General features: G+C 43.2%; 1 protein-coding gene across 2 annotated transcripts; it reads left to right on the plus strand.

Moving 5' to 3' along the window:
* Window positions 1-23,318: 23,318 nt before the first annotated feature.
* On the plus strand, window positions 23,319-103,483 carry LOC134357056 (protein SSUH2 homolog). 2 transcript variants are annotated; one of them, XM_063068373.1, is made up of 12 exons: window positions 23,319-23,548; window positions 45,069-45,167; window positions 46,644-46,716; window positions 48,584-48,713; window positions 62,830-62,890; window positions 74,144-74,268; window positions 75,438-75,500; window positions 80,361-80,443; window positions 81,657-81,749; window positions 83,079-83,184; window positions 97,629-97,736; window positions 101,237-103,483. In XM_063068373.1, exons 1-12 carry the CDS (start codon window positions 23,524-23,526, stop codon window positions 101,375-101,377), a joined length of 1,107 nt encoding a protein of 368 aa, XP_062924443.1. In that variant the 5' UTR covers window positions 23,319-23,523; the 3' UTR covers window positions 101,378-103,483. The 2 variants fall into 2 exon arrangements, with proteins under 2 accessions (XP_062924443.1, XP_062924444.1); XM_063068374.1 differs by lacking the exon at window positions 23,319-23,548 and adding an exon at window positions 31,160-31,301.
* The last annotated feature ends 37,735 nt before the right edge of the window (window positions 103,484-141,218 follow it).

Genomic DNA, 141,218 nt, shown 5'->3' on the forward strand with positions numbered 1-141,218 from the left:
AAACCTGTGGATTGGGGTGTAATGATGCCACGTGAGTGGAAAATGGAGAATGATATCTCACTGCATGTTTACATTATTCTCCATTGTCTGATTGCTGTGTGTTTTTGACAGTTTGGGATCAGATGATATTCAAATATTTGACATGAGGTTGGATTTGAAAACAGTTTGGAGTGTGATGAGCCATATAACAATTTGGACGTCCGTCAAGAACCAACAAGATGCCAAAGGAAAGGGCAGATCCCATTGGGTGGAGGAAATGGCACATCCAAGCGCGGGCACTCTTGAGAGAGACGGTGGAAGGCTTCCAAAGCCCCAATGTCAACGATAATTCATGCCAGAATGCAAGTACCCATCACACGATCAGTGCCTGAGACGCCAATGAATTTCTATTCCCTGTTATTGGAAATGTTGTAGAAGTATCTATTGAATTCAATTGACGGCTGCCCACTGACTGCCATGAAAGAACATCTCACGTGGTTCTGGGATTTATGTGAAGATCACGGCACAAACCACAGCAGGGTAGAGAAATCCAACAATTACCTCAGCACAGGTAGCAAGGAGGGAAGGCTCCACCTTTGGTATTAAACTACTTCCTCCACAGATGCTGCCTGATCTGCTGAGTTCCTCCAGCCCCTTCTTCCTTGCTCCAGATTCCAACCTCTGCAGTCCCAAGTGTCTGTGTTCCTCAAGGTTCCAGATTTAAGCTTTTTTGCCACGTGTACATCGGAGCATGCAGTGAAATGAATGAACAGCCAGCACACCTGAGGGCAGCCCGCAAGTGTTGCCACACATTCTAGAGCTGATACAGCACGCCCATGATGCTCAGCAGAGCAACACAGAACACAACATGCAATAAGCCAACAGCAACATAGGCCTCCCTTCCTCACACCCACGTACAGTTGTCAGAGCTAGTCACTCACTCTTACCAAATCCGCAGCTTTGGTTCTTACGAAGAGTGTTTGATGGTTCGGGCCTGTACGCACTGGGGTTTAGTAGAATGAGGGGGGAAATCTCATTGAAATCGATTGAATATTGAAAGACCTAGATAGAGTGACTGTGGAGAGGATGTTTGCTATAGTGGGGGAGCCTAAGACCAGAGGGCACAGCCTCAGAATAGGAGGATGTCCCATTAGAACAGGGATGAGGAGGAATTTCTTCAGCCAGAGGGTGGTGAATCTGTGGAATTCATTGCCACAGATGACTGTGGAGGCCAAGTCATTACTCATACTTAAGGTGGAGGTTGATAGGTTCTTAATCAGTAAGGGTGTCAAAGGTTACGGGGAGAAGGCAGGAGAATGTGGTTGCAAAGGATAATAAATCAGCCGTGATGGAATAGTAGAACAGATTTGATGGGCCAAATGGGCTAATAATTCTGCTTCTATGTGGTCTTATAATTTCATTTGAGTTTTAAGGTACTTGGCTCACTAGTTGTTCCCCATCCGGATCAGTTGCCCGGGGGAAATCATCTTCATCACAGTTTCCGTTTTCAGAGATTGCTCCGAATCCCCGCAGACTCATCCATGTGGAGTTTTGTTGGGAGGTTCAGAAGTCCAGGTTCCAGGCCCACACCTACCCTGTTTAATCACTGCCTCAAGGAAATCAGAGGCTTCAAATTACTCACATCATCTCCACATTATATTCCTTTAGTTTTATGTTAGCTGCCATTAAAAACAAAATTAAGCATGTCTATTATTCTGTAGTCTAATTTTAATCATTCCTTTCCTGTGCTCTTGGGATTCTGTTGGACACATTCAGCATCAAGCAAGACCAGCTGTTCAACATATCTGCTAATCTCTTCTCTGCAAGCCAAAGATAGATTTAGCATTTTTTGAAAAAACAATGACTAAATTTAGGCTTCATTGAATTATAGTTCCTGTCCTTTTTTATAAAACGATTCAAACATTTTCACTTTTTTGTTTCCTGGCCTTCTGGGTAGCACTGAATTTCGGTTTCAGTACGTAATACGTCCTCTAATCAGGTGTGCCTACCAGCCTGAAAGAGATGGCACATCATGCACCATGACACCGAGATCAGGGGCATAACCGGACAGCGAGGAAGGCTATCAAAGCTTGCAGCAGGGTCTGGACCTGCTGGAAAAATGGGCTGAAAAATGTCAGCTGGAATTTAATGCAGACAAGTGTGAGGTGTTGCACTTTGGGAGGACCAACCGGGGTAGGCCTCACATAGTGAGCGGAAGGGTACTGAGGAGTGCGGTAGAACAGAGGGTTCTGAGAATAACAGAACCATAATTCATAGCAACGTAGAAACATAGAAACCCTACAGCACAATACAGGCCCTTTGGTCCACAAAGCTGTGCCAAACATGTCCTTACCTTAGAAATTACCTAGGTTTACCCATAGCCCTCTATTTTTCTGAGCTCCATTACCTATCCAGGAGTCTCTTAAAAGACCCTATCGTTTCCACCTCTACCACCGTTGCCGGCAGCCCATTCCACACATTCACCACTCTCTGCGTAAAAAATTTACCCCTGATATCTCCTCTGTACCTACTTTTAAGCACCTTAAAACTGTGCCGTCTCGTGCCAGCCATTTCAGCCCTGGGGAAAAGCCTCTGACTATCCACATGATCAATGCCTCTCATCATTTTACACACCTCTATCAGGTCACCTCTCATCCTCCGTCGCCCCAAGGAGAAAAGACTGAGTTCACTCAACCTATTCTCATAAGGCATGGTCCCCAAACCAGGAAACATCCTTGTAAATCTCCTCTGCACCTTTTCTATGGTTTCCACGTCCTTCCTGTAGTGAGGCTACCAGAACTGAGCACAGTACTCCAAGTGGGGTCTGACCAGGGTCATATATAGCTGCAACATTACCTCTCGACTCCTAAATTCAATTCCACGATTGATGAAGGCCAATGTCTTCTTAACTACAGAGTCAACCTGCGCAGCAGCCTTGAGTGTCCTATGGACTCGGACTCCAAGATCCCTCTGATCCTCCACACTGCCAAGAGTCTGACCATTAATACTATATTCTGCCATCATATTTGACCTACCAAAATGAACCACCTCACACTTACCTGGGTTGATCTCCATAAGCCACTTCTCAGCCCAGTTTTACATCCTATCAACGTCCCGCTGTAACCTCTAACAGCCCCCCACACTATTCACAACACCCCCAATCTTTGTGTCATCAGCAAATTTACTAACGCATCCCTCCACTTCCTCATTCAGGTCATTTATAGAAATCACAAAGAGTAGGAGTCCCAGAACAGATCCCTGAGGCACACCACTGGTCACCGAACTCCGTACAGAATATGACCCATCTACAACCACTCTTTGCCTTCTGTGGGCAAGCCAGTTCTGGATCCACAAAGCAATGTTCCCTTGGATCCCATGTCTCCTTACTTTCTCAATAAGTCTTGCATGGGGTACCTTATCAAGTGCTTTGCTGAAATCTATATACACTACATCTACTGCTCTTCCTTCATTAATGTGGTTAGTCACATCCTCAAAAAATTCAATCAGGATTGTAAGGCACGACCTGCCTTTGACAAATCATATTATGCCTCTCCAATTGTTTATAAATCCTGCCTCTCAGGATTTTCTCCATCAATTTACCAACCACTGAAGTATAACTCATTGGTCTATAATTTCCTGGGCTCTCTCTACTCCCTTTCTTGATAAAAAAGGAACAACATCTGCAACCCTCCAATCCTCCGGAACCTCTCCTGTCCCCATCAACGATGCAAAGATCATCACCAGATGCTCAGCAATCTCCTCTCTCACCTCCCATAGTAGCTTTGGGTACATCCCGGTGACCTACCCAATTTGATGCTTTCCAAAAGCTCCAGCACATCCTCTTCCTTAATATCTACATGCTCAAGCTTTTCAGCCCACTGTAAGTCATCCCTACAATTGCCAAGATGCTTTTCCATAGTGAATACCGAAGCAAAGTACTCATTAAGTACCTCTGCCATCTCCTTCATACATTCTTTTCCACTTGTCACACTTGATTGGTCCTATTCTCTCACGTCTTATCCTCTTGCTCTTCGCATATTTGTGGAAGGCCTTGGGTTTTTCCTTAATCCTGACCATCAAGGCCTTCTCATGGCCCCATCTGGCTCTCCTAATTTCATTATCAAGCTCCTTCCTTCTAACCTTATAATCTTCTAGATCTCGATCATTACCTAGTTTTTTAAACCTATTGTAAGCTCTTCTTTTCTTCTTGACTAGATTTACAACAGCCTTTGTACACCACTGTTCCTCTACCCTACCATCCTTTCCCTGTCTCATTGGAACGTACCTATGCAGAACTCCACGTAAATATCCCCTGAACATTTGCCACATTTTTTCCGTATGTTTCCCTGAGAACATCTGTTTCCAATTTATGCTTCCAAGTTTCTGCCTAATTGCCTCATATTTCCCCTTACTCCAATTAAACACTTTCCTAACTTGTCCGTTCCTATCCCTCTCCAATGCTATGGTAAAGGAGATAGAGTTGTGATCACTATCTCCAAATTGCTCTCCCACTGAGAGATCTGACACCTGACCAGGTTCATTTCCCAATACCAGATCAAGCACAGCCTCTTCTCTTGTAGGCTTATCTACATCCTGTGTCAAGAAACCTTCTTGACCACACCTAGCAAACTCCACCCCATCTAAACCCCTCGCTCTAGGAACATGCCAATCGATATTTGGGAAATTAAAATCTCCCACAACAACCCTGTGATTATTATTCCTTTCCAGAATCAGTCTCCCTATCTGCTCCTCAATGTCCCTGTTACTATTGGGTGGTCTATAAAAAACACCCAGTAGAGTTATGGACCCCCTTCCTGTTCCTAACTTCCACCCACAGAGACTCAGTAGACAATCCCTTCATGATGTCCTCCTTTTCTGCAGTCATGACACTATCTCTGATCAACAGTGCCACGCCCCCACCTCTTTTGCCTCCCTCCCTGTCCTTTCTGAAACATCTAAAGCCTGGCACTCCTTGAAAGTGGGGTCACAGTTAGAAAGGGTTGTAACAAAAACTTTTGGCATGTTGGTCCTCATGTTGAAGTTGTATAAGATGTTGGTCATTTGGAGTATTGTGTGCACTTCTGGCCACTTACTTACAGGAAATATATCAATAAGATTGAAGCAGTGCAGAGAAGGCTATCAAGGATGTTGCTGGCACTTGAGGACCTGAGTTACAGGGAAAGGTTGAACAGCTTAGGACTTTATTTTCTAGTGTGTAGGAGAATGAGAGGAGATTTGATAGAGGTAAACAAAATTATGACGTGCATAGATAGGGTAAATGCAAGCAAGCATTTTCCACTGAGGTTTGGTGAGACTAGAACTAGAGGTCATAGATTAAGGCTCAAAGGTGAAATATTTAAAGAGGACATGAGGGGGATCTTCTTCACTCAGAGTGTGGAACAAGTGTGGATGTGGATTCAATTTCAACATTTAAGAGAAGTTTGAATAATTACATAGTTGGGAGGGGTAAAGAGGGCTATGATCCGGTGCAGATTGATGGGACTGGGTGGAATGATAGTTCAGCATGGACTAGATGGGCCGAAGGGTCTGTTTCTGTGCTGTAGTGCCCCAAGTGGAAGAAAATTAAACCTGAGAATTAAGGGTTAACAGAATCATGAGAGTAGCAGGGTGAGAAGCAGACGGGGTCTGTCTGTCTACACATACTCATTAGCAATAAGTCCTGATAGAAATGAAGAAATTGTATCACACAAATGTAGTAAGTCCTGCTGGTAATGAAGAACTGATAACAGACGCATGTCATGTGTAGGGAGGAAACAATAGCCCTCAAGGCTGCATGACTAATGACTTGGTTTCTTATAATCAATGGGGAGGAACTATTGGCCTACAAGTCTACACGACTAACGACCTGGTTTCTTATAATTATTGGGGAGGTTCCTTCAGCCTTCAGGTCTACAAGACTAATGGCTCAGTTTCTTCTAATTAACGGGGAACTGATTGTGTACGTGGGGACACTATGTTTAATTTTGTGTAAGGTATGGAAGCAGCCTGAACCTTGTCGATAAGGTCTAAGCAGGAATTCTAGACCCCTGAAAACTGCTGAACTGCATGTATTTTAAGCTATAAAAGGCCATGTTTGTGCTTGCTTTAGCAGAGTCTCTTAGTGGGCTCTCCCCGATCATGTAATAAAGTAATTAAACAGAATGCCGGGGGCTGTGTCTTATTGGCAATAGTAAATTCCTCTGACACTCTGTGACAATGATTCTAGCGTTCACACCTTGCTGCCAATTTACTGCCTTTCACGCCAGGCTTTGCTTCACATTTGCTACTGAGACTTTCAGATGTAGTGATTATCAAGGTGTTTCCTGCCCTTCCACATGGGAGTTTTTCACCTGGTATTTAACCCCACGGCACTCCCACTGAGTAACAATTACAACAGGAACCGAACGTGCGAGAAGCGCATCAGAGGGATTGAAAAATTGACCACCCACCTGTGAGGAAGGGGATTAATATAATTCAGTGCAGGTGCAGGAAGATCGGGTGTAAGATGAACAGATCATCATTGTTAGTGTCATAGAGTCATACACCACAGACACTCTGTGGGAAAGTACCAAGGTCCAGGTTCCTTCCGCTATCGCAGACAGATGGGCCAAGTCAGGTCAGGAAGCTCCTCAAACATTGGAATGAACATAGAACATAGAATAGTACAGCACAGTACAGGCCCTTCGGCCCACAATGTTGTGCTGACCCTCAAACCCTGCCTCCCATATAACCCCCCACCTTAAATCCCTCCATATACCTGTCTAGTAGTCTCTTAAACCCTTCACTAGTGTATCTGCCTCCACCACTGACTCAGGCAGTGCATTCCACACACCAACCACTCTCTGAGTAAAAAACCTTCCTCTAATATCCCCCTTGAACTTCCCACCCCTTACCTTAAAGCCATGTCCTCTTGTATTGAGCAGTGGTGCCCTGGGGAAGAGGCGCTAGCTATCCACTCTATCTATTCCTCTTATTATCTTGTACACCTCTATCATGTCTCCCCTCATCTTCCTTCTCTCCAAAGAGTAAAGCCCTAGCTCCCTTAACCTCTGATCATAATGCATACTCTCTAAACCAGGCAGCGTCCTGGTAAATCTCCTCTGTACCCTTTCCAATGCTTCCACATCCTTCCTATAGTGAGGTGACCAGAACTGGACACAATACTCCAAGTGTGGCCTAACCAGAGTTTTATAGAGCTGCATCATTACATCGTGACTCTTAAATTCTATCCCTCGACTTATGAAAGCTAACACCTCATAAGCTTTCTTAACTACCCTATCCACCTGTGAGGCAACTTTCAGGGATCTGTGGACATGTACCCCGAGATCCCTCTGCTCCTCCACACTACCAAGTATCCTGCCATTTATTTTGTACTCTGCCTTGGAGTTTGTCCTTCCAAAGTGTACCACCTCACACTTCTCCGGGTTGAACTCCATCTGCCACTTCTCAGCCCACTTCTGCATCCTATCAATGTCTCTCTGCAATCTTTGACAATCCTCTACACTATCTACAACACCATCAACCTTTGTGTCGTCTGCAAACTTGCCAACCCACCTTTCTACCCCCACATCCAGGTCGTTAATAAAAATCACGAAAAGTAGAGGTCCCAGAACAGATCCTTGTGCGACACCATTAGTCACAATCCTCCAATCTGAATGTACTCCCTCCACCACCACCCTCTGCCTTCTGCAGGCAAGCCAATTCTGAATCCACCTGGCCAAACTTCCCTGGATCCCATGCCTTCTGACTTTCTGAATAAGCCTACCGTGTGGAACCTTGTCAAATGCCTTACTAAAATCCATATAGGTCACATCCTCTGCACTACCCTCATCTATATGCCTGGTCACCTCCTCAAAGAACTCTATCAGGCTTGTTAGACACGATCTGCCCTTCACAAAGCCATGCTGACTGTCCCTGATCAGACCATGATTCTCTAAATGCCTATAGATCCTATCTCTAAGAATCTTTTCTAACAGCTTTCCCACCACAGACGTAAGGCTCACTGGTCTATAATTACCCGGACTATCCCTACTACCTTTTTTGAACAAGGGAACAACATTCACCTCCCTCCAGTCCTCCGGTACCATTTCTGTGGACAACGAGGACATAAAGATCCTAGCCAGAGGCTCAGTAATCTTTTCTCTCGCCTCGTGGAGCAGCCTGGGGAATATTCCGTCAGACCCCGGGGACTTATCTGTCTTAATGTATTTTAACAACTCCAACACATCCTCTCCCTTAATATCAACATGCTCCGAACATCAACCATGGATTACCATCTGAGGGGCCACCTGAGTGGAAATGGTGCCTTGCATTTAAAAATACGTCAACACTACTGAATGTATTGACCATGTTCTGTACAGTTTCTTCTTTGCTATATATTTTTAAAATTACAAATATGTATAGAACTTATTCTTGAAATGTAAAATAAATACAACAGAGAAACAAACCCTTCGATGCACCATCTTAATACTGACCATCAAATACCCACCAAAAGTTAACTGGCGTGGATAACTTCACTCATCTCAACTCCAAAAAGTTTCCACAACTACAGACTCCCTTTCAACTCATGTTCTCAGTATGATTTATTTTTTACTTGCAGAGTTTATCTTATTTTGCTCATTGGTGTCAGTTGATGTGTTTTCTGCCCAATGGAAAGAGATGTCTGGGGTGGAGGGGTCTTCGATTATGTTGGCTACTTTCTCGAGGAAACGAGCATGTAGATATTAAGGAAGAGGACGTACTGGAGTGTTTGGAAAGCATCAAGTTGGATAAGTCACTGGAACCAGATGAGATGTACCCCAGACAACTATGGGAGGTGAGGGAGGAGATTGCTTTCCCTCTGGCAATGATCTTTGCAACATCAATGGGGGCGGGAGAGGTTCTGGAGAATTGGAGGGTTGCGGATATTGTTCCTTTATTCAAGAAAGGGAGTAGGGATAGTCCAGGAAATTATAGACCAGTGAGTCTCACTTCAGTGGTTGGTAAGTTGATGGAGAAGATCCTGAGAGGCAAGATTTACGAGAGGCATAATATGAATAGGAATAGTCAGCATGGCTTTATCAAAGGCAGGTTGTGCCTTATAAGACTGATTGAATTTTTTGAGGATGTGACCAAACACATTGATGAAGGTAGAGCAGTAGCTGTAGTGTACATGGATTTCAGCAAGGCATTTGATAAGGTGCCTTACCTTATTGAGAAAGTAGGGAGGCATGGGATCCAAGGGGAAATTGCTTTGTGGATCCAGAACTGGCTTGCCCACAGAAGACAAAGAGTGGTTGTAGACAGGTCATATTCTGCATGGAGGTCGATGACCAGTGGTGTGCCTCAGGGATCTGTTCTGGGATCCCTATCCTTTGTGATTTTTATAAATAACCTGGATGAAGAAGTGGAGGGATGGGTTAGTAAATTTGCTGATGACACAAAGGTTGGGGGTGTTATGTATAGTGTGGAGGGCTATCAGAGGTTACAGTGGGACAAAACTGGGCAGAGAAGTGGCAGATGGAGTTCAACCCAGATAAGTGTGAGGTGGTTCATTTTGGTAGGTCAAATATGATGGCAGAATATAGTATTAATGGTGAGACTCTTGGCAGTGTGGAGGATCAGAGGAATCTTGGAGTCGGAGTCTGAGTCCATAGGACACTCAAAGCAGCTGTGCAGGTTGACTCTGTGGTTAAGAAGGCATACGGTGCATTGGCCTTCATCAATTGTGGGATTGAGTTTAAGAGCCAAGAGGTAATGTTACAGCTATATAGGACCCTGGTCAGACCCCACTTGGAATACTGTGCTCAGTTCTGGTCACCTCACTACAGAAAAGATGTGGAAACCATAAAACGGGTGCGGAGGAGATTTACAAGGATGTTGCCTGGATTAGGGAGCATGCCTTATGAGAATAGGTTGAGTGAACTCGGCCTTTTCTCCTTGGAGCGACGGAGGATGAGAGGTGACCTGATAGAGGTGTACAAGATAATGAGAGGCATTGATTGTGTGGATAGTCAGAGGCTTTTTCCCAGGGCTGAAATGGCTAGCATGAGAGGGCACAGTTTTAAGGTGCTTGGAAGTGGGTACAGAGGAGATGTCAGGGGTAAGTTTTTTACACAGAGAGTGGTGAGTGCGTGGAATGGGCTGCCAGCGATGGTGGTGGAGGCGGAAACGATAGGGCCTTTTAAGAGACTCCTGGATAGGTACATGGAGCTTAGAAAAATAGAGGGCTATGGGTAACCCTAGGTAATTTCTAAGGTAAGGAAACGTTCAGCACAGCTTTGTGGGCTGAAGGGCCTGTATTGTGCTGTAGGGTTTCTATGTTTCTATAAACAGAGTCTATAGAGGGTCATTGGTTTTCATCATGGACTGGACTGTCTAAAATTTCTCGCGGTTTTGGGCAGAGCAGACTATAATGTCTCCATGTAGGAAGCCTTCTGTGATGCATCTGTGTAAAATCAGTGAGGGTGAACAGAAACAGTTATTAAATTACAACTATCAATCCTCTGAACCAGCATGGATAACTTCACTCACCACTACTCTGAACTGATTCTGAAACCAACAGACTCCCTATCAAGGTTCTACAACTCATGTGTACAATATTATTTATTTATAATGGATTCCAGTTAATTGGGCATCGGTTAATTGGGACAGCCATTTGTCTGGGTCAACTCTGAAAGAACAAAAGCTAATTGAGAAAATTCCCGGGATTTCCTTCAATTATTTGGGATACTATGTCGCCTAACTGGTACAGGAGAGTGTTGCCAAAACGTTTCTAACTAGCATCAGTGGTGTGCATTTGAGTGGCCGTAACGCTGAATTGTGTTTGGGGCGATTAGTTTATAAATTGCGTCGGTCGCGTGTTCAAAAGCCAGTGTTTTTTTTGGTTGCAAATAGTTGGCGAGAAATAAGCAGTAAGGTAACTCAGAACTTTTGTTCACCATGGTTTCAAGCAGTCTGGAAATGACAGAAACAGCCGGGAGTGAAAATGAAACAATTTCACTACTTCAGCAAGTTACCAATTACAAAGTTATTGACTATCATTTTGAATGTTACTATAAAAATGAAGATTTGGAGCAATTGTCTAAAGCATTCTTTGAAGGCAGTCCATTATCTGCACAATGTGTCTGCACTGATTTTGTTCATTTACAGTCAATCAAAAGAACATGGCAGATGAATTCCTCCATCAATAACTATGAGGAACAAGTACACAGTTTTATAGTACGGTGGAGGTATTGGTATCATTCTAATTTGTTCTGTATTTCATTTAAATTCATAAATTATTACTCATTTTAATGGTAGTTTGTCTTTTTTATGCCTTTTAACTATTTCCATGAAACTTAAGCTAATCGAGGCAGCTGTTTGGGCCAAAATGTACTGGTCCCGATGTGTCCCAATTAACCAGAATGACCAAGTTTATGACCAAGTCACTGATGCCAAGGTAACCTTTGTAAATTAATGGAGAGGCTAGGCAAGTGTGGTGGTTTTCCGTGTGACAGTGACAATTGCCCAAGATCAAAACCAGAACATAGAACATAGAATAGTACAGCACAGTACGAGCCCTTTGGCCCTCAATGTTGTGCCAACCCTCAAACCCTGCCTCCCATATAAGCCCCCACCTTAAATTCCTCCATATACCTGTCTAGTAGTCTCTTAAACTTCACTAGTGTATCTGCCTCCACCACTGACTCAGGCAGTGCATTCCACGCACCAACCACTCTCTGAGTAAAGAACCTTCCTCTTAATATCCTCCTTGAACTTCCCACCCCTTACCTTAAAGCCATGTCCTCATGTATTGAGCAGTCCCTGGGGAAGAGGCGCTGGCTATCCACACTATCTATTCATCTTAATATCTTGTACACCTCTATCATGTCTCCTCTCATCCTCCTTCTCTCCAAAGAGTAAAGCCCTAGCCCCCTTAATCTCTGATCATAATCCATACTTTCTAAACCAGGCAGCATCCTGGTAAATCTCCTCTGTACCCTTTACAATGTTTCCACATCCTTCCTATAGTGAGGCAACCAGAACTGGACACAGTACTCCAAGTGTGGCCTAACCAGAGTTTTATAGAGCTGCATCATTACATCGCGACTCTTCAACTCTATCCCTTGACTTATGAAAGCTAACACCCCATAAGCTTTCTTAACTACCCTATCCACCTGTGAGGCAACTTTCAGGGATCTGTGGACATGTACCAGAGATCCCTCTGCTCCTCCACACTACCAAGTATCCTGCCATTTACTTTGTACTCTGCCTTGGAGTTTGTCCTTCCAAAGTGTACCACCTCACACTTCTCCAGGTTGAACTCCATCTGCCACTTCTCAGCTCACTTCTGCATCCTATCAATGTCTCTCTGCAATCTTTGACAATCCTCTACACTATCTACAACACCATCGACCTTTGTGTCATCTGCAAACTTGCCAACCCACCTTTCTACCCCCACATCCAGGTCGTTAATAAAAATCACGAAAAGTAGAGGTCCCAGAACAGATCCTTGTGCGACACCACTAGTCACAATCCTCCAATCTGAATGTACTCCCTCCACCACCACCCTCTGCCTTCTGCAGGCAAGCCAATTCTGAATTCACCTGGCCAAACTTCCCTGGATCCCATGCCTTCTGACTTTCTGAATAAGCCTACCATGTGGAACCTTGTCAAATGCCTTACTAAAATCCATATAGGTCACATCCTCTGCACTACCCTCATCTATATGCCTGGTCACCTCCTCAAAGAACTCTATCAGGCTTGTTAGACACGACCTGCCCTTCACAAAGCCATGCTGACTGTCCCTAATCAGACCATGATTCTCTAAATGCCTATAGATCCTATCTCTAAGAATCTTTTCCAACAGCTTTCCCACCACAGACATAAGGCTCACTGGTCTACAATTACCCGGACTATCCCTACTACCTTTTTTGAACAAGGGGACAACATTCACCTCCCTCCAGTCCTCCGGTACCATTCCCGTGGACAACAAGGACATAAAGATCCTAGCCAGAAGCTCAGCAATCTCTTCTCTCGCCTCGTGGAGCAGCCTGGGGAATATTCCGTCAGGCCCTGGGGACTTATCTGTCCTAATGTATTTTAACAACTCCAACACCTCCTCTCCCTTAATATTAACATGCTCCAGAACATTAACCTCACTCATATTGTCCTCACCATCATCAAGTTCCCTCTCATTGGTGAATACCGAAGAGAAGTATTCATTGAGGACCTCGCTCACTTCCACAGCCTCCAGGCACATCTTCCCACCTTTATCTCTAATCAGTCCTACCTTCACTCCTGTCATCCTTTTTTTCTTCACATAATTGAAGAATGCCTTGGGGTTTTCCTTTACCCTACTCGCCAAGGCCTTCTCATGCCCCTTTCTTGCTCTTCTCAGCCCCTTCTTAAGCTCCTTTCTTGCTTCCCTATATTCCTCAATAGACCCATCTGATCCTTGCTTCCTAAACCTCATGTATGCTGCCTTCTTCCACCTGACTAGATTTTCCACCTCACTTGTCACCCATGGTTCCTTCATCCTACCATTCTTTATCTTCCTCACTGGGACAAATTTATCCCTAACATCCTGCAAGAGATCTCTAAACATCAACCACATGTCCAGAGTACATTTCCCTGCAAAAACATCATCCCAATTCACACCCGCAAGTTCTAGCCTTATAGCCTCATAATTTGCCTTTCCCCAATTAAAAATTTTCCTGTCCTCTCTGATTCTACCCTTTTCCATGATAATTATAAAGGCCAGGGAGCGGTGGTCACTGTCCCCCAGATGCTCACCCACTGAGAGATCTGTGACCTGACCCCGTTCATTACCTAGTACTAGATCTAGTATGGCATTCCCCCTAATCAGTCTGTCTACATACTGTGACAGGAATCCATCCTGGACACACTTAACAAACTCTGCCCCATCTGAACCATTGGAATTAATCAGATGCCAATCAATATTAGGGAAGTTAAAGTCACCCATGATAGCAACCCTGTTATTTTTGCACTTTTCCAAAATCTGCATCCCAATCTGCTCCTCTGTATCTCTGCTGCTACCAGGGGTCCTATAGAATACCCCCGATAGAGTAACTGCTCCTGACTTCCACCCATACTGACTCAAAAGAGGATCCTGCTACATTACCCACCCTTTCTGTAGCTGTAATAGTATCCCCGACCAGTAATGCCACCCCTCCTCCCCTTTTTCTGCCCCTCTATCTCTTTTAAAGCACTGAAATCCAGGAATATTGAGAATCCATTCCTGCCCTGGTGCCAGCCAAGTCTCTGTAATGGCCATCATAATTCCATGTATGTATCCAAGCTCTCAGTTCATCACCTTTGTTCCTGATGCTTCTTGCATTGAGGTACACACATTTCAGCCCTTCTACCTTACTGTCTTTATACCGTTTATTCTGCTTCTCTTTCCTTAAAGACTCTCTGTATGTTACATCTGGCTTTACTCCATGCACTTCTTTCACTGCTCTATCACTCTGGGTCCCATCCCCCTTGCAAATTAGTTTAAACCCTCCCGAACCATGCCAGCAAACCTACCTGCAAGGATATTGCTCCCCCTCGAGTTCAGGTGCAACCCATCCAATCCGTACAGGTCCCACCTTCCCCAGAAGAGATCCCAATGATCTAAAAATCTAAAACCCTGCCCCCTGCACCAACTCCTCAGCCACGCATTCAACTGCCATCTCCTCCAATTCCTACCATCACTGTCACATAGCACTGGCAGCAATCCTGAGAACGCCACCCTTGAGGTCCTGTTCTTCAGCCTTCTGTCTGGTTCCCGAAACTCACACTTCAGGACCTCATCCCTCTTCCTGCCTATGTCGTTGGTCCCAACAAGTATCACGACTTCTGGTTGCTTTCCCTCTTGTACCAGGATGTCGTGCACCCGGTCAGAGACATCCCGGACCCTGGCACCCGGGAGGCAACAAACCATGCAGGTGTCCTTCTCACGTCCACAAAATCTCCCGTCTGCTCCCCTGACTATAGAGTCTCCAATGACAACGGCTCTCCTCTTCTCCGTCCCACCCTTCTGCACCACAGGGTCAGACTAAGTGCCGGAGGCCCTGCCACCGAGGCTCACACCTGGTCGGTCGTCCCCACCAACAGTATCCAGGACGGTGAACTTATTATTCACGGGAATGGCTACAGGGGTGCTCTGCACTACCTGTCTGCTCACCTTCGCTTTCCCCCCTCTGACTGTCACCAAACGACCTGCTTCCGACAGAGCTAGATGTGACTACCTCCCTGTAGCTCTCATCTGTGACTGCCTCATTCTCCCTTATGAGTCGAAGGTCATCCAGCTGCTGCTCCAGATTCCTTACAGTTCTGAGATCTCAGAATATCACAGGGAGAGAATTATCAAAGAATTTGAGAAGAAGCTATGAATTTTTGACTAAAGAATTAGAGCTCCTTTGCCAAGGTAGGACAAACCCAAAAGGATCAGCATCGAATCACAATACATGATATAATCACACAGTCATATTGGACTACAACACAGAAAAGGGCCTATTTAGTCCATGTGGAACTATTATTCTGTATAGTTCCATCGACCTGCACCTGGACCATAGACGTACGTATCCCTCCCATCCATGTACATATCCAAATTTATTTTAAATGTTGAAATCAATGCGATCCACCAATTCCACTGGCAGCTCATTCCACCTTCTCACATCCCCTGAGTTAAGAAGCTCCCCCTCATGTTCCCCTTAAACATTTCACCTTTTACCCTCAACCCATGAACTCTAATTCTAGTCTCATCCAACCTTAGTGGAAAATGCTTGCTTGCCTGTCTATACCCCACATAATTTTGATACCTGTTTATCAAATCTCCCCTCATTCTCCTACGCTCCAGGGAATAAAGTCCGGAGCTATTCAATTTTTCCGTATAACTCAGGTCCTCAAGTGCCATCAAGTTCCTTACGAATTTTCTCTGTACTCTTTCAATCTTAATCATATCTTTCCTGTACATAGGTGACCAGAACTGTCTACAGTACAACGTGATGAGGTGAGAGACTCGGGATAGAATAAGCTCTTTACTGGCAGGGCGCTGTCCATGTGGCTGGCCATCTGTGCGTCAAGCTGCGTGGGAAATTGGGTCGGTCATAGCCATGTCACTGTCCCATGGGAGTCCCTGCCAATTGTTCTTTCTGGCGGGGCAGAGTCTGTCCCCACTGCTACCTCCCACCAGCCACTAGCCCTGCGACCTCTGACACCTGCTGTGTGCTGGGCACAATTTCTAAGAGACCACAGCCTCCCCACCCACCCCCCGCCCCCCGGTGTCCTGTGTACCATGACCTCAATGGGTCAGGCAGCCAGAGGGAAAACTCCCACCACCAACCCAGCACCACCTCCCCACTCCTCCATTGTAAATCTTGTGTAGCAACGTCTGTAAGATTCCATATTCTGGGATATGTCATGCACCACACACACCACCAACATCACTGCCATACAATCACCAATCTACATCCTCACTGTAAGATTAAATGGGAGCTGGGCTGGGGTGGGGGGGGGGGAATAGACGACATTGAATAATAACAAAACATTTTACTGTTTGTAGGCTTATCAATCCTGTAGGAGTTTCTGGAACTTTCCATCTAATCTCTCAGGGAAACGTATACATCCCGTGACACCATTGAGGAAGAAGACGAGGGTTAATCCCAGGTTATCCCTTAACAAACCTCACTAAATAGATATAGGAAGGAGGCAACTGGGGTTAGACCTGGGTCATTGTGATGTGGGGTGCAAGTGTCCACAGAAGATTCAATTAACTTAACTGTACTTCTCTCTCCACAGATGCTGCCTGACCTGTTGAGTATCTCCAACACTTTCTGTTTTATTTCATGAAAAGAGATTTACCTGATCGAAAACATAATGTGGACTGCAGGAGTTCACTGTTTAGCCATACTACAAAATGCATCATTAGCTGTAAAATATTTTTCAGTGCCATGTGGTTGTGAAAGGTGCTATATAAATGCAGCTATAGAAACAGGACTTGAAGGAAAACCTCAGCAGGTCAGGCAACATCTGTGGAATTCTTTTCTTTGATGTGACAAAAGGTCTCAGATTTGAGATGTTAACAGCTTCTCGTTCCATAGATGCTGCCTGACCAGCTGTTTTTATGCAACGTTTCCTGTTTTTATTTCAGATTTCTAGCATTTGGAGTATTTTAAAAAAATTTTCATTTGAATGCAGCTGTTCATTTTCCTATTACTCCTATTCTCCCTGTTACTGTGTAAGGCTGGAAGTCCCCATCTCTCCTCTTGTTCAGTGCTGGTTTGTAGCTGTAAGATGCAGCTCAGACTGGTCCTGGGAATGGGTGTAGGACCAGAGGGAGAGGATGTTGAGGGTCAGAGGATCTCTCTACAATGAGCAATATTAGGCAGGGAATGGCAGATAGGGGATAACCTGGACACACTGTTTATACGAAGAGAGCCTAAGATTTACATTGACTATGTGACATGTAAGAGCTATTGATCTGGCTTACTGGGTTCTTCTATCTATGTTTTATCATCCATAAGCTCTTCATAGTACAGGGAGAGCGTGAACAGACGTAATTTAAGAGAAGCACAAAAGAATCTGCAGATGCTGGAAATCCAAAGCAACACGCACTAAATGCTGGAGGAACTCAGCATCCCAGGCAGCATCTATGGAAAAGAGTACGTTCAACATTTTGGGCCGAAACCCTTCAGCAGGACTGGAGAAGAGAAACAAAGTTGAAGAGTAGATTTAAAAGGTGGGGTGAGGAGAGAGAAACACAAGGTGATGGATGAAACATGAAGTGGGGGGATGAAGTACAGAGCTGTAGTCGCCGGTCTGGGTAAGCGTGTGATCGAAGAGTTGGAGAGCAGCAGGGAACAGAGGGGGGGTTTCACTGAACTCCTGTTGAAGCGAAGATTTAAACAACTTCAGGGTAGGCATCCCTGACAGAGACTTCGCAGAGTAGTAATCCAATCTCAAACAAGAGAACATCGACTGTACTCTTTTCCATAGATGCTGCCAGGCCTGCTGAGTTCCTGCAGCATTTTGTGCACATTGCTTGGATTTCCAACATCTGCAGATTTTCTCTTGTTGGCTAGCATCTGCTTTAATGTTTACAATAGCCACTTGGCAAAGGCTGAACTGTTTAAAAATTTGTGTTTACTTGATAGTGTTTCCTATCCCCCAATTTCTACATTCCCAGCTCCCATTTTCCCCACTCCCCTTCCTATCCACACAAACCCCGATTCTGAAAACCCTGGTTCTGTTTTTCTACATTTATTCAGTGAGTTACAGTGGTTAGTGGAAGTATTAGTGAATTACAGTAGCCAGTGGAAATATTAGTAAATTACAGTGGTCAATGGAAGTATTAGTAAGTTACAGTGGTCAGTGGAATTATTAGTGAGTTACAGTGGCCAGTGGAATTATTAGTGAGTTACAGTGGTCAGTGGAATTATTAGTGAGTTACAGTGGCCAATGGAATTATTAGTGAGTTACAGTGGTCAGTGGAATTATTAGTGAGTTACAGTGGCCAATGGAATTATTAGTGAGTTACAGTGGCCAGTGGAAGTATTAGTGAGTTACAGTGGTCAGTGGAATTATTAGTGAGTTACAGTGGCCAGTGGAAGTATTAGTGAGTTACAGTGGTCAGTGGGAGTATTAGTGAGTTACAGTGGTCAGTGGAAGTATTAGTGAGTTACAGTGGTCAGTGGAATTATTAGTGAGTTACAGTGGTCAGTGGAAGTATTAGTGAGTTACAGTGGTCAGTGGAATTATTAGTGAGTTACAGTGGCCAGTGGAATTATTAGTGAGTTACAGTGGTCAGTGGAATTATTAGTGAGTTACAGTGGCCAATGGAATTATTAGTGAGTTACAGTGGTCAGTGGAATTATTAGTGAGTTACAGTGGTCAGTGGAATTATTAGTGAGTTACAGTGGCCAATGGAATTATTAGTGAGTTACAGTGGCCAGTGGAAGTATTAGTGAGTTACAGTGGCCAGTGGAAGTATTAGTGAGTTACAGTGGCCAATGGAATTATTAGTGAGTTACAGTGGTCAGTGGAATTATTAGTGAGTTACAGTGGCCAATGGAATTATTAGTGAGTTACAGTGGTCAGTGGGAGTATTAGTGAGTTACAGTGGTCAGTGGAAGTATTAGTGAGTTACAGTGGTCAGTGGAATTATTAGTGAGTTACAGTGGTCAGTGGAAGTATTAGTGAGTTACAGTGGTCAGTGGAATTATTAGTGAGTTACAGTGGTCAGTGGAATTATTAGTGAGTTACAGTGGCCAATGGAATTATTAGTGAGTTACAGTGGCCAATGGAATTATTAGTTAATTACAGTGGCCAGTGAAAGTATTAGTGAGTTACAGTGGTCAGTGGAAGTATTAGTGAGTTACAGTGGTCAGTGGGAGTATTAGGGAACACCGAACACAAGGAGAGATACTACTGGACTTAAGGAGAATCAATAAAGGGGACACTCAGTCCATTGTATCTGTACAGTCCTATCAGTCCCATTTGTCCACTCTTTCTCCAGAATCTTTTGTGAACATCCAATTCCCTTTCAGTTGTTCTGATCTGCTTTCCGGCCTCCCTTTGCCAGTGAGTTCTGGACCATAACCAGCTGGTGCATTTTCATCCTGTACTTTTGGCTCCCAAACCTGCCCCTCTTCAACACTGGAGCAGCTGATGGGAGGTCTCTCTCACTGTAATCCTGCTCCCTTCCCTACAGAAATTCCAGCACAACACAAGGAGCCTCTCAAGCTCACCGGTGTAATTGCTGGGAATACAGGAGACCAGGATTGTTAATTGTAATTTATCTTTAATTATTCTCCATACTTGTAATTTTCAACATCTGTCTCACTCCAGAAGCTCCAAACAAGCATTTGACATCACAGTGTGAAGGATAATGTTGATCGGTAAAGTGAAGGAGCTGCTTATTAAGTTCAGGAAGCAGGGTGGATTACACACGTGCTGAGGGAGATGGTCGAGAATGTTGGATTGGGGTTTAGATTGTTAATTTTTCTTGTAGTTTAACTTGATTGTATTTTTATATAATCAGGCTCCTGAACCAGCGTAGATAACTTCACTCATCTAAACTTGGAAATCCAAAGCAACGCACACAAAATACTGGAGGAACTCAGCAGGCCAGGCAGCCTCGATGGAAAAGAGTAAACTGTCGACTTTTCAGTCTGAGACTTTTCATCAACTGTTTACTCTTTTCCAGAGATGCTGCCTGGGCTGCTGATTTCCTCCAACATTTTGTGTAATTTAAAAGAAGAACTGATCCAAGAGCAATGCAGGAACAATGAGCTATCATCACATGTAGTGGTTATGATCCGTTGAACATTTGAGGAAATGGAATATTAGTAAGAGAAAACAATTTGCTATGAATTTAAAGTTCAAAATAAATTCATTATTGAAGTATGTACATGTCACCATATACTATTTTGAGAATACTTTTCTTGCAAGCATTTACAGAAAAATAAAGAAATACAATGGAATTTATGAAAAAACTCTACATAAAGGCTAACAAACAACCATTGTGCAAAAGAAGACAAACTGTTTAAATTTTTAAAAATAAGTAATACTGAGAACGTGGGCTGTAGAGTCCTTGAAAGTGAATCTGTGGGTTGGAGTTGATGTTTGCCATGAGTGTACTCTAATCTTAAATCCTGTCCCACTTTATCCCGTCTTAATTTCCTGGCTTCAGGTTCCTCCCTCTCCTGACTATCCTGCCTTGCGTTTGCTCCCTTTTTCAGTAAGCACAGTGAGCACTGAGAGCAGGACACTGGGCTGGAAGAAGTACAAGTGGATTGCTGTTTCATGGAGACCAGTCCGAGTCTCTGGACAGTGAAAAAAAGGTCAGGACTTGCACATCCTGCACTTGTGTGGGAAAGCGTGGTAAGAATGCTGGTGGTTGGTGGAAGAACAGATCAGACAGTCACTAAAGGAAGTCTTATTGGAATGCTGGAAAGGGACAGTAGGATCTGTATTAGTTAATCTAAATGAATGTGATGCAGCTTTACAAAGGCTGATCTCTGGAATATGAGAACTTTTAGGGTGGAAATCGAGTGTACAGGTATAGTGAGGTACACAAGACAACAGAGCAGAATTAGGTCATGCATTCCATTGAGTCTGCTACGCCATTTGATCAAGGCAGATCTATTAACCCTCTCAACCCCATTCCCCTTCTTTCTTCCGTAACCTTTGACACCCTTCACTTTAAGTATACCCAATAACTTGGCCTCCACAGTCATCTGTGGAAATGCATTCCACAGATTCACCACCCTCTGGCTAAAGAAACTACTCCTCATCTCTGTCTAAAGGAACATCCTTGTATTCTGAGGCTGTCTTCTCTGGTCCTAGGCTCTTCCCCACCCCCAAAGGAAACTTCCCCCCAACATCCACTCTATCTAGGCCTTTCAATATTTGATAGGTTTCAATGAAAAATCTGCTTGCCACAGCATCACACAATGGGGGGGGGGGGGGTGCTATGGTAGCGTAACAGTTAGTGTGACTCCAATACAGCTTGGGGCATTTCCGAGTTCAGTTCTGGCACCATCAGTAAGGACCATGTGAGTTTCCTCCGGGTGCTCCAATTTCCCCTCATGGTCCAAAGACATACCAGTTGGTAGATTAATTGGTCATTGTAAGTTGTCCTGTGATTAGATTAGCAGGTTGCTGGGTGGTTGGCTCGTTGGGCTAAAAGGGCTTGTTCCGCACCGTATCTCTAAAAATAAGCAAAACCGACACATAAATAAATAAATATTACAAGATAATGGAGAAAAAGGCTGTAAAATCAAACACTGTTGAAAAAAAAACACGCTCAGTCCCTGGCACTGTGAGGGGTCAGCAGTGTTCTACTGCTGAGGGAGGGTCAAGGTTGTGCCGGAAGGTTCAAAAGCCTGATGGTTGTAGGAAGGTTGCTGCTCTTGAACCTGGTGGTGTGGGACCTCAGAATTTTCTACCTCTTGCCATGACTGTAGCAGCAAGAAGAGGGCACGGCTAGGATGGTCCAGATCCTTAATAACAGATGCTACCTGCCCGAGGCAGCACCTCCTTTGGGTGCTGTCAGTGCTGGGCTCGTGATGGATTGAGCTGTGCCCATTATTCTCTGTGGCCTTTTGCACTCTTTGCATTGGAGTCCACGTACCTGGCTGTGATGCAACTAGTCAGGATAATTTCAACTTGTAGAAGTTTGTTAGAGCACTCAAGGATTAGTTTTTAAAGATTAAATAATACCTTTTATTTGTCACATGTACATCAAAACATTGAAACATACAGTGAAATGTGTTGTGTCAAATCAAATCAGCGAGGATCGTGCTGGGCAGCCCACAAGTGTCACCGTGCTTCCAGTGCCAACATAGCGTGCCCACAACTCACTGACCCTAACCTGAGGGTCTCTGGAATGTGGGAGGAAACCAGACCACCTGAGAAAACCAACAAGGTCACAGGGCCAACTTCATACGGGCAGTGATGGGAATTGAACCCTGATCGGTAATCGCAGGCAACCTGCCAAATATCCTTAGAAAGTAACGATGCTGGCGCCTTCTTTGTTGTCTTTGCTCAGGCTGGGTGGAGAGAAGAAACAGGTGAAATGCAGGAAAATGTTGGTGTGGCCAAGAGCCCTGTTGACTGTGGCAGGGTTGAGGAGAAAAGGCACTCATGTAGAAAGTCTGTTGTCAGACACAGAAGTGTGGAATGAAGTCGGTACAGAAAGTTGGGTGGGAGATGATATGGTCTCCACCACCTATCACCTCCCAGACTTAGTGGCTAATACCACCTCTTTCCCACTGGTCACTATCTCCATTGTGCCTTCTGGGAGACACAAGAGTCTGCCCATGCTGGAATCTGTCACACCAAACATGGAAAATGGATAGTGCATACTTGGGCTCCAGACCTTTCATCTGGACTGAAAGATGGCGGGGATGTACTCCCTCCACAGACGCTGTCTGGCCCGCTGAATCCCTCCAATCACCCTTCCTCACCTGGATCCACCCAATTCTTGCTCCACCCCATCCCTACACCTCTTTATACGGGCTGTCTTGCCTCTCTGTTTCAGTCTCCACCCTAGAAGTTGACTGACTATTTTTCTCTCCGTACACGCTGCCTGACTTCAGCGTCTTGTTTGTTGTTCCCGATTCCAGCATCTTGTCTCTCCAGTAAACCTGCGCCAGATGCGCGCAGCCCACCGCCCGCCCTCCCTCCCTCCCTCCCACTTTCAGCGCGTTCTCCGGAGACTAATCCCCACATTTCCCCTCCCCCCCCCAGCGCCTCCTGGGTCGGGCCTGCCCACCCTCTCTCTGGGCAGAGGGATCCAGTAACCCACCCCACCCCACCCAGCCAGCCTGCTGAAGGGGAATTTCCATTTCCCAAAAGAGCCCCCCAGTCCGGAGACTGCCCCGCGACGGTTCGGGGGATGTGGGCATGCCGTGTGTGACTGGGATCGGCTCGGGGAGTCATGTGCTTGCATATCTTGGAAGTAAGTGGTGCAACCGGTGAAGATTTGACAGGAATCAACAGAACGAGTTCTCAGTCCAGTTTCCTGTGTGGGAGATTAGCGCTGTTTTCGGTACACGCTGCCGCATTTTCCCGATGGATTCCATTCACTCCCAAACTGGTAAGTCGGGAAAAAAGTTCCCTTGCCTTACAGAGTGGCGTGTAAATCGGATTAGATCCTCGGTACAAACAAAAAACGGTAGTAAAATAAGTTATTGTTCAGTTTTTGATGATAGACCCAGCTGTGAGGACAGAAAGAATGTGAAAGAGAGAGAGAGAGAGGGAGGGAGAGGGAGGGGCAGGGCTTGTGAGACCGGGAGAGGGAGAGGGAGAGGGAAAGGGAGACGAAAATAAACAAGAGGCTGAAGGGACGAGAGAGGCAGACGGAATTAGAAGCAAGTTGTGTTTTAGATGAGTTTTGATTCATTGACAAGCCGCCTTTCTTCAGCTGCTGTGGGTGTGCGCTCTCTCAGGGTCAGGATCTCATTTCACTGCTGTTCCAACTGCAGACCGATTGGGATTTTAAAAACACTAGATCATGTTTTATTAAAATCTAACAATATATTTACTAATTTAAAAACATAAAACTACTGTTAAACGTACGATGACATAAAGATAAATAAATAAGCAACTTTTAATGAAGTTCGCTGTACCAGATGTTATCAGCCTAGATACGAGCGAGGGTAGCTACCAAGTTGATCTACCCCTCCATCTTCACACAGTGGACTTCAACTTGGAAGCAGTTAGTAACGTGGATAATGCGGTTTTGCTGTCGGTAATGTTATTTTTTTATTGGCTTATTGTCACGTGCATGGAAAAACTGAAAAACTTTTGTTGCATGCCGCGCAATAGGTCATGGCATTCAGAAGTACGCGGAGCTAGTGAAAACAAGAGTGCAGAATGTGTCATAGAGTTATAGAGTACTACAGCCCAGAAACAGGCCCTTGGAACCATCGGGATAATGCCAAACAGTTACTCTGCCCATTCCCATCGCACCATATCCCTCCCATCCATGTACTCGTCCAAATTTCTCTTCAATGTTGAAATTGAATCTCCACCACTCCCGCCGGCAACGCATTCCCCACTCACACCATGTTCTAAGTTCCCCCTCAGGTTCTCTTAAATACTTAATCCTTCACCCTTAACCTATGACCTCTAGTACTAGCCGCACCCAACCTCAGTGGGGGAAAAAAACTTGCCTGTATTCACCCAATCTATACCCCCATAATTTTGTATACCTGTATCAAATGTCCTCTCATTTCCCTACGTTCCAGGGAATGAAGTCTGAAACTCTTCAACCTTTCCCTATAACTCAGGTCTTCACGTCCTGGCAGCATCCTTGGAAATTTTCTCCGTACTTTTTCTGCCAAATTGATATCTTTCCTGTTGGTAGGTGACCAGAACTGCACACAGTACCAAACTTACTCTCACCAAGGTCTTATACAACTTAAACATAATATCCCAACTCTTGCCAAAAGCTCTCGTTATGACCCTATCTACCTGTGATGCCACTTTGAAGGAATTATGGATATGTATTCCCCAGATCCCTCTGTTCTATCACACTCCTCAGTGCCCTATCATTTGCACCCTGATTTGTCCTCCCAAAGTGCAACACTTCACACTTGTCTGCATTAAATTCCATCTGCCTTTTTTCAGCCCATTTTTCCAGCTGGCCCAGATCCCTTGCAAGTTTTCATAACCTTCCTCGCTATCTGCTGTGGCCCTAGTCTTGATGCCATCTTCAAATTTGCTGATCTAGTTTATCTCACTACCATCATCAACTTTCCTGATAACCTCTGTGAAAACCTCTATAGGATTGGTGAGGCATGACCTACCATACACAAAGCCATATTGACTATCTCTAATCAGGCTCTGTCTATCCAAATGTTTATGTATCTGGCCCCTTATTTGCAATAATTTACCTACCCCAGATGTCAAACTCACGGCCTATAATTTCCCATCTTATTCTTAGAGCCTTTTTTTGATCAATGGAAAACCATTAGTGCTCCCCCAGTCTTCTGGCACCTCACCTGAGGCTAAGAACATTTTAAATATCTCTCACAGGGCACCTGCACTTCCTGCTCTGGCCTCCTAAAGGTGTGAGGGGAAGTGGTGTTGCAGTTACAGAGAATGTGTGGTGCTGGTAACCAAAGTACAAGGGGCATGGCAAGTAGATTGGAAGATCTTTAGCGTATGAGAGATCCACTGAATAACAGTGCCCCCGAGTCTGGTGAGACATGCTTTCAGGCTGCCTGATGGGATGGCAGACATCCCACCTCTCCTGGAAGTTCCGGGAGTCGCCCGCAAACTGATGGTTCTACCTCCCTGAAATGAGTTTTTGCAGGGTGAGATGTCTGGGATGGTGGAAAAGAGATCATGGTGGAGTAGGTCTTTGATTATGTTGGCTGCTTCCCCAAGGCAACAGGAAGTGTAGACAGAGTCATTGGAGGGGAGGCTGGTTTTCATAATGGACTGAGCTGTGCTCACAACTCTCTGCGGTTTCTTCCTTCTAGGGCCGAGCAGTTGCCATACCAAGCTATGATGCATCTGAATAGGGTGCATCGTTAAAAATTGGTGAGGGTCATCATGACATGCTGAATTTTCTTAGCCTTCTGAGGAAGCAGAGACATTGGTGTGCTTTCCTGCAGTTGGACCAGGATAACCTTTTTGTTAATATTTAGACCAAGGAACTTGTTGGATCCTGATGCTTTTGCGATCCAAAATCTGTTTGGAATTCGAGCATGAGGCATGAAAGGTGTTGCTTACGATTGTTTTATTAGGTGTTACAAGACCAGAAAACAAACAAGAAAGAGGAGAATGAAGAAAAGAACAAAGGAAAAAGCAGTGTGGTCATTTCATATTCAAACTAGCGATAACAAAATTCCAGTGATAACAATAAACATATGAAATAGCCAGGTTCATGACACCTGAAAGTTTCCAGAAAAGTACAGACCCAATTGTAAGGTAATTACTGGAAATTCACTGAACAATTACCTGTGTATTGGTGTTTATAGTTCAAAGTTCAAAGTAAGTTTATTATCAAAGTCACCATATACTACCCTGAGTTTCATTTTCTTGTGGACAATCACAGTAGAACAGAGAAATACAATGGAATCAGTGAAAAACTACACACAAAGACTGACAAACAGCCAACGTGTAAAAGACACACCGCAAATTTCAAAATAAATAAGTAAGTAACACTGAGAGCATGAGTTGTGGCAGCCTTGAAAGTGAAGCTGTAAGATGAGTGAAGTTATCTACGCTGGTTCAGGAATCTCATTATATAAAAGTACAAACAAATTAAACTACAAGAAAAATTAACAATCTACACCCCAATCCAACATTCTCGACCATCTCCCTCAGCACGTGTGTAATCCACCCTGCTTCCTGAACTTAATAAGCAGCTCCTTCACTTTACCGATCAACATTATCCTTCACACTGTGATGTCAAATGCTTGTTTGGAGCTTCTGGAGTGAGACAGAAGTTGAAAATTACAAGTGTGGAGAATAATTAAAGATAAATTACAATTAACAATCCTGGTCTTCTGTATTCCCAGCATTTACAACGGTGAGCTTGAGAGGCTCCTTGTGTTGTGCTGGAATTTCTGTAGGGAAGGGAGCAGGATTACAGTGAGAGAGACCTCCCATCAGCTGCTGCAGTGTCAAAGAGGGGCAGGTTTGGGGGCCAAAAGTACAGGATGAAAATGCACCAGCTGGTTATGATCCAGAACTCACTGGCAAAGGGAGGCCGGAAAGCAGATCAGAACAACTGAAAGGGAATTGGATGTTCACAAAAGATTCTGGAGAAAGAGTGGACAAATGGGACTGATAGGACTGTACAGATACAATGGGCTGAGTGTCCCCTTTATTGATTCTCCTTAAGTCCAGTAGTATCTCTCCTTGTGTTCGGTGTTCCCTAATACTCCCACTGACCACTGTAACTCACGAATACTCCCACTGACCACTGTAACTCACTAATATTTCCACTGACCACTGTAATTAACTAATACTTTCACTGGCCACTGTAACTCACTAATACTTCCACTGGCCACTGTAACTCACTAATACTCCCACTGACCACTGTAACTCACTAATACTTCCACTGACCACTGTAACTCACTAATAATTCCATTGGCCACTGTAACTCACTAATAATTCCACTGACCACATAACTCACTAATAATTCCACTGGCCACTGTAACTCACTAATACTTTCACTGACCACGTAACTCACTAATAATTCCACTGACCACTGTAATTAACTAATACTTCCACTGGCCACATAACTCACTAATAATTCCACTGGCCACTGTAGCCACTAATACTTCCATTGGCCACTGTAACTCACTAATAATTCCACTGACCACTGTAACTCACTAATAATTCCACTGGCCACTGTAATTAACTAATACTTTCACTGACCACGTAACTCACTAATAATTCCACTGACCACTGTAACTCACTAATACTTCCACTGACCACGTAACTCACTAATAATTCCACTGACCACTGTAACTCACTAATACTTCCACTGACCACGTAACTCACTAATAATTCCACTGGCCACTGTAATTAACTAATACTTCCACTGGCCACATAACTCACTAATAATTCCACTGGCCACTGTAGCCACTAATACTTCCATTGGCCACTGTAACTCACTAATAATTCCACTGACCACTGTAACTCACTAATACTTCCACTGGCCACTGTAACTCACTAATAATTCCACTGGCCACTGTAATTAACTAATACTTTCACTGGCCACTGTAATTCACTAATAATTCCATTGGCCACTGTAACTCACTAATACTCCCACTGACCACTGTAACTCACTAATACTTCCACTGACCACTGTAACTCACTAATAATTCCATTGGCCACTGTAACTCACTAATAATTCCACTGACCACATAACTCACTAATAATTCCACTGGCCACTGTAACTCACTAATACTTTCACTGACCACGTAACTCACTAATAATTCCACTGACCACTGTAACTCACTAATACTTCCACTGACCACGTAACTCACTAATAATTCCACTGGCCACTGTAATTAACTAATACTTCCACTGGCCACATAACTCACTAATAATTCCACTGGCCACTGTAGCCACTAATACTTCCATTGGCCACTGTAACTCACTAATAATTCCACTGACCACTGTAACTCACTAATAATTCCACTGGCCATTGTAATTAACTAATACTTCCACTGGCCACATAACTCACTAATAATTCCACTGACCACTGTAACTCACTAATAATTCCATAGACCTCTGTAACTCAATAATACTTCTACTAACCACTGTAATTCACTGAATAAATGTAGAAAAACAGAACCAGGGCTTTCAGAATCGGGGTTTGTGTGGATAGGAAGGGGAGTGGGGAAAATGGGAGCCGGGAATGTAGAAATTGGGGGAAGGGAAACACTATCAAGTAAACACAAGTTTTTAAACAGTTCACTCTTTGGCCATTGTAAACATTAAAGCAGATGCTGGCAAACAAGAGAAAATCTGCAGATGTTGGAAATCCGAGCAACACACAGAAATCGCTGAAGACCTGGCGGCCTCTATTGAAAAGAGTACAGTCGGCGTGCTCGGATTTCCAACATCTGCAGATTTTCTCTTGTTTGTGATTTGATTACTACACTGTGAAGTCTCTTCCAGGGATGCCTACCCTGAAGGAGTTTAAATTTTCTCTTCGATGGGAGTTAGGGAAACCCTCTCTCATTGCTCCCACTCTGTGATGCCTGCTGCTCTCCAACTCTTCGATCATGTGCTTACCCAGACCCCTACTATTACAGCTCTTTACTTTATCCCTTCCCCTTCAGGTTTCACCTTGTGTTTCTTCCCCCCCCACCCCCACCACCTTTTAAATCTGCCCCTCAGCTTTGTTTTTTCTCCAGTCCTGCCGAAGGGTTTCGGCCCGAAACATTGACTGTTCTCTTTTTCATAGATGCTACCTAGCCTGCTGAGTTCCTCCAGCTTTTTGTGTGTGTTGAAAGCAGGTGCTGGGTTAGTTGTGGTCTGTGGGCTGGCAGGACAACTGCAGCTGGGGAACTGAGACCAGGAATGGATCAAAATGATTTCAAACATCATGAGGTTAATTATATAGATCCACAAGAAACACCATCTTGCATTTTCAACAGGGAAGATTATTGGCTGCTTATTTGGTAGCAGTCTGAACAAAGACTAGGTTATAAATAAATCTTGAAAAGCAAATATTGCAGATGTTCAAAATACTCAGCAGGTCAGACAGCATCTGTGGAGATAGGAACACATTTAATGTTTCAGGTCAGCAGTTTCATCAGAGCTTAGAAATATTAGAAATCAAATTCTACCATTCTAATAAACTCCACCATTTGTATGTTCATCCATAGGTCCAAGAATATCAGTACCTGGTCACTAAGTTTCTCTTGCATGAAAGAAATCTCCCAATGAAAAGTTTGTCCATTGCTCTTGTAGAGTTAAAGAGAGAGAACCAAACCAGAGTGTTTGGTTTAGTCGCTTCCTTCTAACTCTATGCCAGTCTGGTAACAATTAGGAGAGTTAGACAGAAGTAGTTACAGGGATCTTAACATATCTATGCTTCAGTAAGCAGAGAATACTGAGTAAGCAAAGGAGATTTGCAAGAATGTTTCCAGGACTCAAGGGCCTGAGTTAAAGGGAGAGGTTGGACAGGCTAGGATTTTATTCATAGGAGTGTCGGAACCTGAGCGGTGACCTTATAAAGGTGTTTTAAATCATGAGGGTCATAGATAAAGTGAATGCAGACACGTTTTTTCTCCCTCCCTGGGAAAGGGAATCAAAAACTAGCACATTTCAGGTTTAAAATGAGAAGGGCAGCCTGTGGTGGGTATGTGGAACAAGCTGCCACTGGAGGTGGTAAAGGTAAATATAATTAACATGTTTAAAAAACACTTGGGCAGGTACATGGATAGTAAAGGTTTCGAGGAATATGGGCCACAACACGGCGGCTGAGACTAACTTGGTTGGCATGGACCATTTGGGCCAATCAACCTGTCTCCATGTTGTATAAACTATGACTCTATCTGGTATTTAGGAAGGCCAGCAAAATGAAAAAGGAACTATATGGGTGTTACAGGAGGGGTGGGGAGGGGGGAGTAAGGTGGGGCACAGATGTGGTTTGTATCACCCTGATAATACAAGGCAGCAGGAAGAGAGCAGAGGAGAATGATCTTGGCTCAGGGAATTGGAAGAAGTTCCTCAGTCCCTGCTGGAGGCAGAATCAATCATGAAATAAGGAAAAAAAACTTCTCAAAGTGTTAATTAATTGACCACGGGAGACTTTAAAAGAATGATTTTCAAGGGCTGTACATCATGGAGACAACTACGACGGTCAGGTCTTAAGAAAGAGAAGAAGGGTGATCATCTCTGACAGGGTGAGGCTGCGGTTACTGAGGTTATTCTGCTGTGACAAGGCTGTCTGGTTACTAGGTTAATAAGAGCGGGTCAGAGCAGTTGTTGGAACCTGAAACCAAAAGTAGTATATTGGAAATGCCCATCAAACCGGGCAGCGTCTGTCGAGAGAGAAAGTTGAATTACTGGTCCAGGTGAATAACCCACTGAGGATTTTCAGCTGCCTTCTTTTTCTTTCAGGTTCGGGAACAGCTTTGGGCTGCATTTCACTGCTTCAACATGTCCCTCTGACTGATATATCTTTCTAATTGCTCCCATTTTTCTGTTAAGCAAACAGTTCTGAGGTTGGTGGAATTGCGGATAGTGCGGAGAGTTGTGATAACATTGATAGGATGCTGAACTGGGCTGAGTAATAGCAGATGGAGTTCAACCCGGAAAAGTATGAAGTAATTCACCCTGGAAGGTTGAATTTGAAGACAGAATGCAAGGTTAGTGGCAGGATTCTTGGCACGGTGGAGGAACGGAGGGACCTTGGGGTTTATGTCTATGCAAGTTGATAGGGCTTTTAAGATGTTATGGCGTATTGGCCTTCATTAGTCAGCAAATTGAACTCAGGAGCCGCAAGGCAATGCTGCAGCTCTATAAAACCCTGGTTAGACCACACTTGGAATATTGTGTTCAGTTCTGGCTGCCTCATTATAGGAAGGATGTGGAAGCTTTAGAGAATGCAGAAGAAGTATACCAGGATGCTGCCTGGGCTAGAGGGCATGTCTTATCAAGATAGGTTGAGCAAGCTAGAGCTTTCCCCTTTGGAGCAGAGGAGGATGAGAGGTGACTTGATCGACTGTACAAGATAATAAGGGTGGTTAGCCAGAGACTTTTTCCCTGGATAGAAATGTCCACTACGAAGGGGCATAACTTTAAGGTGATTAGTGCAAACTATAGGAGAGATGTCAGAGGTAACTTCTTTACACTGCACCAACAATGGTGGTAGAGGCAGATATATTAGGGGTGTTGAAGAAACTCTTAAATAGGCACATGAATGATGGAAAAATGGAGGGTAATGTAGGAGGGAAAGGTTAGATTAGGGGTTCCCAACCTTATTTATGCCATAGACCAATACCATTAACAGAGGGGTCTGTGGACACCAGGTTGGGAACTCCTGGCTTAGATTGATCTTAGAATAGGTTTAAAGGTCAGCACCACACTATAAACCCCAGCTTTGCCCCACCCGCGACATTCCCTTTGCCCTGTCCACCCTCCACCCATCTTTCCCGCAACTTAGAACTAGCTTATTTCTTCTCTTTCCCACTTCTAATGAGGGCTGTGGACCTGAGACATTAATACTGTTTCTCTCTCCACAGTTACTGCCCAACCTGCTGAGTATCCCTGGACTTTGATGCTTTCAGCTCAGTTTTGCAGTGTTTTGATTTTCAACATGGGTTCAAATTATCGTAGGTTTTGTCTTGGTTGCAAAGCAGTGGATTTTTGCAAGGATTCTCAAGTGGAAATTTGAGGGAAATAACAAGCGGGCAGAAACTAGTGCTGCAAACTTGAATAAGGATTTATTCTAAAATTTATGAAGGGCAGATTGGCTGGTAAAATGGAGGATTAGAATGAGGGGTCTCCCAGTAGAATATGGAACAGTTCAGTATAGTCACACAGCGCAGGTACGGGCCCATTGTGTGAACCAAGACAGGAGTTCCCTCCCCCCTGGGTCCTTGGAGATCTCTGTTCATGGTGGGGATCCATGGCATAAAGAAGGTTGGAAACCCCTGGACCAAGATGTTCACCTCAGCTAGTATCACTTGCCTGTGTTTTGACCCATGCCCTCTAAACCTTTCCTATCCATGTCCCTGTCCAAGTGTCTATTAAATAATGCATTTGCATTTGTCTTTTCCACAGGCAGCTTGTTCTATACATCACAACCCCTGTGTGGATTTTCCCCCCAGATCCCTTTCAAATCCCATGTCCTCTCGTTCCTGATTAAAGGAATGTCTCAAAATTTTCAACAAGCATGCATTCATTGAGAAATAAAATGTTACAGTAGTTAAAGGAAGCAAATAGTAGTGTTAGGTTTCCTTCAGATATTCTGGCTTCCTTCCACATCCCAAAGGCACAGGGTTGGTAGGTTAATTAGTCTTTGTAAATTATCCCAAGAGTGTAGGTGAGAGGTAGAATCTCAGGAATGTGGCGAAAATAAAGTGGGAAAAGATAAGAGTAGTGTGAACAGGGGTAGTTGGTGGTTGGCAAGGCCTGGTGGGCTGAAGGGCTTGTTTGAGTGCTGTGACTTAGTACCTCATAATAGAAGGCTATATGAATAATTACCTCAGACTGTACAGGAACCTCTTTTTTTGTTACAAAGTGAACAAAAAAAAACAATACAGAAGTTCCAACAGTTTTGGCATAAACAAACTCCAGATGCTTAAACACTGTGGACCCAATATTTGTTTACATGTCTCATGAACCATTCGAGGGTATTAATTCAGCTCCTCCCACTTGCCATTGCCTACCATGTAATAAAACATAGAACATTACAGCACACAGTACAGCCCTTCAGCCGACTTTTGAAACTACTCTAAGATCCCTCCTCCATAGCCCTCCATTTTTCTTTCATCCATTTGCAATAGTTTCTTAAATGTCCTTAATATTAGAGTCTTTATATAAATTGCCTTTCATAACAAAATTTCGGAAAGTCAGGTGATTTCAGGAACACATCAATTTCATAATATGAGGTCTTACTGTACCAACAAAAACAGATTTTCAAAAGGTAGAGAGCAAATTCACAAGAAACATAACATTAGGTTGTAGAAGTTCGTGTACCAGTACAACAAGGAGGGGCGTATAGTTTCAGGAATAAATATGGATTTTGTATAGACCATGACAGAATAAGAGGAACAATTAAAATGGAAATTAAAGAAACACTTGCAGCTGTAAACATTTATTGTGTGGCTGTCTTCACCGCAAAAGATACTATAAATGTGGCAAAAGTGTATTATGATTTTCTCAGAGTCTACAATCTCAATGATAAGTTCCAACATTTAACTGATAACCTGTATCAAACCAACTGGTCTTTCAATCCAGTTTTTTTTACTTGTCCTCCATTCCTACAGAACAGTGACACTTTTGCTAACTTCCTATCTTCCAGGACTGTTCCAGACATGCAACTACAACGACATTCAACAATGATAAAGAATAAAGAATTATGTAAAAATAAACTTAGAGGTTAAAGTGCATATTTAGAATAACAACATACAAGGATAAATACATAAATACCAGCATGTATTTACAATGTAAACCACATTATAATAAGTAGTTCAAAGTGTTTGCTGTACAGTGCAGGGATGGGGTAATAGTAGGTTGGTGGGGCTAACTGGAATAGTTTGTCAGATTAACTGCATCAGGGAAGAAACTTTTCAGATGGTGAGAGGTTTTTGTTTTAATAGCTCTATAGCACTTTCAAGAAGGGAGCTTTTGGAAAAGGCTGTTTGCTGGGTGGGTAGTGTCTGCAATGACTTTTCTTGCCCTGGACATGTACCACCCCCGCAGTGGTGGTAGACTGCAGCAGTGACCTTTTCTGCTGACCTGATAGTTCATTGTAGTTTTTGTACACTGTAAGAGGATGCTGTACCAAACCGGACAGTAATGGCTGATGTGAGGATGCTGCCTATGATGGCAGTCTAGAATCGCACCGGTGTGTTCTGCGGACTACGAAATTTTATACCAGCTGCTGCAAGAAGTACATCCTCTTTTTGTTAATGAAGGAGATGTGGTTCTCCCACATGAAATCCTGCAGAATATTGCTGCCTAGGAATCTGAATGTTGAAATAGTGCTAACTGTAGAGTCATGGTGATGTGTTGGAGAGGAGACACGTTTCTCCTGAAGTCAATATGCAGGCAGTATCCCTGTAAACCTCTTCTGCACCCTCTCCAAATCTTCCACATCCTTCCTACTATAAGGTGACCAGATGCAGTGGAAGCTTACATGAGAGTGGTTTTTAAAAGGCTGTTAGACACATGGCTATGTAGGGAATAGAAGGTTACAGATTATGTACAGGCATCAGAGATTAGTTTAATTTGGCATCATGTTTGGCGCAGCCATTGTGGGCTAAGGGGCCTGTGCTGTACTGTTCAGTTCAGATGCTAATTCATCAACAGCAAAGAGTAAACCATCAATTTGCGATTGGCACTGAACCATGCAGACCAGGCCAAACCTCAGGATGCAGGAGTCGTGTGAACTTTGCAGCGTTTGTGACTCTCTCCAGTAAAACCACGAGAAAGTTAGCCCTAGTCTGGGTGGGGGAACGGGAGAGTTGGGGTGAGATCAAAACTGTAGATGATACTGTAGGTATGGTCTCATCAAGACTCCGTACAGTGGTGGTGAGGGGGCATGTGAGAGGGGCTGACAGGCATTGTTGGCATTGCTTCAACAACTGGCAGACTCTGTGGGCTAAATAGCCACCCTATTGATGTCTTTCCTATAGGTAGGTGACCAGAATTGTACACAATAAATATGTAGGGGAACACTCTGCATCTAGTTATCATAATGCCATTGGTTTCAAAGTAATTATGGAAAAGGATAGGTTTGGTCCTCGGGTTGAGATTCTAAAATGAGAAAAGGATCTGGCAGGTGTGGATTGGTGCAGACTGTTCTCTGGCAAATGTGGACTAGATAAATGGGAAGCTTTCAAAAGTGAACTTTGAGAGTACAAAGCTTGTATGTGCCTGTCGGAGGAAAAGGCAACCATAAATGATTTAGGGAACCTTGGTTTTTGAGGATTGAAAAAAAGGAGATGCATAGCACAAATAGGAAGGTAGGAACAAATGAGGTACTAATGGAATACAAGAAATGCAAGAGAACACTTAAGAAAGAAATCAGAAGGGCCAAATTAAGAAGGTATGAAGTTGGTCTAGCAGACAAGGTGAAGGAGAATCCTATGAAATTCTACCAATATGTTAAGATCAAAAGGATTGCAATGGACAATATTGGTCCTCTGGAAGATCAGGATGGTAATCCGTGTGCAGAGCCAAAAGAGATGGGGCATATCATAAATGGAGTTTTTTTCCTTTTTTTTTTGCATGTATTTACTCGGGAGGGTGACGGGATGGAGGTATGTCTCTACCAATGGAAGTATGAGGCGCTCTTTCCCTCTGTGAGCCTGTAGGTCACCCTTGGGCAAGGTGTAGCACCTGCACAGCCCCCCAATCAGGGTCACGTGAAACCATGGGAGCAGGTGGTGGAAGGCCGAATAAGCAGCTGGTGCATATTATAAGTCCTGGTTATGCGATCACTGACACCAGATGGACAGTCTCTGAAGAGTATTGATAATGGCTGGGATTTGGGATGGTCTCGCTTTTCATTCTTCCTTTCAAGCCAAGGCCAGAGGTACTTCGATTTTGATTGACAATTCAGTTGCCTTTGTTCAACATGATGTAATGTCTGACCCCAATGGGCGGTTCGTTATAGTCTCAGGGAAATTAGATAACACACAGACTAGAAGGGCCGTATGGCCTGTTTTCTGTGCTGTAGTGTTCTACGGTTCTATGCTCCGAATATAGATGATCCTAGCTTTTTTGAATGTTCTTTTTCTTTTTTACCAGACTTAAATTTGTATTCTTTAATCTTGGGAGGTGATTTTAATTGTTGTCTTGAGCCTGTTTTGGACCGTTCATCTTCAAAACGATTGAATATTAGTATATATGCCTCCTATATCCAATCTTTTCGAATGAAATGTGCCATTATTGATGTTTGGCGTTTTTTATACCCAACAAGTAGAGAATATTCCTTTTTTCCTCATGTTCATCATACCCATTCCAGGATTGATTTTTTTTGTCGATAGTCATTTGATACCCTCTGTTTGATCCTGTGAATATAAAGAAATTGCTGTTTCAGATCATGCCCCCGTCTTTTTATCTTTAAATCTTCAGGATGTTTCTTGATCGAACAGATTTTGGCATTTTAATCCAATTTTACTATCAGATAACGGTTTTAAAAAATTTTTAGAGAGTCATGTTACTTTTTTCTTTGAAGAGAATACGCTAGATGGCACTTCTAGCCTTATTATTTGGGATGCTTTCAGGGCTTATATTAGAGGCCAAATTATTTCCTATACAGCGAGTATTAAGAAAAAAGCAAATGAGGAGAGAACTGATTTAGCCAATCAGCTGAAACATTTAGATCAAAAATATGCTTCTGATCGGGATCCCGTCTTACATAAAAGACGTGTTGAAGTTAAAACTAAATATGATCTGTTCTTAACTTACCCTGTTGAAACTCAACTTTTAAAAGATAAAAGTCAATTTTATGTTCATGGTGATAAAACTTTTGGCTAATCAACTTAAAACATTAATAGTTAAACGTTAAATTAAGGAAATCTCCAAAACAAATGGTGATATAACTTCTGATCAATTAGAAATAAACGATACTTTTAGAGAATTTTACTCTAAACTGCATAGCTCTGATCTCCCTAAAGCCAATTTTGCTATGAATAATTTTCTAGATCGTTTAAACATTCCCTCACTTTCTGAGGTTAATCGAAAATGGTTAGACCAACCTTTTTTCCTGAGGAAATTGCCCGGGTTATCCATTCTCTGAGTTCGGGGAAGGCTCCCGGTCATGATGGATTTTCTGGAGAGTTCTATAAGGCTTTTGCTCCTTTGCTTATTCCTCACTTACTTTCTGTCCTTTCTGACTCTTTCAAATTAGGCAGGTTGCTGCAATCTTTTTATGACGCCTCTATTTCACTTATTCTCAAAAAGAATAAAGATCCAACTGATTGCTCTTCCTACAGACCTATTTCTTTACTTAATGTTGATGCTAAAATTTTATCTAAACTTTTGGTTCATAGGATGGAAAACGTTCTGACTTCTATTATCTATGATGACCAGACCGGGTTTATTAAAAATCTTTATTCTTATTTTAACATTCATCGTTTACTGAATGTTATTTATTCTCCCTCTAAAGAAACTTTGGAATGCGTGATTTCTTTAGATGCTGAGAAAGCCTTTGACTGGGTTGAATGGAATTATTTATTTAAAATAGAAAAATTTAACTTTGGGTCCAATTTTACTCAATGGATTAAATTACTTTATTTATCTCCCACTGCACAGGTTCTTACTAACTCTCAGAGTTCTAAACCATTTAGTCTCCAATGTGGAACCAGACAAGGATGTCCTTTGAGTCCTTTGCTTTTTGGTTTGGCCTTGGAGACTTTAGCCATCACGTTTTGTGAATCCGTTGACACCTCGGGTATTTTAAGAAGGGGTATCGCTCATAAGTTGTCGCTTTATGCTGATGACCTTTTGCTCTACATCTCTAATGTGGAGCCCTCTCCACCCTCAGTACTTTCTTTACTTTTTGGATTTAGTCAGTTCTCAGGATATAAACTTAAACTTCATAAGAGTAAACTTTTTCCTTTGAATAATTTGGTATCAGTCAACTCTGACCTTCCTTATAAAATTGTAAGAAATCAATTTACTTATTTGGGTATAACTATTACTAGGAATTATAAATTTCTTTTTAAAGAAAACTTTATCACTCTTTTGGAGTATGTAAGAAGATACTATCAAATTGGTCTCCCCTTTCATTATCGCTGATTGGACGTATCAATTCTATTAAAATGAACATTTTGCCTAAATTTTTATATTTATTTCAAGCCTTACCTGTTTTTATTCCTAAATTCTTTTTTGACTCTTTAGACTCGATTATATCTTCTTACTTATGGAAGAATAAAACCCCCCGATTAAACAAAGTTCATCTTCAGAAAACTGAAAAGAATGGGGGTTTAGCCCTACCCAATTTTAGGTTTTACTACTGGGCAGTCAACATACGCTACCTTACGTTTTGGTTATATTATATTAATTGTGAAGACTGTCTAGTTTGGGTTTCTTCAGAAGTTAATCCTGTTAATAAATTTTCTATAATTTCTCTTCTTGGTTCTTCAATTCTTCTGTCCTTAAGTAATTTGACTGATTATTATGTAGTTAAACATTCTTTGAGGATTTGGTTACAATTTAGAAAATTCTTTGGGTTATTTGGTTTTTCACTCTCTTGTCCCATTTTTTCTAATAATTTTTTAAAACTTTCTTTGACTGATGTAGTTTTTAAAGAGTGGAATAGACTAGGTATTAAATGTTTTTAGGATCTGTTTGTTGGAGATAGTCTTCCCTTATTTGATCAACTATCTATTAAATGTAATCTTCGTAAAGCTCACTTTTTTAGGTATTTACAAATTAGAGACTTTTTGCGTTCTCAACTTCATACATTTCCTAAATTTCCAGATAAGAATTTAATTGATACAATTTTTACTCTGAAACCTTTTCATAATGGATTTATTTCTAATATTTATAGTATGCGGTTGGCAATGAGAAACATTCCATTAGACAAAATTAAAAACCTCTGGGAACAAGACCTACAGATTTTAATTGATGAGGATACTTGGAATGAAATTCTTAAACTTGTTCACACCTCTTCACAATGTGCGCGTCACTCTCTTGTACAATTTAAAGTGGTTCATACAGCCTACATGACTAAAGATAAGCTCTCTCATTTTTACTCAGATTTTTCTCCATACTGTATTAGGTGTAATGTCGAAGAGGCCTCTCTAATTCATATGTTTTGGTCCTGCCTGCAGCTTGATAAATTTTGGAAAGAAGTATTTCAAACTTTCTCGGAGCTTTTTAAAGTAAATTTTAAACCCAATCCTCTGACTGCCTTGTTTGGCATTGTTGGAGGAAATGATTTTACTCTTAAGCCGAAAGATTTGCAGATTTTGACTTCTATTTCTCTTTTAGCCAGAAGAGTTTTGTTGTTTAAATGGAAAGATGCCACTCCGTCTACTTACGCCCATTGGTTGATTGATGTTATGTCATGTTTAAATCTAGAGAAGGTTAGGTGTTCTATTTCTATACCTAGACAAGATCTTTTCACATTATGGGGACCTTTTTGGAACTACTTTCACAATCTTCGACTTGTTCAGCAATGATGATGCCTATTATATGTTTGAATTTACGACTATATTTCTAAGATTTTTTTTCCTTTTCTTTTGACCAAACAGCTGTTTTTTCTTTCTCTTTTTTTGTTATGGGGTTTTGATTTTGCTTTAGATTAGAATAAAATATACCTTTTCAATATTATGGTTAATTTACTATACATAGATATGGGGCATTTCAACCTTTTTTCTGTTACCATAATATCATAATGTGTTTTGTATTCATCTATGCAAGTAATTAATAAAAATATTGAAAAAGAAAGATAATGGCTGGGGTCACCCGTCTAGTAAAGACACAGCCCAGACCCAGATTGCTCATGCCATACGACACAGCACATGATGATGACGATGATTTACTCGGGAGACGGACACAGAGTCTGTAGAAGTGATGCAAAACAGCAGCGAGGTCATTACAGAGGAGGAGGTGTTTGCTGTCTGGAGGCAAATTAGGATGGATAAATCCCTTGGACCCTGCGAGAGGCTGATGCAGAAATTGCAGGAGCCCTAGCAGGGATATTTAAATCAACTATAGCGACAAGTGAGGTGCCGGAGGATTGGAGGATATCCAATATTGTTCCACTGTTATTGAAAGGCTCTGAAAATAAACCAGGGAATTATAGGCTGGTGAGCCTGATATCAGTAGTGGGAAAGTTAATGGAAGGTATTCTAAGAGACTGGATATATATGAGTATTTGGATAGACAGGGATTGATTAGGGATTGTCAACATGGCTTTGTGCGTAATAGGTCATGTCTAACGAATCTTATGGAGTTTTTCGAGGATGTTACTAAGAAAAATGATGAAGGCAAGGCAGCAGATGCTATTTACATGGACTTCAGTAAAGCATTTAACAAGCTCCCACGTGGTGGGTTGGTCAAGAAGATTCAGTTGCCTGACATTCAAGATGAGATAGTAAATTGGGTTAGAAATGGACTTTGCTGGAAAAACCAGAGAACGATAGTAGATGGCTGCCTCTCTGACTGAAGGTCTGTGACTAGTAGAGTGCGGCAGGGATCGATGCTGGGTCCACTGTTGTTTGTCATTTATATCAACGATCTGAATGATAATGTGGTTAACTGGATCAGCAAATTTGCAGATGACACCAAGATTGGGAGTGCAGTGGACAGTGAAGAAGACTATCAGAGCTTGCAGAGGGATCAGCACAGGCTGGAAAAATGGGCTAGAAAATGGAAGATGGAATTTAATGCAGACAAGTATGATGTGCAGCACTTTGGAGGAACCAACCAGAGTAGGTCTTACACAGTGAGAGGTCGGGCACACAGGAGTGCAGTAGAGCAAAAGGATCTGTGGATACAGGTCCATAATCCATTGAAAGTGGCATCATAGGTAGATAGGGTCGTAAAGAGAGCTTTTGGCACATTTGCCTTCATAGATCAAAGTATTGAGAACAGGAGTTGTGATGTTATGTTGAAGTTGTATAAGACTTTGGTGAAGCCTAATTTGGAGAACTGTGTGCAGTTTTGGCCACCTATCTACAGGAAAGATGTAAATAAGGTTGAAAGAATACAGAGAAAATTTACAAGGATGTTGCTGGGACTGGAGGAAAGGTTGAATAGGTTAGAACTTTATTTCCTAGGACATGGACATTTGAGGGGATATTTAATAGAGGTATATAAAATTATGAGGGGTATAGATAAGGTAAATAAAGTAAATAAGTTTATAAAGTAAAGTATAAATGCAAGCAGCCTTTTTCTACTGAGGTTGGGTGAGACTACAGCTAGAGGTGATGGCTTAAGGGTGAAAGGTGAAATGTTTAAGGGGAACATGAGGGGAAACTTCTTCACTCAGAGGGCCATGAGAGTGTGGAACAAGCTGCCAGCGCAAGTGGCGGATGTGATTTTGATTTCAACATTTAAGAGAAGTTTGGATGGGAGGAGTATGGAGGGATATGGTTCCTGTGCCGGTTGATGGGGCTGGGCAATTTAAATGGTTTGGCATGGACTAGATGGGCAGAAAGGCCTGTTTCTGTGCTGCATTTTTCTATGACTCTATCACTCCAAATTAGGACTCACCAATGTCTTATACAACTTTTAACATAACATCCCAACTCCTGTACTCAACTTATAAAGGCCAATATGCCAAAAGCTCCCTTTACAACCCTGTCTACCTATGATACTACTTTCCAGGAAATTATGGGTCTGTTCCCAGCTCCTTCTGTTGTACCGCACTCCTCACTGCTCTACCACGTCTTTGCCTCTTGGAAGAAAATATGAAATAGTGTTTGGGTCCTCAGGAAGTGATTGTCTCTGCTGTTGAAGATAGGAAAGCCTTAGTTCTACTGACTGCCATCTGACACTGGCTGAAGCCTCAGGGCCCCTCTGGGAAGGTAGGAGATCACCATCCAGGTGCTCCCCCTCAAGGGGAAGGAGATGTCACCTCTTCTAGTCAAGAAGAGAGCTCAGTGGCCTCACCACTGATGAGCCCCAAACTGTGAGGAGTGGAGGTACACTCCACCATCCCCACTACTGGCTCCCAGTCCAAACCTGAAGATAAAAGTTTCATGGACACTGGGGCCTTTGCTCCATGGGCCGAGAGAAGCAGGAATGGATCCTTAATGCCCTGGCCTCAGAGTGAGCAGATCACATTGACCTTTTACGATGAGTATGTTTAAATTCAAGTTCAAGTTTAATTGTCATTCAACCATACATGAATACCCATGATACAGCCAAATGAAACAGTGTTACTCCAGGATCAAGGTGTAAAATACAGTACTAACATTCACACACAGCACAAGGCACATATAGAATAGCAAGCACATATTAGATATCAGTAAAATACAGTCACACAAAAAATATATAGTTCAAGACCCTGAGTCCATGAACATTGCAGAAAACTGCAGTTGAACACAATACAGCCTGTCTTCTGCTGAGCGAACACTGGGGGGCAGCACTGACTCCAGTTTTTTTTTGCCGCACCACACTGCCTCTGGCAGAGCACACCAGCTCCGATGCTCCTCTCCTGGGCAGCTGTAAACCGGTGACACCGCGGCTTGAGGCCCGGTCCTCACTACGACTGAGGCCACACCACTCCCCTGCCATCCGCCAATAAATCAGTCAATCAGACTTGCAGCATTCCACATTAACAATGTCCGACAGGGTCTTGTGATCACGAGAAAAGCGACAAGGGCGATCACTTTCTGTTACGCCGCACACCGTCTTCACGTACCGACTCCTCCGGCGCCTCTCTGGCGTAGGCAGCAACACCATCCGCACCGAGTCCAGCTCCTGTTTCGCTGCCTACGAGCAACTCGCTGACCTGCTACACTACTTTAAGTTCTTCATGTCCAGCAGGAGCTTGCGATTGTAAAGTATACATTTAAAAAGGACAATAACACCTTCGGTTGACCCTATAGAAATCACTGCAACATGTGAACACACTGCTGGATGGGCCTGAGGGAGCTTTGTTCCCAGAAGGTCATTGAACCCTGGCCAGGTCCCTCTCCGTCTCTTTATTTTATATTTTAATTTATTTTATTTAGAGATACGCCACAGTAACAGGCCCATCCGATCCATGTGACCTGTGCGTCTTGGGAACGTGGGAGGAACTGGAGCACCCGGAGGAACCTCACGCGGTCACGGGGAGAACGTACAAACAGCGGTGGGAATTGAGCCCAGGTCGCCGGCACTATAGCGGTGTTATGCTTCCCCCTGTGTTATCATTTCACCCCTTCCTTCATCCTGCGCTGGTGAAGAGGTTGTGGCTGTGGACCCAAGTTACTTCTCGGGTTCCCCTGAAACATTTCTCCTTTCACCCTTAACCCACAACCTCTAGTTCTAGTCTCACCCAACCTCAGTGGAAAATGCCTGCTTGCATTTACCCTCATAATTCTGTACGCCACTTTCAAATCTCCCTCATTTTCTTATGCTCCGGGAGTGAAGTCCTAACCTATTCAACTTTTCCCTATAACTCAGGTCCTCAAGTCCCAGCAACATCCTTGTAAATGTTCCCTGTACTCTTTCAATCTTCATTGATATCTTCCATATAGGTAGGTGACCAAAACTGCACACAATACTCCAGATTCGGCCCCACCAATGTCTTATACTCTTTTCTATTTCCATTTGTAATTTGTAGTCCACATCCCTGCAGCTGTTTGGAGGCCTATAAATAACTGCCATCAGGGTCCTTTTCCCCCGCAGGGATCAGTGTTGGGGCCGCTTCTTTTTACGTTGTACATCAACGATTTAGATTATGGAATAGATGACTTTGTGGCTAAGTTTGCAGACGATACGAAGGTAGGTGGAGGGGCCGGTAGTGCTGAGGAAATGGAGAGTCTGCAGAGAGACTTGGATAGATTGGAAGAATGGGCAGAGAAGTGGCAAATGAAGTACAATGTTGGAAAGTGTATGGTTATGCACTTTGGCAGAAAAAAATAAACGGGCAGACTATTATTTAAATGGGGAAAGAATTCAAAGTTCTGAGATGCAACAGGACTTGGGAGTCGTCGTACAGGATACCCTTAAAGTTAACCTCCAGGTTGAGTTGGTAGTGAAGAAGGCGAATGCAATGTTGGCATTCATTTCCAGAGGAATAGAGTATAGGAGCAGGGATGTGATGTTGAGGCTCTATAAGGCGCTGGTGAGACCTCACTTGGAGTACTGTGGGCAGCTTTGGTCTCCTTATTTAAGAAAGGATGTGCTGACGTTGGAGAGGGTACAGAGAAGATTCACTAGGATGATTCCGGGAATGAGAGGGTTAACATATGAGGAACGTTTGTCCGCTCTTGGACTGTATTCCTTGGAGTTTAGAAGAATGAGGGGAGACCTCATAGAAACATTTCGAATGTTAAAAGGCATGGACAGAGTGGATGTGGCAAAGTTGTTTCCCATGATGGGGCAGTCTAGTACAAGAGGGCATGACTTAAGGATTGAAGGGCACCCATTCAGAACAGAAATGCGAAGAAATTTTTTTAGTCAGAGGGTGGTGAATCTATGGAATTTGTTCCCATGGGCAGCAGTGGAGGCCAAGTCATTGGGTGTATTTAAGGCAGAGATTGATAGGTATCTGAGTAGCCAGGGCATCAAAGGTTATGGTGAGAAGGCAGGGGAGTAGGACTAAATAGGAATAAATAGATCAGCTCATGATAAAATGGCGGAGCAGACTCGATGGGCTGAATGGCCTACTTCTGCTCCTTTGTCTTATGGTCTTGTACAACTTCAACAGAACATCCCAACTCCTGTACTCAGTACTTGGATACATGAAGTTGTTATGGCCATGACATCCTTCTAACTCTCACCGTTTTCTGCAGATGGACCAGAGGATCTGGAGGATGAGGAGGGCCCCACCGCACCCCCGATTGAAATGCTGGACCAGGTGACAGGCTATGAGGGGACAGTCGCTGGCGGTGGTAGGTATGGTGTAAAACCTCCACACGCGCACACGCACACGCGCGCACACACACACACACACACGCGCACACACGCACGCACGCGCGCACACACACACACACGCGCGCACACCACACACACACACGCACACACACATGCACACGCACACGCACACACACATGCACACATTGAGGTGTGATTACTTTTGTCCTGGGCCTGTCACTCATTCTAAGCTGGAGATCGATCCGTTACTGCTCCTGAGTAAAAGTTACTTTAGAAAGATAAAGCACTGATTTAACTGAAAGCAGATGCCAATATGAGCCGTGTGAGTAAAACCTCTGGCTGCCCTGTCTGATGTCGGCGGAGTTCCCAGTTCCAAGTCACTGTCCCATGAGTTGCACTGGAGGTTCTAGGGATGGCCAGTGATGACCCTCATAGTCTGAGCTCACTGGTGCCCTATTGACAAGCAGTGTGCAATTTTTTTAATTTATTGTGATCGTGGTGTATCTAGCAACGTCAGCACTTACTGCCAACTCCTAAGTGTCCTTGAGAAGGCGAGAGTGAACCACTCCTCGAATTGTAGCTGTTCTTCTGGCGAAGTCCCTCCCACAGCGCTGCTGGGCAGGGATGTCCAGCAGTGATGAAGTACTTGTGATTTACTCAGTGACCATTTTATTAGGTACGCCTATACACCTGCTCATTAATGCAAATATCTAATCATTTGGCAGCAACCTAACGCGTAAAAGTACGTAGACGTGGTCAAGAGGTTCATCTGCTGTGCAGATCAAATATCAGAATGGGGAAGAAATATGATTTAAGTGACTTTGACAGTGGAATGATTGTTGGTGCTAGATGGGGTGGTTTGAGTATCTCAAGAACTGCTGATCCCTTGTTCACACACAACAGTCTCTAGAACTTACAGAGAATGGTACAAAAAAAAACCTTCCACAGTGGGTGAAAACCCCTTGTTAATGAGAGAGGTCAGAGGAGAATGGACAGACGGCAACAGTAACTCAAGTGACTATGTGTTACATCAGTGGTGTGCAGAAGAGCATTTCTGAATGCACAACACACGGATCTTTGAAGTGGACATCTGCAGTAGCAGAAGATCATGAACATACACTCAATGTTCACTTTATTAGCTTTAGGAATTTCCTAATAAAGTGGCCACAGTCAGGATGGTGTGTGACACCACAGGGAATCTGCAGGTGCTGGTGTTCCCCTGCCCTTGTCCTGCTGGTGGTAGAGGTGGGGGCTTTGGGAGGCTCTCCAGAGTAGCCTAGGGTTAGTAAACAAGGCATGCTTTAGAGCTGGGACCACATGTCGTCCATAAACCAGTCTCAGTTACAGAGCTCTAGGTATGGAAACTCCCGTAGTGCCCCAGACAACTCAACACTAGTCGACTTCTGATTTGGAGTCTGTCCTATCATTTTAACTCCATCAGTTAGGATTTGTAGCTAATTGAGACTTCTGTGACTCAAATCATCTCGTTCCAGATGGAAACTACATTTGTCCACCAACTCACCCTTCGGACAAGAGGGAGCGACCACAGCCCCAGCTGGAGTGGAGGTATGGGATCTTGTTAAAGGCCACGAGCTGCCACCTCTCAGTTACTGGTGGGAGATGTAAAGATTAGTCACGTATACATTGAAACATACAGTGACATGCATCTTCTGCCTCAAATCGAATCAGCAAGGAATGTGATGGGTAGCCCACAAGTGTTGCCACACGCCCAGCACCAACGTAGCAGGCCCATAACCGACTAACCCTGACTCTACATCTTTGGAGTGTGGGAGGGAACTGGAGTGCCCGGGGAACCCCACGCAGTCATAGGGAGAGCGTGCAAATTTGATATAGACAGCAACGAGAATTGAATCCCGACCAATGATTGCTGGTGCTGTAAAGCGATTGTGTTAAAGGCTACGCTACTCTGCCACCCAGTTCCGTTCAGTTTGAAACCATCACCCATGTCCATAAGACATGGGAGCAGAATTGGGCCAATTGGCCCAATGAGTCTGCTCTGCCATTCCATCAAGGCTGATTTATTATCCCTCTCAACCCCTTTCTTCTGCCTTCTCCCCATAACCTTTTACACCTTTATTAATCAAGAGCCTGTCAACCTTTGCTTTAAATGTACATAATAAGGTCCTCCACAGCCGTCCACAGGTTCACCATCCTCTGGCTAAATAAATCCCTCCTCTTTAAGCTTGCTCTATCTCTTGTAAACTTGATCACAAATCTGTTGTAGGCTTGGTTTCCTTCACCGTGAGAGTGGTGAATGAATTCATCGAATGGTGTTAGCTTATGGTTGCATTATTCATATATGTTTCACATTAATTATTTTTTATGACATTGAGGTCTTTCAGTCACAGCTGCCTCACAGAGCAATCCCATTCCCCCGTTTCCCTGTAATCCATTCCTCCCTCACTCTCAATGTTTGTTCCCCAGATTCAATCACTCACCCGTACCCTAACAGTTACCAGTTACTGACACTGGCAATTGGATTATTGTTGTCACATGTACCGAGATACAATGGAGATCATTCTTGTTTGCATGCCATTTAGACAACCCACGTAATACACAGAGTTAGTAAAAATGAATAATTTTATTTATTTTTATTTTTAATTTAGAGAGAGTAACTTACAAGTCCTCACATCCCAATTACACCCATGTGACCAATTTTAACCTCGCAACCCATACACCTTTGGAGTATGGGAGGAAACCGGCATACCAGGAGGAAACCCACGTGGTCATGGGGAGAAAGTACAGACCGTGGTGAAATTGAACCCGGGTTGCTGGTACTGTAGTGGCTTCATGCTAACTGCTGCACTACTGTTCCATCCAATTACAATAGAATTTAAGAATATAGTGTTCGTGTCACAGTTACAGAAAAGTACAGACAGGTTAGCAATGTGTAAGACAAGGTAGAACCACAATCCAAATCTTTGGCATATGGGGGGAAACTGGGGCTACCTGGAGGAAACCCACATGGTCACAGGGAGACCTTGCGAACTCCACACGGAAAGCAGTGGAGGTCAAAATCGTACCTGGGTCACAGAGCCTTGAGGTAGAGGCTCTATTGGCTACATCAATAGTAATGAATGATAAATTATAATTAATTTGTTATGACTCCTTGGCCCAGATAAGCCAGTCTCCCGGGGAGAGAGAATTTTTTTTTAATATTCACATGCTAATTCTGAGTCAGTGTTACAGTAATAATTCCAGCAGTTACTTCCGTCTCCCCCGCCCACTGATTGTTCTACATCACCGTAGTTGTGGAAGTGGTCAGTGAAATGGAGATGATGACTGAGGCATTAGTATTGGCTGGAAAACCACCCGCGACCATGAACACGGAGTGAATGGGGGGTGTATGGCAGTCACTATAAATCTCGGGATGTCGGCTTGATATCCTAGTGACCATTTTACTTGCCTCTAGAATTCCGTCCATCACTGAAGATGCAGCGAGAGAGGCGCTGGCACAGTTTGCGACGGCTCACTGCTGCTACAGTGGCAGACCCACCCGCGAGATGGTCTTTCAGGACCTCACACCATTCAACATGTACAGGGTAAGGTGCTTGTTCTGAGGTCAATGTCCTTACACACTGTGTTGTCTGGCAGACAGTGTAAGGACATTGTCCTATTGCAACATTATAATGTCCGAAGCAACTTCCAGTAACTTAAGTACTTTTGGAAGAATTTAAGCTGCCAGTTCGCACACTGATGGGACACACCAAAACCAGAATGATTATAACCAAATAAAGATTTTAAGTTGGTTGAATGAAAAACATTGATAAAGACATCAGAATCAGACTCATGTATATTATCACTGACGTATGTCGTGAAATTTGTTGTTTTACAGCATCAGTGAGTGCAATACATAAGATATATTATAAATCACAATTGTATATATACATACACGGTGGATTCTGGTTAATTGGGACACATCGGGACCAGTCCAATTTGGCCCAATTAGACATCTGCCCCAAATAGCTGAAGTTTCATGGAAATTGTTGAAAGGGTATATAAAAAAACTATAAATGAACAAACAACAAACAACAGGAATTCTGCAGATGCTAGAAATTCAGCAACACACATCAAAGTTGCTGGTGAACGCAGCAGGCCAGGCAGCATCTCTAGGAAGAGGTACAGTCGACGTTTCAGGCCAAGACCCTTCATCAGGACTAACTGAATGTTAATAAATGAACAAAATTAGCACAGATATCTAGTGCAGATAATGGACTGCCTCCATACAAAGTTTTTGACAGTTACATCTCCAATTTTAATTTTCTTTGTAACATTCAAGACGATTGTCAATACCTTCATAGTTTCTAACTTGTTGAAGTAGTGAAATTACTTTATTTTCGCTCCCAGTGATTTCTAGCATCTCCAAGCCTGAATGCTTGAAACCGCAGAGAGCAAAACAGTTCTGAATTGTCTTACTGCTTATTTCTAACCAACTATCAGTGACAAGAACACAAACACACGCAAGTGATGCTATTTTAAAAACTGTTTGCTCCAAGTGCTGTGTAACGTCTTCACGGTCACACAAGTGAATGTGACTGACGCTAGTTAGAAACTGTTCGGCAACAATTTCCTTTCCCAATTAAGTGGCATAATGTCCCAAATAAATGACTGCCCGATTAACCAATGGCCCAATTAACCAGATTCCAATGTGTGTGTGTGTACTGTATATTTATGTGTGCATATGTATATACTATATATGTATATATATATATATATATATATATATATATATATATATATACACACACACACATATATATGTAGACATACATACAGTATATATATTTATGTATATGTATGGTGCTTAAAGAGAGCAACAATAATGAGGTGGTGTTCATGGGTTCAATACCCGTTCAGAAATATGATGGCGGAGGGGTAGAAGGTGTTCCTAAGACACTGAGTGCGTTGAACGTACACTTCAAGCTATGTAATTGAACCTATAATAGTGTCCTGAAGACAAATGGAGCCTTGGTTTAATTGGTTAAATTTCTTGTCCGAGAGGGAGTATGTTCAGTGTTTCCTGGTTGCAGAGGTATGTCACTTAGATCTGAGCTAACCCTCTGGAGCGAGACGTGAGCCACAGCTGTTAAATCAGCAACGTGCATGCAAAAGGCTTCATTGCTGTCTTGTAATGCACACAAGATTGTATTCTTTACGTGTGAACCGAGATGAACAGTGAAAGACACACAAAGTGCTGAAGGAACTCAGCCGGTCAAGTAGTATCTATGGAGGGGAAGGAACAGTTGACCTTTGGGGCTGAGACCCTTTATCAGGATTGGAAAGGAAGGGGCAAGAGGTCAGAATATAAACAATTCTGGAGAAACTCAGCATGTATAGAAGGGAATAGCAGTTGTCGTTTCAGGCGGAGACCCTTCATCGGGTCTGCAGAGGGAGGGGCAAAGGCCAGAATAAAAATGTGGGGGGAGGGGAATGAGTACAGGTTGGCAGGAGATAGGTGAGACCAGTGGAGTGGCAAGGTGGGTGGGTGGGGGAAGAAAGATGAAGAGAGAAGCAGGGAGGTGATGGGTGGAAAAGTTAAAGGACTGAAGAACAAAGGAATCTGACAGGAGAGGAGAGTAGACCATGGGAGAAAGGGAAGGAGGAGGGGTACCAGAGAGAGGTGATGGGCAAGTGAGGAGAATGGAAGGGGTAAGAAGGGGAATGGTAAAAGAGTTATTGGTCCCCTAGTTCATCTCACAGGGTCTTTATCTCTCCACCAACACCCACACTTCCCCATTTGCACCAGGATCTTATCATCTGTTGTCATGTACAGTGGTGCTAGAAAGTTTGTGAACTCCGTAGAATTTTCTCTATTTCTGCACAAATATGAGAAAAATATCATTTTTCTCAATAAATAAATGAACAACTATAATGTTTAGTGTTATTTATTTAATTGTGTTCTTTTTATCTAGTTTTAGTACTTATGTGAAGATCTGATCACATTTTAGATCATATTTAAGCAGAAGTAGAGAAAATTCTACAGGGTTCACAAACTTTCTGGCACCACTGTATGTTCCTTTGTGAAAAATTCAAAGGATCACTGATCAAAAGAAAAATCCAGTCTCGGGAACCACAGTTACTGTATCTGCAGGAGCTGAGAATGGTAGATGGGCTGTTATTAGCCCCTGATTGTGGAAGACTGGGATATGACTGGTCCCTGCTAATGGGATATTAGCTTCTCATTTGGTCGCAGATGGGACACTGATTAAATGCTAGGCTATGATTGGCTGACAATGATGGGATGCTGGATTGTGATTGGCTCCTGAATTTGGAGTTTGGGGCTATCATTGGACCTTGTACGTGCTCGGCTCAGCTTCAGCTGAACTGCTGGCTGCAGTTGGCTCGAGGTTTTGGCTCGGCCGGAGGAGTGGCTGTGAATGGTGTGGGGATGTTGGGAAATAGTGTAGGTTCAGGTGGTGGGGAGGATCTGGGAAAGGAACCGCAAATGGAGGGTTCGGGTGAGGGCGAGTCGGCGGGAGGAGGTTGGAATGACGTTGAATCCAGATCGGGAAAAAGGAAAAGAAACATAATATTGGAATGATTTCAAGTGATGGAGAGGAAGGGCTGAATATTTAGAAAAAAAGGAAGGAAGACTTTAAAGTATTGTTTAAATTTGACCTGGAACAGCCGCCCTCTAGCAATCCCATTAAATTAACTACAGAGTTAAAATCAGCCTTAGGGAATATAGATTGTGCTTCTACATTAAGAGGACGGAAGGTGTTAATCATTTGTAAGGATAAAAAGCAGAGTGAGAAGGCATTACAATTGAAGACTCTACTTTGCAAAAGACAGTATCTATTTTGTCTGTGAAAATAGAGGTGTTAGGGGTATTGGGTGTTCAGGTGGCGATTTTGATAGGAGAGGTCATTGATTGGGAGGCAAGGTTAAGGAGATAAAGAGATTGCAAATAGTCAGCGATGGGGAAAGGGTGGATAGTTTATCTGTATTGATATGTTTTGATGAGGTAAAGCTCCTTGATGAAGTTAGTTTGGGGTATGTAAGTTATAATATTCAAACTTATATTCCATCCCCACTTCGATGTTACAACTGTCAGAGGTTTGCAGCAGTATGTCGTGGGAAACTAAGACGTAGTAAGTGTGGCGGGGAACATAAATATGAAGATTGTGAAGGTGTAGAGTTTAATTGTTGTAATTGGGGAGATGAACATAGTGCAGTTTATAGAGGATGTGAAGTCCTTAAGAAGTGCAGAAGTTCAACGGGTTTAAGTACAGCTAGGTATGTCGTATGTGGAAGCTGTGCAAGAAGTTAAACTAAACATTAATAAAATATTACCACTCAGAGAACAGAATGTGAAACCAGAGGCTATATGTTGGCATCACACTTCTCTTACTGAAGATTCTTTACTAGTTGATAAAATGAAGTTTGTGATGTTCATAACAGGTGTGATGAATTGTATTGCTCAGGCATCCAGTCGTACAGAGAAAATTAAAATGATTGTGAAAGCCGCTGGAAGTATCTGAGTATAACAGGTGTTACGTGGGAAGCTGTAAATGAAGCTCTGATCGCTGGGGTATCTGTATCTCAGTCTCCTTGTGAAGGTACGTAACGGACATTAGGATATTGCAGTGGAATGCGAGAAGCCAGATTTCTAATGGTCAAGACTTCAAGGAACTTGTTTCTGATTTATCAAATCCACCTTATGTTACATGTACAGTATTCCAGTACCTTGGTTGTTACCACATTTAAGCTTTTCTTTGCAGGATTATATTGTAATTAGGCATGATAGATTACAGTTGGTCCTCTGTATCCGCGGGTTCCACATCTGTGGATTCAACCAACCAACTTGCGGATCAAAAATACTGTACAAGTATCCCCCGCTATCCGAAAGTAGAGTGTTCCTATGAAACCTTTCGTAAGCCAAACCCAAAAAATAACCTACCAAATCATACCAAATAGCACATAAAACCTAAAATAACACAATATATAGTAAAAGCAGGAATGATATGCTACCAGCAGAACCATAGTAACATCGGCAGCTTTCAGGATTCTTTCTCTCTGCGTGTAAGTAGTACGAATGGTGGACGCAGGCAAGCTGAATGCACGCACAATGTCTTTATTTCGTTCACCACGATCGAAACACTAAATTATGTCCAGTTTTACGCTATGCGTAACACTCTTACGTGCTCTCTTAGGCTTTTCTGATACCTTAGGACACATCTTGCTAACGGATACACAAAATAAATCGAGATAAAGCACTCTCGCTGCTCAGGGTGTGCGCTGCCTCTATAACGGCTCACTGCAAAACAAACGCTGAATGTTATTTTTGCTTTTCGTAACACCCTTACGAGCTGATGCACTATCAATTCCTCCAAAAGACTGGAAGTAGAGTAAATACTGAAAGTCTTTTATTAGCAGTAAAATGTGACCTCCACCATGCTGAGTATCTGCCCTGGACTGAGAGGAGGAGCAGTGACCCAATCGCCTTTATTCAGGGGTCTGTGGGAGGAGCCACAGGGGCAGTCAGCAGAGGGGCGTGTCCAGACAGGTAACCCACTTACAACATATATACATGGTTTACCACATTCACCCCTTCCTTTTTTTAAAAAGAGTCCCACGGGGTGAAGTGACAGACAGTATTTAAAGAAGTATATTTACAGGTTAAGTCTATCAGGCGGTCGAGTCCGTCGCTGTGATCTACGTAGCACCGGCGGTGATTGCACCGGCGATGGCAGTCGTGCTGGCTCCGGCCTGACTTGAGGTGCCAGCACGTTAGGCGTCGGTAATCCCTCGTCCGTGTGCGTTGCGCCTGGTATGGGAATGTCGTGTGGTGTCTGTGTAGGGCTTGGAGTGCGCAGTGTCTCATGGTTATATACATCAGTGGATACGGGGTTAATAGTCACCACGGAGTGTTCAGGGTAGGGGCCCGGAGCTCCTGCGGGCACCAGGTCACGGATGGAGACCGTGTCCTCCCGCCCATCAGGTAAAACCACGTAGGCATACTGGGGGTTTGCATGAAGTAAGTGAACCCTCTCGACCATCGGGGAGTATTTATTGCTCCTCGCATGTTTCCGGAGCAGCACTGGCCCCGGGGACGTCAGCCAAGTTGGTAGGTTGGTCCCAATGGTCGATTTTCTGGGAAAAGAAAAGAGCCACTCATGGGGGGTGGCATTGGTGGCCGTGCATAACAGGGAGCGGATGGAGTGGAGTGCCTCGGGAAGGACCTCCTGCCAGCGGGAGACCGGCAGTCCCTTTGACCTGAGGGCTTAGAGTGTGGCTTTCCACACCGTGGCATTCTCCTTCTCCACCTGTCAGTTCCCCCGGGGATTATAGCTCGTGGTCCTACTAGTTGCAATTCCCCTAGCCAGTAGATATTGGCGCAGCTCGTCACTCATAAACGAGGACCCTCTGTCACTGTGGATATAGCATGGGTATCCGAACAGAGTGAAGAGCTTGCGCAGGGCTTTTATAACTGAGGTGGTAGTGGTGTCGGGGCAGGTGATGGCGAAGGGGAACTGCGAGTACTCGTCGATAACGTTAAGAAAGTACACGCTGCGGTCGGTGGAGGGAAGGGGGCCCTTAAAGTCGACACTCAATCGCTCAAAGTGGCGGGTGGCCTTGACTAGTTGTGCCTTTTCGGGTCGGTAGAAGTGCGGTTTGCACTCTGCGCAGACTTGGCAGTCCCTGGTCATCATCCTGCTCTCCTCAAGGGAGTAAGGCAGGTTCCGGGCTTTCACGAAGTGGAAAAGCCGGGTGACCCCTGGGTGGAAAAGATCTACATGTAGGGCGTATAGCCGGTCGATCTGCGCACTGGCGCACGTTCCCCGGGATAGGGCATCGCAGGGCTCGTTGAGTTTCCCAGGCCTGTACATGATGTGTTAGTTGAAGGTGGAGAGTTCGATTCTCCACCTCAGAATTTTATCATTTTTGATTTTGTCCCGCTGTTGGTAACTAAACACGAATGTGACTGAGCGCTGGTCAGTTAGCAGGGTGAACCTTTTGCCAGCAAGATAGTGCCTCCAGTGCCTTATAGCTTCCACTATGGCCTGGGCCTCTTTCTCCGGAGTGCCGAGTTTCAGGGCCTTGAAGGGTACGGGAGAAGAACGCCACTGGTCTTCCTGCCTGGTTGAGGGTAGTAGCCAGCGCAAAGTCGGAGGTGTCACTCTCTACTTGGAAGGGAATGGCCTCGTCCACCGCATGCATTGCTGCTTTGGCAATGTCCCCTTTTATGCGGCTGAAGGCCGCGCGGGCCTCGGCTGAGAGGGGGAATGTGGTGGACTTGACCAGTGGTGGGCCTTGTCTGTATAGTTAGAGACCCATTGGGCGTAATATGATAAGAAGCCCAGGCACCTTTTGAGGGCTCTGAGGGTATTGGGAAGAAGGAGTTCCAACAGGGGGTGCATACGGTCGGTGTCAGGGCCAATGACTCCGTTCTCCACAGCACACCCAAGGATAGCAAGTCGGGTGGTTCCGAACACACACTTGTCCTTGTTATAGGTGAGGTTGAAAGCTTTGGCCACCAGAAAAATTTTGGGAGGTTGTTGTCGTAATCCTGCCGGTCGTGACCGCAGATGGTGATGTTATCCAGATATGGGAACGTGGCCTTCAGTTGGCACTGGTCCACCATCCGGTCCATTGCCCTCTGGAAGACAGATACGCCAGTCGTGACACCGAAGGGGATGCGCAGGAATTGATAAAACCTGCCATCCACCTCGAAGGCGGTGTAAGGGCGGTCCTCCCGGTGGATGGGGAGCTGATGGTAAGCGGATTTTAGGTCTATGGTCGAGTACACCTTGTACTGTGCTATCTGATTGACCATATCCGCGATGTGGGGTAGAGGGTACGCGTCGAGCTGCGTGATCCTATTGATGGTCTGGCTATAGTCCACGACCATCCTATTCTTCTCCCTGTTCCGAACAACGACCACCTGCGCCCTCCAAGGACTTGTGCTTGCCTCAATGACCCCCTCCCTGAGCAGCCGCTGCACCTCCGACTTGATGTAAGCTCTGTCCCCCGCGCTGTACCTCCTGCTTTTAGTTGTCACGGGTTTACAGTCGGGGGTCAGGTTGGCGAACGGCGGTGGGGGAGGGATCCTGAGGGTGGAGAGGCCGCAAGTGGTGTTGGTAGTGTGGCAGTTGGCATGGTGTTGGGTGGGATGCGCGGGTCGGTGTATGTGTGTGGTCAGTAGCGGGGTACGTGACATATCTCTACAAAACTGGGGATTTTTGATAGTGATTGGTGGGAGGGGCCCATCATACTTCATTGTCATGCTTTTCAGGTGGCTGTGGAAGTCGAGCCCCAACAGCACAGGGACACACAGTTGAGGCAAGACCAGTAACGTAAAGTCTCGATATTCTGTGCCCTGCACCACTAGCGTCACTACATAACCCCCCTGGATATCTGTTGTATGCGATCTGGAAGCCATGGCGACCCTCTGACTTACCAGCCGTATCACGAGTCCGCAATGCTGCGCCGTGTCCGGGTGGATAAAACTCTCCGTGCTGCCTGTGTCAAACAGGCAGCTTGTCCTGTGCCCCTCCACCAGGATATCCATCATTGACCTTGCGAGCTGGTGGGGAGCGCTTTGGTCAAGGGTCATGGAGGCCAGAGTTGAGTCACTGTCTTAGTCTGGCACGGTGGGGTGCCTGGTGAGCACCCGTGGGCGGTAGGCGGTGCGAGGTGGCGCCGACCGAGATGGCCGCCCCATGTCTCACACATGGTGGCGGCATGCAGGCAAGATGGCGACCCTCATGCCTCGCACGCGGTGCTGCTCGATCCCGCTCGCTGTTTGGACTTACAGGCCTTGGCGAAGTGGCCCTTCTTTCCACAGCTGGAGCAGGTAGCCGGGCAGCGTTTCTGGGGGTGCTTCTCGAGTCCACAGAAGTAGCACTTCGCCGACTCGCAACTGGCAGCAGCCGTGGTCGATTCGCTGGCGGGTTGCGGGGTCTGTAGCGCCCACGAGGCCGTCGGGAGATCGCGTACCTGGAGAGCATCTGAGTTGTGGAGAGCGGCCTCCAGCGTGTCGGGCAGCTCAGTCGCCGAACGTAAGGTAAGATCGGCGTGTTCCAGCAGCCGCTGGCGCACATACACTGACCTGGTCCCCATGACGAAGGTGTCTTTCACTAGAAGCTCCGCATGCTGTTCGGCCGTCAGTTCCCGGCAGTCGCAGGTCCGCATCAGTGTCTGTAGGGCCCGGACGAACTCAGCACTCGACTCTCCGGGCTGCTGCTGCCGCGTCGCTAAGTGATGTTGTGCATAGATGGCATTTACCAACCGCAGGTATTGTCTTCTGAGGGCGCTCATCGCGCCGTCGTAGCTCGGCTGGTCTCTGACCATCGAGTAGACCCATGGACTGACCCTGGAGAGGAGAACTCTGCACTTCGCGGTGGACTCGGTCACTTCAATCTCCTCCAGATATAATTCGAAGCCGGCCAGCCAGAGTTCGAAAGCATTTCCGGCTTCAGGTGTTTGCGGGTCGAGGTCTAACTTGTCGGGTCTCAGGACGTGTTCCATGCTTTAAAATTACTGCTAATAGAATTGATGCACTATCAATTGCTCCAAAAGACTGGAAGTAGAGTAAATACTGAAAGGCTTTTATTAACAGTAAAATAGGTCTCGTCCCTGCTGAGTATCTGCCCTGGACTGAGAGGAGGAGCAGTGGCACAATCGCCTTTATTCAGGGGTCTGTGGGAGGAGCCATTATTTTACCACACAAGCTCTCTTAGGCTTTTATATAAGGGACTTGAGCATCTGCGGATTTTGGTATCTGCGTGGGTTCCCGGAACCAATCCCCTGTGGATACAGAGGGCCGACTGTAGTTGGTAGAGGGAGTGGTGTTACAAGTTTTATAAGGAAAGGGATATGACATAGAGTTGTACATGTAAATTAAGTATGTGAGGCACTGGTAGAAGTATTTAATTTAACAGGTGGGGTATTAAAATGGTAAATTTTTATAACCCTTGTGGAGAGCTTTTGATTGATTTGTTGGAAATCATATGTAGCTCGAGCTCACTGAAGGACGTATGGTGCAGGGATTTTAACACACATAGTTCACTGTGGGGTTGTCCGCAGAATGATGGTAATGGTTTGATTGTAGAAGAATTTTTACATATTTCACATCTTGTGTGTCTTAATGATGGGAGGCGAATGAGATTTAATGTTCTTAATAGTTCTGAAACTGCTACAGATTTAACTTTAGTTTCAAACATTCTGGCTGGAGTGAGTGAGTGGGTGTCATGGGAGATGAAACATTGGGGAGCGATCATTTTCCTATATTTATAAGCTTGGGGGTGGATTTATATAGGGGACAGGAGGCCACTTATAGGCAGTGGAATTTTGGTAAAGCATATTGGGAGAAGATTAAGGTTTGATGTGATGAACGTCTATCAGGGCTGAATGTTGAGGATGATGTGGATTTCTGCAATGAAAGGTTATGTCACAATATTCATCAAACTGCAGTGGAAGTGATTCCTATTAAAAAGGGCATTAATAGGAAAAAGGCTGTACCATGGTGGATTGAAGCGTGTGCAGAGGCAATAAGGGAGAAAAATAAGGCATTTAGGAAAGTTAAGTATCACTCTCCGAGTGACCTTATTAAGTTTAAAAGGGCACAGAACGTGGTGAGGAAAGTAGTGAAAGTTGTGAGAAAGTTTTACTGGAGGTCCTATTGTAACAGTATTGTGTTAAACTTGGAGATATTTGGGGAATGATTAAAAATGGGGGCGGGGGAGTGGAACTCACAGGGCTAATAACATTCCAGTGTTGGTTTAAGAAGTCAATACGATTGTTAGTGAAACAGAGAAGGACGAGTTACTGACGTGGTCGTTTGCTACAATTCATAATCAAGATAATATAAGTGAAGAGGCTAAACAATGTAGGGATAAGGTTCCAAGTGAATACTCTGATGTGTTGGAAGCTAGCTGTAGCAAAGATAGTATTAGTGATGTAGAGTGTTCTTTGTGTGAATTTAAGAAAGCTATTAATAGTATGGGTTAGACAGCTCCAGGAATGGATGACATATGTTATTGTATGTTTAAACATATGGCCAACAACTCTCTTATGGTAATATTACAATTAGAAACATAGAAAACCTACAGCATAATACAGGCCCTTCGGCCCACAAATCTGTGCCGAACATGTCCTTACCTTAGAAATTACCCATAGTCCTCTATTTTTTTGAGCTCCATTTACCTGTCCAGGAGTCTCTTAAAAGACCCTATCGTAAATTATATTGATTTAATTGCTGCTGATAGAATCAGCAATATTAGAAATATTATCAGAATAATGGGAACACATGATCAGAAATATGAATATTTTCAAATGCATGTTTTAAATTTCTGTGATTGTTGAACTATGCAGAAAAATTATAACTTTGTTTGCCTTCAATATCTATCTCACAAGCTAAAACAACAAATTTGCATAGTATACCATCACTTAAGTTGTTCACTTCTTTTGATATGTCTGGAAATCTGAAGGGAAATCTATTTTTTCTGCATTTAAAAGAAAGGGAAATCTATCATCATCTCTATGAATAGACTTGGAATTGGTAGGATTGAAATTTTTGCCAGAAATAGGATAAAGTTCCAAGCAACCCTGAAGTTCAGCATGTAGAGCTACTAAAGTTCAAAGGAATGAAGAAAATATTGAGAAACTAATCAACATTCTTGAATCGTATTTGGAATTTAGGCCATCTTTCCTCCGTCACATGCCGATGATAATAGACCTGATTCTGACTCTGATTCATGGAAAATGGCAGTGGTAGTACCTATTCTAAAACCTGGAAAACTCCCATTGGATCCTTCTAGTTATAGACCAATATCTTTAACGCCCCATTTGTGTAAACTTATGGTAATAGAGCGGTTGAATTCTATTTTGGAACAAAGAGGTGATATAGCGTTTTCTCAGAGTGGATTTTGGAAGGGTAGAACGACATTGGATTCAGTTTTATGTTCGAAGATGATATTAGGAAAGCACAGGTAAATAAAGAAGTTGTAATAGTAGTATATTCTGATACAGAAAAAGCATATGATATGTTATGGAGGAAGGGTCTTTTGATTAAATTATGGAAATTAGGAGTGGGAGGAAGGCTGTATAATTTTTGCTAAGTTTTTTATTTGGATGGTCTATGCAGGTAAGGGCAGGAAAGGTATATTCCGGCTTCTATGAGATAGGAAGTGGGACTCCATAATAGACAATAGACAATAGGTGCAGGAGTAGGCCATTCAGCCCTTCAAGCCAGCACCACCATTCACTGTGATCATGGCTGATCATCCACAATCTGTAATCTTTTCCTGCCTTCTCCCCATATCCCTTCACTCCGCTATCTTTAAGAGCTCTATCTAACTCTTCTTTGAAAGAATCCATAGAATTGACCTCCACTGCCTTCTGAGGCAGAGCATTCCACAGAACCACAAGGCCGTATTTGCAGCCCTTTATTGTTTAATATTATGATTAATGATATTTTCTCTGAGGTAGGTACTGGGGGTGGGTAGATCACTTTTTGCAGATGATGGAGCTTTATGGATCAGAGGAAAAATTTCAATTTTAACTACTGTATATAGGATGCAATTACTAATTAATAAGGTCAAACAGTGGGCAAATAGATGGGGTTTTAAGCTTTCAGTAGCTAAAACACAAGTTATATGTTTTACAAAGAGGATCGATAGACCTGCACTTGAAATTATATAGTCAAACTCTTGAAGAAGTGTCAGTGGTAAGATTTCTTGGCACGTGGTTGGATAATAAGCTGATATGGAAGCACTGTATCAGTAGGATAATTAACAAGTGTAAAGGGGCATGAAATATCCTTGGGCGTCTATGTGAGTATTCTTGGGGTGCTACATGGAAATCTCTGTGACCACATATATTTGTTTAATTAGAAAGGTACTTGATTGTGGCTGTGTGGCTTGTGGATGAGCTCACCCTCAAATTTAAAATGTTTGGATGTGACACAAGCTCGGGCTCAGGTTGTGTTGTGGTGCAGAAAGGTCATCTCCTGTTTCAGCTTTACTGGTTGAAATGGGACAATTACCCTTACAGTTGTGGGGGATGAAGTTGTTGTTAACGTACTGGGTTAACTTGAGGGTGCAGAGGAAGGATCACCCTGTTAAAAGTGTGTGGGAAGACTGTTAGGAACATCACAGGAAGAGTGTTTTTAGTTTTGGGTGGCTGGGTTCTCATCGCGCTAGGAATATGGGTTTGCTGGATTATGTAATTTGTCCCACTGTAGCTTTTTCAGTAACCCCACTGTGGTTTTTTTCCAATGGCTTTAGTTGATTTTAGGTTGCATGATTTAATGAAATCCAAAGATCCTGATATGCCTGAGAGTCTGTTGGTTCATCAGTATGTTAAGGAGAATTACTGTGATGTGTTAACCATTTTTACTGATGGACCAAAAGATAATTTAACAGAGAATGTCAGTGTGGCAATTTTTGTGCCTGAATTACAGGTAACAATAAAGAACTGTCTTACTAACTATTTAACAGTGTATACTGCGGAACTGGTTGCCATCATTTTGGGCTCACAGTAGGTGGTGGAAGTCTGCCTTTGCAAAGTTATAATATGTTCAGATTCTTTTTCAGTTTTGACTAGTCTTAAAACAGGTCGTGCTAGCAGTGGTCTGATTTACTGCTGGAAGCTCTTTAAACATTATTTCATATTCAAAGTATTGGTTTACATGTCTTTTTCTTATGGGCCTCTGCACATAGACATGTTGAGGGGAACGAGCGGGTTGATTGTTTGGCCAAAAAAGCTGTTAAAAGTTCATCTGATGTTCCACTTAGTAAATCAGAAGCTAAGGGATTGGTGGGGCTAAGGAGGAAGGGATTATGGCAAGACCTGTGGGATAATGGGTATAAAGGGAGGTACCTTTACAGAATACATAAAACGGTTGGATTGATGGGAGAAGGGGATAAGACAAGAAGGGAAGCAGTTATATTTACTCGACATAGAATTGGGCATACTATGCTTAATTATTCCTTGTATCTTGTTGGAAAACCACTCTGGGGTGTGTAGGTGTTGTCATCGTTATGAAACAGTTGAACATATTTTTTTACAATGTGAAGCAGATAAGGTTGAAAGAAAGCAAATGCAGGCTGCACTACTAGCTTTGTGGGGGTTGACAGTTTTCATTTAAAGACTTTGCTAAGTTATAAAAGTGACTTTAATTCAATTCATAATACAGATTATTTAAAATCTGTAGGGCTTTTTGGGGTAATTTAGTTTTCAGTTGATAAAGAACTAGTAGGGGTTTTAATTCCCAACTCTCTACACCACACTCCAGTGCAGTTAGTGGCAGTAATGCACCTTTAAGTTGGACTGCCACTGCCATTAAAAGTCAGAAGGAGAAGAGGCTATCATTGGATGCTGGGCTATGAATGGTCCTGATACAATTCTAGACTATATTTGGCCTCTAATAATGGGGTGCTAAGCTTTGTCTGCTGATGATAGGTTATCTGGCTATGGTTGGCCCCTGTTGCAGCTACAGACCACAAACAGTTTCTAATGATGAATGCTTGCCTATGTTTTCTGATGATTGCATGCTGGACTTTGTTTGGAACTTGTCACTGGAGAGGGGCTGGTGTTGCCTCAGGGAGCTTTGACTGGCCTCTGATTAGGGCTTTTGCTGACCTGGGTTATAATGTGCAGCCTCTTTAGAGGTAATATTTTCTCCAGTTACCAGAATACTTTTGTCTCTTCTAGTACCGCCTCGAGACCTTCACTGAATCCCGGCTAACTGAATGGACTCATGTACCCTTCACTGGTGAGTGTGTGTTAGCAAAGTGCCCATTTTTACTGTTTTCACAATGACAGCAGCAGTCAGCTACTGGGACAGAGAGATCAATATCAGCCATCCACCTGAGGGTACATATCTCAACCATTGTTCAATGCTCACTTCAGCTTGAGTTGTTTAAGGTAGATTGACCCAAGTTAAGTCACAGAGCCCACTTTTGGTTGTTTGGCTCAATCAGTGGTTGAACAGGAGCTGTGGGATTGTACTATTCAGGGGCATGAAGGACATACATACAGAAAGGTGTGGGAAGAGGGCCAGTAACATCGTGAAGGATCCCACCCACCCTGCTCATGGACTATTTGTCCCACTCCCATCACAGAAGAGGCTTTGTAGCATCTGCGCCAGACCCACCAGACTCAAAAACAGTTACTTGCCCCAAGCAGTAAGGCTGATCAACTCCTTTATACCCCCGACCACCAATACTACTTTATTATTTCATGTAAGAGTCACTTTGTGTACAGACGCTCCTGTGCCTAGCCTAACTTTATGGTCATACATTCAATCTATGTATATAAGCTATCTTATGTATTTACAGCATATGTATTGTGTTTTTTATTATTATGTTCTTTATAAGGCATTAGGTAGAAAGCTGAAAAGCAGGACCTGCAGGGTAGTGATCTCTGGATTGCTGCCTGTGCTACATGCCAGAGAGGACGAGTATAGGATGATTTGGCAGGTGAATGTGTGAATGTGTGGCTGTGTGGTGCAGGGGACAGGTTTTCAGATTTATGGATCATTGCAATCTCTTCTGGGGAAGTTATGACCTGGACAAAATGGATGGGTTACACTTGAACCCAAGGGGGGACCAATATCATTATGGGCAGGTCTGCCAGAGCTGTTTGGCAGGGTTTAAACCAGTATGGCCGGGGGATGGGGACCCGAGTGATAGTGCTGAGGATGAGGTAGAGGCAGTATGTAGTGAGCCTGCTAGCAATGAGGGGCTGGTGATAGGGAAAAATTGCCATCAACAGGATGAGTTGCAGTGTAAAAAGTGAACAAAATTGAAAGGGTGAATAAGGAACTGAAATTGTTATATTTGAATGTATGCAGTATATGGAATAAGGTAGATGAACTTGCAGCACAGTTACTGAGTGGCATGTATGACGTTGTGGGCGTCACTGAATCTTGGCTGGGAGCTTAATGTCCAAGGATACACATTGATTCGAAAGGACAGGCAGGTAGGTGGGGGGTGGGGTGGAGGTGGTGGCTGTGCTGGTAAAAAAAGTAAAATCAAATCATTAAAAAGAGTGACATAGGATCAGAAGGTGTAGAATCATTGTGGATAGAGCAAAGGAATTGCAAGGGTAAAAAGACCCTAATGGTAGGTATTTACAGACCCCCAAACACTAGTAAAGATGTGGTTTGCAAATTACAATGGGAGATAGAAAATGCATGCGAAAAGGGCAGTGTTATGAAAGTCATGATGGGTTTCAGTATGCAGGTAGATTGGGAGAATCAGGTTGATGCTGGCCCTGAAGAGTGCTTACGAGTTGGCTTTTTAGAGCAGCTTATGGATGACCCCACTAAGGGATCAGCTATTCTGGCTTGGATGTTGTGCAATGAATCGGAATTGATTTGAGAACTAAAGGTAAAGGAACCCTTAGGGACCAGTGGTCATAATATGATATAATTCAGCCTGCAATTTGAGAAGAAGAAATTAAAACCAAATGTATCAGTATCACTGTGGAGTAAAAAGGAATTACATAGGCATGATAGAGGAGCTGGCCAAAATTGACTGGAAGGGAACACTAGCAGGGATGATGGCAGAGTAGCTATGGCTCAAATTTCTGGAAGCAATTCAGAAGGTACAGGTTATGTACATCCCAAAGAAGAAATATTCTAAAGGCAGAATGACCCAACTGTGGCTCGCAACATAAAATCCAAAGAGAGGACACATAATAGAGCAAAAATTAGTGGGACGTTAAAGGATTGGGAAGCTTTTAAAACCCAACAGAAGGCAACTAAAAAAAGTCATAAATAAGGAAAAATGGAATGCAAAAGTAAGTTACCAATAATATTAAAGAATGTACCAAATGTTTCTTCAGATATATGAAGTGTAAAAGGGAGGCAAAAGTAGATATCAGACCGTTGGAAAATGATGCTAGAGAGGTAGTAACTGGAGATGAGCTGAATAAGTGTTTTGCATCAGTGTTCTCTGTAGAAGACACTAGCAGGAAGCCAGGAGTTCGAGAGTGTCAGGGGGCAGAAATGTGTGACGTTGCCATTACTGGGGAGAAGGTGCTTGGGAAACTGGAAGGTCTGAAGGTAGATAAGTCACCTGGACCAGATGGTCTACACTGCAGAGTTCTGAAAGAAGTGACTTGAGAGATTGTGGAGGCATTAGTAATTTCCTTTCAAGAATCAATAGATTCTGACATGGTTCTGGAGGACTGGAAAATTGCAAATGTCACTCCACTCTTCAAGAAGAGAGAGAGAGTCAGAAGAAAAGAAATTATGGGCCAGTTAGTCTGACTTCAGCGGTTGGGAAGATGTTGGAGTCAATTGTTAAGGATGTGATTTCAGGTTACTTGGAGGCACATGATAAAATAGGCTGTAGTCAGCATGGTTTCCTTAAGGAAAAACCTTGTTCCTGACAAATCTGTTGGAATTCTTTAAAGAAATAACAAGCAGGAGAGACAAAGAATAATTGGTGAATGTTGTGGTACTTGGATTTTCAGAAGGCCTTTGACAAGGTGCCACACATAAGGCTGGATTAACAGGTTAAGAACCAATGGTATTACAGGAAATATGCTGGCATGGATAAAGCAGTGGCTGATTGGCAGGAGCCAAAGAGTGGGGACAAAGGTGCAAAGACTTGCAAGTCTTTGTGCAGGGTTCTCTAAAGGTTAATTTGCAGGTTATGTCGGTGGTCAGGAAATTAAATGTGATGTTAGCATTCATTTTGAAAAGACTAGAATATAAAGGCAAGGATGTAATGTTGAGGTTTTATAAAGCACTTTTAGCACTGTGAGCAGTTTTGGGCCCTTTATCTAAGAAAGGATATGCTGGCATTGGAGAGAGTCCGGAGGAGGTTCACGAGAATGACTCCAGAATGAAAGGGTTAAAATATGAGGAGCATTTGATGGCTCTGGGCTTGTACTCACTGGAGTTTACAGGAATGAGAGGAGTCACATTCAAACCTATTGAATATTGAAAGGTCTGGAAAGAGCAGATGCGGAGAGGATGTTTTCTATCGAGAGGCAGTCTCAAACCACAGCCTCAGAATTGAGGGCCATCCATTTAGAACAGAGGTCAGGAAAATTTCTTTAGCCAGAAGGTACTGAATCTGTGGAATTTGTTGCCACAGAGGCCATGTAAGCCCAGTCATTGGGTATATTTAAGGTGGAGGTTGATAGGGTCTTGATTAATCAGGGTGTCAGGAAGGATCAGGTTACAGGGAGATAGTAGGAGAATGGTGTTGAGAGGGATAATAAATCAACCATGATGGACCATAGGACTATAAGATATAGGAGCAGAAGTCAGCCATTCGGCCCATTGAGTCTGCTCTGCCATTCAATCATGGCTGATCCAATTCTTCCAGTTATCCCCACTCCCCTGCTTTCACCCCATAACCTCTGATGGCCTGGCTAATCAAGAACCTATCTATCTCTGTCTTAAATGCACCCAATGACTTGACCTCTACAGCCATTCGTGGCAACAAATTCCACAGATTTACCACCCTCTGACTAAAGTAATCTCTCTGCATCTCAGTTCTAAAAGGACGTCCTCCAATAATAGTCTGCCCATTTATTTCTTCCACCAAAGTGCATGACTATACACTTTCCAACATTTTATTTCATTTGCCATTTCTTTGCCCATTCCCCTAAACTATCTAAGTCTCTCTGCTTCCTCAACACTGCCTGCTCCTCCACCTACCTCTGTTCATCGGCAAATTTAGCCACAAATCCTTTAATACCATAGTCCAAATCATTGACATATATCGTAAAAAGCAGTGGCCCCAACACTGACCCCTGTGGAACTCCACTGGTAACCGGCAGCCAGCCAGAATAGGATCCCTTTATTCCCACTCTCTGTTTTCTGCCAACTAGCCAATGCTGCACCCATGTTAGTAACTTCCCTGTAATTCCATGGGCTCTTATCCTGCTAAGCAGCCTCATATGCGGCACCTTGTCAAAGGCCTTCTGAAAATCCAAGTATACCACTTCTACTACATCCCCTTTGTCTACCCTGCTTGTAATTTCCTCAAAGAATTGCAGTAGGTTAGTCAGGCAGGATTTTCCTTTCAGGAAACCATGCTGCCTTTGGCCTATCTTGTCATGTGCCTCCATGTACTCCATAATCTCATCCCTAACAATCGATTCCAATAACTTCCCAACCACTGATGTCAGGCTAACAGGTCTATAGTTTCCTTTCTGCTCTCTCCCACCCTTCTTAAATGGCAGAATAACATTTGCAATTTTCCAGTCATCCGGTACAATGCCAGAGTCTATCGATTCCTGAAAGATAATTGTTAATGCCTCCGCAATCTCTCCAGCTACTTCCTTCAGAACCCGAGGGTGCATTCCATCAGGTCCAAGAGATTTATCCATCCTCAGACCATTAAGCTTCCTGAGCACCTTCTCAGTCTTAATTTACACTGCACAAACTTCACTTCCCTGACACTCTTGAATGTTTGGTATACTGCAGACATCTTCCATCGTGAAGACTGATGCAAAATATGCATTCAGTTCCTCTGCCATCTCTCATTACAATATCTCCAGTTTCATTTTGTATTGGTTCTATGTCTACCCTTGACTTTCTTTTACCCTTATATATACTTAAAAAAGCTTTTAGTATCTTCTTTGATATTAGTCGCCTGCTTCCTCTCATAATTCATCTTTTCCTTTTGAATGACCTTCTTAGTTTCCTTCTGCAAGTTTTTTAAAGCTCCCCAATCCTCTATCTTCCCATTAGCTCTGGCATCCTTGTATGCCCTTTCTTTTGCTTTTACTTTGGCTCTGGCTTCACTTATCAGCCACAGTAGTGTCCTCCTTCTCTTTGAAAATTTCTTCTTATTTGGAATATACTTCCCTCATTTTTTGCAGAAACTCCAGTCATTGCTGACCTGCTGTCTTTCTTGCAAATGTTCCTTTCCAGTCAACTTCGGCCAGTTCCCCTCTCATACCGTTGTAATTTCCTTTATTCCACTGAAATACTGACACATTGGATTTTACTTTTTCCCTCTCAAATTTCAATGTGAACTCGATCATATTGTGGTCACTGTTCCCTCAGGGTTCCTTAACCTTAAGCTCTCTTATTACCTCCAGATCATTGCACAACACCCAATCCAGCACAGCCTATCCCCTAGTGGGCTCAACAACAAGCTGTTCTAAAAAGCCATCCCTTAGACATTCTACAAATTCTCTCTCGAGGTCCAGTACTGACCTGGTTTTCCCAATCCACTTTCATGTTAAAATCCCCAACGATTATCATGACATTACCTTTCTGATGTGTCTTTTCTATCTCCTGCTGTAATTTGTAATCCACATCCTGGCTGCTGTTTCAGAAGCCTGTATACAACTGCCATTAGGGTCCTTTTACCCTTGCCATTTCTTAACTCAACCCATAGAGACTCTACACCTTCCAATCCTATATCATCTCTTTACAGTGATTTAATATTATTTCTTATACATAGAGCGACACCACCCCTTTTGTCTACTAACCTATCTTTCTGATATACCGTATATCCTTGGACATTAAGCTCCCAATGGCAGCCAACCTTTAGCCAAGTTTCAGAGATGGCCGCAACATCATATTTGCCAATCTGTAGCTGAATTTCAAGATCGTCCATTTTATTCCTTATGCTGCGTGCATTCAAATACAACACTCTCAGTCCAGTATTTGTTGCTTTCTGTTTTAACTGCAGCACGTCTCTATTGCCCTGTAACTCATGCCACTGGCTGTGATTAAGCCTCATCTCCTGCCTGTTCTTTCTATAATCTCTGTTGCATGTTATCTTTGATTTATTTTTGTTTTCCCCTTCCTCAGCCCTATCACTCCGGTTCCCATCCCCCTGCCAAATTAGTTTAAACTCTCCCTAACAGCTCTATTAAATGCACCTGCAAGGATATTGGACCCCTTTGGGCTCAGGTGTAACCCGTCCCTTTTGTACAGGTCATGCAGAAGAGGCCCCAATAATCTAGGAATCTGAAACCCTGCCCCCTACACCAGTCTCTCAGCCACACATTAATAGTCATAGTCATACTTCGTTAATCCCGGGGGAAATTGGTTTTCGTTACAGTTGCTCCATAAATAATAACTAGTAATAGAACCATAAATAGTTAAATAGTAATATGAAAATTATGCCAGTAAATTATGAAATAAATCCAGGACCAGCCTATTGGCTCAGGGTGTCTGACCCTCCAAGGGAGGAGTTGTAAAGTTTGATGGCCACAGGCAGGAATGACTTCCTATGACACTCAGTGCTACATCTCGGTGGGATGAGTCTCTGGCTGAATGTACTCCTGTGCCTACCCAGTACATTATGTAGTGGATGGGAGACATTGACCAAGATGGTATGCAACTTAGACAGCATCCTCTTTTCAGACACCACCGTCAGAGAGTCCAGTTCCATCTCCACAACATCGCTGGCCTTACGAATGAGTTTGTTGATTCTGTTGGTGTCTGCCACCCTCAGCCTGCTGCCCCAGCACACAACAGCAAACAAGATAGCACTGGCCACCACAGACTCGTAGAACATCCTCAGCACCGTCCGGCAGATGTTAAAGGACCTCAGTCTCCTCAGGAAATAGAGACAGCTCTGCCCTTTCTTGTAGACAGCCTCAGTGTTCTTTGACCAGTCCAGTTTATTGTCAGTTCGTATCCCCAGGTATTTGTAATCCTCCACCATGTCCACACTGACCCCCCCCCCCCCCGGATGGAAACAGGGATCACTGGTACCTTAGCTCTCCTCAGGTCTACCACCAGCCCCTTAGTCTTTTTCACATTAAGCTGCAGATAATTCTGCTCACACCATGTGACAAAGTTTCCTACCGTAGCCCTGTACTCAACCTCATCTGCAGTCTAATATGCCTGATCATGCTACTCTTGCACTCGCTAGCACGTGGCACGGACAGCAATTCCATGATTACTACCCTAGTGGTCCTGCCTTTCAGCATCCTACCTAACTCTCTGAATTCTCTCTTCAGGACCTCCTCCCTTTTTCTACCTATGTCATTGGTACCTACATGTACCAAGACTTCTGGCTGATCACCCTCTCCCTTCAGAATACTCTGCACCTGATCCGAGACATCCCGTACCCTGGCACCTGGGAGGCAACACACCATGCGGGTATCTCTATCAGGCTGACAGAACCTCCTATCTGTACCCCTCACTATGGAATCCCCTATGACTACCGCATTCCTCATAATCTTCCCTCCCTTCTGCACCATGGAACCAGGCTCGGTGCCAGAGATCCGATCACTGTGGTCGTCCTCTGTCAGGTCATCTCCCTCAATCGCATCCAAACTGAGATAACGATTACTGAGGGGGATGGCCACAAGGGTGCTTGCTACAGTCTGAGCTCTTTCCCTCGCTTCCCTGACTGTCACCCACTTATTGAACTCCTGCAGCCTTGGGGATGGAATGGCAGAGCAGACTCAGGGGGCCAAAAAGGCCTAAATCTGCTCCTAGGTCTTATGGTCGTTTACAACCTGCTGACTGGATCTCCTTGCCTTCCTTTTCTACCACTAATCCTCCTGAAGATCCATGTCCCCTCTCCTTATACCCACCTCCTGATGCCACGTACTACCTTACGTTGTTTGATAACACCTTGAGGTGCTCTATGTAATTAAACAGGCCTTTATAAATGTAATGGTACTGTTGTTTGATCCTTTATCTAGTTTTCAATATAAGGATAACCTATAGTCAAATTTATATATTATTAATATTATAAAATGTTATATTATTGTATATAATAACCAAATTTTATTAGTTACTAATAATTGGTTATTAATAACAAACAGTTCATCAGCAAATTACTTACTGAGCAATTGAACTCATGGTACTGAAGACAGAGGAGATTTGAGATAGTTTAATGGGAGGGAGACCACCATTCCCAGCAGGTGAGGTGTGTGGGGAGCAGGTGCCTCAGAACGCAATGTTGGCATTTATTTCAAGAGGACTAGAATATAAACACAAGGATATAATGCTGGGGCTTTATAAGGCAGGAGAAGGATATCATAGAAAGGAGAAGCACATCATAGAAAGCATCCCATCCAGATAATCACGGCCTGCTATGACAACTGCCCTGCTAGTGAACATGAGTAACTGCAGAGAGCTGCGGACACAACTCAACAAATCACAGGAACCAGCCTCTCTTCCATGGATTTAGTCAACACTTCTCACTGCTGCAGTAAAGCAGCCAGCATTATCAAAGATTCACCCTCCCCAGACATTTTCGCTTCTCGCCTCCCACCCCCCCCCACCCCCGCCTCCATTAGGCAGGAGATAGGAAAGCCTGAAGCACTTCAGATCAAGGTTGAGGGCAGCTTCTATCCTGCTATTATAAAACTATTGAATGGTGTCCTAGTACGATTAGGTGAACTGTTGACCTCACATTCTGCCTCGTTGTGACCTTCCACCTTGCTGTGTATCTGCACTGCACTTCCTCTGTATGGTAACAAGTTATTCTGCTCTCTGTTATTTTACCTTATTCAACCTCAATGTCCTGTGTAATGATTTAATCTGTGTGAGCAGTATGCAAAACAAGGCTTTCACTGTACCTCAGTGCACATGATAACAAAAAACCAGTTTGCCCATTGACATTACCAATTTCCTTGGAAAACCATAGTATGACTGGAGTAACAAGCAAATTGCAAGTGGAATTCGTGGGTCAAGCAGCATCTGTGGAGGGAAAGGATTTGTCTATGTTTTGGTGCAGGGCATTAACCCAAATCACTGACAGTTCCTTTCAATCCACAGATGCTGGTTGACCCACCTAGTTCCTCCAGCAGTTTGTTTGTTGCTCCAGATTCCAGTATCTGCAGGCGTATGACTGTACTGTTGAACCCTGACATGTTTGTGATCCAAAGATACTTTGGAAGTCAAGAATGAGGCACAAAACTTGTTGCTTACGTCGTTTCATTAAATGTTACAAGAACAAAAAGCAAACAAGAAAGAGCTGAGAGAACTCTTGCTATGAGGCTACTTAGCAAGATATAATCCTATGGCGTTACAGGAAAGATATTGGCATGGATAGTGAAATGGCTGACAGGCAGGAGGCAGCGAGTAAGAATAAAGGGAGCCCTTTCTGGTTGGCTACCAATGACTAGTGGTGTTTCTCAGGGGTCAGTATTGGGACCGCTACTTTTCACACTGTTTGTCAATAATTTAGATAATGGAATTGATGGCTTTGTGGCAAAGTTTGCGGGTGATACGAAGATAGGTGGAGGGGTAGGTAATGCTGAGGAAGCAATGCAATTGCAGCAGGACTTAGATAAATTGGAAGAATGGGCAAAAAAGTGACAGTTGGAATACAGTCTTGGGAAATGTATGATAATGCATTTTGGTAAAAAGAACAATAGTGCAGACAATTATCTAAATGAGGAGAAGGTTCAAACATCAGAGGTGCAGAGGGACTTGGGAGTCCTCGTGCAAGCCTCCCAGAAGGTTTATTTTACAGGTTGAGTGTGTGGTAAAGAAGGCAAATGCAATGTTGACATTTATTTCAAGGGGAATAGAATATAAAAGCAAGGAGATAATGCTGAGCCTTTATAAGACGTTAGTCAGGCCACACTTGGAGAATTGTCAACCATTTTGGGCCCTATATCTCAGAAAGGATGTGTTGTCATTGGAGAGAGTCCAGAGGAGGTTCACAAGGTTGATTCCAGGAATGCAGGGATTAACATATGAGGAGCATTTGACAGCTTTGGGCCTGTACTCACTGGAATTGAGAATAATGTGGGTGGATCTCATTGAAACCTACCAAATGTCAAAAGGACTGGATAGGTTGGATGTGGAGAGGATGTATCCTATAGTGGGGGTATCCAGAACTAGAGGGTACAGCCTCAAAATTGAGGGGAAATCCCTTAGAATCAGAGGTAAGGAGGAATTTTTTTAGCCAGGGAGTAGTAAACTTGTGGAATGCTCTGCCACAGTCCGTGGTGGAGGCCAAGTTCGTGCGTATATTTAAGGTGGAAGTTGATTGTTTCCTGATCGGTCAGGGCATCAAAGGATATGGCGAGAAGGCAGGTGTATGGGGTTGAGTGGGATCCGGGATCAGACATGATGGAATGGCGGAGCAGGCTCGATGGGCTGAATGGCCTAATTCTGCTCCTATGTCTTATGGTCTTAGAACAAAGAAAGGATAAAGGAAAAAAACGCAGTTTTGGTAATCTCATACTCAGACTAGAGATAACAAAAACTCAATTGATAACAATTAACTTATAAAATAGCCAGATTCAAGAGCTGTGATACCTGATACTGAAAACTGAGAAGATTCAGGAAAAGTACAGAGGCAACTGTACCATAATTATTGGAAAATTCACTGAACCATTACATGTATAAAGGTAATTATATAAAATCAAGCAAACATGGGAAAGTTAAATGATAAGAAATAGAAGAAGTCTACACCAGAAGTACTTACCAAAGTGCCCTACTATGGGCTATGCAATGTTTTCCTTAATGGACAAGAAATATATATTCTGTGGGAATATTATAAATCCAGTACTAAAGAGGGCATCAGTCCAAGGTCCTGATTGAAAGGTGACTCCTTTTATTCCACTTTATTTATTCATTTCTTGGGATTATGGAGTTGCTGCCAGCAGTGATTGCCCAGGAGTGTAAGGAGACGAACTACCTTGAACTGCAGCAGACCTTCTGGTATAGGTGATTCCACAGTGTTGATGAGGAGGGAGTCCAGCATTTTGACCCAGTAACAAGGAAGGACCAGCAATTACACTTCCACGTCAGGATGGTGTGCAGCTTGAAGGCGAACCTGTAAGTGGAGGCCTCCCATTGCCTCTACTGTGCGTGGGATTGGGTTGTGATGTTGACGAGGCCGAGGAAAGTCACTGTAGGCTATTTTGTAGATGGTTCACACTGCAGCCATGCTGGAGGGAGTGAATATTTAGGGAGGTAGATGGAGAGACTGTATGTAGCTGTATATGGGCTGGAAACACCACTATCCACAATATCCTACTATTATCCCTTCAGCTGCATGAACAATGGTTTAGCGGGCAAACTTCCCTCTGACTAAGGTTTGTAAACTGTCTCTGTCTGTAGGCCAGTCTGTGGATAGCAGTGCATGTGGAACCCCTCCCCTTCCATGGGACATCACGGTCGAGATGCCGCCAGTGTTTCAGGACTTCACGAAGAAAGTGCCAGTTCCTCACACTGCAGCTGTCAAGGTAACTACAGATGGGGGAATCCTGTAGTGGGGCGAAGATTACTTGGTTCAATGTCAACCTTTAGTGGGATATTAAGTGAAGAATTTAATTTGTAAAAAACCTTTTCACAAGTTCAGACTGATCCTGAATCAGTTATTTTCTAATTTTACCTGATCCCAATCTACTATCAGCTTCCTGCACTGGCCGAGCCTATCTCACCCACCTGAGGATAGGTAACCTTATTCTGTGCCGGTTGAACCATGCTGATGGAGCACCCATTTGCAATGTGTACAAGTGCAATGAATCCCAATATATCCTGCAATGGAATGAATCCTATCCCTGTTATAGAGTCATAAAGCACTACAGCACCAAAACAGGCCCTTCAGCCCATCTAGTCCTCACTGAACTGTTATTCTGCCTCGTCCCATCAACCCACACCCGGTCCATAGCTATTGCCTTTCCATCCCTGAAATTTATCTTAACTGTTGGAATCGAACCCACATCCACCACTTCTGCTGGCAGCATGTACAACGCTTTCACCATCCCTGAGTGAAAAATTCCTCCCTCAGGTTCCTCAGTCACCATTCATCCTCTGACCTCTAGCTGTAGTCTCGCCTAACCTTTGTGGAAAAAGCCTACTTGTGTTTACCCTCTCTACATGTTCTAGGGAAGTCCCAGCTGGATACAACCATTCCATGCTGATTTTGTCCAAGACTAATTGCCTGTTCTGATGCACGCACTCCCATCTTGATGCACAGTTCTTTTCCAATCCAGGCTACCCTGGCTTAATGTCATCAGGCCTGGTCTCTTTCACACTGCCTTCACTGATCCAATCTGTTAAGACCCAGGCTACCCTGACTGCAACTCAAGTGTGTACAGGGGTCACAGTAGACATAGAACTGAACTGCACAACCCAACTCACCTGTGCTGATCAAGTTGTCTACCTGAGCTGGTCCCATTTACTTACATTTGGCCTGTGTGCCTCTAAGCATTTCTTATCTACGTTCCTGTTCAAAAGTGTTAACTGTGCCTGCCTCAACCACTTCCTCTAGCAGCTTGTTCACTTGTGCACCACACTCTACGTGAAGAAGTTGCCCTCCAGGGCCCCTTTAAATACTTCCCCTGCTGTGATCTCTGGTGATGGTGGTGTTCTCGGGCCTGGTGATGTGACCCACTGTCTCTTCTTTCAGCGTTGCCACAAGTGCAAGGGCAGAGGGAAGTACCGGTGTTCACAGTGCGGCGGAAAAGGAAAGGTGGGTTGTGGTCAGTCCAATCTTTACAACTCTCTTAGCCTGTTAACGTTGGTAATACTTATCCTCGAGTCCAGCTTTTCTCTTCACCCCCAGAGGCGCCTGTCTGTTGCCAGGATACAGTTCGTCGGGTACAGCATCCCACTAACATCTGGCTGTACAGACGGAAGGCTTTTCAGTTGCCTTCATAGCATTTGTTACGATGCTTTTGAGATCAAAGTCAAGAATGAGGCATAAAACTTATTGCTAGCAATTTTATCAAGTGTTACATGAACAAAGTAAGAGGAAGGAATGCGGCCATCTCACACTCTGACTAAAGATAACCAAAAATTCCAACGATAATAATTAACCTATAAAATATATAACCTATATAAAAATATAAATATATTCAAATGTATAAAACCTATAAAAGTGGCATGACGCCTGTTACTGAAAACCAAAAAGCTTCTAGAAAGATACAAAAGCAGATGTACCATAATTACTGGAAAATTCACTGAACAATTACACATATAAAGGTAATTATATAAAAACACAAGCAAGCATAAGAAATTTAAACGACAAGAAAAATAACAATTATACACCCTTTGAGTTCTGCTTCCTGTCTTTGGACAGAGAGCTGATGAAACAGAATCATTTTGTTTAATTACTGACATGCTGTATATTGTGAAATTTGTTGTTTTGTGGCAGCAGTACAATGCAATACATTAATAAAATGACAGCCGTAAAGAGAATTCCTTAGAGATTGCTGCTGCCTGAATTGTATCAGATTCACTTTGGCTTATTGTCATATACACCAGGGTGCATCGAAAATCCTTGCTTGTATGAAGCTCCCACAATGAACAGACTGCATGTTAGTAATAACTGCAACAATAAATAGTGACAAGTGCACACTGGAATGGTGCTGAGGGTTGTAGTGCGGACTGGCGTAGTGCAAAAAGAAACGCAGAAGTGACAATAGCAGAATATCTGAGAGAAGTAGAACTAAGTCGAAGAACTGGCAGTGCCATTGAGAAGAGGATGTGAAAGAGGTGATGTGTTCGGGAGTCTGATAGCGGTGGGGAGGAAGCCCCAGTCTATATCACAAAGTACCCCACTGGTGATGGAGCAAAACCAACTAACTCATTATAGAGTGTAGACCAGATCGGGTACAGTTCATGCTTCACTATGTCACGGGGGATTGGAATATTGTCTTTTATGTGGAAAGTAATTACACTTTGTGATGAGCTTATCCTAACCACTGATACTGACCTATATAGAACCCTGCAGCAGGTATCACTGGAGTTCTACTGCATTTCCATGCCAGTGACTATGTTTCGTTTTGAGATGGAGGAGATTGATATGTCACCACAGATTTCTTCATGTGTACTGTACCATGGTGAGCATTCTAATTGATTGCATCACTCTTGTATGGAGGGGTCATTGCAGAGGAAGATCAGAAAATGCTGTAGAGGGTTGTAATCTCTGCTAGCTTCTTCGCAGGCGCTAGCCTCCCCGCCATCAAGGACATGCTGAAGAGGTGATGCCTCAGAAAGGTGGTATCCGTCACTAGAACCCTCACTCTCAGGGCATGCCTTCTTCTCATTGCTACCATCGGAGAGAAGGTACAGGAGCCTGAAGAGACACACTCAACATTTTAGGAACAGCTTCTTGCCCTCTGCCATCAGATTTCTGAATAGACAATGAACCCATAAACATTACCTCACTATTTTTGTTATCTTTTTGTGTTACGACTTCATTTTTTAAATATATATTTCTTATTGTAATTTGATTTCTTAGGATTGTTATAGGCAGGGAAGGTAGCAGGGATAAGCTCCCACTACCTGTGTACAGTGCATCTCAAATAGCCTCTGACAACCAAGTCCAGCTCCTGGCCTTCACATGTAGCTTAGCTACTGAACCTGGCAGAACCATTTCTACTGACGAGAAAGGGTGAAGGTGGGTCACTGGCACCTTAAAACCAGTTGCTTTGGGCAGATGGGACTCGTCAGCCGTGGTTGGTAGCACATCTAGGGAAAGGAAATCTATAATCTCAAACCTCCGCTGCCTTGAGGCTACACCCACTCACGGAGAAGGCTTTGAGAGTAAACCCTGTGGAAAATTCTGGAGCTGGGGTCTCCAAGGCAGTCCTACGTTGAGCTCAACATTGACTGGCAACTGCTGCGACGCCTCTGGTGGCAAACTGCATCCATCTATACCATGACTGTGTGGAGAGGGGGAGCCTGCTACGTGAGCAGCAGCTTGCTCTCCATATCATACTGCCCTGGCTTGCATATTACATAAACATCCACTGTGGACCCTGACCAATGCAGGTGGTGTCGCATTGTAATTTATAGATTATTTTATGTGTAGCACTGTACTGATGCCACAAAACAACTAATTTCGCAACATCTATCAGTGATAACAAACCCGATTCTGAAACTAGTTCAGAGCAATGGACGAACAGATCAGTGAGAATGCATACTGCAACACTGTAGAATTTGAATTAAATATAACTTTTTATTATCTTTGTATCTGAGATTGGGGCATCACTGGCGAGACCAGCATTCACCACCAGCCTCTAACTGCCCGTGCAATGGTGGCGGTGAGTCAGCCGTTGCCTTCCTCCTAGTGAAGGTGCTCACTCAGCTTGGGGGTTGAAGTACGACCTGTGATGGGTTTCCAAGCTGGAAAAGCAAGTGACTGGGAGGGAGTGGTGGTGTTCTCGTGCCTCTTAAGCCTCATAGGGTCACAGATCTGGGAGGTGCTGTTGAAGTGGGCTGGGTGAGTAACTGTGGCAGGTTTTGTGGTTACTGCTTACAGCAGTTGCTGTGTGCTGGTGATGAAGGGGATGAATATTCAGAGAGGTGGATGGCTGCCAGTCGAGTGGGCTGGCTCGCTCGGGATGGTGCCAAGCCAAGGATGCTTCCAATAGTGAGGAAGTCTAGGACCAGAAGGCCCTGGCTCAGAATACAAGGACGTTTCTTTAGAACAAAGATGACGAGGAAATTTTTTAGGCAAAGGGTGGTAAATCTGTGGAATTCATTGCCACATACATCATTGGAGGCCAAGTCATTGGGTATACTTAAAGCAGAGCTTGATAGGTTCTTGATTAGTAAGAGTGTCAAAGTCTTCAGGGAGAAGGTAGGAAAATGGGGTTGAGAGGGATAATAAATCAGCCATAATTGAATGGTGTAGCAGATTCAATGGGTGAATGGTCTAATTCTGCTCCTGTGCCTTATGCTGTTTTGAAAGTTGTGGCACTTATCCTGGCAAGTGGAGAATGTTCATTCACACCCCAAGTCTGTGCCTTGTAGATGGTAACTCCGAGGTGAGTTACTTGCCAGAGCACACCTGGCCACTGGCCTGCTCAAGTAGGCATGGTGTTTGCGTGACTGGTTTCACTGAGATTCTGCTGACTTCAGGATATTGATGCAACAGTAATGCCTTGTAGATTTGGCAGATTCACAATTTGTGGGGGCCCTTTTTAATCTGACTGAGCAGACAGATTCCACTTGATGGGCTGGGTTAGTGTGGGCCAACTTATCTCTTAGCTTTCAAAAGACCAAATAGAAACTGCAGATGCTGGAAATTGAAAATAAAACCTGAAAATGGAGGGAAACCCTCATTAGTCTGGTTGTCTGGAGGAGAACGAGCTGATGTTTTAAGTTGAAGTCCCTTCTTTAGAATAGAAATTACCTGAAATGTTAGCCTTTTTTTCCCGCAGATGCTGCTTGACCTAGAATACAGAACACTGCAACACTGTACAGGCCTTTCAGCCCATGATGTTGTGCTGACCAAAAGTTTTAACCTACTCTAAGATCAGTCTAATCTATGTCACTCTCCATTTTTCTATCATCTATGTACCCAACAAAGAGTTTCTTAAATGCCTTTACCACCACCCCTGGCAGGCTGTTTCACGTACTCGTCACTCTCTGTGTAAAAAAAAATAAATAAAAATAAAAATAAAACACTACCTCTGACACCCCCTGTTTACTTTCCTCCAATCACCTTAAAATTATTCCGCCCTTGTGTTAGCCATTTCCACTGTGGAAAAAAGTCTCTAGTTATCTACTTGATCTATGCCTCTTATGATTTTGTACACCTCTTATCATCTTCTCTCATCCACCTTCGCTCCAAAGAGAAAATCCCTGGCTTGCTCAACCTATTCTCATAAGGCTAATCCAAGCAGCATCCTGGTAAATCCCTGCACCCCCTTCAAAGCTTCCACATCCTTGTGATATTGAGGTGATCAGAACTGAACATATATTCCAAGTGCAGTCTAACCGGAGTTTTATAGAGTCACAACATTGCCTTGCAGCTCTTGAACTCAATCCCCTGACCTGCTGAGTATTTCCAACATTTTCTGTTTTGTTTTAAAACTCCAGCTTTGATTCTCGGAAAGGTACGTCCCTAACTATCCCGCTGCCCTCATCCCTGATCTCTTGTGTCTGTTCCTTGATGCCTGAGTTGTTGTTTAACACAAGAAGAGCCTCCCACTGGGCCGAGTCATAGAGTCATACAGCATGAAAAGAGGCCTTTCTACTCAAATGGCCCGACTGAGCTAGGTTCCCATCTGAACTGGTCCCATTTGCCCTCATTTGGCCTGTATCCCTCTAAATCTTCCCTACCATCTACCTGTCCAAGTACCTTTTAAATGTTGTTAATATGCCTACCTCGCTTGCTTCTACTGACAGCTCATTCCATATACAGGTTCCAATTAAGTCTCTCCTCTCTACCTGTGCCCTCTGGTTCTTGATTCCCTAACCCAGGGGAAAGTCTCTAGAGCTGTGAAACCACATGTATTCTCCAGGTGATTCAGCAGCATGTCTGGCCAGTTGATCCCCAAATGGGCACTGACACCAAGTTGTTCTTGTCTGAACACAGCTGAAGTGTCTGTCATGCGGAGGACGAGGGCTGTCTCACGGAAATAAGAGGTGCATCCAGTGTGGGGGAAGTGGCTTGAAAAGGTAAGTGAAAGTGACAAGTGAAAAAACGTCTTTCTTTTAAACAGAAAGGGAGTAGGAATAGAGACAGGAGAGATCCTGCAGATGCTGGAAATCAGGATCAACATACAAAATGCTAGAGGAACTCAGCAGGTTAGACAGCATCTATGGAGGGGAATAAACAATTGATGTTTTGGACTGAGAACCCTCATCAGGACTGAAACAGATTCCAATCAACATAGGCCCTGACTTGGAAGTAGATAATTGATTCTGTAGAATAGGATGTTCCCAATGACTAATACACAGGGGCATAATCTTGGAGGGAAGTATGGGGAGGGCTTAAGTCAGGTAGTTTTTTTTGACACGAAGAGTAATAGGTGCAAGGAATGCCCTGCTACAGATTGTGGTAGTAAGGCAGATACATTAGGGACATTGAGGTAGGCACTTGGATGATAGATAAATGGAGGGGTTAGATTTATCTTTAGAGTAGGTTAAAAGGTCAGTACAAGATCTTGGGCCAAAGGGCCTGTATTTTGCTATCGTTTTCTATGTTTTATGTTCTTAACAATCTGCGTTTGACAGCAGGATGGATTTGCATTGGTGGGGCCTTGGTGTTTCTGTGTGGGGCAAGTCAGTCTGCCAGACTCAGTTTTTCAGCTGGTCCTGAAACATTTGCCATGTCTCTGCCTCCAGAGGTGCTGCTTAACTCTCCTGCAGTTTGCTTTCTCACGCCGGCTTTCCCTCTGTTGCACTCTTGTGTCTCTCTGATCTCAGATGGTTATTGGCGCTGGTTGGGTGGTTGAGAGATGAGAGAGGGATGGTTTTAGTTTCCTGTACTCTAGGAAGAAGACTGTGACCATTCACTTAATTAATTCCCCTCATGATTTTTATATATCTATATGGTCACTGCTCATCCTCCTACCCTCAGACTGCCACGCCTCTCCTTGTAACTCAAGCCCTCCAGTCCCTTGTGAATTTTTTATTAATCCTTTCTAGCTTCATGACATCCTTTCTATAGCTGCACTGCACTCAGTTCTCCAAGCGTGGTGTCACCAATAACTTGTACAGTTGTAACATAACGTTCCACCTCGTACTCAGTGCCTGACTGATAAAGGCAAGCATGCCAAAGGCTGTCTAAATGCACCATGGCTTATTGAACAGACAGTGCAGTGCTTCACACTTGGTGTGCAGAAGGAACTGAGTTTTCTCCAGGTAACACCGGTGTCCTTCTTTACAGGTGTGGACCTTGTCTAGGACGAGGCACTCGATCTTGCCATGTCTGCAAAACCAGTGGCCAGCTACTGTTCTACATTCAACTGACAATAAAATGGTAAGTGTTGTGCTTGTATCTGATTTTCCCACATTGCATTTTATGGGAGCATAATTATAGGATAATTCTAACTTTGAGAAGTCCGAGCAAAATTGCACCTTTTGACTAATATTCTTTATTAAATTTCAATAAATAAAAGAGAATATTGAGGTGATTGAGTCGACCAGTTGGGGAGGCTGATGGAATTGTGGGAGGAGCTGTGCTCTGTGCAGTCAGTGCTGCTGACTTGCACTGGGTCACCAACAGGTGGCGCTGAGAGGTGCCCGCTAGCATAACCAAGCTGAGGCTAGTGACGTGCCCCCACGTTCCCTACCTCTCCAGATACTAGATACTGCCCCAGATTGTAGCTGGTAACTACAGCAGTCTCATTTAGATCAGATCTCCAGAAATTCATTGTTTTAAATTACAGAATCCCAATGTTCTTCTCTCTCTCTCTGTCTCTCCTCTGTTTCTATTCTTCTCCCCCTGTTCACATCCCTCCAGAAAGATCAGTTGCAATGAACGTGGCTTCACCTCCCTCTCTCAGCAAGACCAGTGCTGACTTGTCTCTCGGACTGTTTCAGTCCCTTTTGTTCTTCTCACCCTTCTTACAGCTTTTTTCCTGATGGAAGGTCATCCACCTGCAGGTTTTCCTTTCTCCTCATATGGTGGCTGAGCTTCTGAGTGTTTCAGTGTTATACACACAAAACCCTGGAGGAACTCAGCAGGTTAGACAGCATCAGCATCCATGGTGAGGAATAAACGGTCGACGTTTCGGGCTGGGACCCTCCACCAGGACCGGATAGGAAGGAGGAAAAAGCCAGAATAAGAAGGTGGGGGGGGGGGAGTAAGAGCTTAGAAGGTGAGAGGTGAAGCCAGGTGAGAGGGAAGATGGGTGGGTGTGGGAGAGGACGAACCGAGAAGCTGGGAGGTGATAGGTGGACGAGCTGAGGACTGTAGAAGGAGGAATCTGATCGGAGAGGAGAGTGGACCATGGGAAGAAGGGAAGTAGGAAGGGCGCCAGTGGGAGCTGATGGACGGGGACGACAAGAGAAGAGGTGAGAGGAAAACGGGAGTGGGGAATACAAGGAGGAGGGGGAGAAATTACTGTAAGTCAGATAAATCAACGTTCATGCCATCAGATTGGAGGCTTTCCAGCATTTTCTGTTTTTTTAATTTCTGATTTCCAACATCTGTCATTGTTTAATTTAACATTGCTACTGTTGCTGCAATGTACGACGCAGCAAGTAACTGGTGTATCATGTTGATAAGCAGGCAGTCTGTTTTAGTGAGGCATACTAGCATCACACCATGTCAGCCATCAGTAATTCCCTTCTTGTTCTTGGCCAGGACCAATAACATCTTTGAACAGGTGGCTGACCAACAAATCGGACTTCCTGTGGCACTCTTCAGTAATGTGACGGGGCAGAACGTCTTTGCTGATGAAAACTACCAGGTAAGAGGGGCCATCAGCTCTCCAGTACACTGTGGTTTATGAAAGTCAAGTGTCAGAGACCAGATCCCTCCTCAGGAAACTGGCATCGTTGTGGGTATTTGTTTTCTTATAACTTGTAACAATACAGAGGGCTGCCATTTGGCCCATCAAATCTCTGCCAGCTCCCTGAGGAGCAACCTCATTCCTCTACACATTACCCAGTAACTCTGCAATGTACTGTCCTTCACACATGCCCATCAACCTCACTTTGGTTCCTTTTTGCCAGTTACCCTCAGTAGGGGTAATTTACAGGAGTCGGGTGACTTTCCAGCATATCTTTGGGATGTGGGAGGAAACCAGAATACCCAGGGGTAAACCCCTGCATTCACAAAAAGAACATGCAAACTCCTCATAGACAGCAGCAGAGATCAGGATTGAACCCCGGTCTGTGGAGCTGTAAGTGTAGTGTATTTAATATTTGAGTAATATTGTAAATATATTGTTGAGTAAGTATTCTTTATTTGTTCAAATCAGCGTTTCTCAACCTTTTTACCCTGGAGGAACCTTTTGAAGTAATTTTCAGGTCTCAGGGAATCCCTGCATAAAAATTATTTTATCTAGAGCTCATGGTACGTTAGTGTGACCAGTAATTTGCAGATATAAAGTCCAAAAATAATTGTCAATGCTCTTTTGAATAGGGAATGAATTTTTAGCCAAGTTTTCTTGGGGCGTGGGGGGGAAGCTTAGTTTACCTTTCTTGAAATTACTCTTTCTTTCTCTTTCATAAATTTTAAAAACTCATAAGGCAAACATAATAGATTTCTCAACTTGGATAGGTTAGGTCAGTGAGCAAATTCATAGCAGATGCAATTTAATGTGGATAAATGTGAGGTTATCCACTTTGGTGGCAAGAACAGGAAAACATATTATTATCTGAATGGTGGCCGATTAGGAAAAGGGGAGGTGCAATGACACCAGTCATTGAAAGTGGGCATGCAGGTACAGCAGGCAGTGAAAAAGGCGAATGGTATGCTGACATTCATAGCAAGAAGATTCAAGTACAGGAGCAGGGAGGTACTACTGCAGTTGTACAAGGCCTTGGTGAGAGCACACCTAGAGTACTTTGTGCAGTTTTGGTCCCCTAATCTGAGGAAAGACATCCTTGCCATAGATGGAGTACAAAGAAGGTTCACCAGATTGATTCCCGGGATGGCAGGACTTTCATATGAAGAAAGACTGGATGAACTGGGCTTGTACTCGCTGGAATTTAGAAGATTGAGGGGGGATCTTATTGAAACGTATAAAATCCTAAAGGGATTGGACAGGCTAGATGCAGGAAGATTGTTCCCGATGTTGGGGAAGTCCAGAATGAGGGGTCAAAGTTTGAGGATAAAGGTGAAGCCTTTTAGGACCGAGATTAGGAAAAACTTCTTCACACAGAGAGTGGTGAATCTGTGGAATTCTCTGCCACAGGAAACAGTTGAGGCCAGTTCATTGGCTATATTTAAGAGGGAGTTAGATATGGCCCTTGTGGCTAAAGGGATCGGGGGTATGGAGGGAAGGCTGGTACAGGGTTCTGAGTCGGATGATCAGCCATGATCATACTGAATGGCAGTGCAGGCTCGAAGGGCCGAATGGCCTACTCCTGCACCTATTTTCTATGTTTCTATGTTTCTATGATTCTGGGTCGAACTTGACAAAAGCACACATGGTTTTTACCTTCAACTGAAATGAGACGATTTCTGTCCTTACTCTGAATACTCGTTAAACAAGAATAAGCTTGTTCACACATGTAAGAAGTTGAAAACTGCAGCAAAATGTTCCTTAGTTTCCTATGAATAGCAAGATACTGTTCTTTCACAGAAATCCAGAACTTGTCTAGGGTCAGATCAGTAAATCTAATGTAGTCTAATGTAATCTAGTGCATGATCAGAGTGCAGCTCACAAAGTTTTTCCTCTTTTCTCAAAGTCAAGTTCTCAGGCTCATCGGAAGATTCAGAGAAAGGGTCCCTCACCCATTCTAGCTTCTGCAGCCATTTTTCATCCTCAAAGCACTTAGCAAAATCTGGCCTACTACTTTTTTAAAGTACTTTTGTAATTCACCCCTGTTAAGAACTCTTCCTCTGCTCAGCCACCAGATTTCTGTATGTAGCAGGAGATCGGTCTGCTCTCTGTCCATGTTTTCACACAGTTTTTTAAAATGTCCTCAAGTGATCTGGTCTTAAAGCTACTAAATAACTTGCTTCCTGAATCTTTTTACTGACTGTGACTTTAATCTGTTTGTTTTGAAACTCAAATAGTCATTGAAAATAATCAGCTCCTCATATATGGACACGGAGAACGGAAGGGAGTGGGTCACAAGGAGGATTTGCTGGTGGGCTTACTCCTGGGCCTGGCCAAGGTGGCCATTCACTGTCTAGGCAGTGAAAAGTTGAGGGCTCTGCCAGGGCCGACTGCCTGCCCCTCTGCTGAGAATACATTCACGCTCGGCTATCCTTGAAGAGGGAGCCTGCGGTCACAATGGGTACAGTTGGGTAGTCCCGAGAGCAGTCGGCCCCCCAGGGAATTGATTGTTTAATACACAGTAGTAATCATATTTTAATTTGAATTTATTCACTGTCCAGTAAATAATGTTGGTACTTCGTATATTTGTTGTGTGAATACACTTTTATACTTCTGTAAAATGAGACAGACTTGTTGTCCGTTGTTGCACTAATGCAGTGAAATGACTCAGAAGGTTGTAATTCTTCATCAATAACCTGATCAGAATTGTCCATAGGCCTAGGCCCAGAATCCTCCTCTTCCATTTCACGCCTCCTCTTCCGGGTCCTGACGGGATATTCCCTAGGACCTTGAGGGAAGTTAGTGTAGAAATAGCAGGGGCTCTGACAGAAATATTTCAAATGTCATTAGAAACGGGGATGGCACCAGAGGATTGGCGTATTGCTCATGTTGTTCCATTGTTTAAAAAGGGTTCTAAGAGTAAACCTAGCAATTATCGGCCTGTAAGTCTGACGTCAGTGGTGGGTAAATTAATGGATAGTATTCTTAGAGATGGTATATATAATTATCTGGATAGACAGGGCCTGATTAGGAACAGTCAACATGGATTTGTGCGTGGAAGGTCATGTTTGACAAATCTTAATTGAATTTTTTGAAGAGGTTACTAGGAAAGATGACGAGGGTAAAGCAGTGGATGTTGTCTATATGGACTTCAGTAAGGCCTTTGACAAGGTTCCACACGGAAGGTTAGTTAGGAAGGTTCAATTGTTAGGTATTAATATTGAAGTAGTAAAATGGATTCAACAGTGACTGGATGGGAGATGCCAGAGAGTAGTGGTGGATATCTGTTTGTCAGGTTGGAGGCCAGTGACTAGTGGTGTGCCTCAGGGATCTGTACTGGGTCCAATGTTGTTTGTCATATACATTAATGATCTGGATGATGGGGTGGTAAATTGGATGAGTAAGTATGCAGATGATGCTAAGATAGGTGGCGTTGTGGATAATGAAGTAGGTTTTCAAAGCTTGCAGAGAGATTTAGGCCAGTTAGAAGAGTGGGCTGAAAGATGGCAGATGGAGTTTAATGCTGATAAGTGTGAAGTGCTACACTTTGGTAGGACTAATCAAAATAGGACATACATGGTAAATGGTAGGGCATTGAAGAATGCAGTAGAACAGAGTGATCTAGGAATAATGGTGCATAGTTCCCTGAAGGTGGAATCTCATGTGGATAGGGTGGTGAAGAAAGCTTTTGGTACGCTGGCCTTTATAAATCAGAGCATTGAGTATAGGAGTTGGGATGTAATGTTAAAATTGTACAGGGCATTGGTAAGGCCAAATTTGGAGATTTGTGTACAGTTCTGGTCACCGAATTATAGGAAAGATGTCAACAAATTAGAGAGAGTACAGAGAAGATTTACTAGAATGTTACCAGGGTTTCAGCACCTGAGTTACAGAGAAAGGTTGAAGAAGTAGGGTCTTTATTCTTTGGAGCGTAGAAGGTTGAGGGGGGACATGATGGAGGTATTTAAAATTATGAGGGGGATTGATAGAGTTGACATGGATAGGCTTTTTCCATTGAGAGTTGGGGAGATTCAAACAAGAGGACATGAGTTGAGAGTTAAAGGGCAAAAGTTTAGGGGTAACATGAGGGGGAAATTCTTTACTCAGAGAGTGGTAGCTGTGTGGAACGAGCTTCCAGCAGAAGTGGTAGGGGCAGGTTCAATATTGTCATTTAAAGAAAAATTGGATAGGTATATGGACAGGAAGGGAATGGAAGGTTATGGGCTGAGTACAGGTCGGTGGGACTAGGTGAGAGTAAGCGTTCAGCACGGACTAGAAGGACCGAGATGGCCTGTTTCTGTGCTGTAATTGTTATATGGTTATATGGTTAAAAATCGCCACACTGCACTGTCGTTAGAATGAAAGTTTCCCGCCAGTTTTTTACTACACCAATCAAGTTTGTTCGCTCCTATAAGTCAGTTGACAAAGTGTAAGGGGAAGCTGGGGGAGGTAATTTGGGAGGGAGAGGCTGATGTCACAGCCCAAGTTGGGTAAGTCCATTCAATGCTCAGAAAACGCACTTAACGATTCTCATCAGCCTACCGACCTCCCCTCATTGCGATATAGCACTCACCAGTTATCAACGGCCTCCCTTAACTTGCGCCAAAAACTGAGAATGAACACAGTCCTACTGTGGACTGCCATACTGGCTGAGAGATCTCTCACAAGATTGCTTACTGGTCTGCTCGGACACTGCCCGCCACTGTGGGCACTAGCATCGCGCATTGCGCGAAGCTCAAAAAAATGTTTTTTTTTAATCACGATCTCTCGCAGAACCGCAGTTGAGGAACCCTGGTTTAAATAATTCATTATGCATTCTATGTAAAAATATGTGAATTGCATATGTCGTGACACTACCACGCGATACTTGCATGCTTCGCTTAAAGTAAAAACGAAACTAAGACATGAGGGAATCTGCAGATGCTGGAAATTCAAGCAACACACACAAAAATTGCTGGTGAACGCAGCAGGCCAGGCAGCATCTCTAGGAAGCGATACAGTTGACGTTTCAGGCCGAGACCCTTTGTCAGGACTAACTGAAAGAAGAGCTAGTAAGAGATTTGGAAGTGGGAGGGGGAGGGGGAGATCCAAAATGATAGAAGACAGGAGCGGGAGGGATGGAGCCAAGAGCTGGACAGGTGATTGGCAAAAGGGATACGAGAGGATCATGGGACAGGAGGCCTAGGGAGAAAGAAAAGGGGGAGGGGGGGAAAAAGCCCAGAGGATGGGCAAGGGGTATAGTGAGAGGGACAGAGGGAGAAAAAGGAGAGAGAGAAAACGAATGTGTGTATATAAATAAATAAATAACGGATGGGGTACGAGGGGGAGGTGGGGCATTAGCAGAAGTTTGAGAAGTCGATGTTCATGCCATCAGGTTGGAGGCTTCCCAGACGGAATATAAGGTGTTGTTCCTCCAACCTGAGTGTGGCTTCATCTTTACAGTAGGGGAGGCTGCGGATAGACATATAAGAATGAGAATGGGATGTGGAATTAAAATGTGTGGCCACTGGGAGATCCTGCTTTCTCTGGCGGACAGAGCATAGGTGTCCAGCAAAACGATCTCTCAGTCTGCGTCAGGTCTCGCCAATATATAGAAGGCCACATCGGGAGCACCGGACGCAGTATATCACCCCAGCCGACTCACAGGTGAAGTGTCGCCTCACCTGGAAGGACTGTCTGGGGCCCTGAATGGTGGTGAGGGAGGAAGTGTAAGGGCATGTGTAGCACTTGTTCCGTTTACAAGGATAAGTGCCAGGAGGGAGATCAGTGGGGAGGGATGGGGGGGACGAATGGACAGGGGAGTCGCGTAGGGAGCAATCCCTGCGAAAAGCAGAGAGAGGGGTGGAGGGAAAGATGTGCTTAGTGGTGGGATCCCGTTGGAGGTGGCGGAAGTTACGGAGAATAATATGTTGGACCCGGAGGCTGGTGGGGTGGTAGGTGAGGACAAGGGGAACCCTATTCCTAGTGGGGTGGCGGGAGGATGGAGTGAGAACAGATGTGCGTGAAATGGGGGAGATGCATTTGAGAGCAGAGTTGATGGTGGAGGAAGGGAAGCCCCTTTCTTTAAAAAATGAGGGCATCTCCCTCATCCTGGAATGAAAAGCCTCATCCTGAGAGCAGATGCGGCGGAGATGGAGGAATTGCGAGAAGGGGATGGCATTTTTGCAAGAGACAGGATGAGAAGAGGAATAGTCCAGATAGCTGGGAGAGTCAGTAGGCTTATAGTAGACATCAATAGATAAGCTGTCTCCAGAGATAGAGACAGAAAGATCTAGAAAGGGGAGGGAGGTATCGGAAATGGACCAGGTAAACTTGAGGGCAGGGTGAAAATTGGAGGCAATGTTAAGTCAACGAGCTCAGCATGCGTGCAGGAAGCAGTGCCAATGCAGTCGTCGATGTAGCGAAGGAAAAGTGGGGGACAGATACCAGAGTAGGTTTGGAACATGGATTGTTCCACAAAGCCAACAAAAAGGCGGGCATATGGGTGCCCATAGCTACACCTTTAGTTTGGAGGAAGTGGGAGGAGCCAAAGGAGAAATTATTAAGAGTAAGGACTAATTCCGCTAGACGGTGCAGAGCGGTGGTAGAGGGGAACTGGTTAGGTCTGGAATCCAAAAAGAAGCGGAAAGCTTTGAGGCCTTCCTGATGAGGGATGGAAGTATATAGGGACTGGACATCCACGGTGAAACTAAGATCCCACTCTCCAGGGCTCCCGTCTTTTTCTTCCAATTAATTTTTGTTTTGGAGTTACGAAACACAACAGTGGCGATGAGGAGGTTTTAAACGAACCCGAGACAATTATCTAGCTGTTGAAGTGCACTAAGACATTTGAGTTTTTAAAAAATGCAGCGAGAAACGGTTGAGTTAGATAAACAGCATAGCACGCGCTTCTTTTGAAGGGACAGCCACGGTGGAGTTTTTTAAAAAGACAGGAAGTAGACGAATTCAAATTGCAAAACACTTTAGGCTTCATAACGGGAATCAAAAGGATGGGGGAGTCCATTTCAGCATACGTCTAAACAGAAACCTGCCTGGCCAAACAAGTTGTGTTATGGTTGTGACAGGGGTTCACCTACCAAATGCAGGGTTAAAGGCAAGACTTGCAGAAAGTGTAACAAAGTAGGACATGTCAGGCAGACAAAAATAAATCGACAGCTCAAAGAGATAAAGTTAAAAAGTCAAGTTGCATTTTCAAAAAGAGCACTAATCTGCACACTGTTGATGCAAAATCTGATAATGCTGAGAGTGACACAGCTTTGAGGTTTAAAATGTGAAAACTAACAATAGACAAGCAATATGGCTTGCACCAGAACAGCATTTCAAAGATACTGAACTGAAGCCTGCAGATATCGAACTAGCAACTTGTACTAGAGAAAGTATAACTCCTGTTGGAATGACATTCATAACAGTGAAATACAACAACTAACAAGCCACATTAGACTGGCATATGGTTTAAGAAAAGGAGGGCCAGCATTGTTGGGCGATAAGACAACTACAACTTGATTGGAGATTCATTCACCATTTACATGCCACGTCCCCTGTAATAGAGTCAACTGAAAGGGAATTAAGAAAGGTACTGGATGATGCCACAGCAGTGTTCAAAACTCAAACATATCAAGGTTAAAATTGTGGTAAATGAAAATGCCACACCCAAGTTTTACAAAGCCCGTCTGGTTCTTTATACCATCCATGATAAAGTAGCCAGTGAGCTGGATCACATGGAGGCTGAAGGAATTCTGTCCAAGGTTGAGTGGAGCCCATGGGCAACACCAGTGGTCCCAGTAGCCCAGAAGAATGGGTCTGTCAGGATCGGTGGTAATTTTAAGGTCACCATCAACCCAGTACTGAAAGTAGATCAATACCCTCTGCCTGGGGTAGAGGATATCTCCACAAACCTTTCCGGAGGACAATACTTCAGCAAAGTGGACTTGTCTGAGGCCTACCTACAGATGGGAATGAAATAGGGTCCAAAGTGTTTCTCACCATAAACACTCAAAGGGCTTCATCGCAATAATAGGCTATTTTTTTGGAGGAGCATCAACACAATCAGAGTGACTACCACCCCAGCCCTGCCCCCAACCCTCGACCCCTGTTAGGAAAGATATTATCCCACAAAAGTAAGAAATCCTCCATAGTGACTAAATCTTTAGGCCTGAATGGGACAATTTTGTATTATATTGTGTCTACAAGTTGAGATGAGTTGGAGTTTATACCCAAGCAGGGAGGAGTGTTGTATATTTAATATTTCAGTAATATTGTAAATATATTGTCTAAGTAAGCATTCTTTATTTGTTTAAATCGTTCATTATGGGTTTTATGTAAAGATGAAACTAAGACCTGGTCTCCTGGGCTCCCATCTTTTTCTTGCCATTAGTTTTTGTGTTTTGGAGTTACAGAACATTACAGTGAGATATCATCATGATGTTCCCGCTCCTCCCTCGAGCACTAAGCTCATGGACATAAAGGCTTAATGCTTAGATAGTATAGGGACTATATTTATGTAACAATTTAACAGTAAGAAATGACTAAACACTTGGACAGCATAGGTCAACGACCCTGTCTGCCCATTGGCCAGAGCTAGAGTCTGCCAGTCTGCTGGGAAGGTCAAAGGCCCAATGCCTATGAGTCGGAGTCCACTGCAGGCTAAAGCCAGTGTGTCCTGGGGCTGGAGCTCTGTGTATGTGTGTGGATGGATAGGCGTGTGGAACAGGCAAGTTTTTCTGTTGTGGTTTTATTGCTGTTTTGTTCAGTGTTGTTCTGCAGAGCATTGTGGGTAAGCTGTGTTGGCACTGGAATGCATGGTGACACCTGCTACCCCCAGCAGTGTGTTGTTGACTCACGTGATGCATTTCACTGTATGTTAGGATGTATATAGAAACATAGAAACATAGAAAATAGGTGCAGGAGTAGGCCATTCGGCCCTTCGAGCCTGCACCGCCATTTATTATGATCATGGCTGATCATCCAACTCAGAACCCAGCCTTCCCTCCATACCCCCTGACCCCTGTAGCCACAAGGGCCATACCTAACTTCCTTTTAAACATAGCTAATGAACTGGCCTCAACAGTTTGCTGTGGCAGAGAATTCCACAGATTCACCACTCTCTGTGTGAAGAAGTTTTTCCTAACCTCGGTCCTAAAAGGCTTCCCCTCTATCCTCAAACTGTGACCCCTCGTTCTAGACCTCCCCAACATCGGGAACAATCTTCCCGCATCTAGCCTGTCCAATCCCTTTAGGATCTTATACGTTTCAATCAGATCCCCCCTCAATCTTCTAAATTCCAACGAGTACAAGCCCAGTTCATCCAGTCTTTCTTCATATGAAAGACCTGCCATCCCAGGAATCAATCTGGTGAACCTTCTTTGTACTCCCTCTATGGCAAGGATGTCTTTCCTCAGATTAGGGGACCAAAACTGCACACAATACTCCAGGTGTGGTCTCACCAAGGCCTTGTACAACTGCAGTAGTACCTCCCTGCTCCTGTACTCGAATCCTCTCGCTATAAATGCCAGCATACCGTTCGCCTTTTTCACCGCCTGCTGTACCTGCATGCCCACTTTCAATGACTGGTGTATAATGACACCCAGGTCTCGTTGCACCTCCCCTTTTCCTAATCGGCCACCATTCAGATAATAATCTGTTTTCCTATTTTTGCCACCAAAGTGGATAACTTCACATTTATCCACATTAAATTGCATCTGCCATGAGTTTGCCCACTCACCCAACCTATCCAAGTCACCCTGCATCCTCTTAGCATCCTCCTCACTGCTAACACTGCCACCCAGCTTTGTGTCATCCGCAAACTTGGAGATGCTGCATTTAATTCCCTCATCCAAGTCATTAATATATATTGTAAACAACTGGGGTCCCAGCACTGAGCCTTGCGGTACCCCACTAGTCACCGCCTGCCATTCTGAAAAGGTCCCGTTTATTCCCACTCTTTGCTTCCTGTCTGCTAACCAATTCTCCACCCACACCAATACCTTACCCCCAATACCATGTGCTTTAAGTTTGCACACTAATCTCCTGTGTGGGACCTTGTCAAAAGCCTTTTGAAAATCCAAATATACCACATCCACTGGTTCTCCCCTATCCACTCTACTAGTTACATCCTCAAAAAATTCTATGAGATTCGTCAGACATGATTTTCCTTTCACAAATCCATGCTGACTTTGTCCGATCATTTCACCGCTTTCCAAATGTGCTGTTATCACATCCTTGATAACTGACTCCAGCAGTTTCCCCACCACCGACGTTAGGCTAACCGTCCTATAATTCCCCGGTTTCTCTCTCCCTCCTTTTTTAAAAAGTGGGGTTACATTAGCCACCCTCCAATCCTCAGGAACTAGTCCAGAATCTAACGAGTTTTGAAAAATTATCACTAATGCATCCACTATTTCTTGGGCCACTTCCTTAAGCACTCTGGGATGCAGACCATCTGGCCCTGGGGATTTATCTGCCTTCAATCCCTTCAATTTACCTAACACCACTTCCCTACTAACATGTATTTCGCTCAGTTCCTCCATCTCACTGGACCCTCTGTCCCTTACTATTTCTGGAAGATTATTTATGTCCTCCTTAGTGAAGACAGAACCAAAGTAATTATTCAATTGGTCTGCCATGTCCTTGCTCCCCATAATCAATTCACCTGTTTCTGTTTGCAGGGGACCTACATTTGTCTTTATCAGTCTTTTCCTTTTTACATATCTATAAAAGCTTTTACAGTCCGTTTTTATGTTCTCTGCCAGTTTTCTCTCATAATCTTTTTTCCCCTTCCTAATTAAGCCCTTTGTCCTCCTCTGCTGAACTCTGAATTTCTCCCAGTCCTCAGGTGAGCCACTTTCTCTGGCTAATTTGTATGCTACTTCTTTGGAATTGATACTATCCCTAATTTCTCTTGTCAGCCACGGGTGCACTACCTTCCTTGATTTATTCTTTTGCCAAACTGGGATGAACAATTGTTGTAGTTCATCCATGCAACCTTTAAATGCCTGCCATTGCATATCCACCGTCAATCCTTGAAGTGTCATTTGCCAGTCTATCTTAGCTAATTCACGTCTCATACCTTCAAAGTTACCCCTCTTTAAGTTCAGAACCTTTGTTTCTGAATTAACTACGTCACTCTCCATGTTAATGAAGAATTCCACCATATTATGGTCACTCTTACCCAAGGGGCCTCTCACGACAAGATCGCTAATTAACCCTTCCTCATTGCTCAAAACCCAGTCCAGAATAGCCTGCTCTCTAGTCGGTTCCTCGACATGTTGGTTCAAAAAACCATCCCGCATACATTCCAAGAAATCCTCTTCCTCAGCACCTTTACCAATTTGGTTCACCCAGTCTACATGTAGATTGAAGTCACCCATTATAACTGCTGTTCCTTTATTGCACACATTTCTAATTTCCTGTTTAATACCATCTCCGACCTCACTACTACTGTTAGGTGGCCTGTACACAACTCCCAGCAGCGTCTTCTGCCCCTTAGTGTTATGCAGCTCTACCCATATCGATTCCACATCTTCCCGGCTTATGTCCTTCCTTTCTATTGCGTTAATCTCTTTTTTAACCAGCAACGCCACCCCACCTCCCCTTCCTTCATGTCTATCCCTCCTGAATATTGAATATCCCTGAACGTTGAGCTCCCATCCCTGGTCACCCTGGAGCCATGTCTCTGTGATCCCAACTATATCATAATCATTAATAACAATCTGCACTTTCAATTCATCCACCTTATTACGAATGCTCCTTGCATTGACACATAAAGCCTTCAGGCGCTCTTTTACAACTCTCTTAGCCCTTTTTAATGCTTGCCCTGGATTTGTCGGCCTGCCACTTTTACTTTTCCCCTTTGTACTTTTTGCTTCTACGCTCACTTTACACCCCTCTGTCTCTCTGCACTGGTTAAATAAATAAATCTGAATCGCCAATCATAGCCTTGGTATTACTAGCAGCACACCCTCATCAGCTGAGTAACCATCCATCAATATCTATTCTGTTGCCTTTCCTAATTGTCCTGAAAAGGTGACCCTGTAATTTTACGCTCCTCTGCCAGAGAAATATCCTCCCTGCTTCCATCATTATCAAACCCACTTAAAAATTTTAAATATTATGATGCAAGCATTTCCCATTCTTCTAAAGCCCAGAGAACAGAGAAGTAGTGTGCTCAGTCTCTCCTTGTATGACAGAGCCAATCTGGTGAACATTGCTGCAACCCTTTCATTGCAAGTACAACCTTTCTCAGGTAACGAGACCAAAACTATACACAATCCTGAAGACACAGACTCGTCGTGATACTGATTTATGTTCAAAGGTGTACTCCATCTCTCACTGCTCTGTCACGGTGCCAGCCTTAGTGATGTCTTGGTGAGTGTGAACCTCCGCAGTCACAGAATAATCAGAACAATTGGTTTCTCAGGAAAGAATCAGACTGTTTCAGGACATAATGTGTCACTGCAACTACAGAAACCATGCGTTCGTAAAACGAAGCTGGGTGGCTGCAGTTAAGGAAGATTATGCACTGATCATATTTATAGACCAATGGAAGGAAAGAAATTGATGCAGAGTTTTGACTGGAAATGTCAACAATTCCTTCCCCCTCCTCAGATACTGCTCGACTCACTGAGTTCTTCCAGCAGATAGTATGTTGCTCCAGATTCTGGCCTCTAGTGTCTCCAGCTACTAGAACCAGTCAGATTAATTGAAGCGCAAGGCTGCAGATCTAATAATATGATCTTGGGGTTGTATGCTGTATACATACTTTAATAATAAATGTACTTTGAATCTTTGACCAGAGCATAAACCTCCTTATCTGCAGCTACCCAGCTTTGTTTTATGAACACATGGTTTCTAGAGTTGCAATGACACGTTATGTCCTAAATAGTCTGACTCTTTCCTGATTAACCAATTGTTCTCATGAGTCTGTGACTGCTGGAGAATTACGTTCACCTGTACATCAGTAAGACCCTCAGCCAAACAGAATGCTGAGAGGCTGGGATACGTCTTTGAACATAAGTTATAAAAGCAGTTAGCACCTGTGAGTCTCTGGTCCTGATGAAGGGTCTTGGCCCAAATTGTCAGCTATTTAATCCCCTTCCTGGATGCTGCCTGCCCTGCTGAGTTCCTCTAGCATTTTGTGTGTGTTCCTCTGGATTCTTAGCATCTGCAGAATCTCTTGTATTTAACACTTGCTGCCCCTTGGGTACCTCATACAGTTTTGGTCTACCTACCCGAGAATGGATATACTTGGGATAGAGGGGTTGCAGAAAAGGTTCACCAGACTGGGTCTGTCACATGAGGAAAGATTGAGTAGATTCTATTCTCTAAGTTTTAGAAGATTGGGAAATATTTACAACATAATAATTAAAATTCTTAAGAGGGCTTGATAGGATAGAAGCAGGGAGGATATTTCCCTGGCATTATTCCTCCATTTCAGGGCAATTAGAGAAGGCAACAAAATACATTTTGCTGAATGGTTTCTCAGCTGATGAGGGTTTGAGTAGTTATTGGGTCTTGGGACTGTGGATCAGTTGGAGGTACCTTGCCCCATGGGTAGAGTCCTGATATCCTGAGGGAGGCTGCACAGTTGGAGATCCTCTCAGCAGGCTGAGCCAGGGAAAATCCATCAACACAAAAGTTCCTGGCGATGTTTAATAATTAGGGTAGTGGTACAACACTGTATTTAAATTAAACACCAACTCTTTCATCATGTGATCTGACGTGGTGATATTACCATGTGTACTTAAGCCATAGTTGCCTATGGAGCAGGACGTCCCACTGCATATTTCCATCTTGTATGTGTGCTGTTGTTGAGGTGTTCCTCAATAAACCATGTCTCTTTGGGGTAAGCCTGGTATACTCCAGGGAGGAACTCCAAGGCACATATGGCCAAATCCTGCACACTAGTTATCAAAGTGCTATTTAGAAGGGACTACTGGAATTTTATATCCCACTGTCCATTACCTTGATGTCCAACTGCTGTGCACAGCAAGCCTGCCACATTCCCTACAAGAGTGAAAACAAAAGTATTGTATTTGTGTTGCACTTCAGAACCCACCTTGCCCATGAATGGTTATGTTATGAGTGTTGATGTATAAATATATCGTTATAGTTAACTGAAAAGGTCAATGCTTGTCTAATGATGACTATCCCATTTATCTAACATATATAATTCTCTTCAACCTTAACTGGACCTTTGAAACACGGAAAAGCATCAGCTAAGAGATTTGGGCTTTTGATTCAATGCAGAAACTTTGATACACACTTTCTATAATCACTACCTATATCCTTTATCCAGCTCAGGATACTTAGTCTTAAGAGATGATTGAAAGTATAAATGGAAGAAATAGTTGCATTGGTACATATTACTAATTTATTAATTCCTTTACCACGGTTTGATTTCTTAGGTCTATCCCATAGTTGGTTTTCCAGACTCTCTAATTGATCAGATCTCCCAACATGGAGTTCAGGAACACCAGGACAAGTTTGGAAGAACCACGTGTATCCTCCAGCAGGTGGGAATGAGCAATGAAACTGCAGGCACCACAAGTCAATGTGGAATCAGTGAACTGGTACTAAGAGAGTGATTTTTTAACTCCTAAAATAGAGTGGATTGGGGTAAGTTTGGAGGTTAAAATTCAAAACATCTTAAACAGGAATTTAAATGCAGAAACCTGCCCACTTCAGGTTTTAATAGGAGTGAGACAGGTGACAGGTGATCAATGAATTGTCTAGTAAATACTTCAATATACCCCACTGCTTTTTCATTTAAACAGTGAGGAATCCAGCAGGTGAAGATGGCTGAATCCTTGAGTTAAATATCTTTCCAGGCCCAATACGTTACTCAATAACCAGCCCCCAGCATGCCCATCCCACCAGTCCCAAGCAGCATCTTTACCCAGTCTTGCTGTCCCCTGCTCCCTATCATGGAGACTGGATCCAGGTAGGTTGTACTCCAGTCCATCCTATTCATAGCTCCATGCCAATTCTCCATGCCATGACCCAACCGGCCAGCTGTGTGAAGGTGTATATGCAGATGTATTTTACCTTCTCTGCCTTCTTCGTTCCACAGATTGGCAGTTTCCAGCGTTGCCATGTGGCCAGTGTTACACAGAACATAAGATAGTACAACAGCAGGACCAGGCTCCTCTGTCTATGATGCTGTGCCAAACTCGTTAAGCTAATGTCATGGTCCTTATCCTTCCATTCCCTGTACATTCACATGCCTAAGAGCCTCTTAAACCACACCCCCTCCATCATATCTAAATCTAAGCACCCACTACTCTCTGTGTAATTAAAAACTTGCCCCGCACATCTGTTTTGAACTTAATCCTCTCTCACCTGAAATATATGCTCTCTGGTATTAGACATTTCCACCCTGGGAAAAAGATACTGTCTGTCTACTCCGTGCCTCTTGTAATTCTATCATTTTCATTCAGATCCAACACTGAAGAAGACAACCCTAGTTTGTTTAACCCCTCTTCATGGCACATGTCCTCTAATTCAGTCAGCTTCCAGGTAAACTTCTTCTGCACACTCTCCAAAGCCTTTACATTGTACCCATAATGCACCACCCAGAATTGAATGCATTACTCTGGATGTGCTGTAATGAGAGTTTTATACAGCCAACATAACTCCCTGAATGATAAGCTCAGTGCTTTGACTGATAAAGGCGGGCATGCCACCACTTTACCACTCTATCAACTTGTTTGGCCACTTTCAGACAGCAATGGGCATAAACCCCACATTAACACTATTGAGGATACTACTCTGTAACTTCCTCTTACATTTGATCTCAAAGTGCAACCACTCACACTTACCTCCTATTCCTAATAAAGTGACCTCTGAGTGTATTTCTGTATGTTCATGGTCTTCTGCTGTAGCTCATCCACTTCAAGATTCGACATGCTGTGCGTTCAGAGATGCTCTTCTGCACACAACTGCTATAACACATGGTTATTTGAGTTACTGTTGCCTTCCTGTCAGCTTGAACCAGTCTGGCCATTCTCCTCTGACCTATCTCATTAACAAGGCATTTGTGCCCACAGAACTGGCCACTCACTGTATGTTTTATTGTTTTGCACAATTCTCTGTAAACTCAAGAGACTGTTATGTGTGAAAACCCTAGATCGGTAGTGTCTGAGATACTCAAACCACAATCATCCCACAGTCGAAGTCACTTAGATCATATTTCTTCCCCATTCTGATATTTGGTCTGAACAACAACTGAACCTCTTGGCCATGTCTGCATGCTTTCACATATTGAGTTGCTGCCGCATGATTGGCTGATTAGATATTTGCTTTAACAAGCGGGTGAACATAATAAAGTGGCCACTGAGTGTAAACCCCATTGTAGGCTTTGGCAACTTTTTATACTTCCCACAATGCCACCAATCTTTGTCATCTGTAGACTTAGTAACCCACCATTCATGTTTCATCCATGTCCATATATGTCAAACTGTACAGGTCCCAGTACAGATCTGAGGATCACATTTGCAAACACTCACGAATAAAGTCATACCATTCATAAATGTGGACATTGCATTTACTGATTCTCTGATATGTGTATTTTTTTATTTTTAGAGATACAGTGTAGAACAGGCCCTTCCAGTCCACTGAGCCACACTGTCCATCAACCCTTGATTTAACCCCAGCCTAATCACAGGAAAATTTACAGTGACCAATTAACCTACTAACCAGTACGTCTTTGGACTGTGGGACGAAACCGGAACACCCGGAGCAGGCTCACATGCACATGAAAAGAACGTACAGGTGACATGAGAATTGAGCTCCGAACTCTGACGCCCTGAGATGGGATAGTGTCACACTGACCACTATGCTACTATGGCAACCAAGTGCACATCTGATGACGTTAGTTGTCCAGCAATGCACATTTCTGCCCACACCATCATAAACTGGCTCTCAATGTTCCTGACCATATCTGTTGTGGAACAGTCTCAGGAGAATAATATGTTCTTGGTTAACTTGCAAATTAAGGAGACAGTTTGCCAACATTAGATGACTTAACAAAGCGATCGCAGCATGAACAGTAGACTGCTTACACACTTCCACATGTCCACAGAATCTAGGTGTATTTTTTGCTGTATGTAGCTGCTGAACTCTGTTTTAATGGATGTCCTTGTGGTGACATCCTTGGCAGCACTCCACATCCAGAGGCATCAGGAAAAAAAGGGCGGATTAAGGGAAGGTTGAAAACCTTGGGTCAAGGGCACAGACATTTTTATTTACAAAGTCTACACTGGGAGTTGAATCATACCTCTCTGAAGAGCAATGTCTTTGTAGATTCAGTTCTGATTGAGGAAGTGAGGGTTGTGAGGACCAGGCTGCAAGTGTTGCCACACATTCTAGCACCAATGTAGCATCCCCACAATGCTCGGCAAAGCGACACAGAACACAACAAGCAACAACATCGAACAAACCCCGTTTGTCCCTCCCACTCACCAATCCATGCACGTACAGTCACCCAACCCCAAGACAGGTCATCTTCTTTGTCCTCACAGGACTCGTGCATTTGCAGCCATTGGGCTCCGACTTCCTCAGTGGAATTGCAGAGATTACAGACCCAGGCTCTAGTCATCAGGGCCACAACTGGACTTATGGTCAGGCTTCGATCCAGACCTCCGATCGACCTTCGGGCTTCGATCCGGACCTCTGATGAGCTATCTGGATTTGGTCTGGATCACCTTTCATCACGTCCTCATACTTGGTCCTTGGCCATCTCTAACTAATCCATTCAAGTGTCATTTAAACAGTCCTTAAAGGCTTTCAGTGATGTGGCTTCATCCAGTCTCTCAAGCAATGCATTCTAGGCACTGGTCACACTCTGGGTGAAGGTCACCCTGCTATCCCTTCTACCATCTTACTCTCTGGTTTTATTTATCTCCAATATAGGGAAAAGTTTCCTACCTTTCCTGCAGTGTGGACTTGGGATTGAATAGATTACACCATGCCTAATACAGTGCAATTTAATTAAACCATCTCTCCTTTATTTCAGCGGCAAACTATTGAACTGATTCCCGTGACCAAAGTGCTCTTCCAATGGAAAGGTCAGGAGCACAGTTACTTTGTGTACGGCACAGAAGACAACGTCTACGCTCCAGACTATCCCAGCAAGTGCCGCTGCAACATTCTCTGATCCCTTCCCTTCAGTGCCTTTCGACGGACAGTCACCTGTCTGACTCAGCTCACTCGCAGCATGGAGATAGGTGAGGATGTTCAATGGCGTTACTTCGAAGAATAAGAGATGAACTGCTGTGTTTCAGCACCACGTTCGTTCCCCTCCATTAACACTAGCAGAAGAATTCCTCAGACATCCCACTGACGTGTAAGGTTTGGGTAATATGACTGCATCCTTCCCCTGCAAAATAACTGCTGCCTTTCATCATCTTTTGTCACAACTGGACTATTTTGAGAGGCTTCACAAAAATGTGTATTTAGATTTTCAAAAGCTCTCCGGAACATACAGTTTCACTTTCCACATTTAAAATCTATTGGAAAAAGTTCAGTGCTGCCAAATCTGATTGCTGCAACTATACAAATTAACAAAGCCACTAGACCAGTTATTTGACTCCATCACTCGCCATTGAAGTGTTCCTATTGGCCTAGAGAGGCAAGGGATTAATCAGTGTTTCACACATTTGTTCATAAACCAGTACCTCACTGTTTCCCTGCTCCTCTACCCCACCCTTACATCTCAGTGTGTTCACACCTGAACTCAGCTCTGGCCAGCACCAGCCTCTGGCTGTGATTTTCTTTTTTGAATGTGTGTTTGATCCGAGTGTTGGTGGTAGGGCTGCTAATTATTACCCATCCCTCAGTGCACTTGTGGAGATGATGCCAAGCGTTGCCAAACAGCGAACTGACAAGGCTGGTCTTCCTTTGCTGTTAATCATGCACAGTTGGATTCTACAGTAGAAAATTGGACGGCGAGTCAATATTAGGCTACTGGTACCCTTCAGAAGCCTGAAAATCTCCGGCAAGACTCGGAGTGATGGCCCGGGACACTTATGTGAAGGAACATCACTCAATGCGTGATCTGCTGGAGCAACTCAGCAGCTCGAGCAGCATCGATGGGAGGAGAGGAATTGTCAATGTTTTGGGTCAAACCCCCGCATCAGGGTCCAAAACACTGATGATTCTTTTCCTTCCACAGATGCTGCTCGACCCACCCCGGGTTTTTCTAACAGATGACCCCACCCCATTGTAAGCAGGCTCTCTCAACCATTACCACAGGCAAACCAGCCGACACCCACCTGAAGGATAACACAAAAAAAAAGTGGTAGCAACATGTTGTTATCAAAACTGCGCCTCCATATTAAAAACCTCAGAAGGGCATCAACTGATGTATGGTAGTCAAGGCCTGACACGTGACTGACTCCATCAGCAGCCAGGTTTCCAGGGAAACCATTAACCAGGGTTCGTGAGCTGAAATGTTTTGTGATAGCAACCAGCATCCAGGTGTGGCTGTGTTGAGAAGCCCAGCGGTTTACAGGAGAATGCTGTCTGACAAGTACCAGAGGAATAATACTGTTTGCAAAATCAGGTCTCGTTCTGAACCAGCACGGTCAAATGAAAAGGGAGTGAGAAAGAAAAAAGACAATTCACATATTATTCAAACCATTTTTAACATACACAAACATATAAACAATGTATATATGTATTTGTATAGGGTAAAAATATGTAGATATTATACACACTATATGTCAGAATAAAGCTATAAATGTGTTATATCTGTAATAAAGTAAAGTATCAATCCATTTGAAAACTCAAAGCAATAATATGGAGAAATGTAAATACTTTACTATAATAAAATGTGCATTTTTTGTATAAAATGGAATCCCTGTCCACGGCTATAGTAGATGTCAGGAAGTTGTTGTCACTGTCTCCAAAATGCTCACCCACTGAGAGACCTGACACCTGAGCCCTGACCTGGTTCACTGCCTGGAATCAGCTACAGGATGGTCTCCCCTCTAATCGACCTGCCTACATACTGTGTCAGGAATCCTTCCGAGACATACCTAATAAATTCTGCTGCATCTAAATCTTTCGCACTAAGGAGGTTCCAGTCAACATCAGAGGAGTTGATGTCACCCATGGCATTTTGCAGCTTCCCAAAGTCTACCTCTTGATCCTCTGTCTCCATTGCTACTGGAAAGATGCTATTGACTTTTATGGAAAACTAAATACAGTAAGGGTAGAAAGGGTCTTGATTGTATCCCGTATGATTAACCCCCATCCTTTAAGTACTTTCACCTTAGTCTACATCCAAACTGAACTCTTCCTATTCCTTATTGTATATGATTGACTGGCAATATGTTAAAGATGGATGTCCATGCACTTCTTCATTTTGAATCTCCTCGCCTTTAAAAGGAAAAACTTTCAGTGGTGCTGGTGGTAGAGCTGCTGCCACACAGCACCAGCAGCCTGATTTAAGTCTTGACCTCCGGTGCTGTCCATGTGGAGTTTCTACACTCTCCCATTGACTGTATGGGTTTCTCCCGGGGGAGGGCTAGTATGTTAACTGACTGCTGTAAATCTCCCCTAGTGTGGGGTAAGTGGTAGAATCTGGAGAGGGACTTGATGGTAATATAGGGAGAATAAAAGATAGCATTAGTGTAAATCAGTGGTTGGCACAGATTTGGGGGGGGCAGACAAAAGGCTTATTTCTGTGCTATATGTGGAATGTTTGACATTATGCTTTCCAACCAAAGATGCTGGCAAGCCACCAACAGAATTATAGTCCATCAATTTTTATACATAAAAATTCAATTTCCAATACAATTCTATTCTATATTCCAATATGAAAACAAAAACAAAATGAGTTTCAGGATTGTACATGGTAACATATATGTACTTTAATAATAAATTTACTTTGAACTTTGAATTTTGATTCTAAGAATTTAAAATATTTCCATGTATAGGAATATAAATTAGCATAGCATTTAGTGTTAGGCTATCACAGCACCAGTGACGTGGGTTCAATTCCTGCTGGTGTCTGTAAGGAGTTTGTACGTTCTCCCCGTGACCACATGGGTTTCCTCCAGATGCTTTGATTCATCCCACACTCCAAAAAGACGTATGGTTAGAGTTAGTGGGTTGTGAGCACGCTACGTTGGCACCAACAACGTGGCGATATTTGCAGGCTGCCCCTAGCACAATCCCCAGATTGTGTTGGTCGTTATCACAGATAACACATTTCACTGTATGTTTCCATGTACATGTGACAAACATAACTAGTCTTTAATTGATGAAATATGATTTAATGGAGATTAAATGGAATTGACATGCATGACAAACTCAAACCAAAAGCCATGGATGAACCAGGAGATTCGCAGTCTGCTGAGAGCTAGATCTGTGGCATTCAAAAGGGGTGATCCAGAACTATGCAAGAAGTCCAGGTATGGCCTATGAAGGGCTATTTTAAGAGCGAGGAAACAATTCGATTGAAGTTAGAGATGGAATCAAATCTGGCAGGGTTTGCAGGTCATTACTTCCTACAAAGTGAAACCTAACATCACGAATGGCTGTGATGAGTTCAACGCTTTTTATACATGCTTTGATAGAAAGATTAAAACTACACCTGTATGAATTCCCACAGCCTCTCTATCTCAGAGGCCAATGTCAGAACATCTTTCAAAAGGGTAAACCCTCACAAGGTGTCAGGCTCTGATGGTCTGCTTGATAGCACACTGAAAACCTGTGCCAATCAACTGGCAGGAGTGTTCAAAGACATTCAATCAGTGGCTCCTACCTGCTTCAGAAGGGTGACAATCATACCAGTGCCCAAGAAGAGCAGGGTGAGCTGCCTCAATGACTTATCGTCCAGTTGCACTCACATCTGTGATGAAGTGCAGTGCTTTGGAGGTTGGTCATGGCCAGAATCAACTCCTGCCTAAGGACCTGGACCTGCTGCTATTTGCCTATTGCCACAATAGCTAGGCAATTATATTGGCTCTCCACTCAGCCTTCAATCACCTGGACAATAGCAACACCTACATCAGGCTGCTGTTTCTTGATTACAGCTCAGCATTCAACACCATCATACTAATATACTAATCAAAAAGCTCCAAAGTCTGGGCCTCGTTTCCTTCCTCCGCAAGTGGATCCTTGACTTCCTCATTGGGAGACCACAGTCAGTGCTGATTGGAAACAACGTCTCCTAAATGACAACCAACACTGGTGCACTTTAAGAATATGTACTGAGCCCACTGCTCTTCTCTCTCTCTACATCCATAACTGTGTAGCTAGGCACAGCTCAAACGGCATCTATAAACTTGCCAATGACAGTGGCGGTGGAGGTGAACAGGAGTGAGAAAGATCAGCTTTCTGCTGAACAGTTCTACCTAGCGTCAGTCATGTGCACTCACATGACCATTAGTCATTACACCATGCTAAGAGAGATCAGATCTAAAGTACCATCAGAAACGTGTGTTTCTGTTCAAAAAGCAGTGAATTTTGTCACTGATAGTTGCCAAGAAATAAACAGGAATTGTTTTGCTCACTGTGGTTTTAAGCAGTCAGGCTTGGAGATGCCAGAAACAGCCAGAAGTGAAAATGAAATGATTTCACTACTTCAACAAGTTGGGAATTACAATAATCTTGAACGTTACAATGAAAATGAAGATTTGGGGGATGAAGTCATCTAAAGCATTGGGTAAAGGCAGTCCATTATCTGCACTGGGTGTCCACACTGATTTTGTTCATTTACAGTCAATAAAATGAACACGGCAGATGAATTCCTTTGTCAACTATTAGGAACTAATACATAGTTTTAGAGTATGGTGGAGGTATTGATAATGTTCTAATTTGTTCTGTGTTTCATTTAAATTCATAAACTGTTACTCAGTTAAGTAATTAACCAATATCCTTGAATGGAAAATCCTACAAAAATGGTGGATACTACTCAGTCCATCATGGGTAAAGCCCTTCTGGAGTGTTGTCACAGGAAAGCAGCATCCAGCATCAGGGATCCACACCACCCAGATCATACTCTCTTCTTGCTGCTGCCATCAAGAAGGAGGTACACACACCACCAGGTTCAGGAACAATTATTGCCCCACAACCAAAAAGTCTTGAACCAGAGGGTCATCTTCATTTGCCCCATCACTGAACTGTTCCCACAACCTATGGACTCACTTTCAAGGACTCTTCATCTCATGTTCTTGATATTTTTTTTCTTCTGTATTTGCAGTTTGTTGTCCTTTGCTCTGTTGGGTGCAGTCTGTCAGTGATGGTTATTAGATTTACTGAGTATGCCAGCTAGAAACTGCATCTCAGGGTTCCATATGTGACATATACGTACTTTGATAATCACTTTATTTTGAACTTTTAACAATTTCCGTGAAGCTTCTGCTAATTGGGGTAGCTGTTTAATTGAGCCAACATGTACTGGCCCCGATGTGTCCCAATTAACTGGAGTCACATATTTCTTATTGTAATTTATAGCTTTTTTATGATGTATATTGCACTGTACTGCTGCCACAAAACAACAAATTTCAAAACATATACCTGGGATATTAAATATGATTCTAATGATCTCCCATTGTTTTAAGGTTATACTTTTCCTTGAATTTCCATTTGCAATCTCTGATGTTAAGAAACTCTTTCAGATGAGAGAGAATTCTGACTAGAGGAAGCAGCTTTACTCACCTGCAAATCTATTAATTATCTTCCTTCACAAGGAGGACAAAAGATTGAGATTAATTTGTGATAATGCATTGCAGCGGAAAGTTGGTGTGCTGTTTTGGTTATGTGTACACAATTGTAAACCAGTGAAATGATTGCTGAAAGATATAATTATCACTACCAGCTCCAAACTTTCTGAAGATCAGAATCAGAATCAGGTTTATCACTGACATACAGTATGCCATGAAATTTGTTGTTTTGTGGCAGCAGTACAGTGCGATACATAAAACATACTATAATTACACTAAGAATTTTTTTTTAAATATCAAAGAGAAAACCTGTAGATGCTGGAAATCCAAGCAAACCACATAAAATACTGAAGGAACTCGTCAGACCATCTATGGAAAAGAGTATAGTTGAAGTTTCGGGCTGAGACCCTTCATCAAGACCCTTGACTATACCCTCCCATAGACGCTGCCTGGCCTGATGAACTCCTCCAGCATTTTGTGTGTGTTATTTTAAAAAAATAGATCTACCATCAGTAAGTAGTAAAAGTCTCAGTTAGAGTACTTTCAGTTCAATAACTGCCCTAAAATATCATATTTAAATATTAATTTACTGCTGCCTGGTTATAAATGGGGTGACTTTACAAAATTAATACCATTTCTCTCCCACATTTTATTTCCATTAACTTCAGCACAGACGTGAAAAATGGAGCCAATTTGCTTTTATGTTTTACAATATTTTTCATTTCTGGCCAAACCAGCCTGTGCCGCCCAATTCCACCAATGTGATCAATTAACCTACAATCCGTACATCTTTGGAATGGGGGAGGAAGCCTGGAGGAAGCTCACATGGTCACAGAGAGAACATACAAACTCTTTGCAGACAGCAGTGTGAATTGAATCTGGGTTGCCTGACCTGCAATAATGCTCTGTCTGTCTAAGTAGACAATGGATGCACCCGGTTCCGGGGCGCAGGCCTGGGCGATGAATATGGAGATCCTGGGCTGCCCAGACATCAAGATCCCCCTCTCGGCCTCGCGGATGTGGTCCAAAGGAATGCAAAGCAGTACATTTGGCATCAGCTTGGCTGCAGGAGCTGCCGGGAGGTGACGTGATACGTCATCCACTCCCTTAGGGGCTCCACTCCGGATTTGTGTAGGGTTTACTCCTTAGCCTTCTCTTCTCCCGAAGATACCCACAAGGCAGTGGGATCCGTAACCCTGGATAGGGGCCCATACCGGGTACTGTCAGCCAGAGCCAGCTGAGCCCGGGACTCGTGTAAGGCAGGGTCGTCACGCCCTGTAGTAGTGACATATGGACCCACTACCCACTACCCGCCTGACATACAACAGCATTACACTAACTGTTATGCCACCATGCCACAAAGAGAAGATCTACTTGCTGTTTTCTATCTCTCTCTTTATCACCCATTTTAAAGTGAAGTTCAAGAATTTGTTTAAGCATACACCCTGTTACCAATAAGTGAGCTCTTTTTGGACACGTGCAAAACTGGGCTGACTGACCTTTCGGCTTCTGATTGCAGCTGAGACGAGGCTGGGTCGCACAGTGCTACTTATCCCATAAGATATAAGCTGTCTGAAATCTGGGTGGCTTTAAAATGGACGATGATGGCCTTAAGTTTCCAAACTCAATAAAGCAAATGGAGCTGTTTAATGCATGGTACCGTTAGAGAGGTTACAAGTGGAGGTGCAGGCTGAGGAGAGAGCAGATAGAATTATGTAGGAGTACAGGAGGTGTGGGTAGGGTAGACAGCCAGTACCTTTCCCCCAGCACTGAAATGTCCAATACTTGAGGGCATACAGTTAAGGTGAGAGTGGGAAAGTTCAATGGAGATGTGCAGAGCAAATATTTTTACACAGAAATTGCTGAATGCATGGTAGTGCAGGCAGATCAGATAGAGGCATTTAAGAGGATCTAAAATGGGCATAGGAATATGCAGAGAATGGCATGTTAATCTCATGTGGATCAAATGGGATTAAATGTCATTAATTTAATAGGTTCAACACAATATCATAGATTGAAGGACCTGTTCCTGTGCTATACTATTTTACGTTATATGTTCTAGAATAATGTAAGGAAGGGGACTAAAGTGTTAAGGCCATAACAGTCACAATATTATATGGTATCTAGGTACCAGTTGGAGTGAGGCAGTGAACAGCACATTTTGTATGGAAGCCAGTTCCAATCTTAACTGCAATATACGCAAAACAGGCGGGCCAAGTCAAGTAATTTAAAGCGAAAGTCCTCCCCATGAACTTTCTTCTCAGTAAAGTCCCATTGTTTGTCCTTTCTTTGTGTACAGCGAGTCTCAAATTGCACCGCCCAAGTCTGGAGCCTGGAGTCCTGGCGTCCTGGCATTCAGGTGCCACTTACAGACCTCAGGGTCCATGAGTGGTTTGGTGGTGCCCAGATAAATGAATGTGTGCGATGTGAGTTAATACTATTCATTTTGAAAATAAAGACCCATTTATTTATAGTTCATTAATGGTTTATTCCAGCATCGTTCAACACATTGTCACCCAACACACAATGCTGGCATCAGGCCCAGTTATGGAGTGAGTCTGGACAGCAGATGCTTCCTGCTGTTGTACCTCTACAGCTCTCTATAACGGACACTTCAGCAACCAAACCCCTTCTACTGCACCATTCTAATCGTGCTTCCATTGCAATGGCTGCCCAATGAGGCACTGAGACCTAGAAATCAGACTGTTTACCTGCATGTTTTTGTGTGTTACCAATGGACCACTACCCTGGCAGGGTGATCCATGCACTAATCACTGTCTGAGTGAAAAAAACTTTCCACTTCCCCTGTAAATAGCCATTTCCACCATGGCAAAAGGTCTCTGGCTATCCACTCGATCTCTCTCTCTCATATCATCTTGTACACCTCTATCAAGTCACCTCTCATACTCCTTTGCTCTGAAGAGAAAAGCCCTAGCTCATTCAACCTATCTTCATAAGACATGCCCTCTAGTCCAGTAAATCTCCACTGCACTCTCTCTAAAGCTTTCACATCCTTCCTATAATGAAACAACCAGAAATGAACTCAATATTCCAAGCATGGCCTAACATGGAGGAAATTTGTGTAACTACTAGTTCCCTACATTTTGTGACTTGCCTTTCAGATCCTCTGTACATCTGAAACACTAAAACACTGAGACACCCAAATACCCGCAATGTTTAATATCATGCAGCAGTCTGGACCAAATGATATAATATTTTACAGCACTAGAGCATGCTTCTTCATGGGTGAAGTGGTTCCTAGCATTGAGAATCCACCTCAGCTGCAGTCATTTAAATATTCCACTCTCAGATGGGTCCCCATACATCAATCAAGATGCAGGTCCCATTTTTAATTGCAACCCTTGCCTCCAATCTCATACCCACCTTCTCCCATTCAAACCCCCTCATCACAATGATGCAATTTTCAGAATCAGAATCAGGTTTATTATCATCTGCATGTGACGTGAAATTTGTTAACTTAACAGTAGCAGTTCAATGCAATACAGAATCTAGCAGAGAGAAAAATAATAATAATAATAAATAAATGAGTAAATCAATTATATATATTGAATAGATTTTAAAAACATGCAAAAACAGACATACTGTATATTAAAAAAAAGTGAGGTAGTGTCCAGAGCTTCAATGTCCATTTAGGAATCGGATGGCTGAGGGGAAGAAGCTGTTTCTGAATCGCTGAGTGTGCCTTCAGGCTTCTGTATCTCCTGCCTGATGGTAACAGTGAGAAAAGGGCATGCCCTGGGTGCTGGAGGTCCTTAATAATGGATGCTGCCTTTCTGAGACACCACTCCCTGAAGATACTTATACTTTATATTTCATTGTCGCCAAACAATTGATACTAGAACGTACAATCATCACAGCGATATTTGATTCTGCACTTCCCACTCCCTGGGAAAATGTCCTGGGTACTTTGTAGGCTAGTGCCCAAGATAGAGCTGACTAGGTTTACAACTTTCTGCAGCTTCTTTCGGTCCTGTGCAGTAGCCCCTCCATACCAGACAGTGATGCAGCCTGTCAGAATGCTCTCCACAGTACAACTATAGAAGTTTTTGAGTGTATTTGTTGACATGCCAAATCTCTTAAAACTCCTAATTAAGTATAGTCACTGTCTTGCCTTCTTTATAACTACATCAATATGTTGGAACCACGTTAGATCCTCAGAGATCTTGACACCCAGGAACTTGAAACTGCTCACTCTCTCCACTTCTGATCCCTCTATGAGGATTGGTATGTGTTCCTTCATCTTACCGTTCCTGAAGTCCACAATCAGCTCTTTCATCTTACTGACGTTGAGTGCCAGGTTGTTGCTGTGACACCACTCAACTAGTTGGCATATCTCACTCCTGCACGCCCTCTCGTCACCACCTGAGATTCTACCAACAATGGTTGTATCATCAGCAAATTCATAGATGGTATTTGAGCTATGCCGAGCCACACAGTCATGTGTATTTAGAGAGTAGAGCAGTGGGCTAAGCACACACCCCTGAGGTGCGCCAGTGTTGATTGTCGGCGAGGAGGATATATCATCATCAATCCACACAGACTGTGGTCTTCTGGTTAGGAAGTCGAGGATCCAATTGCAGAGGGAGGTACAGAGGCCCAGTTTCTGCAACTTCTCAATCAGGATTGTGGGAATGATGGTATTAAATGCTGAGCTATGGTCGATGAACAGCATCCTGATGTTGGTGTTTGTGTTGTCCAGGTGGTCTAAAGCCATGTGGAGAGGCATTAAGATTGTATCTGCCATTGACCTATTGTGGTAATAGGCAAATTGCAATGGGTCCAGGTCCTTGTCGAGGCAGGAGTTCGGTCTAGTCATGACCAACCTCTCAAAGCATTTCATCACTGTACATGTGAATGTTACCAGGCAATTGTCATTAAGGCAGCCCACAACATTCTTCTTGGGCACTGGTATAATTGTTGCCTTTTTGAAGCAAGTTGGTACTTCTGCCTGTGGCAGTGAGGGTTGAAAATGTCCTCGAATACTCCTGCTAGTTGGTTGGCACAGGTTTTCAGAGCCTTACCAGATACTCCATCAGGACCTTCCGCCTTATCAGGGTTCACTCTCTTTAAAGACAGCCTAACATCAGCCTCTGAGGTGGAGATCTCAGGATCATCAGGTGCAGCAGGGATCTTCACAGCTGTAGTTGTGTTCTCCCTTTCAAAGCGGCCATAGAAGGCGTTGAGTTCATCTGGTAGTGACGCATCACCGCCATACATGCTATTAGGTTTCGCTTTGTAGGAAGTCATGTCTTGCGGACCCTGCCAGAGTTGCTGTGCATCTAATGTCGCCTCCAACCTCGTTCAAAATTGTCTCTCCACCCTTGAAATAGCCCTCCACAAATCATACCTGGTTTTCTGGTACAGGCCTGGGTTGCCAGACTTGAATGCCACAGATCTAGCCTTCAGCAGATGATGTACCTCCTGGTTCCTCCACAGCTCTTGATTTGGGAATGTACAGTAAGTCTTTGTGGGCATACATTCATCACACAGGTTCTAATGAAGTCGGCAACAACTGCAGCATACTCATCCAGGTTCCCCCCATTCATGGGGAGAACGTACAAACTCCTTACAGGCAGTGGTGGGAAAGGAACCGGGGTCACATGTACTGTAAAGCATTATGCTAACCACTACACTATCATGCCACCCCAATAACCCCCTGTAATCTATGATTACCTTATTTACCATCAAGGACAGCTCCTAATTTTGTGTCATCTGCAAATTTATAATCCTTGCCATTCACATTGATATCATTTATAGAAATAATGGGTCCCAACACTAACCACTATGGCACACCACTAGTCACGGGCCTCCATTCCAAGAAACAACCTTCAACTACCACCCTCTGCTTCCTACCTTCAAGCCAATTTTGAATCCAGCTAACTAGTTTTGCCTAGATTGCATGGGACCTAATTTTTCAGAAAGGCCTACCGTGCACTTTTACTGAGGTAGTTACACCCAGAGCACAGGCTTCAGATGGGTGACCACCAGGAGAGAGAATAAGCAGCTAGTGCAGGGCTCCCCACTTGCCACTCCCCTCAGCAACAAGTATATCCCTTTGGATACTGTCAGGGGGGGTTGACCTATCAGGGCATAGTGGCAACAGCCAAGCCAGTGGCACTGTGGCCAGCTCTGAAACTCAGCAGGGAAGGGTAGAGTGACAGTGACAGGAGACTTGAATGATGGACAGGAGATCCTGTGGCCAGGAAAGAGATGCCAGGATGGTGTGTTGCCTCCCAGGTGCTGTGGTCAACGATGTCTCAGAGTGGCTGAAGAAGCTAAAGAGGGAAGGTGAGCAGCCAGAGGTCGTGGTGTACATTGGCAGCAATGACATAGGCAGAAAGGAGGAAGAGGTCCTACGCAGTGAGTATAGGGAGATAGGGAAGAGGAAGGTTGCAATCTCTGGATTACTGCCAATGACATATGTTAGATAGGGCAGGAATAGGATGATAGTACAGATGAATATATGGCTGAGGAACTGGTGCATCTGGCAGTTTCAGATTTTTGAATCATTGGGATTTCTTCTGGGGAAGGTATGACCTGTTCAAAAATGATGTGCTACACCTGAACCTGAGGGAAACCAATATCCTTGCAAGCAGGTTTGCTAGAGCTGTTGGAGAGGGTTTAAAATAATTTGGCAGGGGGGTGGGAATTGCAGTGATAGGCTGAAGATGGGGCAGTCGAAATAAAAATTGATGCAGTGTTTAGTGAGACAATGAGGAAGGACAGGCAGATGACAGGGTAAAAGTGCAGTGAATGAGATGAGTCGAAATGGAACAAGGTGGCAAAATCGAAAAAGGTGATGAATAAGGGACTGGAGGTGTTATATTTGAATGGGTTGCAGTATGTGGAATAAGGTAGATAATCTTGTTGTGCAGTTAGCGATTGGCAGGTATGACGTTGTAGACATCATTGAATTGTGGCTGAAAAAAGATCATAGTTGGAAACTTAACATCCAAGAATACACATTATATTGAAAGGACAGGCAGGTGGGCAGAGGAGGTGAGGTGGCTCTGTTGTTAAAAAATGAAATCAAATTAGAAAGAGGTGACATAGAATTGGAAGATGTAAAAACTTTCTGGGTAGAGTTAAAAACCCGCAAGGGTAAAAAGACCCTGATGGGAGCACTATGCAGGACTCCAAACAGTAGCCAATATATGAGATGTAAATTACAACAGGAGGAAGAAAAGGCATGTAAAAAATAGCAATGTTACAAAATTCATAGGGGATTTCTATATGCAAGAAGATTGGGAAAATCAGGTTGGTGCTGGATCCCAAGAGAGGGAGTTTGTAGAATGCCGACAAGATGGCTTTTTAGAGCAGCTAGTGGTTGAGCCCACTAGAGGAAAGACAATTCTGGATGGGGTGTTATGCAATGAACCAGATTTGTTTAGGGAGCTTAAGGTAAAGGAACCCTTAGGAGACAGTGATCATGACATGATAGAATTCACTCTGCAGTTTGAGAAGGAGATAAAGCCAGATGTATTATAATTACAGTGGAGTAAAGGGAATTACAGAGTCATGAGAAAGAAGCTGGCCAAAGTTGATTGGACCGGAACACTAGCAGAACAGCAGTGGCGGGTGTTTCTGGGACAATTCAGAAAGCACAGGATAGATACATCCCAAGGAAGAAGTAATATTTTAAAGCATTGATGAGGCAAGCATGGCTGATATGGGAAGTCAAAGACAGCATAAAGGGGAAAAGAGAAGGCATATAATATTGTACAAAATAGTGGGAAGTTAGAGGATTTGGAAGCTTTTAAAAACCAACAGAAGGCAACTATAAAAACATTAAAGAGAGAAAAGATGAAACATTAGATTAGATTTGATTAGATTAGACTCAACTTTATTGTCATTGTGCCGAGTACAGATACAAAGCCAATAAAATGCAGTTAGCATCTAACCAGAAATGCAAAGAATAGTGTTATTTACAAAATAACTGCGAATAAAAAGTAAGTGCTACAGCACACAAATATAAAAGTACTGAGACAGTACAATATGGGTGCAATACTGCTTAGCGCTGTGATGTGAGGTTCAGCAGGGTCACAGCCTCAGGGAAGAAGCTCTTCCTGTGCCTGCTGGTGTAGGAGCAGAGGCTCCTGTAGCGCCTACTGGATGGGAGGAGAGTAAGAAGTCCATGATTAGAGTGAGATGCATCCTTGATAATGCTTTTCGCCCTGCCCAGGCAGCGTTTATGGTAGATGTTCACAATGGTGGGCAATTGGGTGCCAATAATCTGCTGGGCAGTTTTCACCACACGCTGGAGTGCTTTGCGGTCCAATACGGGACAATTGCCATACCACACTGAGATGCAGTTGGTGAGTATGCTCTCAATGGTACAGCAGTAAAAATCCGTCAGTATCCTGGGACAGAGTTGAGCTTTCTTGATGCTCCGCAGGAAATAAAGGCGCTGTTGTGCCTTTTTGATCAGGATGGAGGAGTTCAGGGACCAGGTGAGCTCCTTGGAAATGTGGACACCAAGAAATTTGAAGCTTGGTACACGCTCCACTACAGCTCCGTTGACGTAGATGGGGATGTGAGTGTGGCTCCTAGCATGCCTGAAGTCCACAATGATCTCCTTGGTCTTCTGGGTGTTAAGGGCCAGGTTGTTGCCGGCACACCACGCGGCCAGGTGCGGGACCTCATCCCTGTAGACCGTCTCGTCATCCCCTCTGATCAGACCAACCACCGTGGTGTCGTCTGCGAACTTGATTATGGAGTTAGAACCATATACAGGGACGCAGTCATAGGTAAAAAGGGAGTAAAGAAGAGGGCTCAGCACACAGCCTTGAGGCACGCCAGTGTTCAGGGTGAGAGTGGAGGAGGAGAGGTTGTCTGACTTAACTGATTGGGGTCTGTTAGTCAGAAAGTCCAAGGTCCAATTGCAGATATGAAGGTAAGCCAACCAATAATATAAAAAAGGATATCAAAAGATTTTCTTCAGATACTTAAAGAGTAAAAGAGAGGAGAGAGTGGATATTGGACCGCTGGAAAATGATACTGGAGAAGTAGCAATAGGGGACAAAGAAATGGTGGACAAGCTTAAGTACTGTGGAAGACACCACCGGTGTATCAGAAATTTGAGTGTTAAGCTAGTGAGTGTAATTGTTCTTGCTAAGGAGAAGGTGCTTGGGAAGCTGAAAAGACTGAAGATAAATAGGTCACCTGGACCAGATGGACTACTTCCCAGGGTTCCGAAAGAGATAGCTGAAGAACTTGTGGGGGCACTGGTAATGATCTTTCAAGAATCACTAGATTCTGGAAAGGTTCTAGAGGACTGGAAAATTTAAAATGTCACTCCACTCTTTAAGAAGGGAGGGAGGCAGAAGAAAGGAAATTAAAGGTCATTTAGCCTGACTTCAGTGGTTGGGAAAATGCTAGAGTCTATTTTTAAGGATGTGATTTTGGGGTACTTGGACGCACATGATTAAGGGGAAATTTTGCCTGAAAATTCTGTTGGAATTCTTTGAAGAACTAACAGGTGGGATAGACAAAGGAAAGTCAATGGATGTTACTTACTGGAATTTTCAGAAGGCCTTTGACAAGGTGCCACGTGTGAGGCTGCTTAACAAGATATGAGCCCATGATATTACAGGAAAGATACTAGCATGGATAGAAGATTGGCTGTCTGGCAGGAGGCAAAGAGTGGGAATAAAGGGGGCAGTTTCTAGTTTGCTGGTCCCATTCTACTGTTGGGGTGTGTGTGTTGAAACCGCTTCTTTTCACAGTACATGTCAACGATTTGGATAATGGTATTGATTGCTTTGTGACCAAGTTTGCGAACAATACAAAGATAGGTGGAGGGGCAGGTAGTGTTCCAGAAACAGGGTGTCTGCAGAAGGACTCTGACAGATTGGGAGAATAGGCAAAATGGCAGACGGACTATAGTATAGGGAAATGTATGGTCATGTACATTGATAGAAGAAATAAAAGTGTAGATTATTTTCTAAACAGAAGAAAATTCAAAAATCAGAGGTGCAAAGGGTCTTGGGATTCCTTGTGCAGGATTCCTTAAATGTTAACTTGCAGATTGATTCAGTGGTAAGGAAGACAAATGCAATGTTAGCATTCATCTTAAAAGGACTGAAATATAAGAGCAAGGATGTAATGTTGAGGCTTTATAAGACATTGGTCAGAACGTAACTGGAGTATTGTGAGCAGTTTTGGGGGCCTTATCTAAGAAAAGATGTGTTAGAATTGGAGAGGTTCCAGAAGCTGGCATGTAGAAGAATTGGGGGGGGGGCGGGGGGGGGGAACCTCATTGATACTTATCGAGTATTGAAAGGCCTAGATAGAGTGGACGTGGAGAAGATGTTTCCAATAGGGGACAAGTCTAAGAGTCAGATTTTTGTTCCCTTTACCTGAGTGAAGGACTAGAGTGCACAGCCTCAGAATAAAAGGACATCCATTTAGACAGATATGAGGAGGAATTTCTTTAGCCAGAGACTGTTGAATTTGTGGAATGCATTGTCAAGGATAGCTGTGGAGGCCAAGTCATTGAGTATTTTGAACGCTGAGCTTGACAGATTCTCTGTTGGGCATGGTGTTAAAGGTTATACTTATACTTTATACTTTATTGTCGCCAAACAATTGGTACTAGAACGTATGATCTAGTTATGGGGAAAAAGCAGGAGAATGGGATTGGGAGGGATAATAAATCAGCCGTGATGGAACGGCTGAGCAGACTCGATGGGCCAAGTGGCCTAATTCTGCTCTTAGGTCTTATAGTCTTATGCAGGACCATGTCAAAAACTTACTAAAGTTGAAATAGACAACATTCACTACCCTACCCTCATCTACCTTTTTGGTTACTTCTTCAAAAATCTCCAAAGGATTTGTCAAAGCAAGACTTCTCATACACAAAGATCTCTGGATGCTCCTAATCAGACTCTGTCTTTCCAAGTGATGGTAGATCCTGTCTCTCAGAATGCCCTCCATTAACTTCCCCAATACTGACGTCAGGCTGACTGGCCTGAGGTTCCCTGGCTTGTCCTTGCTACCTTTCTTAAACAAAAGAACAACATGATCCACAGCAGTCTTCAGGAACTCAGTTAGTGACCAACAATGAAGCAAGGGCTTCTGCAATTTCCTCTCTAGCCTACTACAAAATTCGAGGATGCACTCTGTCAGGCCCTGAGTACTGACCCACCTTATCCACTAGACTATGATGCATCTGTGCTGGATGTTTTCTAATGGTAAACACAAATTGCTGCCTCGCATAAGCAGCCGACAGAATCAAAGACCTACCTCACATGGTTATGCTCTCTTCTCCCCTCTACATCAGGCAGGAGGTACAAAAGCTTGAGAACTCATGCCATCAAGTTCAAGCACAGCTTCCACTCTGCTATCAAACTCTTTAATATGTCATTTAAGGCAGAGGTAGATAGGTTCTTGATTAGCCAAGGCATCAAGGGGTATGGGGTGAAAGCAGAGGAGTGGGGATGACTGGAAGAATTGGATCAGCCCATGATTGAATGGTGGAGCAGACTCGATGGGCCGAGTGGCCTACTTCTGCTCCTATATCTTATGGTCTTATAAAAAATCAGCTCATTATCTTCCAGTCTACCTCATCATGGCCATTACATTTTATTTGTCCATCTGCACATTTCTCTTTAACTATAACACTAAATTCTGCATTCTTCTTTTCCTTGTTACTACCTCAGTGTATCTCTGTATGGAGCGATATGTCTGGGTGGCATTCACACAAAAGCTTTTCACTGCTTCTTGGCACACGTGACAATAATAAACTAATACTGATACCAATACAAAGTTGTGTCATCTCAAAGAACAATACAGGTGATTGATCAGATGATCACCTCTTGCTCTTACGTCTTATTTCCCTATATTCTTTTAACACTAATCTTAAGACATAGCAGCAGAATTAGACCATACAGCACATCAAGTCTGCTCTGCCATTCTATCATGGCTGACTATTATCCCTCTCAACCCCTTTCCCCTGCCTTCTCCCCATAACCTTTGATGCCCTTACTAATCCTGAACCTATCAACTTTCACTTTAAATATAACCAATGTGGCACAGATTCACAACCCTCTGGCTAACATCACTAGCTCCTCCAGCTTCCAAAACAAGACGTATGGTTTAAGAGCAATTCAACATAACCGGATACATTGAAGCTTCACATAGGACAAAGAACACTCCCCGTGGATTCAGCCAAGTGTCACAGTATTGAAAAATTTCCTGTAATTTCCTTCCCTGGGAAAAAGTTGCTGTTGCTGGATCAAATTGGAGCCAGATCTCACTGTCTTTGACACAGCCAAGGACAGTGAGCAGATAGTCAGCTATAGCACAGGCTCAGCTCTGCACCAGGGTACAACATGCTCAGCAGAGTGGGAAGAGAATCAAAGGGTGCAGAAAAGATTCACAAGCCTATTACCAGGACGGTAAGGGTAGAGTTATAAGGAAAGACTGGGTAGGCTGGGACTCCCCCCCCCCCCCACCCCACCGAGGGAAGAAATTGGAGGGGTGACCTTATAGAGGTTTGTAAAATCATGTGGGGCATCAGTAAGATGGACAGTCACAGTCATTTTCCCAAGGAAGGAGAGTCTAAAATTAGAGGGCAGATGTTTAAGGTGGGGGAGGGGGGGAATTTAAAGGGGACCTGAGGGGTAGCTTTCACAACAGAGGGTGGTGAAGTACTGTATATGCAATGAACCAGAAGAGGTAGAAATGGCTAAAATTACAGTATTTAAAATATTTGGACAGGTACATGGATAGGAAAAGTTTAGAGGGACAGAACATCAAACATTACAGCACAGTACAGACTCTTTGGCCCACAGTGTTGTGCTGACTTTTTATTTGCTCTAAAATCAATCTAGCCCTTTCCTCCTACATAACCCTCCATTTTTCTAACATCCATGTGCCTAAAAGGTTCCTAAATGCCCCTAATGTATCTACCTCTCCACCATTCCTGGCAGGATTTCCACACACCCACCACTATCTGTGTAAAGAATTTATTTCTGACATCCCCCCTTATACGTTCCTCCAATCACCTAATATTTTGCCCCTTGTATTAGCCATTTCCCGAGTAGCAGAATGGAGACAAGTCTTTACCAATTCCTTCCCTCCACTAGCTTGCAGGTCACCCACGAGCAAGGTGTAGCACCTTTTTAACCCCCTGATCAGGGTAACGTGAAGCCACGGGAGCAGGTGGTGGATGGTCGTATGAGCAGCTGGTGCACATTACAAGTCCTGGTCATGCGACCACTGACGCCAGGCAGACAACCTCTAAAGAGTATTGATAATGGCTGGGGTTACCCAACTTGCAAAGACACTGCCCAGAAAAAGGCAATGGCAAACCACTTCTGTGGAAAAATTTGCCAAGAACAATCATGGTCATGGAAAGACCATGATCGCCTACATCATATGACAAGCACATAATGAATGAGTGATTAGCCATTTTTACCCTGGAAAAAGTCTCTGACTATTCACTCAATCTATGGCTGTTATCATGTGCACCTCTATCATCTCTCATCTTCCTTCGCTCCGAAGAGAAAAGTCCGAGCTCGCTCAAATGAATATTAGGCAAATTCTGCAAAATTTGGAAAATGATAATAGGCCAAATGCGTAAAAATGGGATTAGGTACAGTGTTACCATCTGCAAACTTCTAGATGGAGCTGGGGCAGAACATGGCCTTGCAGACGTGTTACCGATTGCAGTCTGTTGGTCAGGAAATCAAGGATCCAGTTCCAGGTTTAGGACTTTAGACATGAGTTTGCTTGGAATTATAGTAATGAAGGTGGAGCTGTAGTCAGTTAACAATAGTCTAAGATACGTGGCTTTACTGTCCAAATGCTGCAGCGATGAGTTTAGGACAAGGGAAAAGGTGTCTGCCGACCTGCTTCAGCAGTGGACTGAGGTTGTCTTAGAGGCTAGAGTTAATGCTAGACCAGCCTCTTGAAGCACTTCATGATTGTGGATATCAGAGCCACTGGGCTGTAGTTATTCAGTCAAGTTACTTGGTTTTTCTTCAGTACCAGGTTGATAGTAACCTTCTCCAAGCAGATGGGAATCTCAGATTGAATCATGGAGAGGTTAAAAATGTTTTCAAATCCCCCTGACAGCTATGCAGGATGTAAAGAAAAGGACAGAGCCACCATCTGGGCTAATTGCTTTCTGGGTGTTCACCCTCAGGAAGACTTATGTTCACAACAGTAATTATGGGTTCAAGTGCAGGAAGGCATAGGTTTGCAGTGAGAGGAATAAGCTATTTATTTATTTACAGATATAGTATGATAACAGGCCCTTCTGGGCCAGCAAGTCTGCACCACCCTCTACAACATTGAATCAGAATGGATTTAATTTGGCTTTTTTTGATACTGATCAACAGAAAATACTTTTTCATGTCAAAGTAAAAACAAATTTCTACAAATTGGTCTAATTTTAGTACAATTATCAAACACAAAATAATTGATTGGATAATTACTCACCCACTTCAAGTCAGCATTTAGTAGATACTGCCCTGAGTCTGTGGGGATAGGTCTGTATCAGTTTTGGATGTCTAGACAATGCATTTTTCCCCCATTCTTCTTTACTAAACTGCTTAAGCTCTGTCAGATTGCATGGGGATCATGAGTGAACAGCCCTTTTCAAGTCCAACCACAAATTCTCAATTGGATTGAGGACTGGATTCTGACTTGGCCACTCCAGGACATTAACTTTATTGTTTTTAAGCAATTCCTGTGCAGCTTTGGCTTTATGCTTGGGGTCATTGTCTTGCTGGAAAACAAATCTTCTCCCACGTAGCAGCTCTCTTGCAGACTGCATCAGGTTTTCCTCCAGGATTTCCCTGTATTTTACTGCATTCATCTTTCCCTCTACCTTCACAATCCTCCCAGGGCCTGGTGCAGTGAAGCATCCCCACAGCATGAAGCAGCCACCATCATGCCTCAAGGTAGGGATGGTGTGTTTTTGATGATGTGAGGTGTTTGACTTACGCCAAACATAGTGTTTAGTCTGATGGCCAAAAAGCTCAATTTTGACTACTTCAGATCACAGAATCTTCTTCCAGCTCACTTGAGTCTCCCACATGCCTTCTGGCAAACTCTATCTGAGATTTCATGTGAGTTTTTTTCAACAGTGGTTCTCTCTTTGCCACTCTCCCATAAGGCTGCAACTGGTGAAGCATCCGGGCAACAGCTGTTGTATGTGCAGTCTCTCCCATCTCAGTCACTGAAGCTTGCGATTCCTACAGAGTTGTTATTGCTGTCTTGGTGGCCTCCCTCAGTAGTCCCCTTCTTGCACAGTCACTCAGCTTTTGAGTTTAGTCTGCTCTAGGCAGATTTACAACTGTGATATATTCTTTCCATTTCCTGATGACTGACTTCACTGTACTCCAATGGATATTCAGTGACTTGGAAAATTTCTTGTATCCATCTCCTGACATGCTCTCAATATCCTTTTCACAGAGTTGCTTGGAGTGTTCTTTTGTCTTCATGGTGTAGTTTTTGCCAGGATACTGACTCACCAGCAGTTGGACTTTCAAGATACAGGTGTATTTTTACTACAATCAGTTGAAACACCTTGACTGCACACAGGTATTTCATATGCAATCAATTATTTTGTGTTTTATATTTGAGATTAATTTAGATCACTTTGTAGAAATCTGTTTTCACTTTGACACGAAAAAGTCTTTTTCTGATGATCAGTGTCAAAAAGCCAAATTAAATTCACTGTGATTCAACGTAGTAAAACAATAAAACATGAAAACTTCCGGGGGGGGGGGAGAATACTTTTTATAGGCACTATACATAGCAAGTGGTAGATAGCTGGAATGCTCTATCACAGGAGGTAGTGGAATCACATACAATTACTACATTTTAGTGGCTTTTAGCTAGCCAGGCAAATAGGCAAGGCATAGGACACTGTCTTCATATAAACAAACTGGATTAGCTAGGTGGGTAAATCTGTTTTCATGGATATGATGGCCTGCTTTTGTAAGTTTATGACTTCAAACAATGCTGTGTTTCACAAGTTCCACTCCCAACCCTGAGTATTTGGTTTTTCAATGGACTGTATCTCCTATTCAGTATGAGCACCTAATTGACAGCTAAACTCATAATATATGAGGGGATTTTAAAATAAAAATCACTCTTGGATAAAGTGATCCCAGTCTGATTGAATACAAATAAGTATATTTAATGAGGTAGTCTCTATATCTTTCATAATTTTGTGTTTTTATTAATCCTCTCTCATTATGTTGAATTCCAGCGAGCATAGACCCAGGCAACACAATTTTTCCTCATAGACTAATCCCCTCATCTCCAAAACGAATCCAATGAACTTCCTCTGCACTGCCTCCAAAGCCAATAGAATATCTTTTCTCAAGTAAAGAGACCAGAATTGCATGCAGTCCTCCAAGTGTGGCCTCACCAGTACTCTGTATAGTTGCAGCATAACCTCCCTCCAGCAATGGAATCCTCTGTCCAAGAATGCAGTAGAGAATACCTCATTAAATCTACCTATAAAGGTAATAGACTCAGATAGATGTTAGCATTGCAGGGAAATTAAGGGTTATGTGGAAAAGGAAGGTCAAACGAGCTGACACCATGGCCAGATCAGCCATTAACTTACTGAATGGTGGAGCAGGCTCAAGGAGTCAGATGGCCTATTCCTGCTCCTATTTCTTAAGTTCTTATGATTTTGAGATATTTAGCACAACCCTGGAATTCTAACATCCCATTTCATTTGGGTGTCTTTTACCTTCTAGGTCTATTCCTGCTCCTATTTCTTACGTTGTTATAGAGTCATAGAGCAATACAGCACAGATACAGGCCTTATGACCTAATGAGTGAATGCCAGCCCCATTTTCCATCCAGCTAATCCCAAAAGGCTGTGTCCACCTCCAGGCCCCACCCCTACATGTACCCGTCCAGGTGCTTCTTAAATGATACTATTGTACTTGTCTTAAACAATGTCAAAAAATAAGCTGTAAAATAAATATCTGGTAATCCTCAGTGAGTTAGACAGCATCTGTAAAGAGAAAAGGGAAATCATTGTTTCAAGCTTGATGCCTTTTTCAATAAGCATGGACTCCTGTCTCCACAGGTCCCACATTTCCAGAAGTTTCTGTTTTTATTGCAAATTTTCAGTATCTACATACACTGATGTTGCAGCATTTATGATATTTCAACAAAGCTGATGAAAAATTACCATCACAGATTGAACCCTGTAAGAAAGGACAATACTAGGCAGAATGCCAGGAAGTTGGCTGCAGAATGTTGAGTACAAAACCAAACAGCTGGATATGCGATGTAACCAGTCAAGATAAGAATGAAGTTTATGTACAAGAGAGAACAATGCATTGAAATTGATAGTATTTTGCTAACATAATTAAGGGAAATATTACTTGATGTGATGACATGTTGTGCTAACATAAGTCATATATTAATTATAATAGACTTAGGCAGGGCGCACTGATAGACCAGCATTGTGTTAGGAAGATGTAGTTAAACACTACGGAAAGTCAAAAACAAGAGCCCCTTCGGGGAGTTTCACCCAGTCTTGCTGAGGCAGAAACACTGTAACTGAAGAGAGAGCACCTTGCATATGAGTTACCTTTAGTATCAGCTTCATGCTGAATGTATGAGATGCATCAGTGATGTGACAAATAAATTGTATTAACATAATATCATAATATTTTCCTTTCTCAAATTTGTGTAGAGATTAAGGAAAACTAGAGTAGATATTATCTTGTAGACCATGTAATGTACAACTAATAGGATTTTTGGATTAGAATTCTGCTCCGGTACACGTTGTGCCCTAAATGGGAATGATGATGGAGATTTGCAAAGGTAACTCTGTGCTGTTGGAAAAAGCTAGAGTGAAAACAGACTTAAAGAGATTGTAGAAAAATTAAAGATTCAGACTTGGGGTTAGAAATAAAAAAAAGAGTGTACAAGAGATTAATTGTATGTGCAATCCAGAAGAGGTGAGCAGAAGAGATTAGTTTAGTTAGCCATTTAATTGGTTTGACACAACATTGTGGACTGAAGGGTCTGTTTCTGTTCTGTTCGATGTTCGAACAACATCTTAGGAACAGCTTCTTCTCCTCCGTCATCAGACTTCTGAATGGACAATGAACCCAAGAATACTACCTCACTATTTTTACTCTCTTTTTACACTACTTAATTGTTTAATATTTTATATAAATTAATATTATATTTAATATTTTTACTATTGGAATTTATAATATATTTTATGCATTGCATTGTACTGCTGTCACAAAACAACAAATTTCATGACATATGTCAGTGATAATAAACTTGGTTGTGATTGTGTTTCTAACACTGATTCTGGCCATTGCAGTAGACACAACTTTGTATTTTCCAGTGAAAACAAAGTATTAATATATATTCCAGCCTATTAACCTCATCCATTTACATTACGGACTCAGCCATCACAGGTATGTTCAAACTATCCAAAGTCAAAGTTGAGTTTGTCATATGTACAAGTATATGTATGGCACATGATTAAGCAGAAACTTACTTGTAGCAGCATCAAAGGCATATGGTATACGATGTCTCTTAAAACGCTGTTTTCTTGATCCATGAACTGGCATGGGCATGCTTTTGACCTCACACCGCAATAACAATATTCAATGTCAAAACTGTTGTGGTTCACAGTTGCACTTTATCCTTTGCTGCAATGGACAACTTTTCTCCTTCCTTTTAGATGGCAAAGATCATAAAGTTCTTGCATTCAACTATCCCCCCCAGATCATTCTCCCCCTTCACTTTCATCTCTATGCCTAATCTCACCCAAGATCATATTTTCACTATCCCTCTGATCTTCCCCTCTCTGATCCTAAACAATCAGGCCTCAGTTGATATATCTGTCCCCATCTCAATGAATTCTGAGCTCTTCTTCCAGCATCTTGTATCTTCTTCCTTAGCCAGGAACCTCTCACCCGTCTTCAATACACCCAATCTACCTGCACTCCTCTTCTGGTCACTTACCCTCTATAGATCTTCTCATTGGCCATCACTGACTGTAGAATGTAGAACACTATAGCACAGTACAGGCCCTCTGCCCATGATGCTGACCTTTTAAACTACTCTAAGGTCAATCTAGCCTCCATTTTTCTTCATCCATGGGTTTATCTAAGAATTTCTTCAATACTCCTAATGTATCTGCTTCTACCACCACCCCTGCAGAGGGTTTCATGCACTCACCAGTCTCTGTGTAAATAACTTACCTCTGATATCCCCTATACTTTCCTCCAATCACCTTAAAATTTAGCCCCCTTATAAACCATTCCTACATTGGAAAATGTCACTGGCTACCCAATCATTATCTCCGAGATATTTAGCACAACCTAGCAATCTAAATTCCCATTTCATTGGGTGCTTTTTACATTGTAGATTATCAAGCCACATTATTTTTATTCACCTGAGGTGGGCTATGAAGGAGGCCACAAGCTGGTGTTGTCCTTTTTCCCTCAGTCTCTATTCTGTGACATTTTTTCACCTTGGAAGAGGCAGAGTGGTTCAGCCAGCAGAATCAATGTCTCACAGCTCCAGTGACCCAGGGTTTAATTCTAACCTCCAGTGCATTCTTCCTGTGACTACATAGGTTTCCTATAGATGCTCCAATTCTTTTCCCCATGTCCCAAAAAATATGAGGCCTGATTGGTTAATTGGCCACTTTAAATTGCCCTTAATGTGTTGAAGGGAGGCAACTGGGATTAGTTTACTATGGTCACATGTGCCAAGAAAGAGAAAAAGCTTTGTTTTATTTGCTACCTTGTCAGATCATTCCATACAAAAGTATACCAGGATAGTAGAAAAGGAAAAACAATGACAACTTTCTTGTGGTCTTGGGTAGAGCTGTTGCCATAACAATCTGTGATGTATTCAGATAGGATTCTTTCTACAGTACACCTGTAAAAATTGTTGAAGGCCATCCTGAATTTTCTTCTCATCCCATGGAAGTTGAGATGCTGGTGTGCGTTTTTGGCCATAGCATCTACGTGGTTGGACCAGGACAAATTGTTCGTGATATTTACATTTAGGAACTTGAAATACTCAACCATCTCCATGTCAGCGCCTTTGATACGACAGGGCCTGTGCTCCAACCCATTTCTTGACACCATATTACTAAGCTCTCTATCTCCTTACTGAACTCCAATTTATCATTATTTGAGATCCAGCACACTGTGGTGATACTTTCTTTCAGCTTGCAAATGGAGTTAGAGCATAATCTAGCCACACAGTTGTAAGTGGACAGGGAGTAGAGGACACAGGCTTGTGGGGCACTAGTTTTGGAGATAATTGTGGCGGAGGTGTTGCTGCCTATTCTTACCGATTGCAGTCTGTTGGTCAAGAAGTCCAAAGATCTGTCATCTGTGGAATTTGTTGCCACGAGCAGCTGTGGAGGCCAAGTCATTAGGTGTATTTAAGGCAGAGATAGATAGGTTCTTGATTAGCCAGGGCATCAAAGGGTATGGGGTGAAATCAGGGCAGTGGGGATGGCTGAATGAAGTGGATCAGCCCATGATTGAATGGCGAAGCAGACTCAATGGGCCAAATGGCCTACTTTTGCTCCTAAACCTTATGGTCTTATGATCCAGTTTTAGAGATAGGTGCTGAGATTCTGGGGGCATGGGGGTAGCTGCTGGAGATGTAAGAAAATGAAGTGTGTTGGTGTAGGATTAGTATAAAAAATGTGCTTCAAAGTTCAAGGTAAATTTATTATCAAAGTACACACAGTATATGTCACCATATACAACCCTGAGATTCATTTTCTTGAAGGCATACTCAATAAATCCTTATTAGAATAATAACCATAATAGAATCAATGAATGATCCCACCAACTGGGCGTTCAGCCAGTGTACAAAAGACAATAAACTGTGCAAATACAAAAGAAAAAAAGGAAATAATAATAGATAAATGAGCAATGAACATCGGGAACATGAGATGAACAGTCCTTGAAAGTGAGACCATAGGCTATGGGAACAGTTCAGTGATGGGCTAATGAAATTGTCCCCTTTGGTTCAAGAGCCTGATGGTTGAGGGGTCATAACCTCCGATGGTGGAGAGGGCTTTACTGGTGATGCATTGGGCCTTATCCACTCCTTTTTGTAGGATTTTCCGTTCAAGGGCATTGGTGTTTCCATACCAGGCTGTGATGCAGCCTATCAATGTACTCTCCACCAAACACCTACAGATTTAGCTATCATGCCAAATCTTCGCAAACTCCTCAAGAAGTAGAGGCGCTGCCATGCGTTCTTCGTAACTGCACTTATGTGCTGGGCCCAGGACAGATCCTCTGAAATTATAACACCAAGGAAGTTAAAGTTGCTGACCCACTTCACCTCTGATCCTCCAATAAGAACTGGCTGATGGAAGTCTGGTTTCCTCCTTCAGAAGTCAATAATCAGCTGCTTGGTCTTGCTGACATTGAGTAAGAGGTTGTTATTTTTGCAACACTCACAACACGCTGGAGGAACTCAGCAGGTCGGGCAGCATCCATGGAAAAGATCGGATGATGTTTTGGGCCAGAACTCTTCGTCAGGACTGCCCAGAACCGTCAGGAGTCCTGATGAAGGGTTCCGGCCCGAAACGTCAACCGATCTTTTCCATGGATGCTGCCCGACCTGCTGAGTTCCTCCAGCGTGTTGTGAGTGTTGCTTTGACCCCAGCATCTGCAGATTATTTTGTGTTATTTTTGCACCACTCAGCCAAATTCTCAATCTTTTCATGGCCAGTGCAGACTCTGTGAACTGAATAGCCTTCCCCTATGCTGTAACCCTCTACGATTCTATCATTGGTATGTCTCAGGTTTCGACATTCACCACTTTAAGTAGATCCTTTTAGTTTCATGACATGTGATCCCCTTTGAAAGAAATGCTCATTTACCTAGTGCCTCGGGTTATCTGTAAAATACTTACAGGCTTGGAAGTTCTTTTAAAGGGCCGCCAGTCTTGGCAATGTGTGAAGCTAATTAGTTTATAGGAGCCATTATCACAATCCCACAGGTAGGAAGAAGTACTGTAGTTAGCCTGGTAGATTGGTGTGATGCATTGTAATCATAGTAAATTGGTTCTTAATTTAAAACATGGATGGTCAAGAAATGAAAATTAAAAGCAAGATGCTGGAAATTCTAAAATTAAAACAAAAAGTGAAGGCAACACTCAAGCAGTATCTGTAGAGCAACAAAGTTAATGTTTCAGGACAATGACTGAAAGAGAGAGAAAAAAATAAGTTGGTTTTTAGTTGCAGAGAAGGTGACAGAGAGATGGGTAGAACCAAAGGAATATCATTGACAGAATGACATCAAATGAATTGATTTGGCTTGTAGAGGCAGATTATGTGTCTATATCTGTGTTACATGTCACTAATAGTAGGGTTGTAGGACAATTTCCACAGGTCAGGTTAATGGAGCCAAAATCACAGATGGCTGGAAGAAATGGCCAATTCTGAGTCCATAATACCATAAGACATAGGAGCAGAATTCAGCAATCGACTCATCGACTCTGCTCCACCATTTCATCATGGCAGATCCATTTCCCTCTCAAATCCATTCTTTTACTTTCTCCCCATAACCTTTCATGCCCAGACTAATCAAGAACCTACCAACCTCTGCCTTAAATACACCCAATGATTTGACAACAAATTCCACAGATTCACTACCCTCTGGCTAATGAAATTTCTCTTCATCACCTTTCTAAATGGCTGTCCCTCTATTCTGAGGCTTTGCCCTCTGACCCTAGACTCCCCAATGATAGGAAACTTCCTCTCCACATCCACTCTACCTAGGAATTTCAATATTCAAAAGGTTTGAATAAGATCCCCGATCATTCTTCTCTGTAAAGACCCAGTGCCCTAATACGATAAGCCTTTCAATTACAGAATCATTCTTGTGAACCTCCTCCGAACCCTTTCATTGTCAGCACATCCTTTCTTAAATAAGGGGTCAAAAACTGCTCACAATACTCCAAGTGAAACTTTACTGGGGGCTTATAAAGCTTCAGCATTACATCCTTGTTTTTATATTCTAGTCCTCTCGAAATGAATACTAACATTGAATTTGCCTTCCTTACCAACAACTCAGCCTGCACATTAATCTTTAGGGAATCATGCATGAAGATTGTGAAGTCACTTTGCACCTCGGATTTTTGAATATTCTCCCCGTTTAGAAAATAGTCTCTGCTTTTATTCCGTCTACCAAAGCGAATGACTATACACTTCCTGACGCTGTATTCCATCTGCCACTTCTTTGCCCTTTCTCCTAATCTGCCTAAGTCCTTCTGCACCCTATCTGCTTCCTCAGCACTGCCCCTCCACCTACTGTCTGCAAACTTGGCCACCAAGCCATCAATTCCATCATCCAAATCACTGACATATAATGTAAAAAGAAATGGTCCCAGTGAAGACCCCTGTGGAACACTACTAGTCACTGGCAGCCAACCAGAAAAAAGCTCCCTATATTCCCACTCTTTGCCTTCTGCTAATCAGCTAATTCTCTATCCATGCTAGTATCTTTCCTGTAATACCATGGGTTCTTAACTTGTTAAGCAGCCTCATGTGCGGCACCTTGTCAAAGGCCTTTGGAAAATCCAAGTACACAACATCCGCTGGTTCTCCTTTCTATCCTGCTTGTCACTTCATCAAACAATTCCAACAGATTTGTCAGGCAAGGTTTTCCCTTAAGGAAACCATGCTGACTTCGGCCTATTTTGTTATTTGCCTCCAATGACCCTAAACCACATCTGTAACAACCGATTCCAACACCTTCCCAACCACTGAGGTCAGGCTAACTGGTCTATAATTTCCTTTCTTCTACCTCCCTCCCTTCATGAAGAGTGGAATGACATTTGCAATTTTCCAGTCCTCCAGAACCATGCCAGAATCAAGTGATTCTTGAAAGATCCTTACTAACGCTTCCACAATCTCTTCAGTTATCCCTTTCAGAACCCTTGGGTATAGTCCATCTGGTCCAACTGACTTATTTACCTTCAGACCTCACAGTTTCCCAAGCACTTTCTCCCTAGTAATAGCAACTGCACTCACTTCCGCCCCCTGACACTCTTGAACTTCCAGCATACTGTTAGTGTCTTCCACAGTGAAGACTGATGTAAAATACTTATTCAGTTCATCTGCCATTTCCCTATCCTCCATTACTAACTTTCCAGCATCATTTTCCAGCGGTCATGTACTCTCATCTCTCTTTTATTATTTATATGTCTAAAAACAGACTTTTGTTATCCTCTTTGATAATATTGGCTAGCTTACCTTCATGTTTCGTCTTTCCTCTGTATGGTTTTTTAAATTGCCTTCTGTTGGGTTTTAAAAGCTGCTGTATTACATGCCCTCCCTTTTGCTTTTATGTTAGCTTTGACTTCCCTTGTCACCCAAAGTTGCATCATCAAGACAGGTGTATGGGGTTGAGTGGGATCTGGGATCAGCCATGATGTAATGGTGGAGCAGACTCGATGGGCTGAATGGCCTAATTCTGCTCCTATGTTTTATGATCATCCCTTTAGAATACTTCTTCTTTGGGATGTATCTATCCCGTGTCTTCTGAATTGCTCTCAGAAACTCCAGCCATTGCAGCTCTAGTGTCTCCTTCCAATCAACTTTGGCTTGTTCGTCTCTCTTGCCTCTGTAATTCCCTTTATTCCAATGTAATACTGATACCTCTGACTTTAGCTTCTCCCTCTCAAATTGCAGGATGAATTATATCATATTGTGATCACTGCCTTCAAAGAATTCCTTTACCCTTAAGTTCCCTGATCAACCCCAGATCATTACACAACACCCAATCCAGAATAGCTGATCCCCTAGTGGGCTCAATCACAACTGCTCTAAAAACCCATTTGTAGACATTCTACAAATTCTCTCTTTTGGGATCCAGCACTAACCTGATTTTTCCAATCTACTTGCATATTGAAATCCCCCATGACTATTAGAACATTGCCCTTTTGACATGCCTTTTCTATCTCCTGATGTAATCTGTAGCCCACTTCCTGACTATAGTTCAGAGGCCTGAATATAACTCCTATCAGGATTTTTGTACTCTTGCAGTTTCTTAACTCTACTCACAATGATTTTGTATCTTCCCATCCTATATCATCTTTTTCTAAGGATTTGATTTCATTTTTTACCAACAGAGCCATGCCTCCCCCTCTGGACATATTCTTCTCTGCTTTGCCTATTATAGTCCCTGTATAAATGTCTCTTAAAAAGTGATTGTATCTGGTTATATTACCTTCTCTGGCAATAGGTTCCAGATATCTACAACTCTCTGTAAAATGTACTTTCCCTTCAAAACTCCTTTTTAGATCATAAAACATAGGAGCAGAATTAGGCCATTCAGCCCATCGAGTCTGCTCCACCATTACATCATGGCTGATCCCAGATCCCACTCAACCCCATACACCTGTCTTCTCGTGCGAAGCCCTGACCGATCAGGAAATGAATAACCTTCTTCTTAAATCTGTGCTCATTGATACCCTTACCACAGCAAATAGATTGTGACTCTCTACCCTATCAATGGCCTTTATAATCTTATATACTTATATCAGGTCACCCCTAGCCTCTCATTTACTTCAGGGAAATCAAGCACGACTTATGTAATCTCTCCCCATAATTAAAATCCTCTAATCCAGGAAACATCCTGGTGAACCTCTCTGTACTCTCTCCCATGCAACCATATCCTTCCTATAACATGGTAAAGAGAACTGCATGGTTTCATTTTATTCCAAGTATAGTCTGATCAGTTGAAATAAAGATCAAAGTTCAAAGTAAGTTTATTATCAAAGTACATACATGTTACCATATACTACCTTGAGGTTCATTTTCTTGCAGGTATTTACAGGAAAAATAAAGAAATATAATATTGTAAAAATCATACGTAAACAAAGACTGACAAAAAAAACCAATGTGCAATAGAAGACAGCTGCGGAAATATGGGCAGCACAGTAGTGTAGCGGTTAGTGTAATGCTATTATTGTGCCGGCAATCCTGGTTTAATTCCTGTCACTGTCTGTAAGGAGTTTGTACGTTCTCATGTGACGCTTGGGTTTCCTCCACGTGATCCGGCTTCCTCCCACATTCCAAAGATGGCAGGTTAATTGGTCACATGGATGCAATTGGGAGGCACAGGCTCGTTGGGCTGGAAGAGCCTGTTACCATGCTGTATCTTTAAATAAAAGTAAAATAATTTAAATAAATAAATAAATAAATAAATACCGAGGATCTGAGCTGTAAAAGGTTCCTTAAGAGTGGGTTTATAGGACAAAGAACCAGTTTGGAGTTGTGGTCAGTGAAGTTCACCACATCGGTTCAAGAATCTGATGGTTGTAGGGTAATAACTGTTCCTGAACCTAGTGGTATGGGACCTAAGGCTTCTGTAGCTCCTGCCCGATGATAGTGAGATGAGAGCATGGTCTGCATGGTAGTGGCCTTTGATGATGGATGCTGCTTTCTTGTGCCAGCACTCCATTATCAATGTACTCAGTGGTGGGGAGGGCTTGGCATGTGATGAACCACCTTTCTATTCCTGGGCATTGATGTTTCCATACCAAAATGGTAATGTAATATGCTATCTTTTATATCATGCCAAACCTATAAAGGTAAGCATGGCATATACTTTCTTCATCACTCTATCAATCTGTTTGCCCCATCCAGAGAACTACAGACTTGAACACAAGATCCCAACATTCAGCAAGTAAGTGGAGTAAGCACTACAGCAATTTGTTAAACTAAGATCAGCAGTGGTCCATCTTGGGTAACTCCTGCTGAAAAGGCAAGACTAATTAACAACAAAGGAACTCCATCACCTCTTCCTGATTGCTCACAATCCTAACCAATAACATTATTCTTTCATACTCTATCGATCATTCTCCTGGGCACTCCAATCAACAGCATCAAGCATCACCATCAACAGTTTGAACTGCAGCTGCTTAACAAAAAGGTCACCTCTACCTTGATCGGCTACAAAGAGGTAATTACTTTCATGAAAGACACAAATAAAAATAAGCAGTAGGCCCAACCTCCTCCCAATTTTCCCTTGGTCCAAATTTGTCAGTGTTGAGAAAGGTCTTGCCCATGGCCTAACTTCCTCATGTAGAATTTCACAATCTCCATAATCCACTCATTCCTGATATTTCATTTCCATGAAAACATTTGATACTGTGTATTGGAATGTCTATTCCTTAAACTACAAGTGAGTTTTCATGGATCAGCACGACAGCTTCCTGAGGTGCAGTCTCCATCCTTGTCCATGGCCAAGCTGTTACACTTTGGCTGCACATGGAAATTCAGTTCATCAGAAAGTGTAGACTAGCAAGTGTAGATAAATTTGTGCGTGAATTAATCAGTGCATAAGCTAACTCAAACTTGTGAATAATACGTTATGTAGATAATTTAGTGCCAATTAATGGGTGTATGTAAGTACACAAATAATTCAGTGCTTAAACAAACTAGCTCATGTAAATAAGTGTGTAAGTACATGTATATAAATAAATCAGTATGTAATCAAGCTTCTGGGTTTAAATTCAAAGTTCAAAGTAAATTTATTGTCATTGTACCTTCAGTATATGTCTCCATATACTACCTTGAAATTCATTTTCTTGCAGTATTTAAAGGAAAATAAAGAAATACAATAGAATTTATGAAATATTATACATAACAAAGACTGACAAACATCTGAGGACAAATTTTGCAAATAATAAATAAAGAGTAAATAATTAATACTGAGACCATTTATTAGTTGTAAATATACCAGCACAAGTGAATAAAGCAAAGTATAACTGATACAGCATTTACTTGAAATAGAACCTGTCCGTAATCCCAAAGTATCAGCGCGTCCTCTAGTCATTTACCCTATTGCTGACTGCAGGAGTATCAATGGAGAGCTGCTCCTATCCTGGGAGTGGACGGCAAATTTTAGCTCTGCTGGTAGGCTCACAGACAGGGCTCATCAAATGTTCTTGCAATCTGCTGAAGGGTGGATCACGCTGCTGCTGCCACCATCTCACAGCCCACATTTATTCCAGTGGTTAGCTGCTGCTTGCCACAGAGAGCAGACCTTAGAGAGCCTTCTCCTGTGAAGCCGAACATGTCCGTCCATCAATACACCTCAGGAGTGTTAATGTTTACTGCCACAGAGATATCCACTACTTTCTGTCTGGAAAGAATGGGCCATATACTACTTTGAGATTCATTTTCTTGCAGGCATTTACAGGAAAAAGAAAAATAATTTCTAGCTTAGGAAAACGTATATGTAAGCAAAGACTGACAAACCAATTTGCAAAATAAGTCAAACTATGCAAATAAGAATAATAAAGAAAACATGAGTGGTGAAGAGTCCTTGAAAGTAAGTCTGTAGATTGGAGTCAACTGCATTCTCCTTAACATTCCTCTGACAGGTTGGACAACATTGGTTTATGTGGTGTGGTGTATGTGAAAAAGAAAACTGACATAGATAAGACTGTAAGGATGCAAATATTGTGAAGCTGATTTTAACAGGAGTATTTTGAGGGTTACGGTATCACTCTTCACCAAAAGAGTGGGGGTTGAAACATACTCAGCAAGAGCATGCTCAGTAGAGTGTTGTACTGTACGCAGTTCTACATCCTACACTACGGGAAAGATGTGACTATGCTGGCAGGTTCACTGGGACGTTTGTTAGCTGAATTGGATGACTTTAGTTATGGGGAGAGATTGGATAGGTGGATTTTTTTTTAAGTAAAGGAAGCAGTGGGGTGATTTGATAAAAATATATGAGGATAGGATAGATAGCCTAAATCTTTATTTCATAGTAGGAGTTATATAAAAAAAACAAGCGGGCATAGTGGTGAGAGGGGGGAGTTTTAAAGGGAATTTGAGCAGTATTTTCTAATACAGAGTGGTTGATAATGGAGCTTGCTGCTAGTTAAGGTGGAGGATTCAGATACAACTATTATGCCTAAAGGTATATAAACAGACACTTAAAAAGGAAGGATATGATCCTAACGTAGCAAATGGGATAATTGTTAGCATGGATGTGGTGGGCTGATAGACCTGTTTCTGTGCTGTACAACACTATAACTCTCTTAAATATACTCTTAATCACTTTTGCTACCTTCCCCACTGGAACCTCTTTTCAAAAAGGGGTGGCCTCCTGACACTCAGCATCTTTCAGCCTCAGACATCAGCATTTTGGATGGAACTTCTGCTCAGACTACTGTTATGTTTTTCTTTTTATATGTACAAATGGGTGCAATGAGCTGTCTAGACAGCATTTAAAGCATAGCTTTTAAACTGTATCTTCATAAACTGTATCCTCAATACCTCCGCCAGAGTACTGCTCAGCAACTCTGTTCAAAGTAAATTTATCATCAAAGTGCATATATGTCACCATATAATACTCTGAGATTCATTTTCTTGCAGACAATCACAGAAAAACAAAGAAATACAATATAATCAGTGAAAAAGTACATACAAAGACTGAAAATAACCAATGTACAAAAGAAGACAATCTCTCTAAATACAGATACAAATAAATAAATAATACTGAGAACATGGATTGTAGAGGCCTCGAAAGTGAGCCCATAAGTAGTGGAACCAGCTCAGAGATGAGGTGAATGAAGTTATCCAAGCTGGTCAGGAGCCTGACGGTGATCATGATTGAGCTGAATTTTGGGGTGATGCAACCATGATAGACATATCTCCCAAGATCATGATGCTCTCCCACCAGCCTCAATGCTGCTCTGCCTTACACCTAACCATTGCATTCATTTCCTTAGTTAAAGTGTATACATTTAATCAACATTAATCTGTATTTGTCCTTGTGCTGTAACATTGTTGTGATGTTTACAAAGCTCTTGGTCTCATCCTTCCCTCAGGAAAGTCCTAATGCAATAACCAAACCCACGTACGAGTCATTGCAATAATTCAGAGGTGTTCTATTCAATTAAAGCTCTCAAGCATTATTTTTTCCAGAATCAGCAGCATAAATCACTAAAGTGAATATAGGTGTAAACCAAATGTGCATTTGACTGTGTAAAATCAGTTGAGTTCTGGCTGTAAAGAGGTGCCCAAACTTTGGTAAATGAGATACTGTATGTAAAAACAGAGTTGCAGCTGTCATTGTTATACTATAGGTGTGTGCTGCCCCCTCATGGAAATGCACTGTTACCCACGTTTTAAGAAGAAAAATATCAGGCGCGCATGCGCGCGTACACACACACACACACACACAGAGCAGAGAGCTCTTACCCTGAATGGACTGTGGACTGTGCAAAATGCACCCAAAAGAAGAACAGTAGCCAAGAAGGGTGGAAGAATCTGCAGGCAGCTACATGCAAAAGATGGTGGTTAGCAGATGATAGGGGCATGATATCACACTGTAGGGATCTTGACATAAATTGTGTTGGGTGAGGATTCAGAATTTGCTGCACCTCCCAACTCAAGAACAGTACTGGATGGGCTGCTCTGCCTGTCCTTTAGATGCTGGGTTTGCCTGGCCCTGGGAAACCAGCACAGCTACTAAATTCAAGTTAATGATAAAAACTGAGACACTGCCTCACTTGTAGCTGTCTCTCAGGAGTAAGTTACTTGTTCAAAATCTATAGTGATTAAAAGAAGAGAAAAAAAATCTTCATGGGAGGAGAAGCTTGATGCCATCATGTCTAAACCACCCCACTTGCCTGAGAAGCCTTCACTGACCACTGTTAAAACTATTTACACGCTCCTCATACCCTGGATTTTGCAGAATCTGCAGTAACTTGTTTGTGGCACACTTTCTTCCTTAATTCCAGATAAGTAGTAGCTCCGTTTGTTGCAGTCTGCATGTTTGGCCTGAGCAGAGCTGATATATTATGGGCTGGGTCTCTGTAGCTGCCTGGTGGTGCTGGAGAACAATTAAGCAAAACTCGGTTCTTGCTTATCTTCTTTGTTGCTTTCAGTGACTCTAATAAGGAGGAAAGTGGCAATATATCTTCCTGTATTTACATACAACCTCTGGCTTTACTTAGCTGTTGCAATCCCTTCCTTTTAAAATTAAATGGTTCTGCTAATTGATACAGAGCAAGGTCATAGAGCATACAACACAGAAACAGGCCCTTCAGCCCATCTAGTCCATACTGAACTGTTATTCCATCCAGTCCCATCAATGCACCTGGATCATAGCCCTTTCATCCATGTACTTATCCAAACTTCTTTTAAATGTTGAAATTGAACCTGTATCCACCATGTTTGCCGGCGACTTGTTCCACACTTGTACCACTCTTCGAGTGAAGAAGTTCCCCCTCGTGTTCCCCTTAAATATTTCACCTACCACCCTTAACCCATGACCTCCAGCTCTTGTCTCATCAAAACTCAGTGGAAAAAGCCTGCTTGCATTTACCTGATCTATACCCCTCATAATTTTGTATACAATTTGTCTCACAAGTACCAATCTGGTTAGTTAGGCATCTAACTCGCTGTCTGGGATAAATCCCATTTGTTTCTGTATCAGTTCCATACATTTTGCAGCTAACAAGTTAATTTTGCTGCAAGTTTCTCAAATGGATAAAGGGCCTTTCCATATGGTTTGACCTTCTTCGATCTATGCATTTTCCCACCTGATTTTCAAACCCGGAAGAGCTATTAGATCTTTTGGTGAGATTTTCCACATACTCAAGCGAGCAGACCAAGTTTGAAATTGTATCTCATGTAATGCAGATTAGAAGGAAAGGTGAAAATGATGCAAGAACAAAACCAAACAGTTTCACTATTAATTAGGTATAACAGAATTGTTATGCCCTGTCTTCAAATCAGTACTTGGAAACACAATCAAACAATCTAGGATCACATTTTACAGTAGTGCTATGGGAGCAGAACAGATACTAAACCACCTACCCTCACAAGTTGGGTAGCACAGAGATAAGACTGAATTAATGTCCCACCCCCTCCACTGTTCTGTCTCACTCTGGGGAGATGTCCTAAAGTTCACCGCAAACTACCCATGTTATTGCAGTGTTACCATGTTGAATGGAAATTCAACACACTCCAGAGTGACCCACATCAAGTCCCTTCTTTGCTCTGTGGGAATCTCTAAACTTCATCCAGCTTTGATCCACTGCACTTCAACCACATTCAGCAAACTGCTTGAAATGTGCTTTCAACTTCCAGAATTGGAACCTTTGACCAGATCAGACGTTTGTAACTCAATCTCACCAATCATTTAGCAACTTGATATAATCACCACTTGTAAGCTATATCAAACCTATCAAATGACAATGCAATTCAGAACACAATAATTAAAGGCTCAGCACATCCTGTATTCAGCATCTTTTATCTGATTCTCAGTAACCCAGGTTTAGATTACTGCTGGTGCTTGGATTAGTCCTTTTTAATAAAGCAGGACTAATTATTCATTATTTATCATTTCATGCATTCGCAGAAATAAGATCGGGTTCCCCAATAGTTTAGAGATAGACAGCAGCAACTTGCAATTGAAGAATATTTCTAAAACTTTAAACCATTCTGGGCCGTAAAAAGAGATAATAGAGGAGGGTGCAAAAAGAATTAAAAGGGAACTTTAAAATGACCTCATCCGGTGAAGACACAGCTGCCAATAACAGATGGAAAGAAGTTGGAATTCACTTGTGGTAGAACTAACAAAACAACTCTGTTTTGAATCAACAAATTGACAAAGTCCTCCAGGTCAAAGAACTCCAAGGGTCGATCAACATTGGAGTAAAGAAATATTTCAACTCAGTCCTGCGGCATTTATCGAAGGAAATTAATCTGTCCACATTACTCCCAACACAGTATGACGAAGGATATGTGGCAAGATATTTTTACTTTACTTCTGTGCTCAAATTCTTTCAATAATAAATGCCAACATATCATTTTATTTAATTGCTTGCTGTACCAGAATATTAGCTTTCATTGACATACATACAAGGACATTCAAGTCCCTATGAACCTCAATATTTTCCAGTCTTTCACCAGTTAAAAATAACTACTTTTCTGTTTTGTGCATCATACATTTTGCTATTTCATATTTTGTGTCCCATACATGTTCTTGCCTGTCCTTTCATCTATTCCTTGAAGCTTCCTTATTTCTTTCTCTTGCTACCTGGTTTTGTGTTCAGAGTATTATAAGCAGCTTTGGATCTCATATCTAACAAAAAAATGCCCTTGCATTGGAGGAGGTCCACAGCAAGGTTCCCAACCTCTTTGATGCCATGAACCCCTAGCACTAACTGAGGAAGTTTACAAAAATAAAAGGATTAACATATGAGGAACGTCTGATGGCTCTGGGCCTGTACTTGCAGGAGTTTAGAAGAATGAGGGTGGATCTCATTGAAAACCCTAGACAAAGTGAAGGTGGAAAGTCTCGCATCGGAGTGCACAGCCTCAGAAAAGTGATGTCCCTTTAGGACAGAAATAAGGAGAAATTTCTTTAGTCAGAGGGTAGTGAATCTGTGTATTAATTGCTATAGATGGCTGTGGAGGCCAAGTCATTGGGTATATTTAAAGTGGAGGTTGATAGGGTGTCAACAGTTACAGGGAGAAAGCAGGAGTTGAGAGGGATAATTAATCAGCCTATTTCTGCTCCTAAGTCTTATGGTCTAAAGGACTACATGTGTGCAGTCCATCATTGTCTACACATTGAAAAGACTCACAATCCCAGCAAATTCAAGTCCCTGATCTGCAAATGATCATCACTGAAGGGGAAGGAGGTGATTTTCCTTTTCTTTCAATATCAGGTTGGTAGCTCCCTGCAGATCTACCACCCTACCTTTATATTCCAGAAACTATGAAGCTTAAAGTGTCAATGATCTTTAATTCTCCAGATAGCCGAGTCGAGTCATGTATACTTCATGCTTGCCTTTGTGCTCTCTCTGCGGACCATAGTCTCAAGTGTCTCTTGGTACAGTTGCTCCTTGGATAGGACATCGGACTGTATTTCTTAACATACTTATAATCTATGTAAATTCAATGGGATAAGTGTTCTGCATGTGAAACTTCTAATGTGCACAGAAATGCTGAGTACAAATTTCCTGGATGCCTAAATTGTGATGTTTTAGAGCATTTTTTGGACATAAAACTTTAAGTCCATACACGCTGTGCAAAAATCTTGCTCTATGTAAAAAAAATATTATTTATTTAGAGATACAGCACAGAGTAGGCCCTTCAAGCTATGCTGCCCCTGCAACCTCCCGCAACCCCAATTTATCCATAACCCAATCGTGGGACAATTTAGAATGACCAATTAACCTATCTGTTATGTCTGTGGACTATGGGAGGAAACCAGAGCACCCAGGGAAAATCCACACATTCCACAGGGTGGACATGCAGAGACTCCT

Source organism: Mobula hypostoma, chromosome 15 (assembly GCF_963921235.1).
Source record: "Mobula hypostoma chromosome 15, sMobHyp1.1, whole genome shotgun sequence".
NCBI classification, from domain to species: Eukaryota; Metazoa; Chordata; class Chondrichthyes; order Myliobatiformes; family Myliobatidae; genus Mobula; species Mobula hypostoma.

What these genes read in the sequence shown, in the direction of transcription:
- LOC134357056 (XM_063068373.1), top strand. Translation starts at nt 23,524, where the DNA reads ATGGATTCCATTCACTCCCAAACTG. An exon ending in GGGGACAGTCGCTGGCGGTG is followed by an intron (nt 45,168 to 46,643) that starts GTAGGTATGGTG and finishes ATCTCGTTCCAG; the next exon opens with ATGGAAACTACATTTGTCCA. An exon ending in CTCACACTGCAGCTGTCAAG is followed by an intron (nt 74,269 to 75,437) that starts GTAACTACAGAT and finishes CTCTTCTTTCAG; the next exon opens with CGTTGCCACAAGTGCAAGGG.